Genomic DNA, 144,179 nt, shown 5'->3' on the forward strand with positions numbered 1-144,179 from the left:
TGCCTGCGTGTGTGACGGGTGGGTCAAGTCATCAGTTAATCAAATGTGCGTTTGGGGGGGTGGACCGGCGCATTCAGCAAGTGAAAAGGGGTAAATGTAAGTTTGAACATAATGAAAATATTTCACTAAAAATGGTAGGGTCAATTCTGTCCTTAGAACATATGGGAAGACCATCTAAATTATCTGGATAACTGAACTCCTTATACAGCGTGATTCAAAAAGAATGTGGTGAAATATTGTAGTATATTAAAAAAAATAATAATTGGACACAAATGTTCTAGGTAACTTCAAGTTTTTTTCATGCTTAACAAGTGCTCAATATGACCACCGGTGGCACGTCAAGCCGATATAACTTTGAATTTGTTAGATTTAAAATTTTTAACAAGTAAGAAATTTTTTCTTTTAATTCTCAAATTATTATTTCAATTAATTTAATCATTAATTCAGTCTATTTGAATGATTTTTAAATGAATACATGTGTGATGATTTTGGCACACTTTTTTTAATCACCCTGTATAATGCATATAAGGTTGCTTAAAGGTTTGTGGGGACAATATGGGCATCCTGAAAAGTTGTCCCTACTGTCCCTATACAAACCCACGCCCTTGTAATTAAACTATAAGAAATGTAGTGAACCAAGGTTTACCCCCTTCTCCCCAGTTTATTTTTATTTCATTTACCGGTATGTGGTCTTATAGCAGCCGAAAGGAGCTTTCATTTTTTGTTGAGTTTGACTATGCTTCTGGACAAAAGCAGTAGTGTTTTACTTGAAGGAAGGCTCCATTTTTATTTATTTTTGTTAGTGTTATCGTCCCTACAAATATTGAGACCAACCCTACGTCCTTGTCTCAACCCATGTACTGTATATGCATTTGTGTGTATGTTCATAATTTGCTGGGGCAAATAAAAGGTGGACATGGACCTTGTCTAACCTGACACCTCGTCATTCTTTCAATCACGCCTTACAATAGGGGGCCGAGCTTCATTTAGTAATAACTGAAGACTGCACACATGTCTGATTTAAGCTTGGATTTTTGAACTACGAAAGCTGTACCGCATACAAACAGGAAGGCTTGTCTCAGGAGTGGTTTGTTTCGAGGATTTCAGGTAAATAATTTCGCTCCATGCATGCATTTTGAAAGGTGAAAAAAGTCAATGGGAGAATGGGAACTGCTACGGCATTGGCGTCATTCTTCGCGATATATACGTAAAATAGATGCGTAACTGCCCGTTTTTTTTACTCTTTTTAACAAAGAATCGAGACAAGTTTTACGTCCATATCTATAAATAATTTTGGGATTTAAGCATTTATTCACAAGAATTTTCGGCAGAAAAGCTCTGTTTACATCAGGCGGCCGCTAGCCTCATTCGCTAACAGAGTAGCATTGTACCTAGACATATTTACGTAAAGTAGGGGCAGTGCCCACCCACGGACACAATCTGCCTACCCAAAGAAAAATGGATGTAGTACTAACGGCAGTCTGGGCACAGCGTATGGTATGCCATTGATGGTATTGATGTTTTCTAAGTTTTAACCTTTGCGTTGTTACCTCCTCTTTCACCGTTAAAAAAAAAAAAGAAAATGAAATCCAATGTTGGTTTTGTTCCTAGGGGGCGCTACATACATTTACGTATATTTGGATTTTATACACATTTTATCAGTTTACACCAATGTTCACCTGGCTGTTGAGTTTGACCCCCTCAGAATGCTTCAAAACTCACCAAAGTAGGGCTCAAAGCGTCGGCGGGACAAAGAATGACTGCAAGGGGGGCTACATAGTGTATTCGGAATTTCTTTACACGGTATGTTTATTTATTTTTAAAGACCAAATCGCAACAACGGTTATCTCAAGGAGAAAGCAAAACATGTTTTAAGGTGCAGTAGCCCTACGCTGGATTTCGACCTACTTGAGCATTGTAGCTTTTGTTACCCCCCCAAGGTAAGACTAATGCCCACCACATCTTGCCTGGCACAGCCGGACTATTCTCCCTGTATTTTTCCAAACACTGTGAGAAATAGTCTGCGACCCAGCCCATTGACAGCCTCTCGAGTAGGGTACAAAATCAATCGTCCAATCAGATTCGTTTATTTGCGTGACATGTTCTTAACGAGTAACGTCACTCTTGCGCGCCGAAAGTAGTCTCTACAACAGCATATGGCGAACGGGAGAGCTGAGAATATGTTCCAATCTGCGGTAAAACCATTTTTAAATGACCAAAAACACATCGAAAGAAGTCATTGACAACAATCAACATGGCTCGCGCTAGCCATGTTGAATAAACTTCTCCATTTTCCGCTCACGCTAATTACTTCGCTTTAACAATGCCACGTCTGCCCGTCGCTGATTGGTCCACTCCGCTTGTTTGCTGTGGCTTGCTCCGCTCTCGGAATTTGATCCGCCGGCCAGTCGCCAGACTCAATCGCTGTAACAGCGGTGAGTCCAGTATACCAGGCAAACCCATACCTGGCATCCTGGTAACACCACTGGTCTAAAATAACTGATTGTCACCCAGTGCCAGGTAGAGCAAAGCAGCCCCAGAGTATAACCGAGCCTCCTTTATGTTCCATAGGCGCAAACACGTATAAGTAATTTATTACAATTTTTCACCTCCCAAAAAACCAGCAAGCATTTGAGTTCTTTATGAATGAGCACAAACTCGACTCTAGTGCGCGTTCACACATTAGTATGCGCGCATGCACGCGGCAGCTGCGGTATGGCTATGACGTCACAGGAAGCGGTGGGCTGCTTCCCAACGCCAACCTGACAGCAGCAGCACTACTTCGCAGCGTTCAATGCGTGCATACGTGTGTGTGAGAGAGACCTTATGTGTGAGCGTGCATCATATCTATTCGCTGCGACGACATTCAAGACTGGACCTCTATTTTTTCAACTGGATCCCTTTGCCACCTGGGACAGAACATCCCCGGTAAGACGGCATAGTTGTGAACGTGTTCAAATTCATGCGGCGGCAGCGTAGCAGTGATGCGAAGCGAAATGAATACGCGGTTGCAGTTTGCTCAGCCGTGCGTGTTGATGCGTAATGCATAGATGCCACCAGCCCTGCCGTGCCCTCAATCCATGAGCAATCACGCCAACGTCTAATAACAACATGGATGTGATGGGAACGCACAGCTGGGCTGCTCGGCCATGCGTTTCGTTTGGAATGGTGAGTCTCCATCGCGTACTGGTTGGCTGAGAAATCCCAATATTTTGCTTTGTTTCGCTTTTATGGTCATCACTAGTGTGCGAAGGCGTTACTACATGCTGGTTCTGAACGCAGCATCACCACACTGCACAATTTGGAGGAGGCATACGAATGTGCAACACGGTGACAGTGTGCCTAGAAATTACTAACTCTGTTTTAAACCAATTAAAAAGCTTTGATATGATCAGATTCTCAAATTAAATGCACAAGTAATGTTATTATGCCACTTATTTTTCGAGAATGTCATCTAAACGCTTGAAATATGGACTCACATGACATGACATTTTATGTGTAAAAAGTACAATGCAAATCACCAGTGGCGTTTCTAGGATTTTTCTGAAATAGGGGCCCCATGTAATTCTTAGGGGCCAAGTGTTGTAGCCATTTTTGTTCAGAGTTTGTTTTGGTCAATAAGGCAATACGCAGATTATCCTGCATGAGGTGGTAAAAACATTCAGTAAGAACTACTACTGGTAACAACCAGTCAAGTTTATAATGTAATAATTTGCATTTAATCATTCTGTGTGCCACTAAGGATGAAATACATGGAACAATAAATTTAAGCACTTTTTTGAAAATCCTTTTTAAACACAATTTTCTGCCTGTCGCGATAACAAATTCAAATAGGCATATTGTCTAATAAATTATTGCCGATATGCAATATTATTGTCAACTTTTTAACCAATTCAACCACTGATGTAGTGACAGTACATCCTAATAAATCACCCATTGAAATGCAATTAATTGTTGCTCTTAAATGAAACACCAACTATAATAACAGTAATATTTTTTTAAAAATTAATAAATAAAATAAAATACACCCACAATTAGGGATGGGAATCGAAATCCAATTCCGAACCGGTTCCTAGTTTTTCGAGGCCTCGACATCACATTGAAAAAGCCTAAACAATCCCTTTAACAATTCCTAAAGACTCATATTGCATCGTGACATGTCTTGTTGTCCAGACACATCAAACTAGCATGGCGCCAAGAACCACTCACGCGAAAGTTTGGCTGCACTTCACCAGGAAAGAGGGTAAAAATAAAAGGTTACGATGGTTTAGCACGAGCATTGCAGCCGTAAACATAACAATGACAGCATGTAAGTTCAAACGCTCGAAAGTGTGTCTTCACTTAACGAGAAAAAAATTACAACAAAGCGACTTACAGTCATTGCAAGGTGGAGATAACTGCATCGGGAGGGAATACGACTGCAATGTCCTCACAGAGACGCTAAGGCTCAGTGCTGGCTATACAGCTAGCCAAACTCCCAAATGACGATACAGAAGACGTTGGTATAATTTGCTGACTTTATTCAACCATCACTTGAAGAGTGACACTAAGAATAGAAATGAAATCAATTTCGTCCCCAATAACAAACAGGTTTGCATCAACGTAAATCAGCGATGATTAGCTGCTAATACATTAATAACACAAACTGTTAGCATGCGTTCGCTAGCATTAGCATATTCTTTAAACCACTACAGAACTGGATTTAAGTGTCCGATCGCGAGTGGAAACGCACAACAACAACAACACAAAAGTTGATACATACAAGTGTTGCCTCTGTAGATCTTTTACAAACATTAACAAAGAACTTAGGCTCGTAGCAGTTTCCCTCTCTCACTAACTCGCTCACTCGCTTGGATCCTGCACTTCTTCGCGTGTAAGCGCGCTCTTCACGTGAGCGCATTCTTCTTCACGTGAGGACGCGCAAGGGCGCTCCCACTTGAGCGTGAAAGCACCATAAAAACTAAAAGGCATGGATTTCAATATAATGGTAAATAATACACTTTAACACAGGGGTCCCCAAACTACGGCCCTCCACATTTGGCCCGGCCCCCTGAACAATACCAGAGAGCATTTTGAATTTTTTTTTTTTTTTTTTTTCTCAATAGTGTTATTTATTTACTGGCCTTTTTCTGTGAAGAACTCAGAGTGGGTTATTTGGTTATTATCTATTTAATCAATAGTGTTATTTTTTATTCTCATATCATTTTTATTTTATTTACTTTTGTTCCGTGAATAATCCAGAAAGGGTTATTTGATTGTGGCTTTCTGAAGAACAATTTTTTACATTTAGGCACTCCTGCAATCATCACACTTTTTCTGTGACAACAGAGAAGGGAAAAGTTATGTGGCCCTCACAGGAAAAAGTTTGGGGACCCCTGCTTTAACACATATTGCCAAAGGCAGAACAACGACCTATATGCCAATATATACCAATATTTTTATTTCTATTAGAAAAATGTTTCAGTAAAATGTTACACATTCTTGTACATTTGCCACTTATTGCCACAGCTAACATTGAGGTTTTGGGCCTCTTTTGACCTTGTTGTGAGTTTGTACGGTTGTGACTTCTGATTAAACAAACTCGATACCAATCAAAACGTTTGTTCTTTTTCCCCAAATTAGAATCGATAAGAGAATCGATATAGAATCGAGTCGTTAAGCAATACCGATTATGGAATCGTAATCGTAAAAATCGTATCAATTCCCATCCCTACCCACAATGATTACCGGTCATTTAAGATGGTGAGAAACCCAATGTCATTTATGTTCTCTGTCAATAAGAGCCCATCAAAAGTGTCTATTCATGCATTCATTTTCCATGCCGCTTATCCTCACAAGGGTCGCGGAGGTGCTGGAGCCTATCCCAGCTGACTATGAGCAGTAGGCAGGATACACCCTGAATTGGTTGCCAGCCAATCGCAGGGCATCAAAACTGTTTATCTGTTCCAAAATGACTGTCATCTTGTCTTACAAAGTGCAGGTTAGCAAATTTAAAGCGAAATTGTTGATTGCCAATAAGATTATTCATAATGGGTGTCATTTTGAAGCTATTCCTAGTGTAAAATCTGAAATCTGGGAGATTAACTCTAGAAATTTACAGTTTACTTGTTGAACATGACGTGCTTTTATTTTGAAATGTTCACCGGAAGTATGTTCGCTAAGCAGCTAACATTAAGCATTACACTCAGAGAAAAGGTGCACTTCTCTTTTCGTCATGCAAGTAAAGTCATTTTATTTATTTTTTTATTTTTGCATCATTTGATTTGAGTTTTCATGTTTGAAGTGTCAGCTTTTAACCACAATTTTGCATTTTTGAGAAGACTTCCAGTGTTTTATAGCAGGCTAAAGTGGTTGGCACATTGTTTTTTCCCCCCCCATTAGCCTCAATGTAGCAATGTGAAGGTTTTACAATATTTAAGATAGATATATAGATGTGTTTCCTTACTTTGTATGTCTGAGCTTTAATTCTACAGAGTGTTGATGACCACTAAACATTTGTGAAAGGAACAGGGGTCTCACACAATCAACACGCACGTATGCCGAGTGCACGCAGCATTTGCAAACACGCACGCGCAAATGTATGCACTCCCGTACGCCGGGAAAATTACTGCCCTCAGCCCTCATTTTTTATTTACGTCTGATAAATTGACTTATAGCATATCGCGACAGGCTAACACGATTCTTGAAAAAAAAAAAAGTAGAATTAATATATTCTAGAAAACAACATTAACTCATTCTCTCTGACTTCAGAAAAGGAGGGTTCGCTGATTGACATGCTTTGCAATAAAATAGGAACCGGGGCACTTCAGGGGCCATTTAAATTAGGGAGGGGGCCAATGCCCCTGTGTCCCCTCCCTTAAAACCGCCACTGCAAATCACGTATTCAAGTATACTTTAAATATATTGTCTGAAATCCCTAAATGTGCAAAACTCTTATGTTTGGTTTTGCTGTTTAGTTGTCAGGCTTGTGTAAAAACTCAAACCAATATTTAAAACCACATACAGTGGGGCAAATAAGTATTTAGTCAACCACCAATTGTGCAAGTTCTCCCACTTGAAAATATTAGCGATGCCTGTAATTGTCAACATGGATAAACCTCAATCACGTGAGACAGAATGCGGACAAAAAACAAAAAAAAAAACAGAAAATCACATTGTTTGATTTTTTTTTTTTTAATAGAATTTATTTGCAAATCATGGTGGAAAGTAAGTATTTGGTCAATACCAAAGTTCATCTCAATACTTTGTTATGTACCCTTTGTTGGCAATAACGGAGGCCAAACGTTTTCTGTAAGTCCTCACAAGCTTTTCACACACTGTTGCTGGTATTTTGGCCCATTCCTCCATGCAGATCTCCTCTAGAGCAGTAATGTTTTGGGGCTGTCATTCGGCAAAACGGACTTTCAACTCCCTCCACAGATTTTCTATGGGGTTGAGATCTGGAGACTGGCTAGGCCACTTCAAGACCTTGAAATGCTTCTTACAAAGCAACTCCTGGCTGTGTGTTTGGGATCATTGTCATGTTGAAAGACCCAGCCACGTCTCATCTTCAACGCCCTTACTGATGGAAGGAGATTTTCACTCAAAATATCTCATGGCCCCATTCATTTCCTTTACACAGATCAGTCGTCCTGGTCCCTTTGCAGAAAAACTGCCCCAAAGCATGATGTTTCCACCCCCATGCTTCACAGTGGGTTCCTCCAAACACGAGAACCTGTGTTTCTACCAAAAAGTTGTATTTTGGTTTCATCTGACCATAACACATTCTCCCAGTCCTCTTCTGGATCATTCAAATGCTCTCTAGCGAACCGCAGAAGGGCCTGGACGTGTACTTTCTTCAGCTGGGGGACACGTCTGGCAGTGCAGGATTTTAGTCCTTGGCGGCGCATTGTGTTACTGATAGTAGCCTTTGTTACTGTGGTCCCAGCTCTGTAGGTCATTCACTAGATCCCCCCGTGTGGTTCTGGGATTTTTGCTCACCATTCTTATCATATTGACACCACATAGTGAGATTTTGCATGGAGCTCCAAATCGAGGGAGATTATCAGTGGTCTTGTATGGATTCCATTTTCTAATAATTGCTCCCACAGTTGATTTCTTTACACCAAGTGTTTTACCTATTGCAGATTCAGTCTTCCCAGCCTGATGCAGGTCTACAATTTTGTCTCTGGTGTCCTTCGACTGCTCTTTGGGCTTGGTCATAGTGGAGTTTGGTGTGTGACTGATTGAGGTTGTGGACAGGTCTTTTCCACCGATAATGAGTTAAAACAGGTGCCATTAATTAGAGGTGTGCGAAATTTCCGATTCTTAGATTATTCGCGATTCGGCCGTGGAAGATTCGAGAACGATTCACAAACATCCAAATTCCGATTATTGAAATATGTCAAGTAAAGCGGAAGTAAAACACACTCAGCGCGCCGCGCGGTCTTCGGGACGCAATTAGGAACGGAGCGAGAGTAACTAAACATCATACTTGTCATTACCGCGAGATAAAAAAAAAAACAACAACAACATCCCTGACTGCTGCTACAAAGTACGTCCACATAATGGTACGGTAGATATCATACTTATATAGGACGAGATGCAAAATAGAGTCGGTTGTGTTAGCAGCACATGTACAGAAAGCTAGATGCGGGCGTTAGTAAACGGCCGCCATCTTAAAACAGTAGACTTCCCTGCAAGGCTGGTGTAGCGAACCTTCCAAGCGAACCCAGTTAACTTTTTATCTAAAATACTCCTAAATCAGTAAAATATTGACTTGAATCGATCTTTAAAATAGTTTTAAAACGTTCACATGTCGAATGTAGACAAAAGGGAAATTATGGAATAACGGGAGCAATTCTAAGAACTTTAACGGTTGATTCACAACAGTAAATTAATTGAATGTAGTTTAAAGCTGCTGATACAGAATGGGGATTTGAGTATATTATTTTCTGTTTTTAACTGTTAACTTGATACTGAAATAGTCGTTTATTTAAGCCTGCGAGGCTTTTTTAGTTTTTGTAACTAATGTACAAAACTTTTAAAAGCAGCTAATAGCGGGGGAGGTGGGGGTGTTATCAGTCATCGATTTATAATTGAATCGTAGCTTCTGAATCTTAATCGTTATCGAATCGTTAGGTGCCCAAAGATTCCCACCTCTACCATTAATACAGGTAACGAGTGGAGCCTCGTTAGACCTCGTTAGAAGAAGTTAGACCTCTTTGACAGCCAGAAATCTTGCTTGTTTGTCGGTGACCAAGTACTTATTTTCCACAATTTTTGTACAGCAGCTTGTTGAATTTTAGAATATATCTCGAGTAAAAGTATCTGACATTTGTTTGTACCTAAATTGCAGCAGTAAATCTGTTAATATATGTACTTGAGAATTGGAAAGAAAAGGTACTAAAAGTAAGTGTTTACATTTTTGAATTTGTCATTTCACATTTGTTAATTATATTTTATTTTTATTTGTTTAATTATTCAGACTTTTATATTGCTGGCGCACCTACACCTGTTATATTATGACATTGGTTCAGGCGTATACATTATTTTTTTAGCTCGGATTTTATTCAGTAGTGACGAAGTTGCTCCATGGAAATGTATCCGAGTAAAATTATACATTCTATATAGGAAATTTAGTTAGTGTGAAAAATAAAGCACAAATGCGTGACATTTGTATTTGAGTAGAGTAAAGCAATTTTTGTACTTTGACATAACTGCCCAGGTGAAGCTATCCCTATTACACGCAACAATATTCATTTTGTTATGATTGCCTGAAAATTGTGAGTTCCAGTCACCACCGTTTTATACACAACTCAATTTAAATGGTATACGCAATTAGGCAAGGCTCACTGTATCGTCATAACCATAACATTATCGCGGTTTATCGGTTAACAGTTTCATCCCAACAGTGTAGCCGGGCTTACTTGCACACATTATTAATGGCTTCTGGCACAGGAATGCGAGGCCGTTTGAAGCAGAATGCCAATATTCCTGAGGCTTTGATGTAAGCCATGGTCACGGTTTGCTAAATCAGCTGCGCCGTTACATAAGCTGCACATTGGGAAGCGCCTAAAGTTTGTGGGCTGCTAAGTGTGGATGAAAAGCATGCCAAGTGATGCTGAGGATGTCAGTCAGCAATATTTGAAGTTGATTATAGTTTTAGGGCTATCCATATTAGGATTTTTAGAATCGAGTAATCAATAATTACTCGTAATTGCCAATGCAGGTTACAAAAAATGACTATTTTCATAATAATGATTAAGTAACTAAGAATCACTTGTTTGGAAATGTTCAGAATCATAAACTGCATGATTCTTGTGTGTAAATAAACATCTTTTACCTTGCGAACAGTACAACTGTCAATGCTCAAGACTTGTCTCACATGAATAGTATATGTTTGCTGAGTGGCATCTTGTGGTATTATGTATGAATTTGCAACAATAGATATTATGGGAATACTGGAAATGCAATATGATTTGCTTTTCTGACATTGAGTTCTATTCAAACAATGCAACTTCCCAGTGGTCAAGAATGTTGCAGAGCATTTCCGAATGCAGTCATTCATACTGGAACAACCTTTTCCATTTAACGTTACAGACATAATATGTTACACTCATCCAGAGTCTTTAGTTTAGGCTTAAGGTAGGGTTATCAAATTTATCCCGATAACAGCGGTAATTAATTTTTTTGAGAATGTATCACATTAAAATATTTAACGCAATTAATGCATGCGCTGCACGACCCACTCACGCGTTGTCGTGCTCAATCTGTAATGGCGCTGTTTTACCTATATAGAGAGATAAAGGGCAGCGTAAGATGAGTAGAGTGAATTTTGGCAGCCTTTGGAGCTTTTTTTTAATAGGCTAAAGCCTTACAATCCCTCTCCCTATGATTAGAAATATCATGGGGAGCAATGTGGGGAAGAAAGGTAGCAATTGATCTTTTTCTTAAAACCTTATGTTATTTCCCAACGCAGAGAAGATATATCAATTGGTAGCACTACGCACAGTCATGGTTCCACTTCCCATCATGCATTTGGGCATGGCTGCAGCATCATTTACTGAAAGCTCAACAAATACACTAGATGGCAATATTTAGTCACAATATACAAAGTCACAAGTCTTTCTATCCGTGGAGCCCTCTCACAGAAAGAATGTTAATAATGTAAATGCCATCTTGAGGATTTATTGTCATAATAAACAAATACAGTACTTATGTACTGTATGTTGAATGTATATATCAGTCTGAGTTTTATTCATTTTTTTACTTAATGCATTGCCAAAATGTATATGATCGGGAAAAATTATCGGGAATGATTGGAATTGAATCGGGAGCAAAAAAAAGCAATCGGATTGGGAAATATGGGGATCGGCAGATACTCAAACTAAAACGATCGGGATCGGATCGGGAGCAAAAAAACATGATCGGAACAACCCTACTTAGTAGGGCTGCAACTAACGATTATTTTCATCATCGATAAATCGGACCATTAAACGCTTAATCAATCGGATAAATGTCACTTTTTTCAGTTACTTTCACAATTTACCTTGAAGTTGTTTTCGGCATGTTTTAAGTAACAAGACAAAATGGATGTTGATTTCCTTCAAAAATAGTATTTAATCACCTCAGGGATTCCCCTATATTCAACAGATTGTGGCGCACCGCCACACTAAAATGAAAGCCGCCACGCCTGGCAAATGAGATGTATTTTATTTATTTATTTAAATAAAAAAAAATTTTTAAGGCCGCTTCAAACTAGCGGCAGCCGAGTGGGAGGAGTTCAGCGGACACCTATTCATTGTGTATTGTAGCCTAATGTTCGTAACTATGCAGGCCCCCCCTTAAGAGACGCAAGGGGAACGAGTAGGAAGAATGGGAGAACGAGCGAGATAGCGAGAGATAGCGGTCGCATGTTGTAGCAGCCCGCTGTTATTTTGTTATTGTTTTTCTTTATTATTGTTACCACAATAAAGTGGGTAAGCAAATACAGACTTCTCTCCTTCTTGCCCATATCCGGGGCATTACAATAATTTGGATCGGACTTTTCGGCGAAAGTGAGCGGTGGACGGCCGTCTAAAGCAAACTTTGACTAACTTGCGCTGAGAGACTGCGGAGAGGCGGGGCCCAAAATAAAGCCTTGCTCTATTTTCAGAGCGTTGGTCACAGTAAACGATTTATCAGTTCAAGCAGAGTAAAATGATACATATTCACGGTACAAGAACGTCGTTTCTGTGTCCATCGATTGGTAAGAAAAGGCTGTTTGTACGAGTGACGTGTGGGCGCTCCCGTCAGGGGGGACATTTCACGTGGAGTGGCTATTTTTCGGCACAACACCGGCGCGCCAACTTCAGACAATTACGGCTGAGGAAACTTTGATAAATGCGCCCCCCCACCCAAATTTCGCGAGCTCTGGGACACTCGAAAAATGACTCTCATACCTCTCCTTGCTAAGTTAATGGTACCTCGACGTGCCTTTGTGTGGAAATTTAGTTTACGAACAACGGGGAAAAAACTATTCACCTTCTCACCGAATCAAGTAAAACTCTTTACACGGCTATTAGAATTCCCCCAGTGCTCTAAATGGGTCAGTTGACAGAAGGACTGTTATTGTTGTGGTAATGTAGTACTTATGAGGGTCAAATAAAAGGAAAAAGGAGGACTACGACGGTGGTCTGCAACCCGCGGCTCTCGGGCCGCATGCGGCTCTTTAGCGATGCTTCGGAGCTTTTTTTTTTTTTTTAAATGGAAAAAGATGGGGGAGGGAAATATATTTTTTTGTTTTAATAGGATTTCTAGGAGGACAAACATGACACAAACATTCTTTCAATTCATTAATATTGTAATGAAGTTAAACTTGTGGTGGCATAGTACAACAGAGTAGTCACGTGGTGCGTCATTCTCTATAGGATCCACTGCAGGGAAAACAAACATTTAATCATGAAGGCTAATTACGTATTTCTATAGTAGGCTAATATAGCTAGTATCGATAATTATAAGGCTTGTAAAAGGCTTTTAATTTTTTGTGGCTCCAGACATACTGTATCAGTTTTTTTTGTGTTTTTTTGGGGGTCAAATATGGCTCTTTCAACAGTTTGGGTTGCCAACCCTGAGTCACTACGAGATGTAAGTCGTACTATTGCCACGAGAAAAAAAGTCGCATTAGTACATCGGGTAACGTAGCTGTAATCAGCTACGCATTTTACATACATGTACTGTAGCTGAGAGGTACAACATTAGCCTGGCTAATGAAATATTTCAAATATATCTTTGTTATGGTTCTTCTTGGGGGAAAAAATGAAGGAAAAAAAATTCGCTGTGGCACGACATGGTGAGGCTGTCCGACTCCGATGCAGCCCACCACCACAGCTTCAAAAAATCCTAGGGGAAACACTGCACCTGCCTCGACCTTTTGTTTCCTTGTTATGACGTCTCCGCCCCATTCGGCTGTTTCCGAAATACTTTCGGAAATGTTCGTAATTTTCTATTTTCGATAATTGCTCATGAATGCGATTAATTTTTTTGTTAACTTTATTAATATTTGTTATCTTGCCAAATAACAGTTCTATTGATATCTCACAGCCCCTTAGTGTTTGAGTACCCTTTAAACAAGAATAAAGTAGTAGTAGAAAAATGCTTGCCTTTAGTAAATGCTTCATTGAGTGAGTCTACTCAAATCCGCTCAGATCTGCTCACTTACACAGAATGAGTTGCCACAGCAACTGTTTAACAAGTTAAATGATGATTGATGCATGCGGCGCTTCTGAAGTTCGTGACTCTGGCAAGATCAAACACATTCATCTGTCAACCTGACAAATAAAAATCAGGGAGAGAGCGCCAGAGTGAGACTACGTGATCGGTTCGGGACAACTCCTCTGTATTTTCTTTTATTTATTTTTTTAAATCCCTGATGGACTGAGGTCGCGAAGTTTGAAGCGCAAAGTAGTGAGAAAATATTAATCAATTTTTAATTGATTAGTTGGTTGCAGCTGTATTAAGAAGCTAGTTTAGACGGTAAGATGTCCGAGAATTGGCAAAATGTGAATTGTTGTTTTCCAAAGTAAAGTTTTGTTCATGTCCTACTTTGACTTAACAAAAACATATTTCACAAATTTTGATAATATATACAACTGAGAAGTTATATGTATGTTATAATTTCAAGAATTTAGACAAATTTAAGGTGAAGGTCCTAAACGATTAATTGGTTATCAAAATAGTTGCCGATTAATCGTTTAATTGTATCACCTCTATGTCTTACACTACTCGTTATTAGGAAAAGTAATGTTAACATGTGGTAACATGCACAACACCTGGTGCTTTATAAACGTTCTCAATAGTTGCCGCTGTAAACTAAGCAAATAAAAGGTCCCCTAAATCCCTACATACAACAGGAAGTCAGTAATTGTGGTTTGGAAATCATTCTAGATTCTGTTACCACTAGGGATGGGAATTGATAAGAGTTTTACGATTCCGATTCCATTATCGATATTGCTTAACGATTCGGTTCTTTATCGATTCCCTTATCGATTCTAATTTGGACTAATGGACTGTATGAGGTTCTGGGTTCAATATGGTTATGGTTCATTCGCCTTGGAGTGTCGGTTAGAACACAAGGAGCGGAGAGTTGAGTTGGTCTTTGGCACTTTTAATCAACATGTCAACAGGCACAACTATATACAGGCATTGGCACTTGATATGTCAATCACTCAATGAGCAGATGAGAGCATGCGTGGAAAGATATTGATGTATTAGTATATGTGTGGAAGAAGACTGGAATGTGTGGGTATACGTGTGGTTCTGAAAGGAAAGAAAATGACATCATATTAGTGCTGATGCAATAAACAATGCAAATAGACTGTAAAGCAGTCAATAACACACATACATGACTCGTAATATTATAATGACACAAAGGTGGGGGGGCGCGAGCGCATGCGCACAACTAGGAAGCACGCCGCGTGCAGGTGTGGTCATCTTGGCCATAAAAGTGGCGAAAACTAAGCACTTTACACTCACATGGATGTACAACATTATTTTAAGATGCTGAACTAACACATTCCCTCTTAACACAAATGCGCGACTCCGCAAGGATGAGCAGAAGCAACCAGCCGACATAACAGTAACCCGAAACGAGCTGATAACGGCTCTAACTTATCATAACAACTTTATGGCATGAAGAGGCCGTCCTCTGCTCGAAATGCGCACCTTACGCCTATTCTCGGTCCCAGAATACGCAGCGTGCATGACGTGGGACAATAACAGGAACTAACTGGTTGCCATGGGAATGAACGCATACTCATGGAATCTTTCTAACAGGAGTATTAAAATTGCTAATAAAATCATTTTAGGATTATTTTAGATGCATATATGTTATATTTTTCTTATAGAGTATTCGACGAGGAATACGATAGACCAGGGGTCGGGAACCTACGGCTCTTTTGACGGCTGCATCTGGCTCGCAGACAAATCTTCAATTATTAAAAAAAAAAAAAAAAGTTTCGTCGTGTAATTGGAAGGGCGCTAGGACCTCGGGGGAAACCTGGCGGGCGTAGGAGCCACAGGGGAACCGTTAAAAAGAGCAACCAGCAGGGGCGCTCACTTTTTTTTTTTTTTTTTTATTGGCAAGCCAGTGATCAGGCGACATTCGGGTCGGGACACTACAGACACTCTAGGTGTGGCTGTGGAGGACGTTCGAAGTCTGATGATGCATGTGGCAGTCAGTTGAAATAGTAGCGATGGATCTGTAGCGTGGTGCATAAAGGGATTAAATGCTTCAGTCTGTTGTTACACATTTAATTTTGCTTTATTTTCATTTTTCTTATACAGCTGAAACAGGAAAAAAACAACGTCCGTCTTGCATTGCTGCACACAGACGGCTCATTTCTTATTCGCTCTAAAATGCGGATTCTTATATAATTATATGAATAAACAAATACAAGTTTTTGTGACAAAACATTTAACTTCTGCATTTTAGACACTATTAGCATTCACTCGTCGTCCGCTCGCCATTACGAACACATCTGCAGTCACATATAAACATACTGTAATAGCCCCGAATGTGGAAATAGGAAAGAGAGGAGTCGGTGATGACTTTCCCACTTTATTGTGGCAACCATAGAAATAATAAACAAAATAACAGCAGCATCTGCAACATGCTAACTCCGCTCCCACGCCGTATGCTCTCTCCTCCTTGCTTCCCGCTATGTCACTACTCTGCCGTCTGATGGCCTCTTCAAGGGCCCACAAATAGTTACTGACATTACAATACTTAACGATTAACATATTTCTGAACTATATTAACACTCAGCACACATCACAATCATTCTAAAATGAAGCAATCAGCTAATATACACAGTATAATTATACTTTTTCTCACCTCAAACAAGAAAAAAATACTAGTTTACAACGTCCGTCTCACATTACTGCCAAGACGCATGATTTCTTATTTGCTCTAAAATGTGAACATTTGTTGCCCATTCACGCCATTTAGCGAACGCCTCCCCCCTGCTGGTTTAAAACCGTAAGTACAAGAGTATCTGTGGATTAAAATAGCTATTTAAATATTTAATAATTATTATTTAATTTAATTATTATTATTTATATAAGTTATTAAAAAGAATTCAGAGACTTATTGTACTTTAAAAGTGTTGAAATTACATAAAATGAACATATTACTTTTATTTTTAGTTTTAAACATATTGTATGGCTCTCACGGAATTACATTTAAAAATATGTGGTGTTCATGGCTCTCTCAGCCAAAAAGGTTCCTGCGATAGACCCATTAATAGACTGTTTTGGAAAAATCACCATTTCTTTAAGTAGTCTCATGAATAATGACATGGCCTGTAAAAGTCTATGCAAATTCACTCGGCAACGACTCTCTCCAGGTTACACTTGATGAGAAGTCTCACCAATGGTAATTGTGTTGCCATGTTTGGCGACTCGAAAGTGTGTAACATGCGTAAGTTTTAAAACTTAAATCATGCTGGTTGGAACGGATAAGAAAATCGTTAGATAAATTGCCAAATGATTCCATAATATTGGACCACTCTTAACCGGTTCTCGATTCCCATCCCTAGTTACCAGTTTATCTGATTCACATAAATTCTGGGATACCTGTTTGCTACGAAATATGGAATGTATGTCAGACACAGTGAGCTACATATATTCCACAATACATTGATGTACAGTATATATATTAGCATACTTTGGATGGATGGACGAACGAGTAGATTCGGGAGGTGGACACGACCCATTATATTTATATTTGTACTAATTGTAACCATTCGGATACAAATGGATTAAATACAGTGATCAGTTACAGTACATTTTTTTCTGCCCCATTGATGCCTATCAGATTTAAACAGTCACACAGGATTTTGAACCATTCCAAGCTTCCAGTTGGCAGGGCAGTTAAATGGGTCTGGGGGACTGTCTCGCTCTGACATCTTCACATGACCTGCACTAAATAAGCGAGCCGACCAAGCAGTGGGAATGGTGAGCAATCCATCATGGATAACAACCCAAATCCACATGTCGGGTGTTTAGAGTGCAAGTCCAAAAAAAAAAAAACTGAGGATGTACGGTCCAGACAATGGTCGCAGCGGCATTGCTCTCGAAACTGGCAACCACTATGGCACCTTTTCCTAAACGGTGACATTTAGAAACTGTTAGTGGAATGTCATTCACAGCACATTAATTGACTGTGAAGAAAGCAAGGATGCTTGACTGATTTCAACGAAATGCCATGGCCGTTAAGCTATTCATCATGGAACTTTACGTTAACACTTCTATCACAAATGCAAGCCTTTTTCTAGCTTTTGTATACAACAGAGAGTATTTTTAAAGCTCTTTCAAGACCTATAGAATGTTATATTCTGAGACGACAAACTGCACTACAAACCTTTCAGGATTGTGACCAATTTTACGCTACATATCGCAGCAGATACTCTTTTCACACCATACATATTGTATACACACAAGGTTTAAAATTAGCAGACACACATCTCAGTTTGCAAGTCAGAATTAGAGCTATGCACCTCGTGTGAAAATCTTGAATCGCAGAACTGACAAAATAATATTAACGCAAATAAGTGAGATGAATGTTGTACCTCTACTCACTTTGTGAAGGTTGCAAAATATTACCGTAAGTTTCGGACTATAAGGCGCACCTGACTATAAGCTGCCACCCACCAAATTTTACACAAAAATGGCATTTGTTCATAGATAAGCCACACTGGACTATAAGCCACAGTTGTGCTCACTGTATTATGGAATATTTACACCAAAAGATATTAACAGGTAAAAGTTTGACTTTCAAAGAACAAATGAACCACCATGAAGCTTTGAACCAATTGGCTGCAAAGCTTCATTGCTTCGTGAATCTTCATTTGGCCATCACTACTCCCTTGGGGGAGACAGTCAACCTCTGCTGCCACCTGCTGTCAACACTGCTGTCATCCAACATGCCTCCTAGCATGCATTGCAGCGCTACAGATGTAAATAACAATCAAAATTCATATTCTGTGCTAATTTTTGTTCAGTACTGTTCCAGTAGTCAAGCCGCCACCCACCAAATTTGACACAAAAATGGCATTTGTTTATAGATAAGCCACATTGGACTATAAGCCACAGTTGTGCTTACTGTATTATGGGATATTTATACCAAAAGATATTAACAGGTAAAACTTTATTTGACTAAGACCAAATGAAGCACCATGAAGCTTTGAACCAACTGGCTGCAAAGCTTCATTGCTTCGTGAATCTTGATATGGCCATCACTTCTCCCTTGGGGGAGACAGTCAACCTCTGCTGCCACCTGCTGTCAACACTGTTGTTATCCAACATGCCTCCTAGCATGCATGGCAGCGCTACAGATTTAAATAACAATCAAAAATCATATTCTGTGCTAATTATTGTTCAGTACTGTTCCAGTTGTTAAGCTGCCACCCACCAAATTTGATACGAAAATGGCATTTGTTCATACATAAGCCACATTAGACTATAAGCCGCAGTTGTGCTTAACGTATTATGGGATATTTACACCAAAAAATATTAACAGGTAAAACTTTATTTGACTGTTGAAGACCAAATGAAGCACCATGAAGGTTTGAACCAATTTGCTGCAAAGCTTCATTGCTTCAAAAATCTTCATTTGGCCATCGCTTCTCCCTTGGGGGAGACAGTCAACCTCTGCTGCCACCTGCTGTCAACACTGTTGTCATCCAACATGCCTCCTAGCATGCATTACACCGCTACAGATGTAAATAACAATCAAAATTCATGTTCTGTGCTAATTATTGTTCAGTATTATTATTTTAATTTTATTATAATTATTTCTTCAGTTACTATTCCAGTTGTTTCATTAATTGCTATCTTTGGTATTTGGTAGCACTTTATTTGACAGTGGTGCCATAAATCTGTCATAAATCAGGAATCAATCAGCAATCTCCATTGCTGATTTCAATTATTATTATTAGTAGTAGTTTTTGTTATATTTTTGTTTTATTATTATTTATTTATTTTTATTCTATTTGTAATTAAATGCGATCTTTTGTCTTGGTTTTTGCGTTGTATTGATTTAAATGTGATTTTTATGATCTTCATGTGATGTAAAGCACTTTGAATTGCCTTGTGTTGAATTGTGCTATATAAATAAATTTGCCTTGCCTTGCCTTGCCTAAAACTATCATTATTATGACATGACACTGCCATGAGCATTAATGAATGCTTATGACAGATGTCATTAAGTGTCATCTGGCAAATTATCTAACTTTTGAATGAAAGTAAAAGATTCGAGCTGGACATAAATGGTGTTAGTGACATAATTTGCCAGATGACATCCGTCAAAAGCATTCATTAATTCCTATTATAGTGTCATGTCATAATTATGATGTTCTTATGGCAGTCTTATAACGCCGCCATCAAATAAAGTGTTACCTATTAACCCAAATACATCAAGAAATAAGCCACACTGGACTATAAACCGCATGATTCCAAATTAGGGAAAAACGTCTTATTGTCCGAAAATTATGGTATTTTGTATTCTGTAACAATACAGATTATGAAAACTTGTGTTTTCATTCACACTTCTGTATATTTCTGCTATTGCAACAGAAGACCCTTTGATAAAATATTTGTTTAGAAAAAAAACCCAAAAAAAACATTAACGTTCTTTGGATTGAAAGAGTTCTCAGATTCATGGCAGTGCATCAGAAAAAGCTGGCAACGACGTCTTGTTTTACCGTCCTTCCGAGACATTCGAGTTCAACCTTTATTGGGTTGCAACTCAGATTAAATCAGCAGCTCGGGTGAAAAAAGATTCAATATCCTCAGGCTCAAGTTATCATATTACATAAAAGAGCAATGCACAATCGCAGCAGTATTAAAATTCATCCTTAGGTTCTGGATTTGGTTTCTAAAACCTTTTGAGGTAATATTTCCGCTCATCCATAATGAAAAGCTGTGTTTTTCTCTACAAGTTAATTTGGGCACACAAGTTGCTTAACGGGAGCCGTCACGGGCTAGAGGAGCTTTGTCTGTGCGCGCTGGTGGACAGTGGAAAGAGGCCATGCACTCTGTAAGGGTGTTCCGTGTTTGTGAGAGCTAAACAAAGCACTGGGTTTGACACGAGCTTCCTGATTTACAGTGTGGGAGAGGGTCACCTGGCATACAGTGCATGTAGAGGAAATGGTCCCCCGGGGGTTGCGAGAGTGTGCGTCCTCCAAAAGGTGAGCTCGCAGTGGTGCTTTGTCACGTCGTGTTTGCATGCATACTGTGAAATTATTGACATTAGCTGGCCACACATAAACAAATACACACATAGGCAAAATATATGGAATTGTTACAGTTTGGTAAGTGCGTCATTTTAGTTCTATCTTTCCAATATCATAGAGTGCCCTCCATAATTATTGGCACCCCTGAAAAAGATGTGTTTTTTTATAGAGATGTCCCGATCGATCGGGTCCGATCACATCATTTTCAAAGTATCGGAATCGGCAAAAAAATATCGGCCATGCCTTTTTTTTTTTTTTAAATATATATATATTTTTTAATTAAATCATTTTCTAATTATATTTAATGTTACAGACATATATGTTACACTTATCCAGAGTCTTTAGTTTAGGCTTAAGGTAGGGTTCTCAAATTTATCCCAATAACGGCGGTAATTAATTTTATAAAAATGTATCATGTTAAAATATTTAACGCAATTAATGCATGCGCTGCACGACCCACTCACGCATTGTCGCACTCAATCTGTAATGGCGCCGTTTTACCCATATAGAGAGAAAAAGGGCAGCGTAAAATGAGTAGAGTGAATTTTGGCAGCCTTTGGAGCCTTATTTTAATTGGCTAAAGCCTTACAATCCCTCTCCCTACAATTAGAAATATCATGGGAAGCAATGTGGGGAAGCAAAGTAGCAATTGATCTTTTCTTTAACACCTTGAATTATATCCCCTCGCAGAGAAGATATATGAATTAGTAGCACTACGCAAAGTCGTGGTTTCACTTGTCATGGTTCCACTTCCCATCATGCATTGGGCATGGCCTTCAGTATCATTTACTGAAAGCTCAACAAATACACTAGATGGCAATATTTAGTCACAATTAGACATGTGCCGGTTACCGGTTTCACGGTTTACCGTGGTGTGAAAACGTCGCGGTTTCAAAACCACTAAAATTTTCCGTCATACCTTAGTACGGTATTCGCTATTTTTCATGTGCCAAAATGCAGCCGAAGTGGCTTGGTGCGGCAGCGCTCACCCTTCCCCCGTTTGTTGCCGTGAGTGTCAGTGACGCTATTCTGCTAAACAGCCAGCAAACCCAAAAACAAACCCTCAAAACACAAGGCGTACTTTTGTTCAATTTATTGAGCTCTCAAATCGTGGTGAAATATACAAATGAATACATTTAAAACGTTGTACAATTGTATTTTTCCACGTGTGAGTAGGTTCACCAGGATAGCAGTAGCACCATGAAAAAGTTCGCCAAAAACAAAACACACATTTTCCTTTCAAATTCAATATACAAAGTAACTAAAACTTACAAAGACGAATGTTAGCCTAGGCTAAGCTGGGAGAGCAGATTCGTCGAGGTTTTATGTCTCACAGCAGCTGAGAGAGAAACAAGCTTGAGTGAAGGGGGGAAAAAAAAAAAAAAAAAAAGGATCGCGTCAAAGATCGCTCATTGCGAAAAGAGGCCTCACTCCTCACTTTTTTTTTTTTTTTTTTAGATGAAACCTTTCCTCAACAATATTTACATTTTAACTAACTTATAAAACTAGCTTATACATTTTTAGCTATTTTATTAACTTATGAATTCTTTGTTCTTCTTAACACAAAGGCATGACATCATGTAGACTAGAGTAGACACAGTGGCTGAAAATGGCGAAACTTCACTTGAGCTTCTCTCCATCAAAAAAAGTCATACAGTATATATTTTTAATTATATTTAGAAGTGTTTTTACTTTTTTATAGCAATTATTTTGTTCTCGCTCTAATATTGAGCAACTTGAGCTGTGGCTGTGGGTATAGTCTTGGTTCTATTTATTTTAATTTTATATCAAATATTTGTTATTTTTTGTTAATTTATTTATTTTCACATTATATTCATGTTCCAATTTGCAAATATTTTCTGAAAAAAAATCCTGTTCAATGGAAAAAAGTTTTTTTTTTTTTTTTCTTTTTTTTTTTTTTTTTTTTTAAACCCATACATCTCAAAATTTTGGAACTATAATTGCAATACCGTGAAACCGCGGTATTTTTGCTCACGGTTATCGTACCGTCAAAATCTCTTACCGGCACATGCCTAGTCACAATATACAAAGTCACAAGTCTTTCTATCCTTGGATCCCTCTCACAGAAGGAATGTTAATAATGTAAATGCCATCTTGAGGATTTATTGTCATAATAAACAAATACAGTACTTATGTACTGTATGTTGAATGTATGTATTCGTCCGAGTTTTATTCATTTTTTTCTTAATGCATTGCCAAAATATATATGATTGGGAAAAATTATCGGGAATGATTGGAATTGAATCGGATCGGGAAATATCGCGATCGGCAGATACTCAACCTAAACGATCGGGATCGGATCGGGAGCAAAAAAACATGATCGGAACAACCCTAGTTTTTTAGCTTCTAATATATATATTTTTTAATTCAAATAATGTGGGACCTTAATTGGAAAAAAAGAGAAAAATCCAACCGTCAATACAAGTGCATTCATTCAGTGGGGAAAAAAATCCCACATAAAGAAAAAAATTATTTGATATCAAATAATGTGTGTCACAATTATTAGCACCCCTGGTGTTAATACTTTGTACAACCCCCTTTTGCCAACAAAACAAGATCTGGGGGCTGAGATGGCCATGGGAGGAGCTTGATTTTGTGTCTGGTGAACCATTTCTGTGTAGATTGGCCATATGTTTAGGGTCATTGTCTTGCTGAAAGACCCAGTGATGACCCAACTTCAGCTTTCGGGCAGAGTGCAACAGATTTTGATTTAAAATGTCCTGGTATTTCAAAGCATTCATGATGCCATGCACCCCAACAAGGTTCCCAGGGCCTTTGGAAGCGAAACAGCCCCACAGCATCACTGACCCACCCCCATACTTCACAGTGGGTATGAGGTGCTTTTCAGCATGCGCATCTTTCGTGGCACGCCAGACCCACTTAGAGTGTTTGTTGCCAAAAAGCTCAATCTTGGTCTCATCTGACCAAAGCACACGGTCCCGATTGAAGCCTGGTACCGTGTGAATTTTTGTGTGAAGCTAAAAAACACATCTTTTTCAGGGGTGCCAATAATTATGGAGGGCACTGTATGTGTCAATTTTACATATAATAATATATAATTAATATAATTTCAAGCCAAACTTGCATTACCCTTCAAAAAATATAGTATCTTAAAGATAAGCATTTGATCTCTTCTCAGCAGAGCGACAACATACACGTGCGAAGACTCTCTTCCGCTAATAATCTGATAATAACAACATAAGCAGAAGTGGGTAGAGTTACTAAAGTAGCTGAAATTTTTACTCAAATAAGTGTAGCATTACTTTTATTAAAAGTCAAAGTCGTCATCCATAAAATGTTCTCAAGTACAAGTAAAAAGTATCCATTCAAAAGAATACTCAATTAGTAACATTGTGCATACTTGCTCACAGTGTCAAATATTTTTTCTGAAACTGGTATATTTTTTCACAGCACAATGTCATTTATATGAACTATTATTATTATAACAGCACAAAAATGATCAAAATTTCAAACGTAAAATTCTACAGAAATGAAACCTCACTCATCCAAACAGCATCAGTGCCCTCTAATGGAGAAAACATTTCCTACCTTGACATTAAAATGATCATATCTCCGGTTTTCTGTGGTCTATTTGTGCCAAACAAGGAGAAGGATTGCGCTTTCGAGTAATGTTGACTAGGGATGGGAATTGATACGATTTTTTACGATTCCGATTCCATCATCGATATTGCTTAACGATTCGATTCTTTATCGATTTTCTTATCGATTCTAATTTGGGGAAAAAGAAGAACAAACGTTTTGATTGACATCGAGTTTGTTTAACAGAAGTCACAACCTTACAAACTCAAAACGAGGTCAAAAGAGGCCCAAAGCCTCAATGTTAACTCTGGCAATAATTGGCAAATACACAAGATTGTGTAATATTTTCCTGAAACATTTTTCTAATAGAAAAAAATATTGGTTTATATTGGTATATAGGTCGTTGTTCTGCCTTTATTAATATGTGTTAAAGCAGGGGTCCCCAAACCTTTTCCTGTGAGGGCCACATAACTTTTCCCTTCTCTGATGAGGGGCCGGGGTCAGTGTGTAACAGAAAAGGTGTGACGATTGCAGGAGTGCCTAAATGTAAAAATGTGTTGTTTTTACATTTAGCGCACCGATTTACATAATCCATTCCAGTTTTTGCTTCGGTTTCCCTAAAATCCGGTCCACATTTTACGGCACACATTCAACACACTACATTTACATTACCGTCTCACAATTTATCGAGAGACTTTATCGGTAAAAATGTCAGCTGTGTGGGATCATTTCACCTTAAAGGACGACAAAGACGAAGAGACAGAGTGCAACATATGCCAAAATAAAGTCAAGCGTGGTGGTAAAGCTGTAAGAAGTTTTAATACAACCAACCTAATCAAGCATTTAGCAAAATACCAACATAAACAATAAAAGAAGTATGTTAAGAAAACCGAAGACAAAAAGAAAGGTCCTACGCAACTAACACTGGCAGAAACTTTTGCTATGCGTGACAAACTGACACTCAACAGTCCCAAAGCCCTGAGAATAACAAGCCATTGCCGAAGAATTCGTTCTGGATGACGAGCAATTATCTCTCGTGAGTAAAGACGCACCATCCAACACTTAGAACCACGGTACAACATGCCCAGCCGTCATTACATCCTTAAGCGATTAGGCCGTGGAAGATTCGAGAACGATTCACAAACATCCAAATTCCGATTATTGAAATATGTCAAGTAAAGCGGAACTAATACACAGCGCGGTCTTCGGGACGCAATGAGAAACAGACCGCATTGCGTCCCGAGAGTAAACATCATCCTTGTCATAGACCCGGGTAATGCCAATGCTCAACTCACGGCTTTAGCTCAACTCATGCCGCTGGATAAAAAACACAAGTATACCTGACTGCTGCTGACAGTCGCTACAAACTACGTCAACATCGTTTTACTGTAGATAATAGATATCATATGTATATAGAACTAGATGCAAGATGACAGACTCGAGGCGGTTGGCAACATTGAAGTATTGAAAACTAGTTGCATTAGTAAACAGCCGCCATCTTAAAGCAGGAGACTTCCCTAGTAGGCTGTTGTGAACCTTCTAAGCGAACCTAATTAACTTTTTATCTAAAATACTCCTAAATGGGCAAAATCATGACTTGAATCTATCTTCAAAACAGTTTTAAAACTTTCACATGTCGAAAGTAGACAAAAGGGAAATTATTGAATAACGGGAGCAATTTTAACAACTTTAACAGTTGATTCGCAAATGAATTGAATGTAGTTTAAAGCTGCTGATACAGAATGGGGACTTGAGTATTTTATTTACTGTTTTAAAATGTTAACTTGATACTGAAATAGTCGTTTATTTAAACCTAAGAGGCTTTTTATACAATTTTTGTAACTAATGCACGAAACATTAAAAGCATCTAATAGCTTTGGGGGTTTGTAGGATTTTCCACTGAGGTTTTTTGTGTGTTTTGCTTTTTTAAGACAGTTTACCATATTATTTGCACGTTTTACTGACTGACTATGCCATTTCTGTTTGTTATTTATAATGTTTTGTGTTTGTCACTGAATAAACAGGTCAGTTTCTTGTTACCAACCGTTGTGTGTTATTCAAACTCACCTAATTCAGCTGGCTAGTTGTTATCAAGAGTACTAATACTTTTTCAACATGAGTCTGACAACTAAGTAAGGAGGCTAAATAACTTTAAACTTTAACACATGCTCAGTTAGGCCGGTATCAGTGTCGGATCAGAAGTGCAAAACAGTATCGGTATCGGATCGGAAGTGCAAAAACCTGGATTGGGACATCCCTAGTTCTGGCCCTGAATCTTATACCGGAACAGCGTTCCTGACCGTTCTGGCCCACTTTCACCCCTGACCTTTTGTGATACAAACACCACAATCTTTTGTGAGTAAGTGGGACGAAACAACTTTTGTGTCATGTGATGGAATATTAAAATCACCAACCAGTGCTTCAAGCAAACGATTGTGCTTTGATACATTCTTTGGTTCAGCTTTCCCCCATAGTGTCTGCAGCAGACGTCTCAGTTGGGTTTCCAATTATCTAACTTAGTCCAGTGTAAAAACATCATATTCATGCCCGGACTGCCAGAAGCCGTGCCAAAGAAATGCCTCACTATAATTACAGCTATTAATTGTTTTGAAGCTGAATAAACAGCATTGTCTTGAAAAATGTGTTCCCCAGCTATATTGGCATGGATTCTATTCCTCATTGCAAGACATGATAGAGAGGAACAGCTTTCTTCCTGAGAAACATTACTTTTAGTAACTGTGTGAAAGCTCAGTTGGAGGTCAAGTGTAGTGTCTGCTTCATTTCCATCAGTAGTCTCAAACCTGTGGCATGAGGCCAATAGAGGCCCCTCGGACAATATTTTGAAGCCATATACTTAACATTAAAATTTGTCATATGAGCAGTCAGTTTTATGCCAGGTTTGTTGTTGTTGGTTTTAGTGCTATAACGATTAATCGATTTACCCAAGTAATTTGATTAAGCTTCAAGTCAAATTTAGCTTCTGCAAGGATTTGTTTAGTTAGAGTGACGTTGTAATTTTTTTTTTTTTTTTCTTAAGTGTTGCATTTAGTTTTATTGATATGAGTGGATACACTGCCATTGTGTGAGTGAATAACTTGTCTAACATGGATGAATCCAACTGCTCCCTGTTAGGACCAAAATTAGCTCTGTTTTTGTTTGAGCTAATATGCTTGAATCTTTGGACCATTCATTAAGAGCTTTGTGAAAAAAAAAAAAAACGTTAACCTTTTATAGCAGGGGTCCCCAAACTACGGCCCGCGGGCCGGATACGGCCTGCCTCCACATTTGGTCCGGCCCCCTGAACAAAAAAAAAAAAAAATTGAAAAAAAAAAAACCTATATAGGTTTTTTTTTTTCAATAGTGTTATTTATTTCCTGGCTTTTTTCTGTGAAGAACCCAGAGAGGGTTATTTGGTTATTATCTATTTAATTAATTGTGTTATTATTATTTATTATTATATTATATTATTATTTTATTTACTTTTGTTCCGTGAAGAATCCAGAAAGGGTTATTTGATTGTGGCTTTCTGAAAAACAATAAATCTTTACATTTTGGCACTCCTGCAATCGTCACACCTTTTCTGTTACAAACTGACCCTGGCCCCTCATCAGAGAAGGGAAAAGTTATGTGGCCCTCACAGGAAAAAGTTTGGGGACCCCTGTTTTATAGCATTTAAGCTTGTAGACCTTTGCATCATGCAAGTTAGCCAATTGTTCTTTTGTTGTGCTTAGACTAAACTCAGGTAGTTTAATTTAATTTGAAATGGAATTTGTTGCTCTTATGATATGAAAGAAAGAAACACTCAATAATTTCATTTTTCTATTCGCATTTGATGCTTAAATGCTTGTTTCTTTGTTTTACATCTCCTAAAATTTATTCTGCAACACATTAAATGTTCGTAATCCGATTCCTCGATTTCTTGAACTAACTAATCGATATATAAATCGATGATCTAAATAATCGATAGCGGCAGCTCTAGTTGTTTTGCTCTAAATCACTTGTGAGCAGTGCATAATTTGTTAATCATAAGGTGCCGGGACGCAAAGTACATATGACAGTGCAGGGATGACGACACGGGCACAGGTCAGGAACATACGCAGAAAATGGTGCTGAAAACAACACTCAAATGCCCACTTGCCATTCTGTGGGACTTACAAGCCTCAATTTTAGATAATATCCATGGTATGAATGTTATGGTAAATGACAACAATTTACAATTATTTATGCTATACTCTGCACAGCACTGGCAATTGCCCACATAACCACAGGTGGGACTTACAGTACACAGTCAGCAATTAGTTTATCAACAGGTCTAACTTGTAAAACATTAAAAAAAAATTCAGAGATTACAATAAATACCACAAACCCATTCTTTTGCGAGTTTCATCCGCCCAGTCTTTTCTGGCCCCAAAGTTCCCACCGCCTTACAAATTGTGCAGCCCAGACCCGAATTTCCCATAAGGGTACTGGCTGGCCTGTTGCTCCGGCTGTTGGTGGTCCACCTGACTGACTGCTGGCGCTGTAGCCGGCCCCCACTCTGGGTGGAGGTGAACCTGAATAGCCTCTGCCACGGTAGCAGCCTCCTGCCCCGGCTTGGCTGGCTGTCCTTGAACCTGGCCTGCTGCTGCGGCGCTAGCCTCCTGCTGCACCTGCCCTCATCGCCAGTTGTTGCTTTTCTGACTCGTTTTGAACCATCTTTCTTCTTTTTGAAAAAAAGACAGTAAATGCAACTGTATTTTTGGCATGTTGAAATACTGTTTGATTATGGCTGCTAGCTTGCTAACTAAATGTCGGGGGCATGATTTGTTCGTCCAGCTTTTCAGTGCATCAACAAATCTCCTACTCTTTCAAATGACATAAAATTTTTACAAACAACATGAAATTGTTGGGATTTGTTCTGTAAATGAATTTATGCATAATATTATTCTATTTTATACATTTTTTAAAAACGTTTTTTTTTATATCATTATTATTTTCTATACACTACAGGTGCCGGATCTTCCCAAATAAGTCCCAGAACAAAGGGAGGCCAAAATCAAGAGGTGCCGGATCTTCTTCCGGCAGGATCCGGCACAAATTAAGCCCTGCTTGTGAGCTACCATAGCTTAGTCAGCTTAGCCACGAAGTGGGGTGCTGAGGGTGCTGCAGCACCCCCTGGAAGTGGGGAGGGAAAAAAGTTTTTGGTAGATTTTTTTTTTGGGGGGGGGGGGGGGGGGGGTGTAAAAATACATAAATAAAGCCAATAAAACTATAGAGTTAATAACTCTGAGGATTAAACAGGGGTGAAAGTGGGCCAGAACGGTCAGGAATGCAGTTCCGGTATAAGGTTCAGGGCCAGAATGCTGTTCAGGTATAAGATGCAGGTACACTGTGCTTTGATTCCGAAAATATGACGGCAACTGTCAAAACTCTATTTTAAAAAATAATAATAAATAAAAAAGTACTAAGCTGCCACACATGCCTTTGATCTCCAAGAAGAAAACAATCTACCAACATCAGATTTACCTACACAAGTGTTAAAAACAAGCATAATAAAGTGCTTGTGTAGTGTAATCCGTTTCGACCAATATTTATTATTATTCCACAGACGGCATGGAGGTTTCCCCAGCTGCTGCAGTTATCAGAGTCAGACAATGATGAGTCACATCAATGTGCGATTGCACGCAACAAAGCAAAACGCCTGGACTCATTTATCCGTTCAATTGGCTGACATACTGACATGTGATCAGCAGAGATAGTTAGCTCTGATTGGTTCAAATGCGCATGTTTTCTGGAACAGCAAAAAAAAAAAAAAAAAAAAAAAAAAGGTTGAATTGATGCGACAAAAAAGGGCAATGCAACATAAAATGGATCAAATCTTTAAGAGCAACGAAAGAGTTGAGGAGGCTTTTTTTCATATTTAGTTTTAGTTGCTCTGATGGGGAGGTTCAGAACATCTTAGCTGTCAATGTGCACTTTGGACTAATACAGTTATGTTACATTTGTTCATTTGTTAGGCTACTTATTCATTTCCTTAAGATTTAAAAAGTCAATGTTTGCGCGATCTTCAAAATATATTCCAATTCACTCCGTATAATATAAGTCATTTGTCCTTATTTTTCTGAATGTATGTTACTTTCCATATTGGATCGAATATAAGGCGGTGTTTTTTGCATTGAAATAAGACTGAAAAAGTGTGGTCGTCTTATATTCGGGGTCTAGACATTATACCCATTCACGACGCTAGACGGCGCCAGATATCATTTGAAGCGAATGCTGAACTTGACTACCCAGGCCAAAGCGAACCCCTGACACCAGGGGTCGCGTTAACCGAATATTTTCCGTCGTTGACCGTTTTTTTAAAACGGTGACGGAAAAAACTGAAGTCCATCTGTCATTTTGACAGGTTGCAATTCACACCCCAGACCACGGGGTGGCGAGTGAGCATATTAATTAACTATTGTCTCTCTTGATGCATGACGTCGTTGGCCTTACTCGGAAAAATGTCAAGGCAACTGAGTGTTTGCCTGGCACGGCCAGACTGTTCTCCCTTTATTTTTCAAACACTGACAGAAAAGTCTGCGACACAGCCTCTCGAGTAGGTACAAAATCAATCGACCAATCAGATTTGTTTATTTGCGTGACATGTTCTTCACGAGCAATGCCACTCTTGCGCGCCGAAAGTCATCTCTACAACAGCACGGATGGTGAACAGGACAGCCGAGAATATGTTCCAATCCGCGGTAAATTCAGTTTTAAATGAGCTAAAACACATCGACACGAGTCATTGACAACAGTCTGTCTCGCGCTAGCCATGTTGAATAAACTCTGTTCTCCCCGTATGTTTACTTCCACGCGCAAGTCCCTCGTCCTGCCCTCGTCGCTTTGCTAACGGCACGTCTCCCCGTCGCTGATTGGTGCACTCCGCTGTCTGTTTGCCTCTTGTTAAGCTTGTTCGGACAGAATATACTATTGAATATGTCATTATTATAATTTTAAAAATGTAAGTGACGGGTAAAAATACATTATGACCGGATTTTTATGACACCGTCAGTCAAAATGACAGACAACGAAAAAGTCTAGCGCAACCTCTGCCTGACACAAAGAAGAAGAATCTCAGCTACTCTCAAGTTTAACAAGTTTGCATTATTTTATTGCAATGTTTTTCCTTATTCAGATTTGTTTCAAGACTACAATTACAGTTAGACTTCACTGTGATGGTTAATGCAGTTATTGCAAATTTGTTGTTTATCACAGTAGATTGGTTTATTTACATTTCAAAAACCAGAAGCCATTCATTTACGAATGTGATTTCACTTTAGTTTACATATTTAAATGTTCAGATATTAAGATTTGAATGAGGCAAAATAACATGCTTTTTCTCTCAAATATATTGTTATAATCATTTGTTTCAGATGTACTGTAATTATTTTCTGTATAAAAATTATTTTGGTGTTCAAAAAGTTTTTTCAAACTTGAGTCTTGAAAAAGAGGGGGTCGTCTTATAATCAGGGCCGTCTTATATTTGGGCCAATACGGTATATCTTTATTATTAAAAAAAAAAAAAAAAAATTAAATGTTTACATTAACTTCAATTTTAATATACATCCTATGTTCTTAAGTAGTGATTGAGATTTGGCATTTAGTATGTGAGGAAATGAGGGGAAATGAATATTAGGAGATGTAGGTTGGGGTTATTGCTGTTTTTGTTAACTTTTATTTTGCAAATCATTGAAAAAAATCATTTTAATTGAAAATTAGTTTTTCATTAAAAAAAAAAAAAATGTGAAAAGAAAAACATTAAATAAATAATAAAATTTCTGGCTCCATGGCGACCTTCATGTCGAGGAGTTCCGGCAAGAAATTCTAGCGACTTTCACCCCTGTATGTTGGATAAAAAATGTTTTTGTTAATAACATGCTCATCACTTGACACCTTGCTTGTTACCGGGTCACCTTGAATAAAGCGCTATTGAATAGCTGTTGACAGAGGAGGCGTCAACATGGCACAATAACAAATTAGCTATTTTTTCTTTACAAAAAAGCCAAATTTTGGCCTGGCTTGGTCAAAAATGATGATGATTGTCATGACAGTTCTACTGTATCTACCTTTGGTGTCTTCACATACATAAGACATGCTTGCATTGTCGTCATATTATTGTTTGTTGCCGCTTTTGAGCTGCCGCCGTGCACAGCGCTGTTGGATAGTCATGTGCAATTTATATGAGTGTTGTGAAAGGAGGGTGTTAAACACATGCTTTTTGGACCTTTTAGTTTTCAAATGTGTTCGCGTGTCATTGCGCCGCCTACTTGCACTAATTTGCGTTATAATACACGGGCGCTTTTATTACCAATACAAAAACTCCAACACACACTGTAAGTGAAATAGAATGCTGTCTTTCTAGTAGTCTAGTAGTAGTAGTAGTCGTTAGGAGTGGGAACCTCTTAGTCCCTCACGATATGATACGATTTGTAATACAAAGCTCACGATAACGATTATCTGACGATATGGCGATACAACGATTATTGATACACTGGTCAGGAAATCATTGTAGGATATTCTACAAACAACTAATAAACAAAAAAACAAGCTTCTGCTGTGAATTGGAATAGGTTTATCACTAGTAGACGTCCAATCCATTTGAACTGGGAGGGTGGCAGCGAATGAACGAATGCTGCCACCCCTCCCAATTCAAACAGATTGAACGTCTATGGCCATCAGTGGCAGCCAATGCCAGGCAATGAGGTAATTTTGGGCCATTTAAGGTTATTTACCTGTTGATTTTCAATTACTTCTGGTTGATTTTGGGGTATTTTATGGGTCACATCCTGTTTATTTTGAGTTACAGAACAAGTGACCTGGGAATCACCCAAATGAATACACAGTGACTCAAACTCAACAGGAAATGACCTGTAAATGCCCTAAAATGAACAGCAAGTGACCTGTAAATGCCCTGAAACTCGGACAGAATGACTGTGAATGCTCTGGTTTCGAATGAGTGAACGTTCCCAGTCTAAATGGTTTGGGTGTCGAGCATCGTCAATGCAGCCTTAGAGTTAACTGAGACGCTATTATGGTGGAAGATTTTGGTAGAAACTTGTTGGTTCGTTTTACATTGGCACCTTTTTCAAACGATATCTTGATTCTTGGCAGGAGCATATCGATAATATCGAAATATATTAAAGTGATATAGACATCTTTGAGTGAACTTCGAGTAAAATTCAAGTATCTTGAGGCCGGGCTGAGTGTCCTCTTTTTTGGAAATCAAAATATGGTCACCCTACGATATATCACCATTTCGATATTTTGTCAGACCCCTAGTAGTAGTAGTACATAAACTATTCAGCATGCGTGTGTACTGCCATTGTGCACGCCTTGTATGGAGAAAACTAACGAGCATGACAAATTCTGACCGAAACAGCTGTTTTTGGATCGAAAATACTAAAATAGACTTCAGCACCCCCTGCTGTAAGTGACTTCGGCCGATGCTGCCTCGCGTGTGCCAACCGGGGAGGCGGAACTTCGCATGTTCTCTTCTTATTTTAACCCTTTGTACTGACTCCATGTTTCAAAAGTGTAAAGAAGACTCACCGAAAACAGGTTGACAATTCGTCGACAGTGGTCAAAAACATGGCAAAAACAGACGACGGAGGGAACAATGCTGAATCCAAAGCAAGGCTACATAGCAGATGTTTCCGAGCAGCAAAACTGTCTTATCTCAGTGTCCAGTGTTTTTTAAGTCTGTGGGCCGGCCGAAGGTGTGTCCGGGCGTTGCTTTTGGATCATCCCTCTCTGGCCAGTTTCGGGCTGTTTAGGTTCGTGCGTGGATGGGATGTGGTTGCCACAGCGACCGATGCTGGTCTTGACATCACAAGCGCCTGGTATCAACTTTGTTATCCGGGCTGGCACTACTTGTTTTAGGACAAAGCGCGCTGGACTTTGTTCTTGTTCGTTTGTCGGGAGGACTGATTGCCAGAGTTGGTGCGTCAATCTAGCTCGTGGCGCCCTTGTTGGGCTTCTGTGATAAGATGGCGTTGTGTATCTGTTCTGTTTCTTTAAACTATGGTGTGCTATTTATTTTACATTAGGTGTGTTAGAGTAGTGCAGTCCTACAGTGAATATGAGAAAAGATACTATTCCCTGATTGATTATATTGCGTGTGTTCGAGTAATGCAAACATTTAGACGGTGCCTTCGGGAAACGGTACCATTTTTCCATTTCCCCCTCATGAGCGCCGATAAGGTGATTCACTTTACTGTGTTCAAGGCCACTGAGTGAAGTCTGCCTATAGTTAAATGAATGTTTTATACTAATGCAAACAATTATATGGTGTGTGCGAGAACGGTACCTTTTCCCTTCACTGCCCAGATTGGATTTGAGATCTCTGATTTTCATGTATGGTATCACTAATCCTCCTTAAAACGATCGTTACAAAATAACTCATTTGTCATCAATTTTGTGAAAATATCCGAATAACAGGCTTGCACTATCTCACACAATTTTGAAATGGAATGTTTTAATAATAATTATTATTATTTTGCCTGAATTGACTGAAAACATTCTTAGTGGGAGTGGGTGATGGTGTTTATACTAGCTTTGAGAGAGTTGTCATGGCCTGGAGACAACTGCTGATAATTAAGCTGAAACCCAGTGGATAAAATAAACAGATATGAACAGAACTTTCCCCATTTTCCAATGAATTAGATAAGAATGTGGAAAACATCCATGTGGAATTTCAGAGAAGTCCATTAACTCAATGCTGCAACCAGCACGTTCAAGGCTAACAGAATGTAGAAACTGCCTGTAGGAAACCATATGCTATTGTTGAAAGCTGTCAGTAAGTCCTTACTTAGTGCTAATAAAGTGCTTGACACATAAAAAAAATCACTGACCTGTGAAAACATCGGCCTATGCGCTGGAAGAAATTGGTGGAATTAACCATATTTTCCCAGCAGACTGCACTGCATGCCTCGGGTTAGGGACGTACTTAGTAGGTTAAGCGATTTTAAACACAGCCAACGCAAGACGTCCTAAGAACACATCAAAATGTTTATATTAGTGCTCAGGAGATTTACAAGTGGCTTTGCAGGTATAGTGCATGATGGAGGCAGGTTTATTTTTAACCAGTGTATTTTTATCAAGCTATTTCTACAATTTTTCCCTTGCGCAGATGAGAGGCCCCTGGAACAAGATCCCCTGCTATGATAAAACCTTGGTACTTTTAAACCCTCCAAAGTCAACTGGAGATACAGAATATAGTTAGGAAGTGTCTAACTGCACTTTGACAATGTGTGTTTTGCAGCTTTTCATCTCAGGATGGAACTGGTGTTTTTTGACAAAGGCTCCTTGATTGAACTAATACTATTGAGTCCTCAAAAAAAAGAGTCTCTTTTGGCAGCCCATTTATCTTGAGCTCTGACTCTGATGTAGGTGGCCACCAAGCATGTTACATTATCAGTGTTGTTAATCTTACTTTCAAAAAGTAATTAGTTAGCAGTTACAAATTACTTCTCCCAAAAAGCAATTGAATTAATAACTCAGGGGCCATTTACATGGTGACTCTCTGAGAATACGAAAAATTTCAAATTTGCATTTGCATTTCCGTCTCCGTTCGAACAATGTCGCACTTCCGCATGAAAACGATGTAGTATTCATGCCAGGTCCTAGGGGGCAGTGCAGATTTACAGGGCGACAGAGAATGATGCACTTTGACCCCACCAAGCTCCCTCAGCCCGGAAAAAAATATGGCCGCGCACTCGAAGCAATGGCATTTTTCTTTTGTTCAAAAAAGGCACAAAAATTGAAACAGTCAACATAATCAATTTAAAAATATTATTAAAACAGCTAATTAAAGCCGACATTCCGCCATATTTGCTGTTTTTAATGTTTAGTAGCACCGCTGCGCACGCCCAATGTGACGTGTACGAGTGCTGACATTAACGCTGCGGTTTCGCGCCACGGGAGCCTTTGATATGCATGCCGAGGAAGCCCCCCTCAATCCCCCGCAATCGGATTCTTCCACTGGCAGGATTCAGAATTTTTCGTCTTCACCTTCCGTCTTCGCCGACACCATATGCACGTGAGGCGAGTCCGCTACTCAGCCATTGCGCCTTTGTGTCGCAGAGTCTCCATGTAAACTGCCCCTCAGTTACCACATAGCAAGAGTAATTAGTTACTCAGCAAAGTAACTGACATTACTTTTCATGCTCTACACTAGGGGTCAGCAACCTTTTTGGTGTGGAGTGCCACTTTTACATTTTCTTGTCAATCAGTGTCCCACACCTATTTTACCCCAAATAAAAAAAAACATGGACATACATTGAATTCGTATTACTACCATTCTACTTTATCAATTAACAAATAAATATATGCATATTGTAGAAAATATCAAAACTTGAAAAGGGTGCAACAGTAATAACAGCTTTACAGCAGTATCATCTTATGTAAACATATCACACACACACACAAAATAACAGGGCGCGAAACTGAAAATATCTTAATTTCAGGTAAAAACTCGCTTTTTTTTTCTTTTCTAATTTTACCATGCGTGTCAGTGGTTAACCCTTCGCGTCCTAGTGCTGACACGCATGTGGCTGTCGACCCCTGCTCTACACGTTTATTTATGGGGCTTTGCAATTCTAAGGCCAGATAGTAAAATTCTACAACTTTATTTGATCAATAAATTCTCAGCGTTTTTTTCAGCACGCCGCACAGCCCAAACCGTTTGGCCGATCGACACTGTTCGAACATTGAAACAACCAGAATATACGCGTGGCGCAGGCTGTGTTTCGAATGACCCCGAAAATTTTTCAGTTCGTCTGTAAACACAGTTTTAAAAATTCAATAAAAATTCAAAACAATACTTGTCCTACAATTTTTTACCAAATCACATAATTTGGACATCGAAATTTTCGGGATGGTAATGGGCGCAAAAGTTGTATACAGAATCAGGAAAAAACTTACGGTTCCCCCAAAGGTCCCCCATAAAACTGTTCCATTCACTTCTAATGGGAAACCATTGACAGCCAGGTATGTCCAAATTTCCCATTCATTTCCAATGTCATTTACATTGCATTGACGCCCAAGTACACATTTGCCAATGAGGGCTATACACGTCAATGCTATTGACGGCCATGTATGTCGATTCTATTGATGCTAATGTACTTGGATGGCATTGACGGCCATATACTGTTATGTTGGCTGGGGGATGTGACCCAAAAGCTCAGCAGTGAGAAGTCAGTTAACAGAAGCAGCCCGAGGGCGTGTTTATTGAACACAAAAAAGAGGAAAAACCGGTGAGAAGCTGTGGCTCTGTGGATTTTCTGGCAGTGCTGGAAAGGCTTGGATAGCTTGGAGTTGCTGTGAAGAAAAAGAGTATCAATGAGTCAAAGTTTGGTGGATTGAGTGGCCTGTACTTTATCATGTGAGGTTAGGTGAAGCTCTGGCGTTGAATGACGTGCAGACCAGTCTTTTGTAGTGGCAGGCTGTTGATTGTGAAGTGGAGGCAGGTGTGGAGATTGATGAGAGGTGTGCACAGCAGAGTCAGTGAGGAGTGAGAGGAGGTGAAGATGAGTGAGCCGTAACAATATACGTCCAAATTTCGCATTCAATTCCAGTGGAATTTGCATTGCGTTGACAGCCATGTACACAGATGCCAGTTATGGCCATGTATGTCGATATATTGATGCCAATCTATTGGGATTCCATTGACGCATATGTAAGTCTATGCCATTGACGGCCATGTACGTCAAAATTTCCCATTTATTTCTAATGGCATTTAAATTACATTCACACACATGTGCATAGAGACCATTGACGGCAATTTATGTCAATGCTATTGATGCCAATGTACTTGGATTCCATTGATGCATATGTAAGTCGAAGCCATTGACAGCCACTGACGTCCAAATTTCCCATTCATTTTCAAAAAACTGTCCCCACATAAACAGGAAATGACCTTATATCAATAAGACGTGTCCCCCAAATGTCTCCAAATCGACAGGAAGTGTCCCAGAAATGTGCCCAAATCAACCTGAACGGGTCTAATATCTATTTCTACCATAGGAAAGCCCCATAGTGAGTTCTCCAGAAATTGCCATTTCTAGTCACATTATGCATTTTATAACATCTTTCACACCAAAGATGTTTATATTAACTGATTGAACTTTTTTTCATTCCAAAAAATAAATAAATAAAAATTCCCACCTTAAAAAGCCATTTTGTTTTTCCTGTTGAACTGAACCTGTAATGATCGGTGACCCCTGTACCGAGGTACATACCGAACCGTGACTTGTGTATCGTCACACCCCGAATATACAGTATACAGTATGTATGTATATATATATATATATATATATATATATATATATATATATATATATATATATATATATATATATATATATATACGTATATATTGGGGTATAACGGTACACAAAAATCTACATACCTCAGTTTTGAGATCACGGTTCGGTTCATTTTCGCTACAGTAAGAAAACAAAATGCAAAATATAAATGTGCTAGTTGTTTATTACACACCTTTCAACAATAGGAACATTAGCCTATACAAAGCTAGAATTCTGCTCAAAAAGTAGCGGGTATTTAAAAATAATCCAACAACAATTTGCCTTTCAGACCCCGCGTATTGGTCAGCTTTCTTTCTGAAAGAAAGACAAAAAAAAAGTCCTGTGCTAAAGAGAAAAGCAATCCCAATAACATAAATTTTAACATGTATTTTACAAAATAAATGCCTCAATGATACATTTTTTTTCTTATGAACGGTTTTCAAAAGCTTTATTGGTGGATTTTCTCAAGTTAAAGCGCCACACAGAAATTAATAAATTTAATTGTGTAAGCAGGATCTGTGTATTATTCTTATTATTTAATTAATCAATTTATTTTATTTAAATGGGCTATTATTTATTTTATTATGTGTTTATATTTTACAAATGTGATGTATTATTCATTTATATTGTATATTTTATGTTGTATAACTTTAGTTCCTATGTGAATATTAGTTCCTACTTGTTTTGTTGCGGTAGGAGGGTTTTGTATTGAACACGGGGCCGTGTTGGTTATTATTATAGCAGAGAAGACAGCAGTAAATAAACAAAGACAAGTCAACTGTGCCCCGATCTACCCCTCAAGAGAGCTGATGGACTCAAAAAGTGGGTTACAATTGCATATTAGTTTGAAAATTGACCGGATCCACGGTATTTTTACACGAGTGACTTCCGGTCTGCCCGATTCTAGCTACCGGTAGTAATATAGACGCAGGAGGGTCGCGTCTCGCGTCTCGCGTCAAATAATAAACTCTGCTGTTCTTTTCGCGTGCGCCGTGTTGAGCCGCTTCTGGGACGTCGCCACACTGCAACTGGTGTGCATTGGCGGATTGACTTTAACGCCCGCGTTTCACTGCATTCTCGCGGCGGCCACATCTCTTCGTTGATTTTTCTGGGTTATATTGTCCTACCGTGTTGGTCCTCATTACAGTAGAGAAGACGGAGTAAATCTACACAAAGAAACTGTAACCTGATCAACTCACAGCCTCGAAAAGTAAGGGTTGCATTACTTCAGAAACTCGTTCGGTACACCGCCGTTCCGAACGACACCTTAATAATTAGACTTCTTCCTTTTTCATCTGATTTATTAATAAAATGGCCTCAAACCATTGTCCTCGTTAGACCGTCGTAAAACTACAAAAAAAAAGTACACAAGCGTTGCATTAGCAACAACGTTAGCTTAGCACGCTATACAGGTTCACTAAACATAAGCAAAAAGCGTCTCATACAAAAAATAGAACATTTCGCTTACTAACATAATGTGTACATTCTTTACAACAACCATACTTACGGACAAATCTTGTCCAAGGATCATATAAGCACAACATTATCAGCCCGAGACGTCGTGCAGCCATATTGAACTGGACTGAAAACAATAAACCATGTCACAAAGCGACCACAAGAGTTCGCTGTTGGACAGCACAAAAAGCCTTGCTGTAAAACTTACCAAAAGGCAGAATACTTTCTGAGCGGGACATGTGCGTTAATTGCGTCAAATATTTTAACGTGATTAATTAAAAAAAATAATTGCCGCGCGTTAACGCGATAATTTTGACAGCCCTGATATATATATATATATATATATATATATATATATATATATATATATTAGGGCTGTCAAACGATTAAAAATTTTAATCGAGTTAATTACAGCTTCAAAATTAATTAATCGTAATTAATCGCAATTAATCGCAATTCAAACCATCTCTAAAATATGCCATATTTTTCTGTAAATTATTGTTGGAATGGAAAGACACACGACGGATATATACATACAACATACTGTACATAAGTACTGTATTTGTTTATTGTAACAATAAATCCACAAATGGCATTAACATTCTTTCTGTTAAAGTGATCCACGGATAGAAAGACTTGTAGTTCTTAAACGATAAATGTTATAGTTACAAGTTATAGTAATTTTATATTAAAACCCCTCTTCATGTTTTCGTTTTAATAAAATTTGTAAAATTTTCAATCAAAAGTAGAGTTAATATAATAATAAGAAGAATAAAAATAACAATAATAAAAATAGAGTGACCAAAGTCTAAGTTTTGCATAGCTATTTTGATATGGAATGCCAGTTCATTTTGCGTTGTTGTTAAACTATGTCAGAATAGGGCCTCATTACTATAGACTGAAGTGCTTCTCTTTTTGTGAACATTATTTTTTTGGGGAGAAATAGGAATATTATTTTTGTTGTGCTTTCACTAAACGATACTTACAGTGAGGAGAACAAGTATTTGATACACTGCCAATGGGTTTTCCCTCCTTGTGAAGGAGTTGCCAATAAACGGCGCGGTCCAAAGAACGCCTGTGTCCACTCGCCTTTACTGTATAACATATATCTGTACATATGTTGCCCAAAATACAACAAGAGACACATAATTGCCACTAAAAGAAAGAAAACTTACCGAAATATGTGTGGAGCACAAATAGCAATTTGCATTGCATTGTGAATACAGCATAAACGTCTCACAACTACTAATTCTCCCACGTTGAGAAGAAATAACATGAGTATGGAACGGCGCTGCCCCCAAGCGGCCGGTGGCATTCTCTTCACTCTTAATGTCCATAAACAGCCTCATTGTAATCTTTTTGAGGCAATATGGGAGATGGTCATTTCCCCAAGCGCCAGCAGAGGGCGGCAAAACTCCATAACAACAAGGGAGCGTTTCACTGTACTGTCATTTAAATCTGTCTGAGCGGGACATCTGCGTTAATTGCGTCAAATATTTTAACGTGATTAATTAAAAAAATAATTAACGGCCGTTAACGCGTTAATTTTGACAGCCCTAATATATATATATATATATATATATTTCAATATATATGTGAGGCTCTCAATCTCCTGCCTCTCCTATCTCTGCTCTAGTTGTTTTGATTAAAAAACATTACACAAGTTTCACCGATATGTCCTTCAAGAAAAGTTTAGGGCAAGTGACTATTTTTGGTCATTTAAAAAAAACCTAATTATTATTATATTGTAGCATCTACATGGACAACGCCAACTTGGTGATGAGACTCAGCAGGTATATAGATTATTTTCAAATAATGTACCCTCCTGGCGCCACGAACTGCATTAAAAATTTTTTTAATAATATAATAAAAAATAATATTTAATAATTTTTAATTGTAATTAAAGTAGTAATTTCTAATGCTAACGAGAACGCGAATGATATGCTAACACTCCGAGCCACTTAGCCAATCATCGTCGCGTTTGCAACGCGGTCATAGTTCCCTTCCCTCCTCCTGCTCTGCACAGTCCCAAGAAGCTGTGACAAAATCAGACAACTCGTGTTTCATTCAACTAAATTGTAGTAACGCGCCCCTTCACATCCTCAGTAACGGTAACAGTAATTACCAGACAAAACAGACTCACTATTGCAAAAAAAAAAAAAACGCCGTCATACTCTAACGCCATGATTAACAACACTGCATTGACATGATGCACCAAATGCCTCAGCCTTTTGTGACAGAAAGGCATGAAAAGTCATCACTGAAGTTTCTACCGCTATGTGACAAAAGAAAACCTTTGCAGCACCAAAGTCGCAAAATTGGGACAAGAACCTTTTTAACAAGCCTGAGCTGCAATTATGGTGCAACATGTAGTTTCTTTGCACCAAAAGATATTTACCATTATCCATGGTCTCATTTCCCACATTTCCCCATGAGCTTTACAGATATCGCCCGTCTTTCCTGTCTTCCACTTCCACATTTGTGTGCACGTCTACGGTATGCGCCCGCCCTGGAAATGAAACATTTATGCATCGTTCATGTCTGTTCACACAACAGCCCCTGACGTGCAGTAGATGTAGACGATATTGCGTGTATTGGTTGCAATGTTTTGATTGAGTGTTCGAGCAGGCTCCTCCCTCACATCTGTGTGGGAATGCTATTGTTTTCCTTGACATCTGGTTGTGCCTTTGGTTACTGGGAGGTTTACATGAGGGTCGTTCTCATGTCCTGGCATCCCCAAAAACATTAAACTTATACATCATTTATAGTTTTGTTTGTTTGTTTTTTTGCAGTCATATAGGACGGAATATTAAATGTACAGCTGATCCCACGGGTAAATGTCCACTCGCTATATTTGGTACGGCTGACAGAAAGGAAACCCTTGGAGGGAGTGTGTTTCCAAGCTGATCCTTCCTGCTGTGGAGTTCCTCTTCAATCCGAACAGTTTTCATGCTTGAACTACATCCAGTTTGTACGGATTGAAACATAGTAAAAATGGCACTTCTTTTGATGCAGGGTATTATTTGCCTATTTGTTTCATTTAATTTTGGGCTCCACATGAACACCTGCAGACTGAAAGCGTGTTCTTCAGAGAGCACGTTTGATGTTATAAGGGTATCATTAACACTTAGAGCCACGTGTTGCACATTTTGAATGCAAAGGGGAAACTGGGCTGGTGTCCAAAATAAGAGTGACAGTGAATTGCAGCACCTAAGTGCACACGCAGGAAGTACAATATGCCCTATAGCTCATTGTAGTACTTGCAGATGGATGATGTCCATTTAGACCAGTCATGTCCAAAGTCCGGCCCGAGGGCCAAATGCGGCCCGTGGTCAAATTTCATCCGGCCCCCAGCCTCATTCATAATAATCATTAACGTCTGGTCCGCACACAGACTTAATAAATTGGTCAGCAGTACTGCTACCAGCATATGAAGTAGCTTACACACTAAATGCTGCTCCTCATTTACCAACTAAACAGCAGCACTCTGAGCAACATTACCCCGTGTGGCCCTTTACTCCCAATTTTCTAAAATGGCGACAATCAATTAAAAAAAGACAGTTGACTGCGACGGCCGACGCTTCAAGGATAGGTCGAAATTGGACTATTTCTTCACTAAAATATGCAACAACTGTGTCTGCCTCTTTTGCAAAGAGATAGTCGCTGTTTTTAAAGAGTTCAATGTGAGGCGATATTACCAAACAAGACATGCTGACATGTACGAAAAGATTACAGGGAAGATCGGTAGCGAGAAATTGAAGCAGCTTGAAGCTAGTTTAATTTTACAGCAGCAGTATTTCGCAAGAGCCCGAGAGTCGAAAGAGAACACCACAAAGGCTACTGTAGTTGCGAGATTGTTGAAATTATTAATTTTTTAAAAATTAGGGCTGCAGCTATCGATTATTTTAGTAGTTGATTAATCGATGAACGAGTTAGTTCGAATAATCAAGTAATCGGATAAAGAACATGAAAAATTAAAATACCTGAGCTGAGCCCTAAACTTACATAGCAAAAGTCTGCTAGCTTAATTGCTATAAAACGCTGACGCTTTTTAAAAAAAAAAAAATTTTTTTTACATTGCTCTTGACAAATGGTTCAGACACATATTCCCCCCCCCCAAAAAACAACAACAACAACAACAAAACTGCTAAATATTAAATAAACTAAATTATGAATGCATTTAAAAAACTGACTCAAACAAAAACTTGGCTTATGTTGGTCTTAACAGGGAGCAGCTGGATTCAGCCATGTGAAATGAGGCAGACTAGAGGGCAGTGTATCACTTTAACTAAACCAATACTTGAAGCAGCAAAATTTAATTTGGATCTTTTTTTCTTTAATCGAATACTTGAGTTAATCAATTAATCGTTTCAGAACTAAAAAAATAAATAAATAAATGAAGCAAATGTGACACACAGAATGGCTTGCTAAAATTTGCTTAAATATATTGTTCTACGTAAAGGACGTCAGCCAAGGTCGGCCCCCCACATTTTTACCACACCAAATCTGGCCCCCTTTGCAAAAAGTTTGGACACCCCTGACTTAGACTCTTTTGATTTCATACTTGTACTACATTTTTATTTTTTATTAGTGATTTAAACTGTGTGCATGCTTTAAGTGACAATTCAGACTAGGCCTGAACGATATTGGAAAAAACTATTGTTGCGATTTTTGGGGGGTTTGCGATATAATGCGATAGTATATTGCAATATAAAAAAAAAAAGTATTTTTTTAAAGAAATTTTCACTAGATGACTTGAATAGCTGTTTGGAAAGACTGGATGACTCACCATCACCACAGTATACAGTAAATGGTGTTATACTTATATAGCGCTTTTCCACCTTTCAAGGCGCTCAAAGCGCTTTACACTATCTCACTATTCACCTGCTGGTGACGCAGCACCAGGAGCAACATGGGGTTCAGTATCTTGCTCAAGGATACTTAGGCGAGTTCATCAGGGCGAAGAATCGAACCCACAACCTCTGGGTTGGGGGACAACTACTCTACCACTGAGCCACGCCACCCCTAGTGGTGAGCCCTCATTTTTCGCGGTTAATGGGGACTAGAACCCGCCGCGCGAAGTGAAAAACCGCGAAGTAGCGCACCCCCCCCCCCCCCCTTTTTGTGTGTGTGTGTGTGTTTTGTGCTCAATGTATTAATTCAGATTTAGCATTGGAAAGAGATACAAATAAGATAATAAAATGTTTTTTTCTCACTTTTTCCCCCAAAGTGATTTAAAAAATGTATATAAATAAATGGTTTTTAAGCACTTCAAATGTTATAATTATGATCAGTTTACACATAGCTGTCCAACCAAATCATTTTTGAACAAGAATAAAGTACTGTAGTAGAAAAATGCTTGGCTTTATTAAATGCTTCTGTTTATCTACAGCAGAGGTTGCGCTAGACTTTTTCGTTGTCTGTCATTTTGACTGACAGGGTCATAAAAATCCGGTCATAATCTATTTTTACCCGTCACTTAAATTTTTAAAATGATGATAATGACATTGTGGTGACCCTTTGTTTGGCATAATTCACCTTCCGTACTTGTGTGTCCATTTGGCCGAGCGCGTTACCGACTACGACACAGTCACGTGACAGAGACACTTAACAGCCGCGCGCGTTCCGGTGTAGGTTCACTATCCTCTTCCCCTCACTATCCACTCGCTCTCGCTATATGATTGGCCGAAGAGTCGAAATGCTCTCCCGTGAAATGCCTGTTTAAAAATGTTCCCGTTGTTACTTCTTGCGTTCGCTTAAAAGTGCCCATTTAAAAAGGAAAAGCGATGGATGATACTACACACAGAGCGTATTATTAACTCATGTTAAAGTTGTATAATCATATAAAGAGAATAAGGAACGTCACTGACAAGCGCAGGCCCCCGTGAGTGGATAGTGAGGGGAATAGGATAGTGCGCCTACACCTGCTTGAATAGAGTTCACAGAGAGCAGCAGAGCTACAGCGGCTGGACACAGCAATTGGAGCTAACAAGACTCTTAACATTGCATACCGCTTCAACATATTCAATAGTATTTAGTTTTCATTCATTTTAAATTAATATTCTCTCCGAAAAAGCTTAACAGAGAATCCACACCGTGCCATCACACATCAAGCAGATGAATATGTTACTTTTTCTCCGCAGTGACAAAAACAGCTGACTGTGGCCCCAATCGGTAGGCAGGCTACATATGGAACAATGAAATTAACAGTTCACCTGCTGTGGCCTGAACGGAGTCTTACACCTTCCTCCTGGTGCGCATGGACTTGAATTGCATGCCCGCTTGTGCAGTCCCTGTTTTTTCACCTCTTTTATCAACACCATCGTCGTTTCGGGGCTTTTTGAAGAAACTTCGGACACTCAGTTGCCTTGACATTTCTCCGAGTAAGGCCAACGACGTCATGCATCAAGAGAGACAGTAGCTAATTAATATGCTCACTCGCCACCCTGTGGTCTGGGGTGTGAATTGCAACCTGTCAAAATGACAGATGGACTTCAGTTTTTTTCTGTCACCGTTTTAAAAAATCGGTCAACGACGGAAAATATTCGGTTAACCCGACCCCAGATCTACAGTACCTTAGCTGTAACTCTTGGGGTGACATGTAGAAATTTCAAACTCCTCATGATGACTTCTGGCATTTATTTTATATGTCTCCAACGTCTTCACACACGCACACATTCATTCCAGCGCGGCTTCCTTTCAGAAACTGTTTAACAAGTGAAACGATGATTGACACATTTGCTCCGCTTTGATGTCCGCTTCTTTGGCAAGATCAAAGACAACGAGCATCGTTAACTTTAATAAGCAAGTGCTGCAGTGACTGTGGTAACAAAGGGCTGGGAGAGGGAGGGTGTGACGCTGTGCGCAGAGCAGAAAGCAAGGCGCATGTGGATTAAAAAAAATTAAAAGTATCGCACGTGCTTGCGATTGGACTATCGCGCACTCGCACATCGCAATGTTTAAACGATATATTGTTCAGGCTTAAATCAGACTTTTTGCTGTAAAGGTGCAATCTGCAAAATAAAGTGAAAGATAGATGAAATCAGAGGTCCTCAGAGCTGAATCATGTCTCTTCTAGAGCTGAAACGAGTAACTCTATTTTAAAAATGGATCAGGGAATCTTCTCCACCTAGAGGAATCGTTTAATTTTGCAAGCTCTAAGCATGACATCTCGCCCAGACTACTTCTAATGCGGCACAACTCTCTGAAGTCACGTATGTACAGAAAGAAGACAGAGACAGCGGATGTATTTGATTTCAACCGTGCATGAATATAGAGGTAACGACAAAGAAGTGAAGAGAAAGGCACCAAGAAAAAGCAGAAAATTTCTGAGGTGTGGGAGCATTTCAAACTTGAGACCAAGGAGAGCACTGTTTCATGTATTTACTGTAAGACAGACTCAATGCTGCAGCTTCACCGAGGGCACCCCCACTTTACTCCGAGAGCGGAGGAGCGATACTTGGGACAAAGTCAAGTTAAAGTAGCGCTAATGTTTACGATTAACGTAACGTTAGCCCTGCGGAGGGCTAGGTTTCTATTAAATATGACTACTGTCGATGCGTGGCTAAAGTGTCTTTCATACAGGCTTTGTTTAATCTGTAAAAAGACAGTGCTGTAGAGTGATGGATAGGCCTGTCGCGATAACAAATTTTAGTAAGCGATATATTGTCTCATAAATATTGCCGATATGCAATATTATTGCTGTTTTTTTTTTCCAACCTATTCAACCACGAATATAGTGACAATTAAGGGTGTAACGGTACATGTATTTGTATTGAACCGTTTCGGTACGTGGTGCTCCGGTACGTGTCCCCCTGCTGAAGCCAGTACACGTCCAGGCCCTTCTGCGGTTCGCTAGAAAGCATTTGGATGATCCAGATAAGGACTGTGAGAATGTGTTATGGTCAGATAAAACCAAAATAGAACTTTTTGGTAGAAACACAGGTCGTCGTGTTTGGAGGAGAAAGAATACGGAATTGCATCCAAAGAACACCATACCCACTGTGAAGCATGGGGGTGGAAACATCATGCTTTAGGGCTGTTTTTCTGCAAAGGGACCAGGATGACTGATCCGCGTAAAGGAAAGAATGAATGGGGCTATGTATTGAGAGATTTTGAGTGAAAATCTCCTTCCATCAGCAAGGGCATTGAAGATGAGACGTGGCTGGGTCTTTCAGCATGACAATGATCCCAAACACACAGCCAGGGCAACAAAGGAGTGGCTTCATAAGAAGCATTTCAAGGTCCTGGAGTGGGGCAACAAAGGAGTGGCTTCATAAGAAGCATTTCAAGGTCCTGGAGTGGCCTAGCCAGTCTCCAGATCTCAACCCCATAGAAAATCTGTGGGGGGAGTTGAAAGTCCATGTTGCCCAACGACAACCCCAAAACATCACTGCTGTAGAGGAGATCTGCATGGAGGAATGGGCCAAAATACCAGCAACAGTGTGTGAAAAGCTTGTGAAGAGTTACAGGCAACGTTTGGCCTCCGTTATTGCCAACAAAGGGTACATAACAAAGTATTGAGATGAACTTTTGGTATTGACCAAATACTTATTTACCATCATGATTTGCAAATAAATTCTTTAAAAATCAAACAATGTGATTTTCCGTTTTTTTTTTTCCACATTCTGTCTCTCATGGTTGAGGTTTAATAATATTGACAATTACAGACCTCTCTAATATTTTCAAGTGGGAGAACTTGCACAATTAGTGGGTGACTAAATACTTATTTGCCCCACTGTGTGTAGAAATGTGTCGGAATTGATTCCTGGCTCCCATGGACGATCAAAACGGACTACGAGTGAGGCAAAAGGACTACTGAGCTATTTCCTCCGCAGGATGATATCCAAGTCCCGTGTTGATTCAATAATGCACTGGATGCTAACAATTGCACCCAAGTGACCATCTTTATGTTTAGCTTTCCAGTCAAGCAAACAATGAGTGTGTGTGTGCAAGTGTAAGTGTACTATCTATTTTTGTTTTCCAACAAGATCTACCTTAGAGTATGGGAAGCAGGGGAGGAAGATACGAGTTGAACTCCACCTCTCATATCTCAAAAGGCTTGTATATCAAATAATAGCCTATCCTCAGCTATTTTATTACTCGTGACTTGAATTTTTTTCTAGTACAGTAGTGCCTTCACTAAGTTTATTTAGTAACACTTTATCTGACAGTGGATTCATGACACCGTCATAATTATAACATGGCACTGTCATGAACATTAATGAATGCTTATTGCAGATGTTTTCAGGTGTCATCCGGCAAATTATGTCATTTTGAATGGATGTAAAAGATGCGGACTGGATATTAAATGTAGTTAGTGACATAAATTGCCGGGTGACACATAATGACATTTGTCATAAGCATTCATTAATGCTCATGACAGTGTCATGTCATAATTATGACAGTCTTATGAGTTTTATGAACCCACTGTCAAAAAAAAATTGTTACCGTTTAGTTTGTAATATCTTCTGTTTTATTTTGAAAAATAAAAAAATTAAAATAATTAAAATATATATATATATATATATATATATATAGAGAGAGAGAGAGAGAGAGAGAGAGAGAGAGAGAGAGAGAGAGAGAGAGAGAGAGAGAGAGAGAGAGAGAGAGAGAGAGAGAGAGAGAGAGAGAGAGAGAGAGAGAGAGAGAGAGAGAGAGAGAGAGAGAGAGAGAGAGAGAGAGAGAGAGAGAGAGAGAGAGAGAGAGAGAGAGAGAGAGAGAGAGAGAGAGAGAGAGAGAGAGAGAGAGAGAGAGAGAGAGAGAGAGAGAGAGAGAGAGAGAGAGAGAGAGAGAGAGAGAGAGAGAGATCAACTAGTTAGTTCGAATAATCGAGTAATCGGATTAGGAACATTTAATGTGTTGCAGAATAAATTTCTGGAGATGTAAAACAAAGGCTTGCACTTTCAAAAGAGCATTAAATCCGAATCCAAAATAACATTCCCAAGTGCTTCTTCAACCTATGCAGAATTGTACTTTCGTTTCAAAATATAATAAAATACCTAAACTTAGCCCCAAACTGTATACAAAAAAAAATATTTAAAAAAAGGATATAAGGTCAACAAAAGAACAAAGTGTACTAGCTTAAATGCTATGAAAAGCTAACTTTTTTTTTTTTTTTGCAAAGCTCTTAACAAATCATTTAAACACATATCCCCACAAAAAAAACTGCTGAATATACCTATAAACTAAATTACAAAGGCATAAAAAAAAAACATTATCTTAAACAAAAACTTACCTTATGTTGGTCTTAACAGGGAGCAGCTGGATTCAGCCATGTTACATGAGTTATTTCATATTCACTGTTGCCACTCGAGGGCAGTGTATCCACCCAAATGAATTAACCTAAATGAAAACACTGACCATTAGACCATTAAAAACAATATTGAAGATATTAAACGAATCCTCGAAGCAGCAAATTTGATCCGAAGCGTTTTCCTAATCAAATCACTGGAATTAATTGATTAATCATTGCAGCACTTATTTAAATGTACATATATATATATATATATATATATATATATAATATATATATATATATATATTAGGGCCGTCAAAATTATTGCGTTAACGGGCGGTAATTTTTAAAAATAATGACGTTAAAATATTTGACGCAATTAACGCACATGCCCCGCTCAAACAGATTAAAATGACAGTGTCATGTCCATTTGTTGCATGTGTTTTTTTGTGTTTTGTCGCCCTCTGCTGGTGCTTGGGTGCGACTGATTTTATGGCACCATCCATGAGCATTGTGTAATTATTGACATCAACAATGGCGAGCTACTAGTTTATTTTTTGTTTGAACATTTTACAAATTTTATTAAAACGAAAACGTTAAGAGTGTTGATTTGTTGTTATAATAAACAAATATAGTACATATGTACAGTATGTTGAATGTATATATCCGTCTCGTGTCTTATCTTTCCATTCCAACAATAATTTACAGAAAAATATGGCATATTTTATAGATGGTTTGAATTGCGATTAATTATGATTAATTCATTTTTAAACTGTGATTAAATCGATTAAAAATGTTAATCATTTGACAGCCCTAATATATATATATGTGTGTGTGTATAGGGCGCACCGCATTATAAGGCGCAGTGGTAGTCATACTAGTGGTTAGGGTTGCATTACGCATCCATTAAATAGAGCTGTGCTAGTAAGAATGCCATGCCATGATTAACCAATATTGATCGCATTGGGTTATAAAGCGCACATTTGACTTTTGAGAAAATTGAAGGCTTGTAGGTGCGCTTTATAGTGCGGACAATACGGTAATCTAATACTAAATCTATTCAGTCAAAAGTTTTTTTTTCTTTACCATTATTGATAATTATTGTTAAAATAAGAGTGATGAGAGTTTACAGTTGGACAATAGATGTTACTTGGTGTAAGTAATGAGACAAAATATTGATATTTATATATTGATATCCAATGAGAAATAGTGCTGGCTTTTGGCAGCTACATCCGCCTAATGAACATGCAAATTCCCCAAAGCAGTACCAGAAATCCTGCAGGACAGAAGGATATTTACAGCTCAGCATAAGGACAGTGGGAGTCAATAAATGGCGGCTGAGCTATGGCACTGGTCGGTTTAGGAGCCCCCACCACCACTAACCCAACACACACATACTTATTGCTGATAGCTACGATAGGTGACGTCAGCTTAGAACCCAACATGACTAACCCACTTCACATAATAGTACTCTGCCCACTGTTACAGTACCACAGCTTAGTGGTAGGCTTTAATTAACCTTAAAAGATCAATATTCAAGTATACTCTAACGCTTCAATTAGCATGCGGGAATTGTATTTATGAAATTTAAGGACGCTCATCCATTGGTTTTATTCAATCTATCAGGCAGGAACTGAAATAAGCTGCTCTGTGACACAAAGACGCACAGATGCGCATCCACTGCTGCCCGACTTAGCAGCTGCTTCTTCTCCATGGCTTCTCTCTGCTGGCAAACACAGTCAAAGGACACGTGATGGCAACATGGAACAGATGTTATTGAATACGGAAAGTGTTTTTCTCTGAACGCGCTTGACCACCCAGTCCTAATGTAAACAGTTACACCATGATGACCGGGCAGTTAGGTAGACATGCTCACACATTAAGTTACTGTTGTGCAATATGTAGGCTATATATGTATATATATGTGGCGGAAAACACTCAGGTGACTTGAAGTTCCGCTCTGACACCCCCAATTTGGCCAGATTTCAAAATTGTCCGATATGCATGTGTGATACATCATCGGAAAGCTTAACATCTCAATTTTCTGGGGGAAGAAAAATTTTGAACAGGAGGGCATTTCTTCAAAAAAATGTTTTTTAAACAGCAAAACCCTATCTGAAGGTGAGAGCACACGAGAGCAGAATTACAGATGCCATGACTTTAACGAGGTATTATCGTGTACTTACCTTGTTCCGATCCAAAAACTCCATGTAGCATGTATCACTGAGAGCCAAGACACAGCTGTGAATCGCCACAGCTGGATTTTTGGGGGATTTTGTGCAGGGGTGAAAGTGGGCCAGAACGGTCAGGAATGCAGTTCCGGTATAAGATTCAGGGCCGGAATGCTGTTCCGGTACACGGCGCTTTGATTCCAAAAATATGACAGCACCTGTCAAAACGCCATGTAAAAAAAATGCTAAGCTGCCACACATGCATTTCATATCCAAGAAGAAAACAATGTACTAGACATGCCGATCGATCGGGTCCGATCACGTCATTTTCAAAGTATTGGAATCGGCAAAAAATATCGGCCATGCTTTTTTAAAAAAAAAAAAGAATACATATATATATATATATGTATATTTTAATTAAATTGTTTTCTAATTGTATTTAACGTTACAGACATGTTACACTCAGCCAGAGTCTTTAGTTTAGGCTTAAAGGGTATGTACCGGCAAAGGGGGTGTGAGACATCAATAGAACCATTATGTGCCAAGATAACAAATATTGATAAAGTTAACAAAAAAATCAATCACATTAATGAGCAATTATCGAAAATAGATCGAAAATGACGAACATTTCCGAAAGTGTTCCGGAAACAGCCGAATGGGGCGGGGACGTCACGACAAGTGAATGAAAGTCGAGGCGGAGCCAGGTGCCATTGTTTTTTATCGACGAGAGAGTAGCGTTCGGGTTTGTTTGACCAAAACATCACTAGAATGGTTCAAAACTGCTGTGCTATGTGGTGTACAAATAGCTATTTATCGGAATATAGTATCCATGAGTTCCTGAACGCGCAAAAAAAAAAGCTGGACCACGCAGACAATGGGTAAAGTTCGTCCGTGCAAAAAGGGCTAATTTTCTAGACACAGCCTCTGGCACGGTTTTCTATGGTGGGCATTTTCCACCTGAAAGCTTCTCGAACTATGGACAAGTGAAATCGGGTTTTGCTAAAAGATTGCTGCTCAAAGGAGATGCGGCGCCTACCATACACGCGCAGCCACCTAAATGTCCCGAGATATCAAGAAAGAGGACGATGACTGGCAAAGGAGGCTAAGGCTAAGCAAAGGAGGGGAGCAGCCAAGCTCGAAATGGCCAGAGTGAGTACTCTTTTATAATAAAAAAATATCACGCATTGGATACAGGACTGGACACATGTATAAATTATCACTCGTAAAATATATAGAACAAATCCTCTGATCCCATTCATATTTGTGTCTGTTGGCAGAGCGAAAAGCTATGATAGCGCAATAAATGATAATTATTCTATGCATTACTTTATTTTGCAGTCACGGTGTATCAGCTTCACAAAAAGAAATGCAAAACAAATCACTGGTGTTTCCCACATGATCTGCTGCCGATGTTTCATCAGTGTCATTGCTCTCCTCAATGACCGTTTCATTACGCTGCATTGGCGTTCGTTTGGGCTCAAATTGGTAACCTAAATCACCGATTAAAGCTTCGTAACGCTCCTCGTCACCATTAGATGAACATTCGTTACGTCCTTCTACGTCGGATTCGTCGCTGAAACTAGAAACGAAATTGTCTGCCATCATCGCCGCCATTCAGTATTAAAGCACTGAGCCTTTTTCTTGTTGAAGAAACACTGTCACTGTCAATTCTGAATTCACTTTTATTGACAACGAGGGGTGTTTCTTCATGAGGGAACCTGGAATATGTGCAGGACGAACACAATGCATCAGCATAAACAGCTCAAAACACCCCTAATTCTCCCCTCACTAGAAGGAATTATATTGATGCAGACAGGCGCTGCCCCCCTAGTGGCCGGTGGCACTCTCTTCACTTGTAGTGACGTCACGCACACAATCTGCCAGATCTCGGGCGCCGGTCGTTTTAGCTTGACAATCGAGCCAAATTTCTCTCATTTTCTTGTGTGTAATTACACGAAGTGGCATGATATGAATACAAAAGGCATGCGTTTATAAATGATGGAATATTAACATTTTCCCAGGGCATGACAGACTCTTTAAGGTAGGGTTATCAAATTTATCCCGATAACGGCGGTAATTAGTTTTTTTTAAAAATGAATCACGCTAAAATATTTAACGCAATTAATGCATGCGTTGCACGACCCACTCACGCATTGTCGCGCTCAATCTGCAATGGTGCTGTTTTACCTATATAGAGAGATAAAAGGCAGCGTAAAATGAGTAGTGTGAATTTTGGCAGCCTTTGGAGCCTTTTTTAGTTGGCTAAAGCCTTACAATCCCTCTCCCTACGATTAGATATATCAGGGGAAGCAAGGTAGCAATTGATCTTTTTCTTAACACCTTATTTTATTTCCCAACGTAGAGAAGATATATCAATTGGTAACACTACGCACAGTCATGGTTCCACTTCCCATCATGCATTTGGGCATGGCTACAGTATCATTTACTGAAAGCTCAACAAATACACTAGATGGCAATATTTAGTCACAATATACAAACTCACAAGTCTTTCTATCCGTGGATCCCTCTCACAGAAAGAATGTTAATAATGTAAATGCCATCTTGAGGATTTATTGTCATGATAAACAAATACAGTACTTATGTACTGTATGTTGAATGTATATATTCGTCCGAGTTTTATTCATTTTTTTCTTAATGCATTGCCAAAATGTGGAAATATCGGGATCGGCAGATACTCAAACTAAAACGATGGGGATCGGATCGGGAGCAAAAAAACATGATCGGAACAACCCTACAATGTACCAACATCAGATTTATATACACAAGTGTTAACAACAAGCATAATAAAGTGCTTGTGTAGCGTAATCCGTTTCCACCGATATTTATTATTTATTTTATTCCACGGACCGCATGGAGGTTTCCCCAGCTGCTGCAATTATCCGAGTCTGACGATGATGAGTCACATCAATGTGCGAATGCACGCAGCAAAGCAAAACGCCTGGACTCATTTATCCGTTCAATTGGTTGACATACTGACATGTGATCAGCAGAGATAGTTAGCTCTGATGGGTTCAAATGTGCATGTTTTCTGGAACAGCAAAAAAAAAAAAAAAAGTTTGTTGAATTGATGCGACAAAAAAAGGGCAATGCAACAGAAATTGGATCAAATCTTTAAGAGCAAGGAAAGCGTTGAGGAGACTTCTTTATCATATTTAGTTTTATTTGCTTTGATGGGAAAGTTCAGAACATCTTAGCTGTCAATGTGCACTTTGGACTTATATTTGTTCATTTATGTTAGGCTACTTATTATGATTTTAAAAAGTCAATGTTTGCACGATCTTCAAAATATATTCCATTTCACTCTGCATAATATAAGTCATTTGTACTTATTTTTCTGAATGTATTTTACTTATATCTTTCTCATTACAAAAAATAAAGCAAAGGTAAATGTTTACATTAACTTCAATTTTACTATACATCCTATGTTCTTAAGTAGTTAAAATTGGGATTTGGCATTTAGTATGTGAGGAAATGAGGGAAAATAAAAATTAGGAGATGGAGGTTGGGGATATTGCTGTTTTTGTTAACTTTTATTTTGCAAATCATTAAAAAAAATTGAATTGAAAATCAGTTTTTGTATGTTTTATAGAAATAACTGTGCCAAAACAGTTTTCTTTGCATTTCAGTAGTTTTAGGAGGTTTGACACCCCCCCCCCCCCCCCTTCCCAAATAGATAAATAAATAAATAAGCAAAATTTCTGGCTCCGTGGCGACCTTCACGTCGGGGAGTTCCAGCAAGAAATCTAGCCACTTTCACCCCTGATTTTATGGGTGAAACATGGTAATATAACAAGGGTCGCGATGCGATGCAGGAATCACAGACATCAAGGAGTGGTCGAGTGGTTTTCTTTTTCATATATTTACCGTTTTAAACATTTTCTTTTAATTTTTCTTTGTTTGGATCGATTATTTATTATCTAACATATCAGAGAAAATGCGACAGTAACAACAACAAAAAATGCTATTAAGCGATATTTATGAAGTAGATATCCGTGACTTTTTTACAGAAACCATTTTTTTCATTGTGACGTAATTTGTTTGGAAGTTTAAAATATGCGAGTGAATAATTTTTTAAAGTTTTTTTAAATTTTTTTTTTTTTTTTTTTTTTTATGAAGTATTAGACATCAATTAATTATTTTAAGCTAAAAAAAGACATGTTGAATAATAAATATAATTACCTTCGTCTTGTGGGTTGGTTGAAACAAAAGCGGTTGCGCGACATCTTTCCAGGGTAAAACACACAATTTAAAAATAGTTCGGGGGCTTATTGCGCCATGAATCTGCTATGGCAGCATATAGACGTATTGTTCTATCAAACACAACAGTTGTTTTGGCTTATTTTAAAGAAGAGTGCAAGAGCAGAAACTGGTTTTTCAGTCTTGTCTGTGTTGGATGACATATATTTTATCTTTTCACAGGAAACACATGTAAATCACTCTGTATTTTATACAGATACCAAATACTGGTTTCCTTATTTACACAAAAATGCACTGTATTTTGGCGTAGTGATTGCTGTGTGCACGTGGGATTTATTACTCCTTCACCTTTCTCCGTTTCCGGCCTTTTCTTATTAGTTACTGTCATAGTGAAGTGTCCCTATTTTACATTTTGAGGAGGAAAAGTAACAAAATCAAGGTTGGATTAGATGCTCTGCATCTGTTGTGACTCGTGCAAAATCAAGATCTGACGGGATGCCATGTCAATCAATGCCAGACATCACAGAGGGTGGGTGATAGGCTAAGAAGCTCTGACGTGGGTACACCTGCCAAGCTTTAGCTAAGGAAACAATGTGTCAATCAAAAAATAAACCAAGTAGTGAGGAAGGATGGATTGACAAACTTTTTTTTTTTTTTTTTTTAAATTAGGATGCTTTGCAACCTAGTGGATCGCAATTGACATACTGGGAACCTCTAGTCTAGAGATTGTCTTTCATGAAAATGGCTGCTGTTGAAATGGTTAAGTGCTCAACCCCAGTTTTAATTGTTTAAAGTTCACTTACGGTCATGATGTTTAATTTAAGCAATTCTGGTCCATGCATCAATTGTTAAACTAAACAAAGTTAAAGTCAGTTATAGGGGTGTGACAAAATATCAAAATGGTGATGTGTCATGATACTTTGCATTCTAAAAGGTTATCGATACGCTCGTGCCAAGAATAGAGATATCATTTTAAATAGATGTCAATGTTTTAGGGGGAAAAAAATAAAATAAAAAATAAGGAACCAACAAGATGCGACCAAAATCTTCCACCATAATAGTGTCTCAGTTAACTCTATGGCTGCCATTGATTGGTCGAAACCAAAGAATTCACAGTCACTTAGTGCTGCAATGATTAATCGATTAACTCGAGTCATTCGATTAGAAAAAAGCTTTGAATCAAATTTTGCTGCTTCGACTATTTGTTTAATTGAGTGTTGTGTTGTAATGGTGTGTTCTTAAAGTGTTTGCATTCAGTTTTATTGATTTGGGTGGATACACTATCCTCTAGTGGCAACAGTGAATATGACATAAATCATTTAACACAGCTGAATCCAGCAGGTCCCTGTTAAGACCAGCATAAGCTAGGTTTTTGTATGAGCAAATATGTTTTTAATACATTCATAATTTAGTTTATAGGTATATTTAGCCATTTTTTGTGGGAATATGTGTTAGAATGATTTGTTAAGGGAACTGTAAAAAACCATTAGCATTTTATAGCATTTTAGTTAGCGGACTTTTGCTATGAAAGTTAGCCAGTTGTTCTTTTGTTGTAATTTGATCCTCATTTCTTATTTTTTTATCAAAATCAACAGGAAGTGACTCATAAAATGCCCCGAAATCAACAGGAAGTGACTGAAAATCAACAGGCCAAAATTATCTCATTGCCTAATGCCTGGCATTGGCTGCCACTGATGGCCATACAATTGGGAGGGGCCTGTTTGAAATGGAAGGGGTTCATTTGCTGCCACCCTCCCAGTTCAAATGGATTGGACATCTACTAAAGATAAACTTACAGCAAAATGATGAAGATAGCTTGTTTTTCTGTTTATTAGCTGTTTTGTAGGATATCCTCAAATGATTTCCTGACCAATGTATCAATAATCGTTGTATCGGCATATCGTGAGATCATTGTTATCGTGAGCTTTGTATCGCAAATCGTATCGTATCGTGAGGTACCAAGAGGTTCCCATCCCTAGTCAGTTAGCAATTGCTTCTAAACTTCAGTTCAAATGCTTTCCCGGCATGTGTAAAGAAAGAAGAAAAAACATCCCACACACAGCGCACAGCCCCTTTTTATTTCCCATTATGATAGCAATTAATCATTTACAGAGTAATTTACAAACATCTGTTGAACATAAAAAAAAAAACATCAACCTAAAATTAACTGGAGTATCCATAACCAGCAAATGCTATCATGCTTGACAGTATAATGTCCTGAAATAAACATCCTTTAATTATTCTTGCCTGCAGCAGACTTTTTATAAATCAAGCTTGTGGAAAAATTGGCATTTTGTTGGTGCATGATATACTTCAAATTAGGGCTGCAATTTTTGATTATTTTAGTAGTCGATTAATCGATTAACTAGTTAGTTTGAATAATCAATCGGATAAGGAACATCAAAAATTAAAACACCTGAGTTGAGCCTATAAAATTTTAAATAAATGAGGATCTAGTAAATACAACAAAAGAACAATTGGTTGCCAAGATGAGAAAAGTAATTAATTAGAATACCGTAATTTTCGGACTATAAGCCGCTACTTTTTCCCTTCATTTTGAATCCTGCGGCTTACAGTCCAGTGCGGCTTACTTGTTGATTTATTTGGGTTAATAGATAACACTTTATTTGACAGCGGCGTCATAAGTCCGTCATAATTATGACATGACACTAACATGTGCATTACTGAATGCTTATGACAGATGTCACTACGTGTCATCCGGCAAATTATGTCACTAACTCCATTTCTAGCCACCTCTGATCTTTTACATCCACTCAAAAGTGACATAATTTGCCTGATAACACTAAATAACATCTGTTATAAACATACATTAATGCTCACGACAGTGTCATGTCTTAATTATGATGGTCTTTTGACGAAGCTGTCGAATAAAGTGTTACCAAATACCATAACTTCCAATTAATAAAACAACTGGAACAGTAACTGAAGAAATAATTAGCACAGAACATGAATTTTGATTGTTATTTACATCCGTAGTGCTGCAATGCATGCTAGGAGGCATGTTGGACAACAACAGTGTTGACAGCAGAGGTTGACTCTCTCCCCCAAGGGAGCAGTGATGACCAAATGAAGCTTCTTGAAGCTTTGCAGCCAATTAGTTCAAAGCTTCATGGTGGTTCATTTGAGCTTATGACAGTCGTATAATGCTGCTGTCAAACCAATCCAGTGAGGACAACTGCGGCTTATAGTCCAGTGCGGTTTATCTATGAACAAATGCAGTTTTTGTGTAAAATTTGGTGAGTGGAGGCTTATAGTCAGGTGCGCCTTATAGTGCAAAAATTGCGGGTACTCACTACTGAAGAAAATAACGGCGTTAGTAACGCCGTTATATTCTAACGCTGTTATTAACAACACTGACAACAATACAAAAGACGTTACATACAGGCGTTGCCTCTGTAGATATTTTACAATCATCAGAAATGCACATTGGCTCACACCTGTGTTTTCCTATCTCACTAGCTCACTCACTCGCTCGGATGCAAAAAATGGTATCGGTGCAACACTAGTGACAACACTGCTTATCAACAGCATGACAAATTCACACCATCCTGTTAGAGTTGCTGCAAAGTTGATACGTGTACTGGTTTGATGAGACATTGGTTTAACATTTACACAATTTTACATCTGGATGTTAATAAAGCTATGATGTGTGATTTGATATTAAATTAAGAGCTGAACCCTAATGCACGAGTACTAAAAGTCACTTTACCTTTTTGAAAACCGTCTCAATCCATCACTATCACTTTGCAAATCCTTCTGAGTATATTTGTGACTACTGGGGCCAGGTTTGTAATTTATAATATTCTGTTACAGACCTGCAGCTGTTAAATCTTCCAAAAGCCTCAACATTGCCAACAGGAAGATGGAGAGCGCTGGGAAAAATGGACTAGTGGCACTTATGCTAATGTGTTCTCTGACAAAGGTACAGTAGGACTGCTTGCAAAGCACGCATTCACATCACGTAGCAGACCCAGTGTGATTTTTAACAGTGTGACCCTGAGGCATTGTTTGCTTTTACTGCTACCCTTGCTTGCCATAACCTGCCAAACAGATTTTGCTTCTTTTTACTGCATACGTTTTGACTAACTTTATTGTAGAATATGAACTTTTCATGTTTTAAAAATTCAGATTCCAGTTTCTTTGTACAATTTGCTACTTGCGATTAGAAGTGGGAACCACTGTTACCTCACCATACGATACGATTTGCGATACAAAGCTCACGATAACGATGATCTGACAAGATGGCGATACAACGGATATCGGTACATTGGTCAGGAAATCAATCTAGGATATTCTACAAACAACTAATAAACAGAAAAACAAGCTTGTGCTCTAAATCTGAATTGAGTTCATCACTAGTACAAGTCCAATCCATTTCAAATGGATTGAACGTCTATGGCCATCATTGGCAGCCAATGCCAGGCAAAGAGGTAATTTTGGGCCATTTAACGTCGTTTACCTTTTAATTTTCAGTTACTTCCTGTTGATTTGGGGGTATTTTATGGGTCACTGTCTGTTTATTTTGAGTTACAGAACAGGAAGTGACCTGGGAATCACCCAAATGATCAGGTAGCGACTCAAACTCAACGGGAAATGACTTGTAAATGAACAGCAAGTGACCTGTAAATGCCCCGAAAAATTGGACGGAATGACTATGAATGCTCTGGTGTGGAATTAGTAGAGGCGTGCGAAATTTCCGATTCTCAGATTATTCGCGATTCGGCCGTGGAAGATTCGAGAACGATTCACAAACATCCAAATTCCGATTATTGAATTATACCAGGTAAAGTGGAAGTAAAACACAGTAGGCGCGGTCTTGAGGAACGGACCGAGAGTAAATATCATGTTCAACTCATGCCACTAGATAAAAAAACAATCATACCTGAATGAGGCCGACAGCCGCTACAAACAACGCCCAGTTGCTAGTTGGTACAAACATACGGCTACAGTAGATATCACATATATGTAGAACTAGATGCAAAATGACAGACGACGGCGGTGTTAGAACATGTATTATTGAATAGAGATGCGAAATGACAGACATGCTGGCGTTAGTAAACAGCCGCCATCTTAAAGCAGTAGACTTTTCTAGAAGGCTCTTTTGTAGCGAACCTAATTAACTTTTTATCTAAAATACTCTAAATCGGCAAAATCTTGTCTTGAATCTATCTTTAAATGATGAAACAGTTTTAAAACTTTGACATGTCAAAAGTAGACAGGAGGGAAATTATGGAATAACGGGAGCAATTTTAACAACTGTAACGGTTGATTCTTAACATTAAATTAATTGAATATAGTTTAAAGCTGCTGATACAGAATGGGGACTGGAGTGTTTTATTTACTGTTATTTTTGTATATTTGTTTACTGTTGTATGTTAACTTGATACTGAAATAGTAGTTTGGTTTAGCCTGAGAGGATTTTTGAACAATTTTGGAACGAATGTACAAAACATTCTTTACAAAAAAAAGGAGGGGGTGCATCAATAATCGTTTTATAATCGAATCGGAGCCTCTGAATTGTAATCGTAATCGAATCGTTAGGTGCCCAAAGATTCCCAGCTCTTGGAATTAGTGCTGCACGATTAATCGATTAACTCGAGTATTTGATTAGAAAAAAAGATTCAAATAAAAATTTTGCTGCTTCGAGTATTCGTTTAATTAAAGTGGCATTGTAATGGTTAGTTTTGAAAGTGTTTGCATTTATTTTCATTGATTTAGGTGGATACACGGCCCTCTAGTCCACCTCATTTCACATGGCTGAATCCATCTGCTGTTTGAGCAAATGATTTTTTTTTAATGCATTCGTAATTTAGTTTAAAGGTACAGTGGGGAGAACAAGTACTTGATACACTGCCAATGGGAAAACCCACTGTATATTTAGCCTTTTTATGTGGGAATATGTGTCTGAGCCATTTGTTAAGAGCATTGTAAAAAGTGTTAGCATTTTATAGCATTTAAGCTAGCGGACTTTTGCTATGTAAGTTAGCAAAATGTTATTTTAATGTACATAGATCCTCTTTTATATATATATATATATATATATATATATATATCCCGTGTCAGACTCAGCTCAGGTATTTTAATTTTTTATGTCCCTTATCCGATTACTCGAAATAAACATTTAATCGGTTAATTGGCTACTAAAATAATTGATAGCTGCAGGCCTATTTCGAATGAAAGAACGTTCCCAGTCTAAATGGATTGGGCGTCGAGCAACGGCAATGGCAGCCTTAGAGTGACCTGAGGCACTGTTATTTTGGAAGATTTTGGTAGCAACTTGGTAGCAACATTTTTTTTTCTAAACACTCACACCTTTTTAAAATGATATCTCAATTCTTGGCAGAAGCATATCGATAACCTTTTGGGATACAAAGTATCACGATATATCACCATTTCGATATTTTGTCACACCCCTACTTGTAATTGTAAGGATGTATTGTAAGTGTCTCGCTCTCTGTAAATTGTAAAAATTGCTCGAACACCTTATAAAAGTAAAATTAGAAATCAAAGTTAGCAAAATATGTGAATTTAGTAAATAACAAGGAAGGAAACATTTGAATTTTAGTAGGTTTCAATTGGCCAAATGTGGCCACAATAGAACTAAAAATTATTGAAACATCCCATTTGAATTTGAAGAGGTGAATTCGCAAATGAGAAAAAAAATGCACAAAAAATTCCATCCTTAGGATTTTTTTTTTAACGTGAACACTGCTTAAGTTCTAAAAAATAATTGTATTTACATAAGAGAAAAAAATAAACTGAAGAAAGATAGGCAAAAATGACCAATATGATGAGAAAAGGATTATTAAAAAATCATTAAAATGAAAAAAATCCTCATACATTTCTTTAACACTCATGTGTGGTGTACTCCAAAGAATACCCCTGTCAAATGTTTGTCATGTTAAATCTCCTTGCAGATATGTGTGAAGGCAAGTCTCGAGGTCAATGAAACTCAGCAGCACCATCCAACCAACGTGTATCATGACATGGGACTCACCAGGAACAAGATCGTTACGGCACAGTTCGAGTGCTACCAAAAGATTATGAAGGACAGTCCGTCAGACAGACTAGGTAGTGCTTGAGTACTTCTTAGGACTATCTAAAACTCAACAGAAAACAGATTATGTTTCATGAACTTTGCTTCTATGGTTGTAGAACCCATGTGTAATCGCACTTGGGATGGCTGGTTGTGTTGGGATGACACCAGGGCGGGCATCACCTCTGAACAGCACTGTCCTGACTACTTCCAGGATTTTGATCCTTCAGGTGGCAATGTGATGGGGGTTTTTTTGTGGGGGAACAATGGAGTACATTTAAAACCAGAAATGATGATGTACTTTATTTGTATTTTCTGCAGAGATGGTTACAAAAATTTGCACTGACAGTGGCCAGTGGTTCCTGCATCCTGAGAGCAACCGCACGTGGACCAACTACACGCGCTGCAATGAACACACCAGCGAAGGCAGAGTGGTAGGAAAACGACAGCTAGAAAGCATAGATGTATACACAGATCAGATTTAGGGCTGCAGCTATCGATTATATTAGTAGTCAATTAATCAACTAGTTAAGTCAACTAGTTAGTTCGAATAATCGAGTAATCGGATTCGGAACATTTAATGCGTTGCAGAATACATTTTAGGAAATGTAAAAGAAAAGCTTGCTAGGATTCCACTTTCAAAAAAAGTATTAAACGCGAATACAAAATAAAATTCCTTAGTGTTTCTTCAAACTATACAGAATTGCACTTTCATTTAAAAATAAATTAAAATACCTGAGTTTAGCCTCAAACAGTATTAAAAAAATAAATAAATAAATGAGGATCTAAGTACAACAAAAGAACAATTGACAAACTTGCATAGCAAAAGTCCGCTAACTTAAAAGCTATTAAATACTGATTTTTTATTTTTATTTTTTTACAATGTTCTTAACAAATCGTTCAAACACACAAAAATCGGCTAAATATACCTATAAACTAAATTGCAAATGCATAAAAATACATATTAGCTCAAAAAACTTACCTTATGTTGGTCTGAACAGGGAGCAGCTGGATTCAGCAATGCTAAATGAGTTATGTCATAGTCACTGTTGGCACTAGAGGGTAGTTTATCCACCCAAATCAATAAAACCATATGCAAACACTTTCAAAACAAACCATTACAACCCTACTCTAATTGAACGAATCCTCGAAGCAGCAAAATTTGATAAATTTTCTAATCGAATTACTCGAGCTAATTGATTAATCATTGCAGCACTAAGATAGATAGATAGATGGATACTGTAGATATGGGTGGGAGGGAAACAAAAAAAGACATAAAATATTCAACGTTTACAGTGGTCATTATAATATTTGACTGCAGCACGAATAAAGGATTTCTTAAAACTGCTATCGGTTGAAAACAACAACAAAAACATTATATGTATTTCTAGAATCTGCCATTTCTGGAGAAATTACTCTGGGTCTTTGGTGTGTGGAGATACAGATCTTAGCCCCGCCCAGTTTGGTCTGGGGACATTTCGGGGACAATATCAGGTCACTTCCTGTTTACATGGGGACATTTGGGGGACACTTCATGGCATAACAGGTGACTTCCTGTTGATTTGAGGACATTTCGGGGACATGTCCAGGTCATATCACGTCGTTTGGGGACATTTGGGGCCGTGTCCTGGTCATATCAGGTCATTTTGGCACATTTGGGGGGCGGATCTTGGTCATATCAGGTCATTTGGGGACATTTGGGGGCGTGTCCTGGTCATATCAGGTCCTTTGGGGACATTTGGGGGCGTGTCCTGGTCATATCAGGTCATTTGGGGACATTCGGGGGGCGTGTCCTGGTCATATCAGGTCATTTGGGGACATTCGGGGGGCGTGTCCTGGTCATATCAGGTCATTTAGGGACATTTGGGGGTGTGTCCTGGTCATATCAGGTCATTTGGGGACATTCGGGGGGCGTGTCCTGGTCATATCAGGTCATTTAGGGACATTTGGGGGCGTGTCCTGGTCATATCAGGTCATTTGGGGACATTTGAGGGCGTGTCCTGGTCATATCAGGTCATTTGGGGACATTTGGGGGCGCGTCCTGGTCATTTCAGGTCATTTGGGGACATTTGGGGGCGTGTCCTGGTCATATCAGGTCATTTGGGGACATTCGGGGGGCGTGTCCTGGTCATATCAGGTCATTTAGGGACATTTGGGGGCGTGTCCTGGTCATATCAGGTCATTTGGGGAAATTGGGGGGGCGTGTCCTGGTCATATCAGGTCATTTGGGGACATTTGGGGGGCGTGTCCTGGTCATACAGGTCATTTGGGGACATTTGGGGGACGTGTCCTTGTTATACGTCACACCTACTATTGATATTTGGCCATTTCCTGTTGATTTGGGGACATATGTTTTTTTTTTGCCATTGAAAATGAACGGGAAATTTGGACGTCCATGGACGTCAATGGCATTGACTTACATTTGCTATCTGTGTCTTCGCATTAAGACACCGATACCTTATACGTTGTATACAAATGTAATTTAATGAATGATTTAAGGAACTTACCCAAATGTAACTAAATCAAATTCAGTATTTATGCATCATGTCTGTATCACTAATATTGAATTTTATGTCCTCGTTTTCTTCCATTCATGTAGACTGCAATGAATCTTTTCTACTTGGCACTCATAGGACACGGACTATCTCTGACCTCCCTCTTTGTCTCTCTTGGAATATTCTTCCATTTCAAGTTTGTGTCCAATTTAACATTCATATCTTGTGACTCGTACTGATTTCAATAAATAAATCATTTTGGTGTGCTTCCTCTCTCTGTGCAGGAGTTTAAGTTGTCAGAGGATCACACTGCACAAAAACCTTTTCTTTTCTTTTGTACTAAACTCTGTGATCACCATCATTTGGTTGACAGCAGTGGCAAACAACCAGGAGCTGGTGCAGAGAAATCCAGTGAGTATTTTGTTTTTTAAATCCTATGATTACTAGGGTTGGGCATCGTTTGAATTTGAACGGTTCCGATTACACGTTTCGATTCCGGTTCTAAACGATTCTCGATTCCAATTCTTTTAATTGGCAGGGTAAAAAAAATTGCATCGTAATACGACTTATTGTCGTACTATTCTCTCCATCATCTACCGCATAATCCGGGGTCGGGTCGCGGGGCAGCAGAAGACAGACGTAATTTATTGTTTTACTTACCTGGTTCTGACTGGTTAGAAGACTGGCGCAGCATGTCAAATACGCGGCACTCAGCTATGCACTAGGCACTCGGCACTTGTATTCCATGAAGCCGGAGGTGTTTAATCATATCGGTTGTGCAGCCACCTTTGCATGATATACAGTGGGGCAAATAAGTATTGAGTCAACCACTAATTGTGCAAGTTCACCCACCTGAAAAGATTCAGATCAGATCATTCAGATCAGATTCAGTCTTCCCAGCCTGGTGCAGGTCTACAATTTTGTCTCTGGTGTCCTTCGACAGCTCTTTGGTCTTGGCCAGGGGCGGACTATGACTAAAAAGCAGCCCTGGACTTCGACTCAGCCCAGCCCAAAAGAATCGCTGTACGAAGGGAAACACAGACCCTCTAGGGGGATCCGGGGCATGCCCCCCGGGAGAAATTTTTCTTATGTTTCATTGTAAAATGCATCAATTTCGTGCACTTTGAGAGAAAAATGAAGAAAATGTGTCTAGACTGTGACTGTCTGACTTTGGGTGCTCAAAGTCCTGCAAGGCTGAACTGGAGTTGGATTCATCTTCTGCCCTAGCTCTATGATCAACCTGAATAAACAAATGAAAGAATTTATTTTTTAAAGCAAGTTTTATGTATCCAATTGATTATAATAACACCTATCCCCTGTGTCTATAAAATGACTTCATTGTTTATGCCATAATTAATCTTGCCACACAAATAATAAATTTCAATGAAAATACAATAAACATTTCAAGACAAATCCCGTATACATAACCTTCCTTGGAAAGTATTAAGTAAGTGAAGCACAGTGATGATGTCAGTTGTGTAATATTAAATTTAATTTCCTTACTCAGACAAGCTGTAAAGTGTCCCAGTTCATTCACCTCTACCTGTTTGGTTGCAATTACTTCTGGATGTTATGCGAGGGAATATATCTACACACACTGATTGTGGTGGCGGTGTTCGCTGAAAAGCAACACCTCATGTGGTACTATCTCCTCGGCTGGGGTATGTCTGGAACACACTTTTTTTGTTGTATGCGCAAAGTGTCACAACTACAGAACTGTTCTTTTTTTTTCAGGTTTCCCTCTTATTCCTGCTTCCATTCATGCAATTGCAAGAAGTTACTACTATAATGACAAGTAAGGGTTTTGCTAACATACAGTGCTTTGCAAAAGTATTCGGCTCCCTTGAACCTTGCAACCTTTCGCCACATTTCAGGCTTCAAACATAAAGATATAAAATTTTAATTTTTTGTCAAGAATCAACAACAAGTGGGACACAATCGTGAAGTGGAACAAAATTTATTGGATAATTTAAACTTTTTTAACAAATAAAAAACTGAAAAGTGGGGCGTGCAATATTATTCGGCCCCCTTGCGTTAATACTTTGTAGCGCCACCTTTTGCTCCAATTACAGCTGCAAGTCGCTTGGGGTATGTTTCTATCAGTTTTGCACATCGACAGACTGACATTCTTGCCCATTCTTCCTTGCAAAACAGCTCGAGCTCAGTGAGGTTGGATCAGTGACGCCAAACATATCGTTTTGCATTGTGGCCAAAAAGTTCAATTTTGGTTTCATCTGACCAGAGCACCTTCTTCCACATGTTTGGTGTGTCTCCCAGGTGGCTTGTGGCAAACTTTAAACGAGACTTTTTATGGATATCTTTGAGAAATGGCTTTCTTCTTGCCACTCTTCCATAAAGGCCAGATTTGTGCAGTGTACGACTGATTGTTGTCCTATGGACAGACTCTCCCACCTCAGCTGTAGATCTCTGCAGTTCATCCAGAGTGATCATGGGCCTCTTGGCTGCATCTCTGATCAGTTGTCTCCTTGTTTGAAAAGAAAGTTTGGAAGGACGGCCGGGTCTTGGTAGATTTGCAGTGGTCTGATGCTCCTTCCATTTCAATATGATGGCTTGCACAGTGCTCCTTGAGATGTTTAAAGCTTGGGAAATCTTTTTGTATCCAAATCCGGCTTTAAACTTCTCCACAACAGTATCTCGGACCTGCCTGGTGTGTTCCTTGGTTTTCATAATGCTCTCTGCACTTTAAACAGAACCCTGAGACTATCACAGAGCAGGTGCATTTATACGGAGACTTGATTACACACAGGTGGATTCTATTTATCATCATCGGTCATTTAGCACAACATTGGATCATTCAGAGATCCTCACTGAACTTCTGGAGTGAGTTTGCTGCACTGAAAGTAAAGGGGCCGAATAATATTGCATGCCCCACTTTTCAGTTTTTTATTTGTTAAAAAAGTTTGAATTATCCAATAAATGTTGTTCCACTTCACGATTGTGTCCCACTTGTTGTTGATTCTTGACAAAAAAATTAAATTTCATATCTTTATGTTTGAAGCCTGAAATGTGGCGAAAGGTTGCAAGATTCAAGGGGGCCCAATACTTTTGCAAGGCACTGTACTGTATATCTTAATGCTGTTACGATTCAGCTTTTGAAGTACAGTGATCCCTGGCTACGTCACGCTTCAAACTTTGCGCCCTCACTCCATTGCAGATTTTTTTTTTCAATTAAAAAAATTAATTAATTAATTAATTAATAGATGAGCTGTCCGGATCCGATCACGTAGTCTCACTCTTCCTCTCTCTCCTTTTCTTGGTCAGACAGTGCACTGAAGTTGCTTATTAAAGTTACCGATGATTGACAGACGTTAGGGTTTGATCTCGCCCGAGATGCCTGGAAGCCAGAACGCCGCATGCGTCAATCATCGTTTAACTTGTTAAACACTTGCTGTGGCAACTCATTGTGCGTAAGTGAGCAGCTTGAGCTGATTTGAGTGGACTTACTCAATGAAACATTTAATAAAGACGAGCATTTTTCTACTTTATTCTGGTTTAAAATTAATTCCATTGGACAGTAACACGTTTAAAACTCATCATAATTATTACATTTGAACTGCTTAAAAACATTAACATATATTTTGTATATTTTGATTTTTTTTTTAATTAAAAATGTCTTTTATGTATCTCTTTCCAATGCTAAATCTGAGTAAATACATTGAACACACACACACAAACATTTCACTTTGCTGTTATCGTGGTGGGTTCTGATCCCCATTAACCACGAAAAACGATCAATGTATGTGAGAATCCTTTAAAATGTTAGTTGTTTAATGTGTTTAGTCTTAATATTTGCAGCATTTGTGCAGTTTCCCAACTGTTATTTGACCAAGGAGAATACTATTTAGTTTCATTGCAATTTATTTGCAAATTTAACTGTTTCATTGAACACAAACTTCTATTTTATGAAGGGCTTCTGCCTGCCACAATGTGTTACCAACATGCTGTAGATACAACAAAGCAAGACAGTTTTTAGTCAATAACTTTAGGAACGTTCGAATGTATTTGGATGATTTCTATTGAAAAACTGATATTTTGCTGTATGTACATTGGATGAAAAACATTTTAAATACAAAACAGTTGAATCACTTGCAAGGTAATAACGTTAATGTTTTCAGACCATTTTGAGTCTACAACCAATGTAGCCTCAGGGCCCCAGTCGACATTAATTTGGCTCTGTTGAATTTGGCTCTGACCGATAACTGAAAAATCTAATTTAAAAATGCTCTTTCTTGTTTGCTTTCATTTCTGTCAGTTTACAGGTATTCAATTTAGCTCCGCTCTGATTTGAATCCTGATGACGTACTTACTGGTTCACCTTCCATATGTCACGTTAATCCTGAATTATATTTTGTTGTTTTCTTCTTTATTCCCTTTAGCTGTTGGATCAGCTCCAAAACGTCACTGCTATATATAATCCACGGTCCGATCTGTGCCGCTTTACTGGTAAGAATCCCTCCCGGGCCCACGATGCATTGTATAAATTCACCTGATCTAATCTGCAAAGTAATACCCCACAACATAGAGCGACAACTATACCTTCAGCTTCATTTACAAAGCTGTTTACATTGTAATCCTTAAAGTTTGGCAGCACTAATATCTACGGTATGTATACATTTGTTTTTTTGGGGGGAAAATGCATTTTCAGTTGTCATCATTATTTGTACAGTGGTACCTCTACTTACGAACGTCTCTACATAAGAATTTTCAAGTTAAAACTTGCCTCAACGAGAAAATATCACCTGTTGTTACAAAATACATTTCAGGATACTAAAGGCAAAAATACAGTATGCTACTCGCAGCTCCCAGACTTTACCGAACGTAACATACTTATAGCTGCTCTGCCATTGGCTATTGCCTTGCATCTTCCTTCCTGGCATCCAATTGGCTAAGAGGGATCGCTACTGTATATGTATGTGCAGTGTTGTCACAGATTACTTGAAAAAGTAATTTAATTATTGATTACGCCTCAAAAAAAGCAATCTAGTCACTTTACTGATTACTTAGTAACTAAGTTACTTTATAAGTAATTTGTTAGTTACTTTTTACCAATTTTTCTCTATTTGCCGCCTCAACATAAGAATGACAACAGAAAAATGTTATCGCATGTAAGTGACTTTCCGATAATTGAATTTAAAGGGGAAAATCAGAATTTATCACATAAAGCTTAACTCATTAACTCCCAGCCATTTTCACCGGAGCAAGGCCCTTCGCTCCCGACCGTGTTACGGGATTTTGACTGATTTTGCAAGGCCCACAGAAAATTCTGTTCTAGTGCTATATAAATATGGAACCCACCAAAAGAAAGATTAGACTCTCTTCTTTCAGCAGAAAAAAAAGTTAGTTCATATCTTTTTCCATTCTTTAGAGATCAGCATTAGAAAATAGCTTAGTTTGAGCAATTTTCCAATTTCTGATGAAAAAACAGAGAAATTGAGCTTTTTGTGAAAGCATACATTTCAAACATAACTTTGACGTTAACACAGCTATTTTTCGCTTATGTGACATCCCAAACATCTGAATAATGTTTTCGTTCTACAAAATAACAAACAACAAGACAAACAGAGCCTTTGATCGTAAAGTAACAATTTATTTACACATAACTAAACTATTGAACTGTTGAACTATTTGCGCACATAACAACGGGGAAGGCGCTCGGCTGCTCCCATGGCTAATCTGATGAGTCCGGATCAAGATCGGTTTCACTTTTTTCATCATCTTCATCGTTGCTTTCAACCTCGGGCTCAGGAGTAACGCAACGTGAGCTCAGCAGAACGTGTGTGGAACCTGACGCTGTTGTGGATGTCAGCGTCTGTCCCATCAAGATAGACTTTTTTGAATCCTTCTTTGACGATGGTTTTGTTTTCTTTTCAAAACACTCCTCCAGTGTTGTTTGCCTTTTTTCCCCCCGATCGTTCTCCACATTTTCTCAAATTCTCACACGTCTTCAGATCAGAAGATCCCTCCAACTTCCATTTCCTGACTATTTTTCTTCACTTCTTTTCTTGGCCCGAGATGAGTTCTTACCAAATGCGCTACTGACCTCCAGTGGCCAGTTTCATTGCTTTAAAATGGGTTTTGAGCTTTGTGCATTGTATCTTAGATACATAGGAACCTATAGATGCTTCTTGTCAAGAAAAATGCAAAAGACGTATAAATACGTTTTTGGGACACTGGAGCAATTAAAAATAGAACATATTTTTACGTTTTTGGGAGCAAATGAGTTAATCTTCGAGTTAGCGGAGGTTTAATTAGACGATGGAGTTGATTTCAACCACCATTGACTTGCGCTAGCTTAGTCACTCCGGAGCCCTGAAACTAACAAATAACTGACAAACTGCTTGGAATTTGTTGAAATCAACTCCATCGACTAATTAAACCCCTGCTAACTCAAAAATTAAGCCTAGTGTCAAGAATCCTGAACTTCGGGTTAGGATTACAGCATGTCAGCGTCAATGTAAAACAAAGCAAATTGACTGCACAATAATCAACAACACACAAATAAATTGCACAGTGCAATAAACACAAAGGTCGTGGCGGGCGCAGAAGTGCACGCACAACTCGGAAGTACGCCGTACACGCATGCGATCAATTTGGCTACAAAACGTGGCGGCAACTAAGCACTTTACACTCAATCGGACTCAACACGAATATGATGTAAACAATGCTCGCTGATGACTACCTGGCGTTGCAATGGCAAAGCTACGAAACGGCAGCGCATATAGGGGGTCCAACTTATCGCTGGAACCCTCCAGAATGAAGGGAAAATACTCACGTTCATTCATGGACGTACACATATCAACATTCCCTCGCACATCTAAATAGGTGGCTGCACTTGGCTTGAATGTGCACCCGCGTTGGCATACGCCTTTCTCAGTCCCAAAACACTTAGCGCGTATGACTCGAGACCTGGAAGTAACTGTGAGCGGTTACCATGGAAACGAACGCGTAGTGGGAACCTTTTTAACATTTTCTATTCGAAATGGTCTTCGTACATGACTACAATATTCTTCATTCTACATACATTATGAGGCAACAACAAAATAGTAATGCACAGACACTAAGGAAACCAACTTTAATCAGATTACTTGGTTGGAAAATGTTACTGAAAGAAAGTAATCAGATTACTATGAGGTGTTACGGAGTAACGCATTATTATACTCTAATAGTGACAACACTAGTTTTAACTTTTATTCTTTTTACATTATGCACAACTCTCATTTTATTGTTATTGTGCAATAATCTAATAGTAACATGCAGGGCTGTCAATAGACTTGAAGGGGCATGGGGACAAGAGACCATTATAGGACCCCCCCACCCCACCCCTGCCACTGGCTTGTCACGACAACATACACAGTACTTTAACGCTTTGCAAGCAATGACAGTGTAAATTTTCAAATTATTTAATTTGAGATGGACAGTTAAATTTAGCAGTCTGTAATGTGAAGTGACACAATATAAACAATTTCCATTTATTGTCCCATGTAGGCTACAATACAACACAACTGAGAGTGCTATGTCTGCCTGCTAAGCAACAAAACAGTACAACTAAACATCCTGTGCCTGCCTCCTCCACATTATCAAGCCCTCAAACAGTGATGCGCCTAGATTTTTAGACCCGCACAAACTGACGACAAACGTGACGTCCACCCATCCACTCCACACTACGGTGTGGAGTTGAAAGCACCGCAACTTACCATATAGTGCAGTTTGGTAACAATGGGGGGGTTGTGCAAAAAAAAAAAAGGAAAAAAACATATATTTGAAATATTTAATATGTTAAAGTTTTTAAGTATATATCGAGTAGAACCTAATATTTAATCAGACAATGATTTATATAAAAAAGAAATATGTGAATGTAAAGTAAAATAAATTAAGGGTCATTCCGGGACCCTATGGTCCTGAGGCCCCGGACAAAATAACCAGTTGCCCCCCCTGTCGACGGGCTTGGTAACATGTATTTTTACGTGTTTTGATGCATTTTTATGATTTATAAAAGATTTAAGTCTGGATTTTGGGGGGCTTGGAATCGACTTGGGCATTGACATGGAAAATGTGACTTTAATTATGGAGTTTGTTTACGAAATTACTTCCAGAACCAATTAATTCCGTAAGTAGATGTACCACTGTAGTTTTTCACAGTCCAACACGGTCCCTAACCCTATTTGTGGCTCCTGTAGGCAGATGTTCCGAATATCTTAAATGTAGACTAAATACCAAATCAGATGTCAGTTAACAATACAACTCATTCATTTTCCAAGCAGCTTATCCTCACGGGGGTGCTGGAGCCTATCCCAACTTACCATAGGCAGTAGGCGGGATACACCTTGAATCGGTTGCCAGCCAATCGCAGGGCACTTAAACTCATTATGCGTGTTTTTTTTGTTGTTGTTGCTTCCTACAGGTCAATCTGTTCTTTCTGCTAAACATCGTAAGAGTTCTCATCACCAAGCTCAAGGTGACACATCAAGCCGAGTCGAGCCTCTACATGAAAGCTGTGAGAGCGACCCTCATCTTGGTGCCGCTTCTGGGCATCCAATACGTCCTGCTTCCGTACAAGCCCGAAGGACGTGTTTCCTCAGAAATATACGACTACATCATGCACATACTAATGCACTACCAGGTAAGAGCTTTAAGTAGCGTGTGTAAGATAAACTTTCTTGTACCTTCTAGACATGTTTTGACCCAGTGATGCACTGCTGCAAATTAAAACACAATAGCACAAAATATGAATATATAGGTAGACACAAACTGGTGGCAACTCATCGCACTCTTTTTGATATTTATTTGCCTTCCGCCATAAGTCAAGCATGTCCTTTGTTTATCTAGTGGGCAGCAGGAAGGAAGGTACAAGTTATGGGAGCTGAGAAGTTTCGAAGTCGCTCGGCTCTCGGCCAAGTTGTTATCTGATCATGTCGAGTGTTTCCAGGATGGGCAGTGTTGTCCAGGAAGTGGCTCTTATGCAAGATGCCTAATCACCTAAACAAACTTGCAAAAAAGAGACCATCCACAGTTTGTGGTCAACTTCGACAGGATATTGATTGTTATCGCATTTGACTGCATATTTATCAGTCCTTCACTCGGTTTTTGCTTGAATTTCAGGGCCTCCTGGTAGCCACCATCTTCTGCTTTTTCAACGGAGAAGTAAGACAATGCTCATTCTTTTTTATATCAAACCGAAATTATTCGTTTGTTAATACCTGGCAACATATGTATTCTGTATTATTGTCTAATCAGGCCTTTACTCGGAGACTAGATTTGTGTTTGCTTATAACCGACAAATTCTCTTTGGCTATGATTATATGGACAAAATTTCCTTAAACCGATGAATTTTCGTATTAAAATAACGATCAGAATAACTGTTTTCGAGGACACTAAAAATATTGATCCAATTAGGATTTACGTGTTCATGCATCACACCTTCGGTCAAAACAAAATTTTTTGACATGAACAGATTGACCAAAAATAACGAAAATACCGTAATTTCCCGAATTTAACGCGCACTTTTTTTTCCCAAAATCAACTTGTAAAATCATGGGCGCGCATTATACCCGGATACAGGGATGGGGACAGATATAAAGACAGATTTTTTTTTTTTTTACTGACACGGCCATGTTGTGTTGAAGAAAACGTATGCCGCGATCCGTTGCCGACCGTTACGGTACATGACGTCATCATTTTGTTTCGGTAATACTTCACTCTGATTGGTCGAATGATTTCGTCTATGTTAAATTCTGCTTTTTTCACTCTTCATAAAGCACAGAATTTAGTTTCTTGAACTCATTTGAGTCAACATTTATTGCAACTTGGCAACTCGGACCATAACAAACGTGACACAACACAGACTTCCTGTGTCCGTCAACTATATCTGCCCCTCGGGAAACTCAAACGCAAATAACAATAGTTCCTATTTTCATGGTCTACTACAGTGATGCGCTCTTTCCGATTTCCGACTTCAGTCCTCACTTTTATTTTACCGTATCAATCCATGGAAGAAACATTTATTCATCATGATGAAACGAGCAAGTTATACAGCAGCCTTTAAAAGAAAAGTCATATCTGTTTTGTTTTCTCTTGGATTCTGTTAAGTTGGAGAAGTTGTCAAATCATGCTATTACCATACATATTGTCAGTTTACGGTAATTTTTTTTTGAGGCGTGCAAAATTTCCGATTCTTAGATTATTAGCGTTTTGGCCGTGGAAGATTCGAGAACGATTCACAAACATCCAAATTCCGATTATTGAATTATACCAGGTAAAGCGGAAATAAAACACAGTCAGCGCGGTCTTCGGGACGCAATGAGAAACGAGAGTAAATATCATGTATGTATATATGTATATATATATATATATATATATATATATATATATATATATATATATATATATATATATATATTAGGGCTGTAAAATTATCGCGTTAACGGGCGGTTATTGATTTTTTAAAATAATCACGTTAAAATATTTGACGCAATAATGCACATGCCCCGCTCAAACAGATTAAAATGACAGCACAGTGTAATGTCCACTTGTTACTTGTGTTTTTTGGTTTTTTGTTGCCCTCTGCTGGCGCTTGTGTGCGACTAATTTTATGGGTTTCAGCACCCATGAGCATTGTGTAATTATTGACATCAGCAATGGCGAGCTACTAGTTTATTTTTTGATTGAAATTTTTACAAATTTTATTAGAAAGAAAACATTGGTAAATGGTGTTACACTTATATAGCTCTTTTCCAACTTTCAAGGCGCTCAAAGCGCTTTACACTATCTCACCATCCACCTACTGGTGACGCAGCACCAGGAGCAACGTGGGGTTCAGTATCTTACTCAAGGACACTTAGGCGTGTTCATCAGGGCGGAGAATTGTACCCACAACCTCTGGGTTTGGGGGACAACTACTCTACCACTACGCCACCCCGACATTAAGAGGGGTTTTAATATAAAATATGAATAACTTGTACTAACATTTATCTTTTAAGAACTACAAGTCTTTCTATCCATGGATAGCTTTAACAGAATGTTAATAATGTTAATGCCATCTTGTTGATTTATTGTTATAATAAACAAATACAGTACTTATGTACCGTATGTTGAATGTATATATCCGTCTTGTGTCTTATCTTTCCATTCCAACAATAATTTACAGAAAAATATGGCATATTTTATAGATGGTTTGAATTGCGATTAATTATGATTAATTAATTTTTAAGCTGTAATTAACTTTAGCACCCGCGTAACTTTTAGCTATAGCTTTTAATCAAAATATAAATGTCCATGTAAACGTAGCCAGTGAAAAGTGCTGCAATCTTTCATACAGTGCCTTGCAAAAGTATTCGGCCCCGTTGAATCTTGCAACCTTTCGCCACATTTTAGGCTTCAAACATAAAGATATGAAATTTAATTTTTTTGTCAAGAATCAACAACAAGTGGGACACAATCGTGAAGTGGAACAACATTTATTGGATAATTTAAACTTTTTTAACAAATAAAAGACTGAAAAGTGGGGCGTGCAATATTATTCGGCCCCTTTACTTTCAGTGCAGCAAACTCACTCCAGAAGTTCAGTGAGGATCTCTGAATGATCCAATGTTGTCCTAAATGACCGATGATGATAAAAAGAATCACCTTGTGTGTAATCAAGTCTCCGTATAAATGCACCTGCTCTGTGATAGTCTCAGGGTTCTGTTTAAAGTGCAGAGAGCATTATGAAAACCAAGGAACACACCAGGGAGGTCCGAGATACTGTGGAGAAGTTTAAAGCCGGATTTGGATACAAAAAGATTTCCCAAGCTTTAAACATCTCAAGGAGCACTGTGCAAGCCATCATATTGAAATGGAAGGAGCATCAAACCACTGCAAATCTACCAAGACCCGGCCGTCCTTCCAAACTTTCTTCTCAAACAAGGAGAAAACTGATCAGAGATGCAGCCAAGAGGCCCATGATCACTCTGGATGAACTGCAGAGATCTACAGCTGAGGTGGGAGAGTCTGTCCATAGGACAACAATCAGTCGTACACTGCACAAATCTGGCCTTTACGGAAGAGTGGCAAGAAGAAAGCCATTTCTCAAAGATATCCATAAAAAGTCTCGTTTAAAGTTTGCCACAAGCCACCTCGGAGACACACCAAACATGTGGAAGAAGGTGCTCTGGTCAGATGAAACCAAAATTGAACTTTTTGGCCACAATGCAAAACGATATGTTTGGCGTAAAAGCAACACAGCTCATCACCCTGAACACACCATCCCCACTGTCAAACATGGTGGTGGCAGCATCATGGTTTGGGCCTGCTTTTCTTCAGCAGGGACAGGGAAGATGGTTAAAATTGACGGGAAGATGGATGCAGCCAAATACAGGAACATTCTGGAAGAAAACCTGTTGGTATCTGCACAAGACCTGAGACTGGGACGGAGATTTATCTTCCAACAGGACAATGATCCAAAACATAAAGCCAAATCTACAATGGAATGGTTCAAAAATAAACGTATCCAGGTTTTAGAATGGCCAAGTCAAAGTCCAGACCTGAATCCAATCGAGAATCTGTGGAAAGAGCTGAAGACTGCTGTTCACAAACACTCTCCATCCAACCTCACTGAGCTCGAGCTGTTTTGCAAGGAAGATTGGGCAAGAATGTCAGTCTCTCGATGTGCAAAACTGATAGAAACATACCCCAAGCGACTTGCAGCTGTAATTGGAGCAAAAGGTGGCGCTACAAAGTATTAACGCAAGGGGGCCGAATAATATTGCACGCCCCACTTTTCAGTTTTTTATTTGTTAAAAAAGTTTAAATTATCCAATAAATGTTGTTCAGCTTCACGATTGTGTCCCACTTGTTGTTGATTCTTGACAAAAAATTAAAATTTTAGATCTTTATGTTTGAAGCCTGAAATGTGGCGAAAGGTTGCAAGGTTCAAGGGGGCTGAATACTTTTGCAAGGCACTGTATATGATCCATGCTTACAGTAAATTGACCCGTACTTAAAACTAAAAAGCAGTGTTTATTCCATATGAGATTGATTCTTATTTGCTTAAATTCAAGCTCAATGGGTCATTTGCCTTGTATAACCTAAACACATTAATGGTGTGTTAAAATCTGTACTGGCTACAACGAACAACAAACCTTTCCGTTATGTCTCCGGCCAGGTCCAAGCGGTTTTACGCCGGCACTGGAACCAGTACAACCTCCAGTTTGGCAGCAGTGTTGGAAACCATTCGGACGCCCTGCGCTCAGCTTCCTACACGGCTTCCTCCATCACTGAGGTGCAAGGCTGCTACAGCATCGACAGCCACTCAGAACACATGAACGGCAAAGGATGCCACGACACGGAAGCGTCCATCCTGAGGTCGGAGAACCCCTTCGCCTGACCACAACGTCACCTCCAACTCAACCCTCAGCCGTCCCTAGCGCCGACTCACTGAGACTTGACTGTTTGAGGCTGAAGGAAAAAGACAACATATTAATCACCACCATCACGTTGACAAAAGCCCATTAAATACCATGGTAAATATAATTTACAGAAGGCCTTGGCTTACAATGCATTACAGTGAATGCTTTGGAACTGATTAGTGCCAAACTGACAAATCTCTACCTGCCTCGTTTGTAATGGCGAAGACCCTCGAGTAATCGCTTTTGTTTCTTCTTCAGACAAAAAAATCACCTTAAAGTGTTTTAGGGGTCCACTGGAAGATCAGAATGACATTTTCCTGGATCAACACAAACTTGGGAGGACACGTCTTTCACAACAGGACACATGAAAAAGTGTCAATAACCCATGACTGAGCGAATTTGAAAAGGAAGTTGGTTGTTCGGGTGTGTGTGAATCAGCCATTTTGGATTCGTTTCTTGACTTGCATTTTTAGGATTTCCTAAAAAGGATTCTCTAACAAATGATCCTAAAGTATCCTACAGAGACAAGTGTACAACTACAACATTAGTAATCATCAATATATCATATCCTTTGGCTATTTCTGTTCAATAGTCTAGCCAGCAGCACTTCAATGAGTGTAAAATGTATTCGATACAGAGCATATAGTCAATGGGGTGAGCTCTTTTTGAGATTCTGCCTTTACAAGTTGAACATATTTTGCCCAAAACTTAAAGAAATCATCCCCCTGATAAGAGTTGGAATTGAAAAGGAAGTCTACATTTTGGCCTGCATAAGACTTTTGGATTAAAGTTCAATCTAGGGCTGCAACTAATTATTATTTTTATAATTGATTAGTCGGAAAATTAATTAATCGCATAAATGTCACTTTTTTTCAATTACCTTTGCAATTTAACTTGAAGTTGTTTTAGGCATGTTGTAAGTAACAAGACGAAATGGATGACTATTTCCTTAAAAAATAATATCTTATTACAGCTTCATGACTTAACTGTAGTCTGCAACTGTACTGTTTTAAGTACATAAAACATGTTAAATTTTTTTTTTTTTTTTTTTTTTTGTATAAAACATAAAATTAAATTCTCTGTACACAAATAAGACAAAAGTCCTGTTCATTCAACTAAAAAACAGTGGTGTTTATCTAGTGGGCATAGCGCTGATATAAATTTTGTCGATTATTTTACAATCCAGATCCAATTTTAAAGCACACTCTCTTGTATGACAATTTACAGTTTGAGTTTGACTATTTACAGTTTGAGTTTGTGTTGAAAGGAGACTCTAAGCTGTTATATGAATTGTTTTTTGTGTGTGGTTTCTTTACTTTATAAACATACCGTATTGGCCCGAATATAAGACGACCCTGATTATAAGACGACCCCCTCTTTTTTAAGACTCAAGTTTGAAAAAAGACTTTTTGAACACCAAATTAATTTTTATACAGAAAATAATTACAGTACATCTGAAACAAATGATTATAACAATATATTTGAGAGAAAAAGCATGTTATTTTGCCTCATTCAAATCTTTAGTTTTCATATTTAAATGTTCAGATCTTAAGTGCAATCACATTCGTAAATGAATGGCTTCTGGTTTGTGAAATGTAAATAGACCAATCTATTGTGATAAAACAACAAAATTGCAATAACTGCATTAACCATCAAAGTGAAGTCTAACTGTAACTGTAGTCTTGAAACAAATCTGAATAAGGAAAAACATTGCAATAAAATAATGAAAACTTGTTAAACTTGAGAGTAGCTGAGATCTGTCATGACAGAACATCGCTTCAATGATATCGGGCGCCATCTAGCGTCGCGAATGGGTATTACGTCTAGACCGCAAATATCAGAAGACCCCCACTTTTTCAGTCTTATTTCAATGCAAAAAACACCGTCTTATACTCGGGCAATACGGTAATTCAAGTGCTAATTGCTTCACAATACAAACAGACATTTGAGACAATAACTAGCATAATCGCAAACTAGCTTCGCACTCCGTGCTAAGTAGTAACGTCTCATCAACAAAGAATACAAACAATACAATTGGCTTCATTAACTCACCTCTAACGGAAGCATACTGTATCTAACAACACAAAAGGCAATCTAACTCTCGACACTTCGTAATATTGATTCAGCAACCCAACCTAAGTGTAGCTGTGAACTTTCTCTCTCTCTTCCTCTTAACACTGGCGTGTGCACAGCCTCACGTTACACACAAACAAGGACCCAAACGGGACTGCTAATAGCTGCCAGCAAAAATCGAATTAAAGCAACACTTTGTAACTATTCAGTTTGGCCGATTTTAGTGACGCTGGTGGACAAAAGCGGGAATGTTATGCCTTAAGGAAGACTGCATTTCCCAGGCTACCCCCCCATCCCACCCGAACTCATCAGAACTGACGAGTTCGGTTGAGGGGGAGTTGGGTGGTGGATGTCACGCCAGCGAGTGAAAGTTAGGCCAAATCTTATTCTGTATATCCTCTCTTTTTTTCCCTTTCTCAAACAATACTTTTTGTCTCTTGTTGCTCTCTATCTTTGCAGCATTCACGCAAAAGCGCTGGCATCAACTTCCATCTGTATAATGAATTGGGAAAGAGGGAAGTGACGTATGCTTTAAAGCAGTCAGCACATTTGTAGTTTTTTTGTGTGGCAGGGTTCCTGCCACCCTCCTGAAAGTTAATTAGTGCTGATGAAGGTGATATAGACCCCCTCAAAATATAAAAGAGGTGTCATTCAACTAGTTATCAGTAGACATCTTATCACAAATGTTATGAAAATATTTTATAAAGGTTGAAAAGTTACCTAGTGTTGCTTTAATTGACACCTAATTTATTAATCGTTTAGTTGTTGCAGCCTTAGTTCAATCATTTCAACGATTTGTTATGAAAGAGGGGTTTACCTTTATTTTTGTTTTTCCCCATACATAACATGGAAACAATGTTTCATTTATTGTAAATTTTATTACATTCATATTTCATAGCACAGTAATTTATCCATTGTTTTTGTGATAAAACTCATTACTGTATTTATTCATGCTGTTGATAAGCTTACTTTTTTAGTTACAGTAATACAGTCTGCTGTATTAGTTTAACTAAAAAACCAACAAATATTTTAAAAATTTGTCTCATCTTTGTTAAGAGCTCGGAAGCAGAGGTTTTTTATACTAATCAAGCAATCAGTGCAATGACGGGATTTTTGGAGGTAGACTGGGGGCAGATCATAAAATGTCACGTGAATATGCTTTGGTAGCATTCACATTTGAGAACCGCAGCTTCAAACACTGGAAAGAGCGGGGAGGGGTTATGTGCAGAAGATTTTACTGTTCAACACTACAATAGTGCCATGTATAAAATGACGCAGTGTTGATATGATCTTGTCTTTTTCTCCCCAAACATTGTTTTCTTGAAGGGAAAAACAACACCTATTTTAAATGGCCTTCATGTGAAAGCCGGTTGCATAAAATATTTAAGCATACTGCTTCGACCTCTGATAATGATGAAAATAATTTTAAAACATAAAAAAATGACAGCGCTAACTAGCGCAGCCATTTTGGGAGATCCGTTATACCCATGCACATACGCATTGATAGACTCGAGCACAGGTGCACGTGATAACGTGTATAAATTATGGCGATACGGAATACAGTAATTTTCAGACTATATGGCGCACCTGACTATAAGCCGCCACCCACCAAATTTGACACGAAAACGGCATTTGTTCATAGATAAGCCGCACTGGACTACAAGCCGCAGCTGTTCTCACCGTATTATGGGATGTTTACACCAAAAGATATTAACTGGTAACACTGTATTTTTCAGCGGCATTATAAGATGTCATAAGACCAAACGAACCACCATGAAGCTTCGAACCAATTGGCTGCAAAGCTTCATTGCTTCAAGAAGCTTCATTTGGCCATCAATGCTCCATTGGAGGAGTCAATCATCTTCTGCTGCCACCTGCTGTAAACACTGTTGTCGTCCAACATGCTTCCTAGCATGCATTGGAGCGCCACAGATGAAAAATAACAATCAAAAATTCATGTTCTCTGCTAATTATTTCTTCAGTTACTTTTCCAATTGTTTCATTAATTGCTAGCTAGGGTATTTAGTAACACTTTATTTGACAGTGGCACCATAAGACTGTCATGAGACCATCTTAATTATGACATAACACGGCCATTAGCGTTAATGAATGCTTATGACAGATGTCATTTTGTGTCATCTGGCAAATTATCTCACTTTTGAATGAATGTAAAAGTTCCGAGATGGACAAAAATGAAGTTAGTGACATACCGTATTGGCCCGAATATAAGACGGCCCTGATTATAAGACGACCCTCTCTTTTTCAAGACTCAAGTTTGAAAAAAGACTTTATGAACACCAAATTATTTTTTTACAGAAAATAATTACAGCACATCTGAAACAAATGATTAAGAGAAAAAGCATGTTATTTTGCCTCTTTCAAATCTTAATATCTGAACATTTAAATATCTAAACTAAAGTGCAATCAAATTCGTAAATGAATGGCTTCTGGTTTTTGACATGTAAATAAACCAATCTATTGTGATAAAACAACAACATTGCAATAACTGCATTAATACTAGAACTACCAAGTGTGGATCAGTTGATACAAATCACATTTGTAACCAGAGAAGAATCATCTGACCATAATCAGCATATCTTTTGTGAGCACTATGGTCTTCATTAGTCATTCCCATTCACACTTGCAAAACCACAGGGTTGTATTACTCCAATTAGCATCTTGAGTGTTTGCGGGGCAGGGGTGCCTTGGCTAATGGTGGAAGGGTAAACTGGTGTTATTCTAGCTGAACTGTTGTCACTTTCAAGCCCAGAAGACAGGTTGTGCTGAAAAAAAAAAAACACCATAAAATTGACCAAACTACTGACAGAATGTGACTTTTCTTTTTAGGTGTTTACTTGTCCCTTCAACTCTTCCAGTTTTATCCTCTGTGTAAACCAAACATACTAGTCAGGTTTTCTTTTCTTTTCTTTTTTTTTTTTTTTTGCAACTTCATGCATGGAACCATACTGTGGTCAGAATTACAGTATGTCTCACTTATACTGTATGTGTGTATAAACTGTATGGAGACAGAAAGGTGTCAATGAATGGTTGTCTGAGACAATGAACACCTTTAGAGGTCATTTTCTCTCCCTCTTCTGAATAGGCTTGTCCAGTTGGATAGAACAGTTGTTGCTTGTCGGACAGTGGACCGCTCAGGCAGTCAATTGGGTGGACAACCTTTTTACATCTTCCAAAAGCTGCAGGACGGTGTAATAAAAACCAAAACATTTTTATGTGGTGACATACCACACTTCGCCCTTTTCCCAGGGCTAGGTGTTGGAGGTTGTTGCCGAAGCAATTTTTCCTTCTGCGCCTTCTTTGCGCCCAAATGAGAGTGAGCCAATTCCTTTGCAAGACCCACCAAGAAGTGCACCTGTCTATCTCATATTCAAGATGCTAATTGCAGCTTTTCAGAGTGAACCCCCCCACCCCTCCACACCTAGGCAGTGACTCAACGGGTGTGTGTAGTGGGGTGTCCTGCTTGAATGCTTTCTGAGTGGCCTATTGTTTGACAAAGCCCAGTAGTCAATTTGGTATGGGGGTCATTTGACGCCTTTCTGGTATTTCTTTATAGCCAAAAAAAAAGAAAAAAAAAAAAAAAAAAAGAAACCCCGGGAGTTCCGGTGTTAACCATAACGCGTCGCTTTGGCCTGGGGAGTCAAGTTCAGCATTCGCTTCAATGATATCTGGCGCCATCTGGCGTCGTGAATGGGTATAATGTCTAAACCCCGAATATAAGCGACCCCCACTTTTTCAGTCTTATTTCAATGCAAAAAACACCGTCTTATATTCGGGCCAATACGGTAATTATTTAACATCTGTCATAAGCATTCATTAATGACCATGACAATGTCATGTCATTATTATGATGGTCTTATGGCAGTCTAATGACGCCGCTGTCAAATAAAGTGTTACATATTGACCCAAATGAATCAACAAATAAGGCGCACTAAGATGCATGATTCAAAATGAGGGGAAAATGTAGCTGCTTATAGTCCAAAAATTATGATACTTACATTTGATTGGCTAAAATAGTACAGGTATTGATAAAATGTCTGCTCCCATATCGGGTGTCCACTTCCTGGAAATTGTCTCTTTTAAATAAGTTTTTCCTCCTCTATTAGACATCAGAAAAATGAAATTCTGCATTTAAAAAAAAAATTGAAACAGGATTATTTCCACTGGGATTCACGTAATAAAGGTGTTGTATTTCCCTTAAATAATTCTAACTGGAGATTTTTGTTTTACATGATGTACGGCATTCTGACTAAACTTGGCCCTGGCAATGAAATACAAGTAAACAAGACTGATATGAAAAAACACACACATGGGTTTTCCAGTTAACATACAAAACTAAACTATCAATCATGTTGCGAGATGAGTCCAAAAAAAAGCAGGTGTAAATACGTTCTGTGGTGAAAATGAGTGAGCAGCGTGTATGTGTGTGCACATGGTTTATATTTACAGTATTTACGAGTGCAATATATTCCGAAGCCTTCAAGCGTGGAGCATTATTTGACAGTCTGTGTGACATTAGTAGAGCAGAACAAAAAAGAAGTGTTAGACAAGGGTATCCACTGCATTATTTACTGTCATGTTTGGTAAGGTTCTCACGTCTTTTCCTATTGAATGTCAGGAACCTCTGTGGGCCGCCATATTATCACTTGACATGCTATAATTTTATTGTGTAAATATTTTTTTTAAGCCTCCCACTGTGAAAATGGAACCCAAACAATCATGTGGTCAGATCTAAACCCACTTGAGCATGCTAAATGCAGTAATGATATTTGCCTGCTATAACTGTCAATGGCAGTGAATGAGTTAAAGTGGTTAATTAAAAATGCTGTCACTGTCCAAATACAGCAGCACTATTTTTATATGATCAACTCTGCCACCCGGAGGAAAACTATTTCAAGAATGTTATGTTTCCAATGACAAAGGACGCTTGGAATTTACCCAGTTGTGACGGATCATAATGGTTTCATTTAGTTAAAATATCACGACCATGGTGACTCCATTGTGTATTTTATGTACAGTTTAACTTTTGATGATGCTACAAGGAGGTTGTGAAGTCCCAGTGACCCTTGTGGTATCACGGTGTAATGTAGTAAGACAAAAGCATTTGTCTATGTTTATACTGTACTGTATTCTACTTTGGTAGTCTTAAGTGACACCGCTCTGCTGTTTGAATGTAACTGTTGGCAAATTTTGTGATGTGAAAAAAATTATATTTACATACAATGTCTATTTTTATTACTCTTCCACTGAACAATTTCGCTATAGTCTATGTATCTTCGTAAGAGAACAGTATAGCACAGCACCTGTTTGTTTGTTGTGTATAGCAAACTTTAGGATGTTTAGTTTCTTTAGTTCATTGTGAAGGAATATAACTCACCAACACTTTCTTACACTGACCTAATAAAAGGTAATTACAATATTTACTGTTGCCATGATTGTTGTAAGTCTACACTGTGTGCTAAATTCCTAACAATGATGACTAATTACAACCCTAACAATTCTCGCTTTTATTGATTGTTTGAGGATGGAATAATTGCCCCCAAGAGTTTGAAGGATGCTCTTTAGGGTTTAGATCAGGGGATGATGGTTCTTCTCTTGATACTCACAGTGTAACAATTAAAGTTTTAATAGTTTAGAACCCTTAGAGACGCGTGTCTTATTAAGTGTTATATAGGGTCACTAAACGTCCTCTATTGCACGGATATGACCACTTTTTACAACCTGTCCAGGGCGTCCGGTACGGTTTTATAAATTCATGAAAATGTCCCGTTTTTTGACTGACGATTTGCACAGAATACTATGCTACTGTGATGCCTGTGACGTGTTCCCAAAGAGCCTGCCCAGTTGTTAAGACTTGTGTTCAATATATGTATGGTGGAAAACACTCAGGTGACTTGAAGTTCCGCTCTGAGACCCCCAATTTAGCCAACTTTCAGAATTGTCCGATATGCACGTGTGATACATCACTGGGAAGCTTAAAATCTCAATTTTCTGGAGGAAGAAATTTTTTAACAAGAGGGCATTTAAAAAAAAAAGTTTTTTAAACAGCAAAACCCCATCTGGAGGTGAGAGCACGTGAGAGCAGAGTTACAGACGCCATGACTTTAACAAGATATTATATTATGGTGTACTTACCTTGTTTCGATCCAAAAACTCCATGTAGCATGTATCACTGAGTGTCAAGACACAGCTGTGAATGGTCACAGACAGAGGCGTAGCAAGGGTCCCCGGGAGGCCCCAGGCAACAAGCAGCATGGGGCCCTTCGAGCGTGTGCAAGTAAGGGGACAGTTGGACTTCGAGCAATAGAAGAAAGAGTAGCAACACAAAAATACCACCATCGGATGCGGAGGTATATACCTTTGTGTGAAATCAGTAGTCAGATTGGCCCTACGACCCACCAAATTCAAATTATTCCGTAAAAACCACTGATTGGTGGACTACAGACCGAAATGAGTATTACATTTGCTAATAAAATTGTTTAGGATTATTTTAGATGCATATATGTTACATTTTTCTTATAGAGTATTCGACGAGGAATACGATAGACCCATTAATAGACTTTTTGGGAAAAATCACCATTTCTTTAAGTAGTCACATGAGTAATGAGCTGGCCTGTGAAAAGTGACGTACAACAACTCGGCAAGGATTTACCAGAGAGTACTTGGTGTGTCACTCTTCAAACAATCATGTGGTATTAATAGCTGATTGGACTTTCTTAAACATGTATAATTTACGTGATAAGGGTAGTGCTGGTTAGGGTCGATAACAGAACCATTAGATAATATGCCAAATGATTCCATGGTATTGAAACACTCCCTACACTTGTCTCTGCTACAGTGCAGTAAAACTGCGTGTGCTAAATCTGTTGGGCCTCTGGGGGCCCCTACTGGCTGGGGGCCCTAGGCAATTACCTGGTTTGTCTAGTGGGTTGCGACCCCTCTGGTCACAGACAGATTTTTGGGGGATTTTATGGGTCAAACATGGTAATATAACAGGGATCGCGATGCAGAAATCGCAGACATCGAAGAGTAGTCGAGATTTTCTTTTTCATATATTTACGTTTTTAAATGTTTTTTTTCCAATTTTTCTTTGTTTGGATCGATTATTTATTATCTAACATATCGGAAAAAATGTGACAGAAACAAAAAAAATACAATTAAGCGATAGTTATGAGGTAAATATCCGTGACTTTTTCAAAGACACCATTTTTTCCATTGTGACATAATTTATTTAAAAGTTTAAAATACGCGAGTGAATAATTTTTTTAAGTCGTTTTTTTTTTTTTTTTTAAACGAAATATGAGACATCAATTAATGATTCTAAGCTAAAAATGACAGACATTTTGAATAATAAACACAAAAGCGGTTGCGCGACGTCTGTAAACGGGGGTTTTCAGGGTAAATGGGCAATTTAAAAATACTTTGGTGGCTCAATGCGCCATGAATCTGCTATGGCAGCATATAGACATACTGTTCTATCAAACACAACAGTTGTTTTGGCTTAAAATACAGCAGTTTCTATTGAAGAGGATTGCAAGAGCAGAAACTGCTTTTTCTTGTCTGTGTATGTACGGTACCTAAAAGTGTAATTAAGTCAATACTTTTTTTATTGTACTTTGGATGCAAATTTGCGCATGCGTGCGCATTAAAGACTGGCTTTATCATGGTGTCAACTGTAAATTCTCATTCACAAACCAACCTTCATGAGTCATGACGCCAGGACCTCACAGGCTATCGGTATGTACACTTGCTAAACTTAGCTTTCGGCAATTGTTTTTTTTTTTCTTTGGAAACCTGGAATTGTTGACTTCAGTCAGAGCTTTGTATTGGTGTGATCCCGTTTGGTGTCGGATCGTTGCGCTGCCGATGATTGTAAACTTTTATAGCAATGTTCGATTTTTGCCTCGGCTACCGGTGCTAGCAGTCAGTGAGATGACCCACGCTAGCCTTTATGGGATGTGTAGTTTTGAACTGCTACGTTTGAAAATATGCTGGTTGAATTGTTTGTCAGTTCATTTTGGTTATTGATTTTGTGCAATCTAGAACATTAATTGAGAATAATAACTGAGTGGGAATAACAATTTGTCAACGGCAATTGTAGTGATAGTCTTGAGGCTATGGTTTCCTTTACATTATTTCACTGGAAAGAGAAATGAGCTTTTATTTAAAGCTGGATTTTCTACAGAAGAGGTAGTATATAGAACATTCGTTCAAATTATTTATTTGTACAGTAAGAATCGAAAAGACAATTATTTAGTTCAACGATTTAAGGATTCGCCAATACAGAAGAGGCTTTTTTTTGTTCACTATTTAATTCCAGGTTTTTTTTGGGGGGGGGGGTTGTGTTGTTATTTAACGAATAGCAAAGCCTCTTAGGTAACCTCTGCGAATTTGAATTTGTGTCTTTGGTTATATAGCTTTTTTTTTTTTTTTTATATATAAATAAAAATTAGTTTTTTCTATCCAGACAGAGAGGGCGCACTTTAAATATTAAAATGATAAGGCATCTTTTAGTGAACTTCAAGTAAAATTTAAGTATCTCGAGGCCGGGCCAAGTGTCCTCTTTTTTGGAAATTAAACTATGGTAACCCTCGTGTTCTATTCTGTAAATATTTGACTACCATCTCTATCCCTAATTATTTTTAAAATTTTTTTCTTTAAGAGTTGTCCGATAATGATTATTTAACAGATAAGTGATATCCCGATATTGTCCACCTCCCAAAGTTCGATACCGATATCAAACCGATACCAATACATGCAGTCATAAACTTAACATATTAAATCTGACAACTTCAAGGTTTTCCAAATAAAGCTTCTGTGAAAAAAAAGAACATTTCAACTTAAAGTTCCTATATTGCACCACTGTACGTTTTTTTTTTTTTTTTTAATCAAAATAGGTTTTCTGGATCAAGTGCAATTGCAAAGTTCCAATAAGGCACTTATTCTGTCGTCAATATCTGTATGGGTACACAAATCGACAGATAGCGAAAAAATCAGGCTCTAAAGACAAGTCAGACGCTGGAGTAAAGTTCAATTGGCTTAACTGTGGTCATCTTTCTCTTGACAAGAGCACTGACACTTTTTTGCAAACCTGAAAAACAGAACATTGTGTTAATAATATGAAAAATGTCACAAAATAAAGCAACACATACACAATGTGTCAATTTGAATAGCAACTGAGAGTACAGCTTGCAAGCAATTAAACGTAACCACAAAAAAAAAAAAAAAATTGACAAATGCAAAAAAAAAAAAAAAAAAAAAACTAAATATACACATCTTCAGTATGCTACACAACGCTCACGAATACAAAACAGGAAAGAAATAAATTTCACAAACAACGTGAAGAGATGGCAAGAACTGCTATGGTACACTGGCTGCAGATGTTAGCTTGTCCATTTAGCTTTCTCTATTTGCAATAAGCTTGCATCGACATATAATTGCGTCAGCAGAAAATGCTGGAACTTATCAAAACCAGTTACATTTAAGCGCCAGCAGGGGGTGACAAAACACCAGAAACACAGGTAGGCAACAAGTGGAAATGACAGCACTGCCATGTACATAATGGCCCAAAACCGATGTCACAATCATCCGATATAATTTGAAAATGCTTTTATCGGCCGATATCATCGGCTACCTGATAATATCAGACAACTCAATTTTTTTTAAGTGCCAATGACAGCAAAAAGCATGTTCATTTCATATTTCACGCTGTATTTTATGCTCCTGAATGAAATGGATAGCTCTGATGTGTTTGGAAGCGATCGATTTATTTATACAATTTTCAGAATCCCGCGCAATGAAAATGAGTGACTTACTAGATTGAGGAAGAATGCAAATGTGACGTCAGCCGGGTAACCATCTCACAATACAGCCATTAATATATACAGTGTATCACAAAAGTGAGTACACCCCTCACATTTCTGCAGATATTTAAGTATATCTTTTCATGGGACAACACTGACAAAATGACACCTTGACAGAATGAAAAGTAGTCCGTGTGCAGCTTATATCATAGTTAATTTAATTAATAAATTTATAAAGAGTTAATTTATTTTCCCCTCAAAATAACTAAAAAAAAAAGCCATTAATATCTAAACCCCTGGCAGCAAAAGTGAGTACACCCCTTACAAACTACATCACTAAATGTCCAAATTGAGTACTGCTTGTCATTTTCCCTCCAAAATGGCATGTGACTCATTAGTGTTACTAGGTCCAGGTGTGCATAGGGAGCAGGTGTGTTCAAATTTGTAGTGCAGCTCTCACACTCTCTCATACTGATCACTGAAAGTTCCAACATGGCACCACATGCCAAGAACTCTCTGAGGATCTTAAAAGACGTATTGTTGCGCTACATGAAGATGGCCAAGGCTACAAGAAGATTGGCAACACCCTGAAACTGAGCTGCAGCACAGTGGCTTGGGGTCTTGCAGCCACGTGCTCCTCCGACGTCGGCCGGTTTGTCCGGCCGTCATTCTCCAGCTGCGTCCCCAGCAACGAGCACTCCTGCCGGGCCTGCAGCAGGGGAACGACAAGCCAAAACTTGCTCGGTGGGTGCTGTCCGATCGGTGAAGGCTGTCACCCTCGCCGCCGTGTGTGACATGAGTCGGGGTAGTTTTGTTCATTTTTCATTATCGAAAGGCGAGAAAAAGACTTGGAAAAGCCACTCAGTTTACCATTTATTTAGAAATTGGAGAAAATACTTAGGATAAAAAGAATAACCTGTAAAAATATTGGAGAAGATAGACTGAAACAATAATGACATTTTGCTGCTCTCTGTCACATTTTCCTCGTTCTGAATCTTCCCCCTCAATGGGCTGAATTCTAAATCAGCTGAAATCGTTACCCTGCCGACGTCATCATCCAGCCAGGGACGCGAGATTAAATTATATTTCTCGTCATCTGTGCTTTGCCAAATTGTTGTATATAGTCGAATCGTCTCAAAATATGATTTTAATTCACATAATAATGCTATATAAGATGTTTTTATGCTGTCACAGGCACTTTAAAGTTACAGTTGTGGTCAAAAGTTTACATACACTTGTGAAGAACATAATGTCATGGCTCTCTTGAGTTTCCAGTTATTTCTACAACTCTGATTTTTCTCCGATAGAGTGATTGAAACATATACTTCTTTGTCAAAAAAAACATTCATGAAGTTTGGTTCTTTTATGACTTTATTATGGGTTAGCAGAAAAAGTGATCATATCAGCTGGGTCAAAAATATACATACATGGATCTGAAAAAGCAAATCATTGACTTGAACAAGTCAGGAAAGTCACTTGGAGCCATTTCAAAGCAGCTGCAGGTCCCAAGAGCAACAGTGCAAACAATTGTTTGTAAGTATAAAGTGCATGGCACTGTTTTGTCACTGCCACGATCAGGAAGAAAACGCAAGCTATCACCTGCTGCTGAGAGAAAATTGGTCAGGAGGGTGAAGACTCAACCGAGAATCACCAAAAAGCAGATCTGCCAAGAATTAGAAGCTGCTGGAACACAGGTGTCAGTGTCCACAGTCAAGCGTGTTTTGCATCTCCATGGACTGAGAGGCTGCCGTGCAAGAAGGAAGCCCTTGCTCCAAAAGCGGCTCGACTGAAGTTTGCTGCTGATCACATGGACAAAGATAAGACCTTCTGGAGGAAAGTTCAGTGGTCAGACGAAACAAAAATCGAGCTGTTTGGCCACAATGCCCAGCAATATGTTTGGAGGAGAAAAGGTGAGGCCTTTAACCCCAAGTACACTATGCCTATCGTCAAGCACGGTGGTGGTAGTATTATGCTGTGGGGCTGTTTTGCTGCCAATGGAACTGGTGCTTTACAGAGAGTAAATGGGATAATGAAGAAGGAGGATTACCTTCAAATTCTTCAAGATAACCTAAAGTCATCAGCCCGAAGATTGGGTCTTGGGCGCAGTTGGGTGTTCCAACAGGACAATGACCCCGAACACGCATCAAAAGTGGTAATGGAATGGCTAAATCAGGCTAGAATTAAGGTTTTCGAATGGCCTTCCCAAAGTCCTGACTTAAACCCCATTGAGAACTTGTGGACAATGCTGAAGAAACAAGTCCATGTCAGAAAGCCATCAAATTTAACTGAACTGCACCAATTCTGTCAAGAGGAGTGGTCAAAGATTCAACCTGAAGATTGCCAGAAGCTTGTGGATGGCTACCAAAAGCGCCTAATTGAAGTGAAAATGGCCAAGGGACATGTTACCAAATATTAGCGCTGCTGAATGTATATTTTTGACCCAGCAGATTTGATCACTTTTTTCTGTTCACCCATAATAAAGTCATAAAAGAACCAAACTTCATGAATGTTTTTTGTGACAAAGAAGAACTCAAGAGAGCCATGACATTATGTTCTTCACAAGTATATGTAAACTTTTGACCACAAGTGTACATGTCCCTACTGACATCACAGCCTTGAAAAATGGTGACCAACCATCCCGGAGAGCCGAGGTAACACGGCACCCATTAGTGGATAAAATTGTTGTGAATTAGTCCACTTCACTTTCCATATCTGTTCTAATCTGCAAAGGAAAAAAGTACGCAGAAACACCGTCAATGTAAAAGCTGCTTTTAGGGGTTCATTCACAACTAAAGACATACTTCCACCCTTAACATTTGCACACTCTATTGCCTCCCACGCCTCTTTGTCCCCATATGGAATTTCTTATGACCCTTATCTAGCAGTTTAGCAATGTGACTGGGAGGGAAGGGGTGGGGGGCAAAAAAAAGAGTAAAGGAAGATGTTTCCTGTTGTTCTTTGGGAACAGACATGTCTTTGTGGCTTTCGCTCACTCTTTACATGACCTAAATAACTGAGGCTACTGCCTATTGTGTGAAACTACAAATATTGAATGTGCGACACTGCACGTTTAACCTTCTGTCTCTGCTGTATTCTTTCTTGCTCAGTCAATCAATTTAATTTTGCGCAGACTCTTTGAGATGGTGCATGAAAACTCATAAACTACTCAAAAACCTAACCTTCCTAATGAAGAATTTTAATGGTGGAATATGGCTAATTTCAAAGTTTGTATGTTACTGGGCCAGGAAGATGTTTGTTCCGATTTCCTGAAAGAATTTCAGTCTGATAGACGTCGTTTTTTTCCCTCCAGGAAGTTCACACCCAAGTTTGAGTAATTCCTACAAGTAGCATGAAATTAGGTTGCAGTTAACAAGGTCCGGCCAAGACTGTTACCAAAGTCCGGCTGCATAGTTTTTTCTTGCCCTCTATTGGATCAGAATGTGGACAGGTGTAGAAATTTGAGTCCCGCAATGAAGGATTCACCGAGCTTCACACTCCTTGGGAGACCCCAAAGGAGTTTTAGACTACACCATAAAAAACCCTCTCATTCCAATGTTTATTATTATATATCGGATGATTGAATCGCCTTTCGCGGCATGCGGGTCCCGAGAGCAACTTCTCAGGAGTCACTCAGTCGCACTCCCTTAAAAAAACATCCAACTCTAGTCGAGACGGTGTTGTGCATGAACGTATTCAGTGAACGATCGTTCATATTTTGGGCAAACGTGAACTTAACGCATTATATTTTTGTCTCATGAACATTACTGTGAACATGCTCATTTTTGGTGAGCAATGTTCGTAATCTCGTTCATTGTCAAGTACTTGTGTTGTGCAGCGAAGAACATACGTGACTACCAGTGTTGTTAATCTTACTTAAAAAAATAATTAGAGTTACAAATTACTTCTCCCAATAAGTAATTGCATTAGTAACTCAGTTACCTAAATGCAGGGGTCACGTTAACCGAATATTTTCCGTCGTTGACCGGTTTTTTAAAACGGTGACGGAAAAAACTGAAGTCCATCCGTCATTTTGACAGGTTGCAATTCACACCCCAGACCAAAGGGTGGCGAGTGAGCATATTAATTAGCTATTGTCTCTCTTGATGCATGACGTCGTTGGCCTTACTCGGAAAAATGTCAAGGCAACTGAGTGTTTGCCTGGCACGGCCAGACTGTTCTCCCTGTATTTTTCAAACACTGAGAGTAAAGTCTGGTACACAGCCTCTCGAGTAGGTACAAAATCAATCGACAAATCAGATTTGTTTATTTGCGTGATGTGTTCTTCACGAGCAACGTCACTCTTGCGCGCCGAAAGTCGTCTCTACAACAACACGGATGGCGGGAGAGCCGAGAATATGTTCCAATCCGCGGTAAATTCAGTTTTAAATGAGCTAAAACACATCGACACGAGACATTAGCTACGTTTACATGCTGACTTTTATTCATACCGATTCAAATAATTCCGAATGGAAATTTCAGATCAGCTGTTTACATGTCACTTCATCTATTCCGATCCAGCGTTTACATGTGTCTGCCTTTATTCCGAAAGGACGTTTGACAACTGCCGTCTGACATGCACAGATTAATCAAAACAAAGCGTCACGTTGCAAAACATGGAGATCGTTCGTCAGATCAGCTGCTGTTTTAACTTTTCGAGTGGAAACAAAACTTCAGAATGACACGCCATTCATTTAAAAAGTTGTGTGGGCTGGTGGAGGGATTCATGGACATAAACTTTCCGCCGGACTCCAATTAGGTGCGCTGTGCGTGTGCTTGGAAGCCATGTTGCAAGTGACGTTACTTACGTCACCAAGTGACGTCACCACGTCAGTACGGAGCATGTGCAGAAAGAACGCAACCAGACACCATTCCGCTTCCCTGTTTACATGATATAATTTTACTTCTAATCGGTTTGGGAAAAGGAATATTCCACCCCTGTGAAACGGAATGAAATTCCATTCGGTTTGGGCCTGTTCATTCCGAATGAGGTGTTTATATGGAACACATTTATTCGGTTTGAACATCTAAACCGATTGCAATTGGAATATTTGGCTCCATGTAAACGTGGCTATTGACAACAGTCTGTCTCACGCTAGCCATGTTGAATAAACTCCGTTCTCCTCGTATGTTTACTTCCGCGCGCAAGTCCCTCGTCCTGCCCTCGTCGCTTTGCTAACGGCACGTCTGTCCGTCGCTGATTGGTGCACTCCGCTGTCTGTTTGCCTCTTGTTAAGCTTGTTCGGACAGAATATTAATTAAAAATGAATGAAAACTAAATACTATTGAATATGTCATTATTATCATTTTAAAAATGTAAGTGACGGGTAAAAATAGATTATGACCGGATTTTTATGACACTGTCAGTCAAAATGACAGACAACGAAAAAGTCTAGCGCAACCTCTGCCTAAATGTAAGAGTAATTAGTTACTTGGCAAAGTAACTGGTGATAATTTTCAATGTTCTGAATCAACCGTTAAAGATGTTAAAATTGCTCCCGTTATTGCATTAGTTCTGAACATCTAAATATGTAAAGTGCAATCACATTCGTAAATGAATGGCTTCTGGTTTTTTAAATGCAAATAAACCAATCTATTGTGATAAAACAACTAGAGCTGTCAAACGATTAAAATTTTTAATCGAGTTAATTACAGCTTAAAAATTAATTAATCGTAATTAATCGTAATTAATCGCAATTAATCGCAATTCAAACCATCTATAAAATATGCCATATTTTTCTGTAAATTATTGTTGGAATGGAAAGATAAGACAAGATGGATATATACATTCAACATACGGTACATAAGGACTGTATTTGTTTATTATAACAATAAATCAACAAGATGGCATTAACATTATTAACATTCTGTTAAAGTGATCCATGGATAGAAAGACTTGTTCTTAAAAGATGAATATTAGTACAAGTTATAGAAATGTTATATTAAAACGCCTCTTAATGTTTTCGTTTTAATAAAATTTGTAAAATTTTCAATCAAAAAATAAACTAGTAGCCCTATTCTGTCCTCAATGTGTGTGAGTACACAAATTGACAGATAGCTAACATAAGTTCCAAAAAGAAATCAGACGGTGTGGCAAAGTTGCATGGGCTTTACTGAAGTCATCTCTTTTTGACAGGAGCACGTTTCTTGTATTTTTGTAAAACTGAAAATAACAAGGCAATGTGTCAATAACTTGCATAAATCACAAAATAACATAAAATGTACACACACGTGTCCATTTGAGCAGTAGCACTAGCCAATTAGCTCACAAGCATCTAACAATGTAACTGCATTTCACCATATATGTGAACAAATTCAAATACACATCATCAATAACTATCTAATGCTCATGAATATAAGCAAAGGAGGAATATAACTCACAAGCGATGCATGTATTAGACACAAACAGTGTGATGGGGCTATGAGAAATGCCACTGAATACTGGATGCGGACGTTAGCTGGTCTGAATAGCACTGTCTATTAGTGTGAGTTTGCGTGGACATATAATCACGTCAGAAAAGCGCGCCGAAACCCAAATAATCAGCTGCACTGAATCGCCAGCAGAGGGCGACATTACGCCACATAACATATCCAAGTCACACCCAAGCGTCAGCAGAGGGCGGAAAAACTCCATAAAACACAATTCACAAGTTGGCCTTTCACTGTACTGACATTTAAATCTGTCTGAGCGGGCCTAGTGTGTTAATTGCGTCAAATATTTTAACGTGATTAATTTGAAAAATTAATTAACGCCCATTAACGCGATAATTTTGACAGCCCTAAAAACAACAAAATTGCATTAACTGCATTAACCATCAAAGTGAAGTAAGTCTAACTGTAGCTGTAGTCTTGAAACAAATCTGAATAAGGAAAGACATTGCAATTAAATAATGAGAGTAGCTGAGATCTATCATGACAAAACATCGCTTCAATGATATCTGGCGCCATCTAGCGTCGTGAATGGGGAGAGTAGCTGGGAACTGTCAGGACAGAACATCACTTCAATGATATCTGGCGCCATCTAGCGTTGTGAATGGGTATACTGTCTAGACCGCAAATATAAGACGACCCCCTCTTTTTCAGGCTTATTTCAATGCAAAAAACACCGTCTTATATTCGGTCCAATACGGTAAGTCAAGATTTTGCCGATTTAGGAGCATTTTTAGATAAGACGTTGCTTAGGTTTGCTTGGAAAGTTCTCTACAACAGAGCCTTCCTGAGAGGTCTACTGCTTTAAGATGGCGGCTGTTTACTAACACATCTAGTTCTTTGTACATGTTGCTAATGCTGCCATGTCTGTCATTTGCATCTAGTTCTGTATAAATGTGATATCTACCGTAGCATCATGTGGGCGTAGTTTGTAGGCTATCGGCTACAGTCAGGTATTATTGGAGCCACCTAGCATCGCGTTTGCAACGGCGTCACTCTCTCGACTCCGTGAGTCTGTCTTTCTCAGACTTTTCTCGCGTCATTCAACTGACATAGTAACGCACGCCTTTCCTGCCTCGGTAACGGCATTGCCAAGATGAGAAAAGTAATTAATTAGATTACTCCCTACTGAAAAAAATAACGCAGTTAGTAACGCCGTTATAGTCTAACGCCGTTATTACCAACACTGGAACTACTGCGGTATATGGGATGTGTGCCTACTCTTTTTTTATGCACCTTAACTCTCGCGCACATCTCACAAGATATCATATAACCAGTGTCACACAATGTGAAGTTTAAAGGGTTTTGGGACAATTGGCCCTAGCCCAATTCTTTACCCTAAACTTAACTAGACACAGTAACTAGATAGTAACCTTTGCTATGCGTGGAAGTCATTTTATGTTGTGAATCAATCGTTAAAGTTGTTAAAATTTCTCCCATTATTGCATTAGTTTACTTCTGTCTACTTTCGACATGTGTTTCGACAAGTTTTAAAACTGTTTACTCATTTAAAGATAGATATAAGTCAAGATTTTGCTGATTGCGAGCATTTTAGATAAAAAAGTTACTTAGGTTTGCTAGGAAGGTTCTCTACAACAGAGCCTTCCTGAGAAGTCTACTGCTTTAAGATGGCGGCTGTTTACTAACGCATCTAGTTCTTTATACATGTTGCTAATGCCGCCGTGTCTGTCATTTGCATCTAGTTCTGTATATATGTGATTTCAACTGTAGCATCGTGGGCGTAATTTGTAGGTTATCGGCTACAGTCAGGTATCATTGGAGCCAGCTAGCATAGAAGACGTTTGCAATGGCGGCACACTTCCCTGCCTCCTCCCCACTCCTGCTCTGCTCTCTCGTCTCTGTGAGTCCGCCCTTCTCCGACTTTTCTCGCGTCAGTCGACAAACATAGTAACGCATAGTAACTACCTTCCCGCCTCAGTAACGGTAATGGCGTTGCCAAGATGAGAAAAGTAATTAACTAGATTACTAACTACGGAAGAAAATAACGCCGTTATATTCTAACATTGTTATTAACAACACTGGTTGCCGCCACGTTTTGTGGATAAATTGACCGTGTGTGTGTACGGCATACTTCCGGGTTGTGCGCGCACATCCGCGCCCGCCCCCACCTTTGTGTTTACTGCACTGTGCAATTCATTTGCGCTGTCGAACTGGATTGTTTTACATTGAAACTGGTATGTTGTAACTCCTAACCCGAAATTCAGATTTTTTTACATTAGGCCTAATCTTCGAGTTAGCGGGGTTTAATTAGTCGGCTGAGTTGATTTCAACAAATTCCATGCAGTTTGTCAGTTATTTGTTAGTTTCAGTGCTCCGGAGTGGCTAAGCTACAAGTCAGTGGTAGTTAAAGTCAACTCCATCGACTAATTAAACCCCGAAGATTAAGCCTTATGGGAAAAATTTTGATCTTCCCCTTTAAATTCAGTTATCGGAAAGTCAATTACTCTCTTTGATGCTTTGATGAAGGCGAAAGTATTCGCTGAAACATGTTAGGTATTTAAAACAACCTAAAATAATTGTCTTGGAAAAAAGAAAAATTCAAATCAATTACATGCGATGACATTTTTCTGTTGTCGTTCTTATGTTGAGGTGGGAAATGGAGAAAAATTGGCAAAAAGTAACTGATAAATTACTTTTAAAGTAACTTAGTTACTTTGATAATTAAGTAACTTGATTACTTTATGGAGGCTTAGTCAGTAATTTAAATTACTTTTTCAAGTAATCTGTGACAACACTGCATATAACAGAACATTGATTTCCCCAATTCCCCAAGTCTCATCCCATTGGCTGTGTGAACCCAAGGGGATCATGGGACACGTAGTCCGTATACCACATTCATGAGTTCAGAATTAGAGCCTTTCTGACAAAACTGCAGATAAAGTGAGGCTAAAAACACTATATTAAAAAATATTTATTAAAAAAAAAAAAAAAAACATTAATAGCGAAAACCTATCCAACCTGTCAACTCAAGTTGCCTGAGGCTGTCACGGCTATGTTGTTTTAACAATATTTACATTCCATTTTTAGCAAATATTTACATTCACTTGGACTTTAAATATGAAGAAGGCAAATAAACGAGTTGCATAACAAACATACTTCTGCAACATGAATACGGCGTAAATTAATGCTTAACGATACGGGGAAGACAAGGTGAGAGAGAACTTTCCTTTGTGTGCGTCCACAACCAAACGTAAGTACATAATTCCTTGATTTATAGAAAGTTTTAGGTGTTCACTTTGGAATTGCTGCATTCTTGGCTATTTGTAATGTTACGCGCATTTGCAAAACCGCAAAGTTACAATTTCTGATGGGGTACAAAATCTGACAGAACACTGGCCCAGTACCAACATTTAAGTGAGTTTTACGAGCAGGTCAGTACCGACGCAGATTTCGAATTGAATATGAATCTGACGCAATTTCCTTGTTTAAGTGGATAATATAATTGCTGGCTGTGGTCTTAATATCATGTCTGTCAATAATAGCTTGCAGCAATTACTGGGGAGAAGAAAGAACTACAAAAGTTGGGGGGGGGGGGGGGGGGCTTCACAAGATCTTTTTTTTTTTTTTAACCATGAAATTTAGCTCAAAATTTTGAATTATGAACTATGAAGTGAACAGTTCATTTTTAAATTTGTGAACTGCAATTTAAACTAGTTCATGTAAGAAATGAACTTTCCCAACACTGAATAGAGAGCTCTCCTTTCATGTTTGTTTATTTGTGGTTTTGAAGTTTTTTTCATCTGTCTTGTAATTGCCGTAGCGTGTGCTGTTAATCACCACAATACTGTGGTGAGTCACAATTAGTTTTTACTCTTTGTGGTCAGTCGCTATGTCAGCAAGAACATATTTTACACTATAGTTTGAATTTTGGGGGATGGATGAAGGAAGAACTTTTTTTTTTTTTTACACTGAATGAAGCATTTAAAATGACAAGCAGAAAGTGTTTTTACCAACTTTTTATCGAACAAAACATCATTTTTTCTTTCTTTAATTTGATGTTCCCTCATAACAATCATTTTCCTTGGAATAGGCAACCCCTTTACACATTATTTGAACTCTGTGTCATAAGACACTCATAATGATGACATGACACCTGACATGAATATGAATGAGGGTTTATGACCGATGTCATTGAGTGTCATTCATTAAATTATGTCGCTTTTGATGCAATATTGAGATTTATTTCATTTATATTAATATTGAAATGTGATTTGGCGTTGTGTTTTTTAACGTGTTGTTTTGTTATGTGATTTGCCATTGTGTTTGTAATTTGGTGTTGTGTTTTTTATTTGTTTTATTTTTTTGTTATGTGATTTGGCGTTTTATTTTTTATTTGTTTTTTGTTAGATGATTTGGTGTTTTCTTTTTTTAAATTTTTTTTTTTTTTTTTTTTTGTCATGTAATTCTGTGTTGATTTTTAATGTGGCGTGGTTTTTTAAAAAAAAATTTTTGTTATGTGATTTGCCATTGTGTTTTTAATTTTAGCGTTGTGTCTTTTGTTTTTTTGTTATTTAATTCGCCGTTCTGTTTTTTTATTTTTATTTTTTTGTTAGGTGATTTGGTGTTTTCTTTTTTTTTAATTTTTTTTTTGTTATGTAATTTGGCGTGGTGTTTTTAAATTAGTTTTTTAGTTATTTGATTTGCCGTTGTGTTTTTAATTTGCCGTTCTGTTTTTAATTTTTTTTTTTTTTTTTTGTTATGTGATTTGGCGTTTTATTTTTTAATTTGTTTTTTGTTAGGTGATTTGCTGTTTTCTTTTTTTTTTTTTTTTTTAATGTAATTTGACGTTGATTTTTAATTTAGCGTGGTGTTTTTAAATTTGTTTTTTTGTTATATGATTTGCCGTTGTGTTTTTAATTTGTCGTTGTGTCTTTTGTCTTTTTTTTTTTTTTTTTGTTATGTGATTTGACGTTTTAGTTTTTAATTTGTTTTTTGTTAGGTGATTTGGTGTTTTCTGTTTTTTATTCATTCATTCATTTTCCATGCCGCTTTTTCCTCACGAGGGTCGTGGAGGTGCTGGAGCCTATCTTTTAATTTTTTTTTTTTTTTTTTTTTGTTATGTAATTTGGCGTTGATTTTTAATTTGGCGTGGTGTTTTTAAATTAGTTTTTTGTTATGTGATTTGCCGTTGTGTTTTTAATTTGGCTTCGTGTCTTTTTTTTTTTTGTTATTTGATTTGACGTTCTGTTTTTTAATTTGTTTTTTTTTTTTGTTATGTGATTTGGCATTTTATTTTTTAATTTGTTTTTGTTAGGTGATTTGGTGTTTTCTTTTTTAATTGTTTTTTTTTAATGTAATTTGACGTTGATTTTTAATTTAGCATGGTGTTTTTAAATTTGTTTTTTGTTATATGATTTGCCGTTGTGTTTTCAATTTGGCGTTGTGTGTTTTGTTTTTTGTTATGTGATTTGCCATTTTGTTTTTTAATTTGGCGTGTTTTTTAATTAGTTTTTTTGTTAGGTGATTTGCCGTTGTGTTTTTTAATTGTTTTTTTTTTTTCGTTATGTGATTTGGCGTTATGTTTTTTAATTTTGTTGTTGTTGTTTTTTTTTTAATGTAATTTGGCATTGTGTTTTTTAATTTGGCGTGGTGTTTTTCAATTAGTTTTTTTGTTATGTGATTTGCCGTTGTGTTTTTTTTTTTTTTTTGTTATGTGATTTGGCTTTTTTGTTGTTGTTGTTTTTTTTTTTTTATTATGTTATTTGCCGTTGTTTTTGATTTGCCTTTGAGTTTTTTGATTTGCTGTTGTGTTTTGCACTTCAGGGCCACCGTAAATTAGAGTACATAAAGTGTATCATAGCAGTTTGAGTTATGAAAAGTTTAAGCTCAGATCCTCTACTCTGTTGTGTGCTACTTCGGTTTATTGAAAACATTTTCTTACATTGGCAAAGTGACATTAAGAGGGGAAACAATAGCGCATTATAAATAAATGTTCTAATCTGATTTTTGGGCGGGGGGGTCAGAACAATCCAAACAGGCACAACCGATCAATAATCAAGAGCTGCAAGTTGCCAGGAATACAAACAAACTCACGTGATTTAAAAGTTTCAGTAATTTAAGACAGAGGAAAGGAATTTTAGTAACCATAAATATAGAATATCCCCCTTGTACAAATAGTTCTCACTCCAGCATGTCCTCTTCGCTTTGGAATATTGCTGGGCAAAGAAATTGTCTCTGTCAGCAACTGGCAGGCAGCTTTTTGTTTTGGTTTTCAGGTCTGTGAAAATGCTTTGCTCGTGAGTCTACATCCAGCTCCAGGAGCTTCCAGGAAGCAGAAAATTCCCATCAGACAGGGAGCTGTTGGAGAAGTTTGATGACAAGTGTGTCGTAACGCTGGCAGTGCAGAAAGTGAGAATAAATGGACAAAGAGTTTCTCCTTGACCACACACACAGTAACAAAAACAACAGCATGTGTCATTTATTACAACACATTATAAATACATGTGCAAGCCTCAAGTGCAGCAATCAATTACACAACTCTTTCCTTAAAAAGAACGGTTTAAGGGAAAGTACATACAATAAGTTGGCTTTGGATCGTGTACCTGCCCACCCATCATGTGCGTAATTACACAAATAAATTGTTTGAAAACGGGTCTGTCATCTCGCCATTTTGGATTTCTATCACACTGTTACCAAACATGGAGCTAATTTGTATAATATGTCAATCATGTCAAAGTTAGCACAATTGAGGATATGACGGGGTTAGATTCATTGCAAAAATGAACAAAGTGCAATTAAACAGCCTGTTGATTAAGTGCTTCCACCATGAGTGGAAATATAATCGAATTAGACTTTTATGGTGAAATTAAAAAATAAGAGTTAGAGATTCAGATTAAGAGTTCAGATCCTTCCCTTTGGTGGTTTCTGGTCCTGCTGTATCACTTTTTTGTTTTCCAGCACGGCATCTTTTCTATTTAGTTAAGCAATTGCGGATTTTGTGTAATTTTTCTGTAATAAGGATTCAGGGTGCTACGATTCGATTCTTGAACGATGATCACGGTATTGACGATGATCACGGTTATCACGGTTATCAATGCATCGTACATTACTAATTAATGAAGTAGACAAAAAATATTTTGTCCATCATTTATTTAAAATATCCTAATGATTCAGCGGGAACGATGGAAACTTGCCCATACAACAAAAGCTGCCCTTAAGCTTCTTTTTTATTTTTATTTTTTTTTTTACAAGAAAGTGCAAAAACATGTACCAATTTAAAGGGAGTACTTATTTCTCTCAACAATACAATAAAATGTACACAGGTGGAATGAATTCCACATTTTCTGAAAACAAAGTGTCTTTAAGAAATAAGCCTTCTTTTAACCAATATACTTTGTTTTCACAGATTTCTGTATTATTTCGCTTTGCTTCGCTTTGTATGTAGTGTTACCGCTGTACTTAATCATGGTTTTACACGTTCTCCACATGAAATACACGTTAGCAAATTAGCTAATTAGCTTAGCGCTCGGTGCTAACTATTAACACCGCAAAAACAACAACAATAAAGGCTAAACAGTACAAGAGGGTTCGTGTACTCACCTCTTATAGACGCACACGGGTCTTAGCAACACACTCAGGACATTTTTCAATTGACATGACTTGAAACTACAGCTGGAAATCTGAAAGACAAGGATGAACTATCTCTCTTCCCCTCTCGCTCTAAAAAATAACGTGCCCCGGCGCGCTTCTGTACCTGCCTGTCTCATACACAAATTTTTTTTCCAGTCTTTTGAAAAAGAGTAAATCTCTCACTCAGTTACAGGTAGCATCCATTATAACGTGCGTGCATAGACGGATCTACTATTCAGGCGAAGTAGGCAATCGTCTTAGGCCCCCAACCAGCTGCCCTTGCCCCAACGAGCAAGGGCTTAGGCCACCGGAGCCAGCAGCACCCCCAACTATTCGTCATGTATAATTATGGAAGCATACCAAACAAACAAATTAACAAAACAAAAAAGAAAGCCATTTGAATGCTGCATTTATATTATCCCCCCCCCCCACACACACACACACACACTACAATGGACTGTTCCACGACGATGGACTGAGTATCAGTCGCTTAGCTTCATTTAGCGCCGTTTAGCTTCGCTTAGCACCATTTAGCATCGCTTAGCTCCTCTTAGCTGTTCGTTAGCTTCACTTAGCTCTCCTGCGTTTTTCACGCCACTAAGCTCGCTATTTTTACAGCTCACTTGCTACTCTGCACATGAGCGAACACATGAGCGAACGTGCTCTCCATGAGAGCCAAAGTGCAGTGAGGGAGAAGTTGAGAACAGGACGCTAATGCCTCTTTTAACTTTCTTCTTCTTCACACCGAACATAAAATACACGACAGCACACCCTGTGGCAAAACAATGCAGTACAGTTCCAATCAGTCATACAATAACACTCAACAGCAGGTCAACAGCATTTGCTAACGATAAAAAAAAAAAAAAAAAAATTGAATCTATTTGTGACACCACAAGCAATGACGAAGACTGTTTTTTTTAACGGAGTGTTAAGCTTTCGGTTAGCGGTTTAGCGAACGTACCTCCGGTGAACTTTTTTTTTTTTTTTTTTTAAAAAGCACGTCATGTTCGTCATATAAATAACGGTTTCTGGAGTTAATCCCACATACTTCAGAATTAATGTTATATTATGTAGAGTAAATACAACAGAATACAGATTCTACACTAAGAATAGCTTTCAAATGACACTCTTTATGACAAATATGATTGGCAATGAATAATTATTATACTACTATTATATATAGTAGTATACTTTAATAATAATAATAATGCTAGATTTTTTTTTAAGAATTGTTTTGAATAATGTTGGAAAGGCAAAGTCAGTGTTCTGAATCTGTTTACTTTCCATTCTTTTGCACTAGTAAATGCTATCAGCATTTGACCTCATTGTTTATTTGTGATTAATTATTGATATCTACATGATTATTTGTACTTTAATAAATAATTCAAGTGTTCCAAAATGTTTTTGTGAATTAATAAGCATCAACAAAAATGTCATTGCTAAATTAGTAAAAATAAAAAGAAAATTATTAGATTAGTCGACTAATCGTAAAGCTAGTCGGCTGACTAATCAGGAGAAAATTTGTCGTTTAGGAAAGCCCTAGTGTACCGGAACATATTTCCTCCACACCCTTCTCACCTTTTTAACCCCTGACCCATGAAGAGGGCCCCTGGATATGTTTGCCCTAGGGTCCAAAATTGCTAAGACCGCCACTGCGTGCGTGTGTCCGTTAATGGTGTCCGGCAGACGTGTTTTGAATTTCATTCCGCTACGAGCGGCTGTCATGAAGTTATGAGGGAAAATCATCATTTTTGAGCCTTTATGAATCGTAATCGAATCGTCACGTGTCGAATATGTAATAATCGATTATTTTGGGAACTCTTCTAATAATTAGGCCAACATTTCTGACTTGATTTGTAGATGTAAGTGACAGTGTGCTAAGGTGCCTGCTTATCTTTGACCTTTCCTTTTTTGGCCAAAAATGATCACCTCTGTCTTCTCCACATTTAGCTGGAGAACATTCTGGCACATCCATTCATTGATTTGATGAATGTAGTACATATAGTATTTGGATACTGTTCACATTTTCCATGTGTTTGCAGTTCGAGTAAAACGCCTCTTACTGTAGTCCAATCTGTCGTTGAACGTTTGTGTCCATGGAAACAAACACATACTCTCCGTGGGCTGTGCGCTCCTCATGCTTCAATCGCCCTAGATTTGACACCGGAGGTTCGGGGACTTAGCCCCCCTGCTAAATCTGGAAGCAGCGGAGAGATCACGGCAGTTAAACTGACACCAATGAAGTTAAATTATGATATACGTAAGAAGCCTCACTTGAACCTGCTCTACAATGGCCTGGAACAGGTAGGAGTCCGGTCTTACAAACAAATCAAGCCCAATTAACACATTAGGCAAGGCCTTCAACCTACGCAAAGGCATTTACCACCCGTTCAAGCCCATGTTTGTGGCATGTCTGGGTCTTTCTAGACAACCTGACACCATCGAAAGAATTTCCTTAAGTAACGTGTGTCATTCATCAAGTGGTCATAGAATGTTCAACACATTTCAGTTTAGCAGCTTAAAGAGGAAGACGTAGTGTGTTTATGGAGCCAACTTGTCGGACGTCTGATCACGAGACAAGACGAAAAGTTGGCGTTTGCTATCACTCAAGGAAATGTCTGGCCAGCTCGCTAATGACTGAGAGGGTCTGTGAGCACTTAGATGTTTTCCTGTAATTGTCATTGAAAATGGGCCCCCAAGATTTTCAACATTTCGTTGAGGTTCTCCACCCAAATGTAGGATAAACCAATTTGTCATTCAGTGCAAAATTGAAGGAAAACACATTATACGCGTAGAGCACAAACAGTCAGCATTGTAGGCTGAACACACTAAATCAGGGGTCCCCAACCTTTTTTGCACCACGGACCCGTGTGATTTGGGTCTTTTTTTCACGGACCGGTGTTCTGTCAGATTTTGTACCCTTATAAAATTTTGCTCCCAAAGCTTTTGTGGCGGTGAAAAAGGCCCTCTTTTATATTCAGTTGGACTCTCAATGTTATCCAACAGTGCTAAAAAACTATTTACATCTTAAACATACAGTTGTGGTCAAAAGTTTCCATACACTTGTGAAGAACATAACGTCATGGCTCTCTTGAGTTTCCAGTTATTTCTACAACTCTGGTTTTTCTCCGATGGAGTGATTGGAATAGATACTTCTTTGTCACAAAAAACATTCATGAAGTTTGGTTCTTTTATGACTTTATTATGGGTTAACAGATAAAAGTGATCAAATCTGCTGGCTCAAAAATATACATACAGCAGCGCTAATATTTGGTAACATGTCCCTTGGCCATTTTCACTTCAATTAGGCGCTTTTGGTAGCCATCCACAAGCTTCTGGCAAGCTTCTGGTTAAATCTTTGACCGCTCCTCTTGACAGAATTGGTGCAGTTCAGTTAAATTTGATGGCTTTCTGACATGGACTTGTTTCTTCAGCATTGTCCACAAGTTCTCAATGGGGTTTAAGTCAGGACTTTGGGAAGGCCATTCGAAAACCTTAATTCTAGCCTGATTTAGCCATTCCATTACCACTTTTGATGCGTGTTCGGGGTCATTGTCCTGTTGGAACACCCAACTACGCCCAAGACCCAATCTTCGGGCTGATGACGTTAGGTTATCTTGAAGAATTTGAAGGTAATCCTCCTTCTTCATTATCCCATTTACTCTCTGTAAAGCACCAGTTCCATTGGTAGCAAAACAGCCCAACCGCATAATACTACCACCACCGTGCTTGACGGTCGGCATGGCGTACTTGGGGTTAAAGGCCTCACCTTTTCTCCTCCAAACATACTGCTAGGCATTGTGGCCAAACAGCTCGATTTTTGTTTCGTCTGACCACAGAACTTTCCTCCAGAAAGTCTTATCTTTGTCCATGTGATCAGCAGCAAACTTCAGTCGAGCCTTAAGGTGACGCTTTTGGAGCAAGGGCTTCCTTCTTGCACGGCAGCCTCTCAGTCCATGGAGATGCAAAATACGCTTGACTGTGGACACTGACACCTGTGTTCCAGCAGCTTCTAATTCTTGGCAGATCTGCTTTTTGGTGATTCTCGGTTGAATCTTCACCCTCCTGACCAATTTTCTCTCAGCAGCAGGTGATAGCTTGCGTTTTCTTCCTGATCGTGGCAGTGACAAAACAGTGCCATGCACTTTATACTGACAAACAATTGTTTGCACTGTTGCTCTTGGGACCTGCAGCTGCTTTGAAATGGCTCCAAGTGACTTTCCTGACTTGTTCAAGTCAATGATTCGCTTTTTCAGATCCATGTATATATATTTTTGACCCAGCAGATTTGATCACTTTTTCTGTTAACCCATAATAAAGTCATAAAAGAACCAAACTTCATGAATGTTTTTTGTGACAAAGAAGTATCTGTTCCAATCACTCTATCGGAGAAAAATCAGAGTTGTAGAAACAACTGGAAACTCAAGAGAGCCATGACATTATGTTCGTCACATGTGTATGTAAACTTTTGACCACAACAGTACATGTGCAACACGAAAATGGCGTAAATTATTGCTTAACGGCACGGCAAAGTCGTTAAGTGAGAGAGCTGCAAGCAGTTGTGTGCAGTTAACATGGCAAATGTAAGTTAATATTACTTTCTTTAAAGGAAGTTTGTAGTGTGTACTTTGGAATCGCTGCATTCGCGGTCATTTTTAACGTTACGCGCATGCCAAATTTGTCAGAACACCGGCAATGTGTGGCGGAAAAATACAGCAAATATAAAATAACATTTGTTTTTAGCCCCGTCGTGTTAAGTGCAGGGAAAATACAACTAACCCGCTGAATCAGTGGGAGGCCTGAGCTTGTTGCATTGTGACGAGATGGTTCCGAGATAGGAGAGTGAGAGAAGCTAGCTTCACAAAGTTACGATGTTTGACATTGTAGCAGTTTTTAGTGCGCTCCTAGCGATGTCAGGATATTCCGAAATGACTTTAATCCAGAACCTCGGTCGAGTTGTTGTCTGAAATGTACGTTTAAAGAGCATACGACAGGAGAAAAAAAAGTCTTAAATAGCATCATTATGTGAAGTAGAATCATATTTTGAGACGATTCGACTATATACCACAATTTAGCAAAGCGCAGATGACGAGAAATTAGTCTTTTAATCTGCCGGTTCGCCACGCCTACCGTTATAGGGCTCGAGCGTCCCCAACAGGTGGATTACGTCAGCGGGAGACTGGGCTCATTGGTTTTACTAATTAGCCCATTGAGGGGGAATTATTCAGAACAAAGAAAACGCGATGAAGAGAGCCGCAAAATGTCATTGTTTCAGTCTCTCTACTCCAATATTTTTACAGGATATTCTTTTTATCAAAGTATTTTCCCCATTTGAATGAATAAATGCTAAATAAATGGCATGGCCATGACAAATAACAGTCTTGTGCTAAATGGAATATGAAATAATAAAAATGCATTTATTCAGGACGACATGGCAAAATTACTCCATAATGGTCAAAACTGTCGACTTCACCTTTACTGTCGCACCTCCCAAACGATATTTTATGACACCTAAATCGGACATATGTCATTTCCCTTCCCCGGCTTCGGAGAATGTAAACAAACCAAGAGGAGTGACAGCTAGCCGACATGCTAACCCGAAACCGAGTGATGTTTCAAAGTCTTCGAAGCGGAAAATCACACATAACTAGCCCGGATTATTTGACATGCCGACTGGGTTGTCGATTGTCTTTGCGGATCGGCAAACCGCCCGGCGGAGAGCAATTTACAGTTCGTTCCCCGGAGGAGGGCGGCTGCAACTGTTGTGCAACTAATGTGCACGAGGAGAGCTTTTTGCATGCCTATCAATGATCAAACGTAAGTAGTCCTTTATTTAAAGAAAGTTTGTAGTGTTTACTTTGTAATCGCTGTATTATTGTTTGACATAATACAAAACAAGATGTTTACTCACTTCCTCGTAAGTCCAATGGTCCCACAGTAGTAGGGCTTGGCCAATATCCACGGTGAAAGGGAACCTTTTGAAACTCCAAAAAGGTGCACACGCCTCTCCCTCATAAAGCAAGATTTTTATGCAGCCGTTTGGCTGATGTGATGCGAAAAATAAACGTATTAATCCACAAAATCAGCTTAAAATAGGCTTTATAGTGAAGAGGAGTCCTTCTCCCGTACACGTCACAGCGCCCTCCTCCTCAATGCAAGACCGAAGCCGGAAGTCACTCATTTTCATGGCGCGGGATTCAAAAAACTAAATAAATATAGCGATCGCTTCCACACACATCCAAGCGGTCCATATCATTCAGGAGCATAAAATACCACGTGTATTATGAAATAAACATGCTTTTTCGTGTCACATGCACTTTAAGGTCACCGTGATTTGCTATCTCTTCAAGCTGATATTCCTGTTACACAGACATGCTCGAATCACTCAGTTTATTCACATACGGGTCACGAATCCACTCCTTTCGCAGTTCGTGGGTCATTAGTGATTGGGAAGTAGCATAGATTTTGTTTTATTGAGATTGTAGGCTCATCTTCTGGCCCGTCAGGTTCCCTTTTCCCCGTAAAAAATCTGTCCAAAGACGCCTGTTTTTCAGTCATTCTCGTGTGGGGGCTAATTATTTCCGGGAAGAAATGTGATGTGCCCCCCCTACGTCATACGTTATTATCGAGGCCAAGCGCACAAAGATGTACAAAACAAGATGTACTGCTAACAGTCCAATCAATGCATTTCTGTGACAACCTCCTATCCTGTAGTTGTATATCTACAGTAGACAGGGATATTGGTGTGTTAAACAGCACAGGCCAAAGTCAATCGGTCAGAATGCAGTCGTTTATAAATTATTTATTATTTCTGCGCGGCCCGGTACCAAATGCGCCACGGACCGGTACCGGTCCGCAGCCCCATCGCTGGGGACCCCTGCTCTAAATTGTCCCTCAGTATGACACTGCGATTGGCTGGCGACCAATTCGGGGTGTACCACCCAGTCTACTGTAGCTGGGATAGACTCTAGTACCCTTGTGAGGTTAAGCGGCTCAGAAGGTGATTGGGTTGTCCTTTGATTAACTCATTCACTCCCAGCCATTTTCACCAGAGCAAGGCCTGTCGCTCCTGGCCGTTTTTCTGGATTTTGACTGATTTTGCAAGGCCCACAGAAAATTCAGTTCTATTGCTATTAGAGGTGTGAATCTTTGGGCACCTAACGATTCGATTACGATTCAGAGGCTACGATTCGATTATAAATCGATTATTGATGACCGTCCACCCCCCCCACCCCCCCGCGCTATTAGCTGCTTTTAATGTTTTGTACATTAGTTACAGAACTATAAAAAAAAGGGGGATTAAATAAATGACTATTTCAGTATCAAGTTAACAGTTAAAAACAATACTCAAATCCCCATTCTGTATCAGCAGCTTTAAACTACATTCAATTAATTTAATGTTGTGAATCAACCGTTAAAGTTGTTAAAATTGCTCATGTTATTCCATAATTTCCCTTCTGTCTACTTTCGAAATGTGAAAGTTTTAAAACTATTTTAAAGATAGATTCAAGTCAATATTTTACCGATTTAGGAGTATTTTAGATAAAAAAGTTAATTAGGTTCGCTTGGAAGGTTCGCTACAAAAGCCTTGCAGGGAAGTCTGCTGTTTTAAGATGGTGGCTGTTTACTAACGCCCGCATCTAGCTTTCTGTAGATGTGCGGCTAACGCCACCGAGTCTATATTGCATCTAGTCCTATATAAATATGATATCTACCGTAACATTATGTGGATGTACTTTGTAGCAGCTGTCGGCAGCAGTCAGGTATGTTGTTTGTTTTTTTTTATCTCGCGGCATGAGTTGAGCTAGAGCGGGGAGTTGAGCATTGGCATTACCCGAGGGGCCGGATAATGACAAGCATGATGTTTAGCTACTCTCGCTCCAATCCTCATTGCGTCCTGAAGACCACGCGGCGCGCTGAGTGTGTTTTACTTCCGCTTTACTTGACATATTTCAATAATCGGAATTTGGATGTTTGTGAATCATTCTCGAATCTTCCACGGCCGAATCGCGAATAATCTAAGAATCGGAAATTTCGCACACCTCTAATTGCTACATATATAAACATGGAACCCACCAAAAGAAAGATTAGACTCTCTTCTTTCAGCAGAAAAAAAGTGAGTTCACATCTTTTTCCATTCTTTAGAAATCAGCATTAGAAAATAGCTTAGTTTGAGCAATTTTCCAATTTCTGTGGAAAAAAACGGAGAAAATGAGCTTTTTGTAAAAACATACATTTCAAACATAACTTTGACTTTAACACAGCTATTTTTTGCATTAGTTACATCCCAAACATCTGAATTATGTTTTCCTTATACAAAATATCATAATGAACAAGACAAATAGAGCTTTTGATAGCAAAGAAACAATTTGTTTACACATGACTACTGAGAGATGACGCCGTTGTCGCCGCGTCTGCCGTGTAAACTTTTCCCTCATCGTTGTCTGTCTCACAAAGATAGATTATTTTTGAATCTCTGCGGGGTCTGCTTGGCTAGCCCGCTGCACGGTGGTCTCAGTCGTTTTGCTCTGTCGTCCAACGCCTGGCATTCCAGGCGTCCTCTCGGTTGTTTTGTTCGGTTGTCCGCAGCCTGGCATATTGCCGCCAGCGCTCCGACCGTGCTGCCCGGCCTTTCATTGCTGTTGAATCAGGTTGCGGGTCTTTACAAAATGCGCTACTGCCCTCCAGTTGCCAGTTTTATTGCTTTAAAATGGGTTTGGAGCCTTGTATTTTATTTTCTCAGATAGATCACAAGCTATAGATTCTTCTTGCAAAAAAACAAACAAACAAACAAACAAACATATATATAAATACGTTTTTGGGACAATGAAGCGTTTAAAAATAGAACGTATTTATAGATTTCTGGGAGCATATGAGTTAAACCATACCTGTCAAGTTTTACAGTTTCGGCATAATCTGTACAAGTGAGCACTGATTTTTAAATGGGTACGCCGTACGTTTAAAATCTTTACGTTTTTTGTGCTCTACGTTTTTTTTTTTTTTTTTGTCCGTTCGGATTTTGTCACCGTTTCGGCAACGAGACAATGTGCGTTACTATACCTTACTACATTGGTTGAATGACGTGAGAAAAGTGAGAGACACTGAGAGCGAAGTGTTTGTTGTGACGCTGTTGCAAACGCGATGCTAGGCTAGGTGGCTCTAATATTTCCTGACTGTAGCCGACAGCCTACAATCTACACCTAGATATCTCATGCATATAGAACTACATGCGAAATGACAGACTCGGTCGCGTTAGTAAACAGCCGCCATTTTAGAGCAGTACACTTCTCAAAAAAGCTCTGTTGTAGTGAAATCATGTTTTTGAATAGGTGAATGTTGCTCATTGAGGACGGGAAAATCCCGAATTTCTTACGGAGTGAGTTGGGACCTCGCTTCGGAGCTTTGTAATAGACATCGCGAGGTTCCAGATGGGGCTGGAGTAGGCTAAGATTACAGGTTAATTTTCAGCACTACAATGACAAAAGACACCAACCATCCTTTGTGAATGAAGTACTTTGTTACATCCTGTTGGCCTTTTTTACCCCTCTTCTGTTTTGCTCTCTTTTTTTTCCTCTTTTGATAACCCGATTTCTGTTTTGAAAACATTTCTGCAGTACCGCGCACTCCCAGTCATTGACTGGTGTAAGTGCGCACCGCTGCTCCCGGTCTGATCGAAGGAAGGGCAGACCGAACCATTTGATGAAAATACGGGGGTTGGCTGGCAATACATATGCTCTCTGGGTGTTTATTTTTTGCCAAAAACAAAACAAGAAAAAGAAACCCTTCGTTTTATTCCTATTAAAATCTTAATTAATAATATTTAAATTGGCAAACGATTACCTAATGTTCTAATTTTCTTTGTGGGCCCCATCAGGGCATGGGCCCTTAGAATCAATATCACTTTTCACCCCTATGCGGCGCCCCTGAATAAATGACTTCCAAACATAGCAAAGATTACTATGTTTTTTTTTTGTTTTTTTTTGTTGGAAAAAATGAAGAAAAAACATGAAAGGTAACACCAGTTAGCCTACTTTGCCAAGTAACTAATTACTCTTACATTCAGGTCACTGAGTTACTAATTCCATTACTTATTGGGAGAAGTAATTTGTAACAAATTAATTACTTTTTAAAAGCAAGATTAACCACACTGGTCATAAAGATGAAGTCTGCAGAATGAAAAGTGACGAAAGCGGAGATTTTATTCTGCCACTTTGTTGCCGAACACAATTTGCCCGCAACTATTCCTGATCACTTCTTAAAAGAAATGCTCCCTGACTCAAAGATTGCATCGGTGAGTTAATTTGATCAATTTACCTTTTTAATTTATAATTGGACACACTAACGAACTACCTTCAAGTCAAACTGAATTGCGAACTGAAGTGCCATGAAGTGCAGCCATCAAGACATGATAAAAATTGGCAAAAGTGCTACATACAATTATAATAAAAGTCACTTTTAATTTTAGTAATAATGATGTAGCCGTAGATAATGATTGTTCTTTGATTGCTCCAGGTTATATGTTACAATATTACCAATAAATTCATATTATTTTAAAAATGGAGTTGTATTTGTACGCTATACACAAGGTTGTTGTTTGATTACTCACCAATTTGTAAGGGCATACGTCACTATTTGTAAGATTGCCAACGGCTTCGGGTTGACAGGTATGATTAAAGGGTCTTTGGGTTCGAATATGGCTCCCGTTCATGCACAATGTCATTGTGTTTTTGGGCAAGACACTTAACCCCTGTTGCCCTCAGTGGGTCTGGCAACGCCTTGTATGGCAGCATCAGCCATTGGTCTATGAATGTGTGCATGAATGTGAACACATCTGTTAAGGACTTTGTGATGCCTGTTCCTGTGAAATGAGTTCTATAAGTAAATCTGAATGGGATGTCCAAATAAGTGTTCTGAATGGGGAGCTTTGTGGTAACTTCAGGATGTACAGTAGACGATAAAAATAGAACAACTCCGATGCAGTTCTTTTGTCCTGTGAGCTTCCAACACCGCGGCACAGATGATTCATCAAAACAATGACTCACGTGACCTCTGAGCCCACTTCAAGTGACTGTCAACTCACAGAAATAAAATTTCTCACACAACATTAGATTATATAAAACCACATGCACCATACCCACCTACGTATGGAGGATTAAACACAGGCTCGTTCAGGGTAGCCCATTATCCAGTCCAAATGACATCATTTGCTTTACGTATGCGTGAACATAATTGTAAGAAAGTACTTTTCCTCTTCATTTTTTCCCCCATTGTTTGTAAGGAAAATACATTTCTCTCGTAACTTATTTACTAGTTTGTCCTCTTTCAACAAAAATCACTTTCTAAAACTGACATCTCAGAGGAAACCTTTTGAACAATTCTTAATTGCAGCCCTGTTACTAGTACCCCTGGCGGTCAGGGGCCGCGAGCGTAACATAAGACGGCAGGTGTGCAATGAGGAGGCAACGACAAATCAAAATTGCAAATTAAAAAGTTTATTTAACAGAAAAACAATGGACACAGAGCACACAAACATTTACCCAACCCCCTGCACTATGCAGCAAACACCAAATAAACAGTTCCAAAAACCCCAACTAAACCTAGAACCCAAAACAACCCCCAAACTAAAACACTACCGTGGCAGGCACCTATTGTGCCCCAAAATACATGGGCGGTGTTGCCGCACTATCTAATGGACTAATACAGAGGGTTCCATGAGGTGGGAGACACGATGTATACCTGCAGGTGTATAGCTAAAGTCCCTACCTCTGTGCTCTGCGCCAAACTAAAGAAAAAGACAAAAGAGATAATTAATAAAGAAGTGGCAGAAAGCAAACTTCACAAACAAAATCAAAGTCAACAACATAACAGGCTTCAACAAACCAATACACCCAAATTGAGAGCTGCCACCACCTCTCCTGAACCAAGCAAACAATTCAACTTATATAGTGGCAGGACGAACAGATGATTGGATAATTACTAATGAGGAAGTGGTTGCAGCTGTGAAGGCCTTCTGTGATCACACAGGTGGAAACTACTGCAAAGGAAAAATACAGGTGAAAACCAACATAAACCAGTATAAAGTGAAAGGGAAAACATACATACCTGAACAAAAGGATAAATTACTCTCCATCCGTAACAAGCCCAGGTAATACCCGGGTTACAAACGAGTTCCGTTCCTACTCTGGCGATATAACCCGAAGTCGGAATTAACCCTTTAAGTGTCCCTAAATCTCAAAATAACTATCCAAAAACATGTATTACATGTCATTCTACTGTCTTTCCCAAGACTTTGCAGCTAAATCCTTGCTAGACAGCTAGCTCAGCTCCGAAAAGTCGATGCCAGATGTCCGTGTGGTTTTCTGACTTTATTCAGCTGCTCATGACATCATCACTTACAGAATGAAACTAAAGTAAAAATGAAATTAAATCAGTTTCATCCTAAATAACAGCAATTCAAATTTGCATTTATAACTAGCTGCTGATCCAGCAATAATAATCCACATAATTAGCATGTGTCAGTTAGCATTCACACATCAAAAACAATCACATAAACTCGCCCGAAGTATTCGACCGCAATTGAAAATGCACAATAAACAGTACAAAAGGTGTTACATATACAGGCGTTGCCTCTGATGATGCTTCACAAGCAACAAATGTGCGCACAGGCTTTTAACCTTTCACCTCCCTCTCACTCGGCTGCACGACTGGTTCTTCGTGTGTGTATATGAGCTCTTACTCGCGTGCGGAAGTACGACCTGCGTCAAAATAAAACCATGCATCACAAAACAAAAGACGACATTATATAAATATTTTTTAAACCTACTAGAGACAAAATGGCGGATGAGACTCCGGCGTCGTAAAGTCGTTATCACGTAAGTAGGGTACGTCGTAACGAAGGGACTGCCTTAATTCGGCAAAACGAGAGGGATTTTAAGCATGAATGGCCTTTTAACGTCATGCCATTCCAAAACCTTTACTTTGTTTTTATTTAAGGCATTCAGAAGTTGACTTGCTTGTGTGTTTGACCTGCTGCAGAACACGAGTGTGCCTCAGCTTGAGGTCACAAACGTATGGAACAACAATTGTCTTCAGGATTTTCAGGTAAAGAGCAGCATTCATCATTGGTCCACCAATCACAGCAAGCCGTCCAGGTTCTGAAGCACCAAAGCAGCCCCATCACACTACCACAAACATTTTTTAAATTAGTTAATTTGTCAACCCCTTCAATGTTATGTAGCTGTTGAAAAAGCTTATGTTCTAACGTGTATTTTCAGTAAAATCTAACATCCTGCTGCTTCTTGTGCATTGACAAGCCGTTTTGAATTAATCCTTCGTATGAGCAACCATTGTCGATTTTCATTACTTATTCACTGGTATTGCCAACCATACACATCAAATGACCATGCCAAAAATGCCAAAACTCTCTAATTTCATGGCTTTAGTGTTGAATCTGAATATACAATATGTATACTGTATTTTAAATTGCCTTTCAAGATGACATGTCTGTTCTTGGTGCTGGATTCTATCAAATAAATTTCCCCCCAAAAATGCGACTTATATATATTTTTTTCCTTTTCATTGCGCATTTTTTGGCTGGTGCGACTTATACTCAGGTGCGACGTATAGTCCGAAAAATACGGTTCACATGGAAACGTTGAATAAGAATTGCTTGCATTGGCATCTCTCATAGTACAATAATGCCAGTACACAAACTGAAACTAATGTCAGAAATTGGCCAACTAGTTGGCCAAGTGTGGTGAAAGAAAGTTGGATCTGGATCCCGCACAAAATCTAATCAAGTCTTAGGTGGCCAGAATCCCATTTCAGCACAGAATTTCATCAGCTATCCCGCTTCGCAAGCACACACAAACATGACCTGCGAACTGCTGATGGGAGTGATCAGTGTTGCTGCAGTTCATGAAACAACTCAAGCCTCTGGGTTGATGCTAATACCATCGTCAGTCTTATTAACTTTTTATCTGTCACAAGTGTAAAAGAGTATTTCGTCATGAATAAGTTTGTTTACTAAACAGTTACTATATATTCTTGGTAGGATTATGCAACCATATGTGACACAATAGGTTTATTCATTGCTTTGTTTTGTTTCCAAATAATTGCTATGATAACACCATGTAGGCTGTTTATTACAATCAGTTTCCTAATATTAATGTATTTTTTTCAGTGAAAACATTTCACACTATGGTAATGTGTTAGGTCAGGCACAAGCTCATTTGTCCCTGTGAAAGGATCAACTAGATAAGATCGTAATTTACGTTCATGTTCACAACTATTATTCTCTATCATAATGAAAGTGATTTAACATTTGTTCAGAATATGTAGTTGGCAAATGTACAGTGGTACCTCTACTTACAGTACAAAACTAATTGGTTCTGGAAGCAGTCTCTTAACCTGAAAATTTCGTAAGTAGAGACGTGTTTTCCATGTACGGTAAATGTCCGAATCCGTTCCAAGCACTACTGAAGTGTCACATTAGATTTTATAATTGCGGTAAAACCAGAATAGAACAACAGGTAAACACATTTTAATCATTTCATTTACCATCCTATCCTAACAGTTAATACCTGAAATGAAGTAGAAAATAGAACATGATGCAAAGGAAAAAAAAGAACAAATATACAGTATATCTTATCTTTCACGAGATCGATGGTGCCTATTGCCTATCTCACTCTTCGTGACACAAAAACGCGAGGAGACCTGTGCTCTCACGTGCTACTAACGTAGTGAACCGTGTGTGGGCTAAAAAAACTGTTCATGAGACAAAAACACAAAGAGACTTGTGGTCCTTTGGTGATGATGTTGAGCCTATTATAACAATAACACCGTTGCGCCTGTGCATGTCATCATACTGCGACACCCAAATTGAAACGTCATCAACAATAGACCAATAGGAGAGCGGAATCGCATTATTGATGGGATGATGGGAAAGACTATGACCAATCGAGCAGCAGGATTATATGGCGTGGCATTTAAAATTAGAACGCAAGAAGCACATACGCATCTTTTACAGTACTGTACTGTATTTATGCTTTTCGTATGCTGAAATTTCTTTCGTAACAAGACGCAATATTTTCCTATTGAGGCGTGTCGTACCCTTAAAATTCTTTCTGTAGAGACGTTCGAAATTAGAGGTACCACCGTACAAAAATAATGAACATGTTAGGGCCCCTGCTCCTTGCTTCTCTTCATTGTGTGTGTGTGTGTCTTGATTGCCGGATTGAAAAGTTGGGTGAACCTGGGACCAGGTGGAGTCGATCATCGTTAACAGACTACTTAAGCCGGGCCGTGGCCTCACTGCGTTACCAGATCAACAACTCTACTCCACGAGTTTGTGACTCTAGCATTCACTTTGACCCAAGAATTGTATGGCTTCTATTCAGCTCACCCTGTCTTTGTTTACAGATCCTTTACCTTAACAACTCACCTGCTCACTCACCAAATGCCCGCTTGACTGCTTTGTACTATGTGATAAACTATTGTTACTCCTGCCACCTTGCCTGCCTTGGGTCCCCCGCTCACCCAGAACCATAACAGAATATCTATCAACCAATTCTTAACTATGAATTAATATACAGGCAGTCCCTAGGTTACAAACGAGTTCCGTTCCTACACTAGCGACGTAATCCAAATTTCCCCGTAAATCGGAATTAACCCTTTAAATACCCCTAAATACCTCCTAAATCTCAAAATAACTATCCAAAACGATGTTTTATATGTACTGTCCTCGCCAAGATGTTGAAGCTAAGTCAAAGCTAGACAATGAGCTGAGCCGTAATCTTACGCTTCTCTCTCTCACTCGGCTGCGCGACTTCTTCGTGGGTGCAAATGCGCTCTTCTTCGTGTGCGCAAATACATTCTTCTTCGTGTGTACATGCACTCTTACTCACGTGCGAAAAAATACCTGCTCTACGCTTCGTGCGCCAAAATAAAAGCATGCATCACAAAACAAAAATAAACATTATAATCAAATACGCATTTCGCCAGAACAGTCATACAGTGGGGCAAATAAGTATTTAGTCAACCACCAATTGTGCAAGATCTCCTACTTGAAAAGAATAGAGAGACCTGTAATTGTCAACATGGGTAAACCTCAACCATGGTACACAGAATGTGGAGAAGAAAAAAAAACAGGAAATCACATTATTTGATTTTTAAATAATTTATTTCCAAATTAGAGTGGAAAATAAGTATTTGGTCACCTACAAACAGGCAAGATTTCTGGCTGTCAAAGAGGTCTAACTTCTTCTAACGAGGTCTAACGAGGCTCTACTCGTATTAATGGTACCTGTTTTAACTCATTATCGGTATAAAAGACACCTTTCCACAACCTCAGTCAGTCACATTCCGAACTCCACTATGGCCAAGACCAAAGAGCTGTCGAAGGACACTAGAGACAAAATTGTAGACCTGCACGAGGCTGGGAAGACTGAATCTGCAATAGATAAAACGCTTGGTGTAAAGAAATCAACTGTGGGAGCAATTATTAGAAAGATGGAAGACATACAAGACCACTGATAATCTCCATCGATCTGGGGCTCCATGCAAGATCTCACCCTGTGGCGTCAAAATGATAACAAGGACGGTGAGCAAAAATCCCAGAACCACACGGGAGTGAATGACCTACAGAGAGCTGGGACCACAGTAACAAAGGCTACTATCAGTAACACAATGCACCGCTATGGACTCAAATCCTGCACTGCCAGACATGTCCCCCTGCTGAAGCCAGTACACGTCCAGGCCCGTCTGCGGTTCACTAGAGAGCATTTGGAAGATCCAGAAGAGGACTGGGAGAATGTGTTATGGTCAGATGAAACCAAAATAGAACTTTTTGGTAGAAACACAGGTTCTCGTGTTTGGAGGAGAAAGAATACTGAATTGCATCCAAAGAACACGATACCCACTGTGAAGCATGAGGGTGGAAACATCATGCTATGGGGCTTTTTTTCTGCAAAGGGACCAGGACGACTGATCTGTGTAAAGGAAAGAATGAATGGGGCCATGTATCGAGAGATTTTGAGTGAAAATCTCCTTCCATCAGCAAGGGCATTGAAGATGAGACATGACTGGGTCTTTCAGCATGACAGTGATCCCAAACACACAGCCAGGGCAACAAAGGAGTGGCTTCGTAAGAAGCATTTCAAAGTCCTGGAGTGGCCTAGCCAGTCTCCAGATCTTAACCCTATAGAAAATCTGTGGAGGGAGTTGAAAGTCCGTGTTGCCCAACGACAGCCTCAAAACAGGAGGAATGGGTCAAAATACCAGCAACAGTGCGTGAAAAGCTTGTGAAGAGTTACAGAAAACGTTTGGCCTCCGTTATTGCCAACAAAGGGTACATAACAAAGTATTGAGATGAACCTTTGGTACTGACCAAATACTTATTTTCCACCATGATTTGCAAATAAATTCTTTAAAAATCAAACAATAGCATTGTCTGGTTTTTGTTGTTGTTTTTTTTTTTTTACACATTCTGTCTCTCATGGTTGAGGTTTACCCATATTGAAAATTACAGGCCTCTCTAATATTTTCAACAGGGGGGAACTTGCACAATTAGTGGTTGACTAAATACTTATTTGCCCCACCGTATTTATATAATTAAGTAAAAAATACAATACTGTGAGGCACATGAAGGTACTGTGTACATGAGTAAAAAAAACTAAACTAAAAAGACTAGAGGCAAAATGGTGGACGAGACTCCGGCGTCGTAAAGTCGAAATCATGAAAGTCTACATGTATACTGTTTATATACATTGGCTTGAAAAATGTGTACTTTTGATTCATTACCGAAAAAAATCAGTGCGCTTTCATTGAGGACTACGAAAATCAAAAAAAGATTTACTCTTGAAAGGCTGAAATAAGAGCATTTTTACAATTGTAAGTTAAACAATGGTTCTGAATGATTGATCAATAATTTTGATGAATTTACTGGTCGATTAATCAATTCATTTTAACAGCCCAAGCACATAATGCTTTGGCTCATTTCCGTTTGTCTCACAAAATTCCTTTATAGCCATTTCTTTTAAGTTTTCATGGCTGCCACCATAAAAAATAGATCAATCGTCCTCATAAATATAGAAGCGCTCTGCAAGGGTTACTCATCGTAAAAGACATACTTAGTGCGCTATGTGACGCTTCCATTATGAATGACCTGTTAGCAGTCAAGCACAAAGAACAATAGTGGAACAATTGTGGAAGCTCTTCCTGTCCCCCGTTTGTCCTTTCCTTGAAGAGAGAGAGACTCTGGGTGTGTTTGTTTTGTAAAAGTGGGATATGGGGGGGGGCAATGAGGACCTGGCCTGGTGTCCATCTGAGAACACAGGAAACTGGGGGATGAAAAAGAAAAACAGCCGTCCTTTTTTTTTTTTTTTTTTTTTCTTCAAATTTTTCACTGTGATACCAGCCAGTCAGGGTCTGCTAAGACTTTGTAGATGATCCCCTTTGAGGATGAGTCAACGAAGTAACATCGATCACATTCCCCAATGACATCATAACACATCAAAAGGATGGAGTCATTCCAGGAAGGAAGCCGTGGTGCCAACTGTCTGCGGCCTGGTGAATAATCGAGTACAAGCGGGTCCTGCAATCAGCAATCTGATTATCAAATCAAATTATCACCAAATTACAATTTTCTGTTATAGCTTGTCAATATTTCAACGTCAATTGTGAATTCCCTATAATAAAAGGATAATGTAGCTCTGTGTAGATTTGATGTTATGTTAATCCACAAGTGAAATCCTTTCACTGAAGAAGCCTGGGGTCAAAAAATAAAAATATTTCAATTTTGGCTGGTATTGTGCTTTTTGACGAGATTTCTAAAACTGCAAAAAATATTCTAAATCCTTCATCTTCATACCTCCTTCGAATTTGAGGAAATTGAACACCACAACCATTGAGAAAAAGAAGATGAGACCTTTAAAAAAATTAACTTTGAGTAGGAGGTGGTGAACCATGAAGTGGTTGCCAGAAAATTACACGTCACCAAATCAAATAAAACATTTGGCATTAGGTTACAACTATGTTTTTGTTTTTTTTAACATTACGTTTTGTTCTCTGTGACATTGTAAATGCTATTGGATCATAAGCAGTAATTTTCTCAAAACATTTGAATGTATGATATACAGTGGTATAAAAAAGTATCTGAACCTTTTGGAATTTCTTACATTTCTGCATAAAATCACTATCAAATGTGATCTGATCTTTGTCAAAATCACACAGATGAAAAAACAGTGTCTGCTTTAACTAAAGCCACCCAAACATTTATAGGTTTTCATATTTTAATGAGGATAGTATGCAAACAATGACAGAAGTTGGTAAAGGGGTAAAATAAGTAAGTGAACCATCACATTTAATATTTTGTGCCCCCCCACTTTGGCAGCAACAACTTCAGCCAGACACTTCCTGTAGCTGCAGATCAGTCTGGCACATCGATCAGGACTAATCTTGGCCGATTCTTCTCTACAAATCTTCTGTAGTTCAGTAAGTTTCCTGGGATGTCTGGCATGAATCGCTGTCTTTAGGTCATGCAACAGCATCTCAATGGGATTCAAGTCCGGACTTTGACTTGGCCACTCCAGAACGTGTATTTTGTTCTTCTGAAACCATTCTGAAGTTGATTTACTTCTGTGTTTTGGATCATTGTCTTGTTGCAGCATCCATTCTTTTTAGCTTCAACTGTCTGACCGACAGCCTCAGGTTTTCCTGCAAAACACCCTGATAAACTTTTTTAAATTCATTCTTCCATTAGTGATTGCAAGTTGTCCAGGTCCTGCGGTAGCAAAACAGCCCCAAATCATGATACTCCCTCCACCATGCTTCACCGTGAGGATGAGGTTTTGATGTTGTTGAGCGGTTCCATTTTTCCTCCACATATGACGTTGTGTGTTACTCCCATACAATTCAACTTTGACATCATTTATCCCCAAAATAATTTGCCAAAACTTCTGTAGAGTGTCCAACTGCCTTTTTGCAAACATTAAACAAGCAACAATGTTTTTTTTAGACAGCAGTGGCTTCCTCCGTGGAGTCCTCCCATGAACACCATTGTTGGCCATAGTGTTACATACAGTTGATGTGTGTAAAAAGATATTGGACTGTGCCAGTTATTTCTGTAAGTCTTTCGCAGACACTCTAGGGTTCTTTTTTTACCTCTCGGAGTATTCTGCGCTGAACTCTTGGCGTCATCTTTGGTCGACGGCCACTACTTGGGAGAGAAGCAACAGTGCCAAACTCTCTCCATTTGTAGACAACTTCTTTGACTGTGGATTGATGAACATCCAGACTTTTAGAGATGGTTTTGTATCCTTTCCCAGCTTTATACAAATCAACAATCTTTGATCGCAGGTCTTCAGACAGCTCTTTTGACCAAGCCATTATGCACATCAGACAATGCTTCTCATCAAGACATTTCTTACCAGGTGTGTGTTTTATAGCGGGCAAGGCAGCTTGAAACCACTCATCAGTGATTGGGCACACACCTGACTTAAAATGTTTATTAAAATTTGGTTTCAATTGCTCTTTAAGTCTCCTTAGGCAGAGGGTTCATTTGCTTATTTTTTCCCCCTTTATCATTGTTTGCATACTATCCTCATTAAAATATGAAAACCTATAAATGTTTGGGTGGTTTTAGTTAAAGCAGACACTGTATTTTCATCTGTGTGATTTTGACAAAGCTCAGATCACATTTGATGGTGTTTTTATGCAGAAATGTAAGAAATTCCAAAAGGTTCAGATACTTTTTCACACCACTGTATAGCATTTAAGGTTGGACATGGTAGTTACTTTTCATTACTATTCCAGCTTCAAAAGAAGAAAATATTCTTTTTTTTCTGTATTTTTCTGTCCATGCAAGCAATGTAGTCTCTTCGATATTCACATTTCAAAAAATGTCTTTTTGGGGGAATCCCTGTGTTTCATGATCTTTTCCTGTTTAGCAATGTGCACACATGCTGTGTACTTGACTGTGTATGTATGACACACTGCATAACCTCAGCCATTCAGTCTGATAACGGATGATACTTTTAACCAGATAATTTGTCACTGACTTCTGCAACGGAAAGGGTCCAGCCTGTGATCTTAGAGCAATACAACCGAATGAATCCCAGATGTAAGCACTGAAGCGTACGCTTTGGAGTAGAGGGGGAAAAAGTCTATTTTAACTGCAGCATCTAGGTAAAATGCCAGCATCTGATGAGCATAGAAGACCAGCAAGCACAGCTCGGCAGCAAGACAGCTGACGACCTCCTCGCATATGTTTGTTGAACCTTTGTCACATCGCTTCCTGTGAGGCATTCTGGTTGAGGAGGGCAGAGGAAAACGGTACATGCTGCACAATATGAAGAACAAAAGGCCACTGCACCGGATCCAGGAAAGCTTATGATTTGTTTACAAGACGAGATGTATTAATATCATGCCACCAAATGATTACATCCATTTGAAGCTATTTTTTACATGTGAATGAAACAATACTTGGGAAATCTACTGACTGCAAATTTGCTGTTGGGAATTCTTCAAAGGGGATTCGTTCTGCTTCGAGTTTACCTTGCAAGAATAATAAATCTGCATTCCACAGAGCATTATATACTGCAGACAACTTTACGAGTCACTATGATCCGAGTCACGAGTCTTACCTGTTGTGGGCAAGTCGAGTCGAGTCACTAGAACATGTCGAGTTGAGTCGAATCTCGAGGTCATGTCAAGTCGAGCCGAGTCACAAGGTTGTAAAAACGAGACACGGAAAGTTAAAGGTTGTAAAGACGAGTCGTGTCAAGTCAAAAGGTTGCCGAGTCGAGTCACAGGTTGATCCATAAGGGTGTGGCCGGAGCGGCCAAGGCAACCAAGCGGATCACTGGCAGGTGGGAACCAATCTTCGAGCGAAGTTTTTGAGTCAGCTTGTTGAGTCTCGAGTACCGTATTGGCCCGAATATAAGACGGCCCTGATTATAAGATAGGGTGGCCATATTTTGATTTCTAAAAAAAGAGGGCACTCAGCCCAGCCTCAGCCCGGCCTCAAGATACTTGAATTTTACTCGAAGTTCACTCAAAGAGGCCTATATCACTTTAATATATTTAAAGTGTGCCCCCTCACTCTGGATGGAAAAATGCAGTTTGAAAAAAAAAAAAAAAAAAAAAAAAGACTTTAAATATATATATATATATATATATATATATATATATATATATATATATATATATATATATATATATAAGTTTGGACACCCCTTTTTAACTGATGATCCGTAGACGAGGCCAGCTTCTTTCACTTGTTACCAGCTAAATATTATTCAAAAAATAATGATGGTGGAAGAAATTAGCATCTTGAATTAGAAACTGTATGTTGTCAGCGATTAGCCTCGCAATGATCTTAATTGTGGTTGTCAGCCCAAAACCCTCTAAATATATATTAAATGCATCTTACCAGATATAAAATGACTACTACATAATCTGTGGTGATCGTTTGGTGCCCAGTTTTCTCGTCAAATTGCAGCAGTCCATCTCGCTCTCCTCTCCGGGTCTCTCGGAATACGGTAGGAGTTCAAGTCTCTCCGTCTATCTTCTCTGTTACTGCAACCAACCGCCACACACGCCTTCACCATTTTGATTATTAATGTTAACGGGCAGAAAAACACGCCATAATAGGAGGAATTTACGTAGCGGTAATGCGTAAACACGATGAGCCCGACGGACAATATGGCGCGGAGGCGTGGTTGTGACGTCATGTGAGTGGGGTCTTTACACAAATGTGAGCAATTCCACAAAAACTCGACAACTAAGTCAAAATTTGAAAATGAAATTTGCAGCTGTCCTTATTATGTTTTGGACAAGCTGTCCAAAATAACATCAATATATAATAAGAATATACCATGGTTGTCACCTTAATTATCTATTATACTTCCTTTATATTCAAAATATACTATACATAGGATAACATCTTAAGGTTTAATACTGATCCCTGAGGTACACCTTTATGTCTATACAACACAAATAGCTTGGGACTGTCTGAATGGGAACAAAAAAAAATCAAAATCAAAACCAGAGCCTATTGAGCAAACTGTTGTATCAACAGCATCAAAAGCCTTGAGCAAAGATCTCAGCCAAGTTCATTTTTTTTTGTCTTCAATTTTTTTTCACCAAGTGAATCAGTAAATGTCATCAACAACAGCAGCTGGAACATGTGTTATTCAGTGACTGTCAAAAAAAAGAAAAGAAAAAAAAAAACAAAATAGGAAGGAAGCCACATCGTTTGGGTTTGGCCAGTGGATCTTGGGGAGAGGTTACATTTGGGTCAGCTTAACTGAGGGGTTTCAGGATGCCTTTGTTTTGGGCAGTAAACCTTTGTATACACTGCCTATGTCCATTGAGTTTGGGCTAAAGGTGCTGGACTAGTCACCATTCAAATCGCATGAAATGTGACATCGCTACGGTGGCGCAGGTGATTGAGTGGGTCGTCCTTTGATCGAAGGCCCAGAGGTTTGAATCTGGCTCCTGCTTGTGTACATTATCATTGTGTCCTTGAGCAAGACACTTCACCCAATTACTCCCAAAGGCTCTGGCTGTGCCTTGAAAGGCAGCAGCGGCCCATTGTTGTATGAATTCGTGCGTAAATGTGAACACGCGTGCGATATACCGTAATTATCGGACTATGAGCCGCTACTTTATCCCCTCTTTTTGAAACATACGGCTTGTAGTCCAGTGCAGCTTATTTGTTGATTTATTTGGGTTAATAGGTAACACTTTATTTGACAGCGGTGTTATAAGACGGCCATAAGACCGTCATACTTATGACATGACCATGAACCAAAGTTTGACTTTTGGGCCGGGGGGGGCACAGCATGTTGATGACCCTAAAACACAGTGTCAGCAATCAAATTAACTTACAAGAATATTTAAGTTGAAAATGAGCGTTTTTTTGTTTCCCATTATTCTTGTTGGGAATTCTAAATCAGTCTGTTTAGGACAGCGATACTTTTCACCAAGATCGTCATCCATTGAATATGGTACGCCCGCCGGTGTCGTGCCAATGTAGTTACCCCAGTCAAAAATTGTATCCCCTGGGCGGAGCTATATGGAGGTAGATTTGTGTCTTCATTATTTGATCAATGAATGCAAAAATAAATTTGAAACTCAAAAAATGCATTCGAAAGCTATTTTTCTTTGAATTTTTTGTTTTTTTGTTTTTTTTTATTGAAGTCCATTTTTTTTTTTTGATTGAAGCAACTTTTTTGATTGAAGTAATGTTGTTTTGCGTTTGAGCCACATTTTGGCAAGGACATTTGACTCTTTATTATTCAATCAAAAAAATAAGTTGCTTATTAAGACAATAATCTATATTTTCAAAGGAAAAATCACTTCAATCAAAAAGAAGAAAAATTTCAATCATAGAAAAAAAGCTTTTAAATATTTGAGACTCAAAAATTTGCATTTGAACACTTAATTTTTAATTAAAAAAGTTTTCTTTGATTTTAGCAATCCTTTTTGTGTTTGGGCCATATTATAGGTAGGACATTTGTGTCTAAACCAGGGGTCCCCAAACTTTTTACTGTGAGGGCAACGTAACTTTTCCCTTCTCTGTTGTAACAGAAATAGTGTGACGATTGCAGGAGTGCCTAAATGTAAAAAATTATTGTTTTTCAGAGAGCCATAATCAAATAAATCTTTGTGGATTCTTCACGGAACAAAAGTAAATTGTCATGCCATGTCGCTTCCTGTTTTATTTTGAAGGCTTCACCCCCTTCATAGTCGCGTACTTGCCCTTCCTCTTGTCAGCTAATCACCTATTGTTTCCACCTGTTCCACATTACCTTGTGTGTGTATACAGTGCTGCTCGAAAGTTTGTGAACCCCACAGCGATGGTCAGATTTTTTGTAAAAAAAACTAAAATAACCTTATTAAATGTTAAGTTATACCCAAATCCACAATACTGACATTCCAAATAATGGACTGAAACAAAAGAAATAGTTATATTGTCATTCTTTATTTAACAAAAGTGGTTGATTTAAGAAAAACTCAGATATCATGTGTGCAAAAGTATGTGAACCCCTTCAGTTAATAGGATATTGCGCCTCCTTTTGCAGAGATTACCTCAACCAAACGGTTTCTGTAGTGACTAATCAGCCTCTCACATCTACTTTGGGGGATTTTTGCCCATTCTTCCTTGCAGAACGCAGTCAGTTGAGAGAGGTTTGATGGGCGTCTGGCATGAACTGCTCGCTTCAGGTCCCGCCACAGCATTTCAATGGGATTTAGGTCAGGACTTTGACTGGGCCAGTCCAGAACACGAATCTTCTTCTTTTTCAGCCATTCCTTGGTTGTATTGCTGGAATGCTTTGGATCATTATCATGTTGCATGATCCACCTTCTGCCAAGCTTTAACTTCAAAACAGATGGCGTCAGGTTATGTTCTAGGATTTGACAATATTCCTCAGAATTCATGATTCCCTGGACTATGTGGAGTTGTCCAGGTCCTGAGGATGAAAAGCAAGCCCAGATCTTGACATTCCCACCTCCATGCTTCACTGTTGGGAGAAGCTTCTTTTGGTGGTATGCAGTGTTGACTTTTCGCCAGACATGGCGGTTTTGGTTGTGACCAAACAGTTCAATTTTGCACCTACATCAGTTGATGAAAACTCTTTTTAATTTAGTCTCGACAACACAACTGTTAAAAAAACAAAAAAAAACTACTGAATTGATTGATTAGGAAATCAGGTTGAAATAATAGAAAATTCCAAAATGTTGAGGGGGTTCACAAACTTTTGAGCAGCACTGTATAATGCCCTAGTTCCCCTTGTCTTGTGCAGAAGTGTCTTTCATGTAAGGTCAGTCACGTCAGCCTCTCGTCATAGCCATCATAGTTATTCTGTACATTATCCTCCATTTGGAGTGCTTTGTGTTTGTAACTTTTATCCTAGCCAGCTTGAATTTTTCCTCCTTTTGGAGCGCTTTATGTTTTTGCCTTACCTCCCGTTTGGAGCGCTTTTTGTTTGAAACCTTATTTTGTTTCTAGTCATCCTGACTCATTCCTCCGTTGGAGCGCTTTTTGTTTGTGCTTTTTTCTCATCCCCGCATGTCAGCGGAAGAACCTGTGTTTTCAAAATAAATTTTTGCCTGAACTCCGCAGCTGAGTCCGCCTCGTCATCTCGGTCTGACATAAATAAAATAAAAATGATAATATAATATAATGTAATATAATAAATAATAACACTATTAAATAGATAATAACCAAATAACCCTCTCTGAGTTCTTCACAGAAAAGGCCAGGAAATAAATAACACTACTGAGAAAAATAAATAAATAAAAATGCTCTCTGGTATTGTTCAGGGGGCCGGACCAAATGTGGAGATGGGCCGTATCTGGCCCGCAGGCCGTAGTTTGGGGACCCCTGGTCTAAACCATTCAATCCCCAAAAAAGTTTCTTCAATCAAAAAAGTATTTTCAAACAAAGAAAAAAATCATTTGAAAAATAAATTGACCTCCTCTATTTTTTTTTTAAAATAATATGCAAAGCAAATGGCTGTCTAAGGTGCTAGTCACATGATCTGTTCGAAAAATAATTTTGACCCATTATAAAATTATCATTTTTTTGTTCATTTCATTCATTTTTGCGGTTTGCTTTATTACTTTACAACTTTTAATGTAGGCTATTTAGGAAAGTCAATTACATGCAATGACACTTTTCGGCCACTGGGGGGGTGGCCCCCCTGGCTCCCCCTTATAAACATGGAACCCACCAAAAGAAAGTTAACTTTAGACTCTTCTTTCAGCAGGAAAAAAAAGCTAGTTCATAACTTTTTCTATTCTTTAGAAATCAGCATTAGAAAATAGCTTAGTTTGAGCAATTTTCCAATTTCTGATAAAAAAAAACAGAGAAATTGAGCTTTAAGTAAACGCATACATTTCAAACTTAACTTTGACTTTAACACAGCTATTTTTTGCTTTAGTTACATCCCAAACATCTGAATAATGTTTTCCTTTTACAAAATAACATAAACAACAAGACAAAGAGAGCTTTTGATAACAAAATAACAATTTATTTACACATAACTAAACTACTGAACTGAGAGATGACGCTGTTGTGGCAGCGACGGCCAGGGTAAACTTTTCCCTCATCGCCGCCTGTCTTATAAAGATGGATTTTTTTTAGTCTTTCCAGCACGGACTCAACGGCATTGTCCGCTGCACTGGTGGTCCCCGTCGTTCTGCTCGATCGTCCAGTGTTTGGCATCCCGGGCATCCTCCCGGTTGTTCTGCTCGGTCGTCCACCGCCTGCCATCCTGGACGTCCATTCGGCCATCTTCCGCCAACGCTCCGGCCGTGCGACTGGCCGTTCGTTCAGTTGAATCGGGTTGGGGATCTTACCAAATGCGCTACTGTCCTCCAGTGGCCAGTTTTATTGCTTTAAAATGAATTTTCATCTTTGTGCTTTGGAGCTAAGTTGAATCAGAACCTAGAGATGTCTCTTGTTTAAAAAAAAAAAAAAACAACAACGGAAAAGACGTATAAATACTGTCAAAATTATCGCGTTAACGGGCGGTAATTAATATTTTTTAATTAATCACGTAAAAATATTTGACGCAATTAACGCACATGCCCCGTTCAGATTAAAATGACAGCAGTGTAATGTCCACTTGTTACTTGTTACCTGTTTTTTGTTGTTTGGCGCCCTCTGCTGGCGCATGGGTCCAAATGATTTTTTGGGTTTGGGGCGTGAGCATGGTGTAATAAAATCAACAATGGCGAGCTACTAGCTTATATTTTGATTAAAAATTTTACAAATTTTAATAAAACGAAAACATTAAGAGGGGTTTTAATATAAAATTTCTATAACTTGTTTTAACATTTCTCTTTTAAGAACTACAAGTTTTTCTATCCATGGATCGCTTTAAGAGAATGTTAATAATGTTAATGGCATCTTGTTGATTTATTGTTATAATAAACAAATACAATACTTATGTACCGTATGTTGAATGTATATATCCGTCTTGTGTCCTTTCATTCCAACAATAATTTACAGAAAAATATGGCATATTTTATAGATGGTTTGAATTGCGATTAATTAAGATTAATTAATTTTTAAGCTGTAATTAACTCGATTAAAAATTTTAATCATTTGAGAGCCCTAATAGATACGTCTTTGGGACACTGAAACAATTAAAAATGGAACGTATTTATACATTTTTGGCAGCACATGAGTTAATAATTGAAGATTTGTCTGCGAGCCGGATGCAGCCGTCAAAAGAGCCATATCTGGCTCGCGAGCCATAGGTTCCTGACCTCTGCCCTAAAAGATTAAACTCGCTGAACAACCACAACAGGGACACTTTTTTGTCTAACATCATTTCCAGTAAAAAGAGTTGTTGGACCTGGAATCACAACATCTGCTGTTCTCACATCGAGTTCTGATCATCATACCGACGTCCGAGCTCATAGTTTATTTGATCAGGGAATCCAATTTCCTGCATTGTATGCCAGGGTGTTTAATGGTTTTCATGGTTGAATGACATCCAATAAAGCACATGTACAGTACGAGATTACGTTCGTGACATTCCTGATGTTCAGGAGCTGTCGTCTAATTCCAGTTATTCTTCAATACACACTTTTCAGCTATTACTGTTTAAGAGTTTTGCCAACAGGACAGCAATGCCAAACTTAAGGAACTCGTTCACTTGGAAACGGTAGCCAAGATAGAAAATTGCTCTTTTTCACAACTCTAAAGAAATTTAGCTCCAGAGTCGTTTTTCCGATTGGCAAGAAATTTGATGTACATGTTAATCATGACTAGTTGCATATACAATAGTAAAAAAACTTGAATCTTCCATGGTGTAAAATTTGCCGGATACCCTTGAGGTTTGGGGAAAAAAACATGGCTTGAGTATACATTTGTCGCTGCAGGCTGATTCTGCTGGTCTTTATACACGATATTGATTAAGAAATCGATCCTGTAGAGTCAATAGCATCTTTAGCAAAATCATTATGTTAATTGGGTACATGCACGGATAAGCTTTCCTTTTTAGGAAAAGCCAGACAATCAGTCTGGAAGGACATTGCAGGAAATCAATTGAAAACAGTGTTGGATCAGATCAGGCCCCTCCAAAACCTATCAGTCATGATCACAAAATAGTTTTCTACTAACTAACTAACACTGCTGGCCAAAAGTATTAAAACCCCTGCAATTCTGTCAGATAATGCTCAATTTCTCATAGAAAATGATTGTAATTACAAACGCTTCGGTAGTAATATCTTCGTTTATTTTGCTTGCAATGAAAAAAAAATGAAAGAAAATGGGGGGGATTCAATCATTATCATTTTACACAAAACTCCAAAAATGGGCCTGACAAAAGTATTGGCACACCTTGAAAAATCATGTGATGCTTCTCTAATTTGTGTGATTAACAGCACCTGTTATTTACACATAACAGGCAGTGGAACACTTGCAGACAATTAAAATGGATTAAACTTGACTCAACCTCTGTCCTGTGTCCTTGTGTGTACCACGTTGAGCATGGAGAAAAGAAAGAAGAACAAAGAACTATCTGAGGACTTGAGAAGCAAAATGGTGAGGAAGCATGGGCAATCTCAAGGCTACAATTCATCTCCAAAGACCTGAATGTTACTTTGTCTACCGTGCGCAGTGTCATCAATAAGTTTAAAGCCCATTGCACTGTGGCTAACCTCCCTGGGTGTGGACGGAAAAGAAAAATTGACGTGACATTTCAACGAAAGATTGTGTAAATGGTGGATAAAGAACTTCGACTAACATCCAAGCAAGTTCAAGCTGTCCTGCAGTCTGAGGGTACAACAGTGTCAACCTCTACTATCAGTCAGTGTCTGAATGAAAAGGGACTCAATGGTAGAATACCCAGGAAGACCCCACTTCTGACCCGGAGACATAAAAAAGCCAGGCTGGAGTTTGCCAAAACTTACCTGAGAAGCCAAAAACATTTTGGAAGAATGTTTCTGGTCAGATGAGACAACAACAGAGTTTACAGGAAAAAAAACCCGAGGCCTTCAAAGAAAAGAACACGGTCCCACAGTCAAACATGGCAGACGTTCCCTGATGTTTTGGGGTTGCTTTGCTACCACTAGCACTGGACTTTGTGCATGGCATTATGAAGTCTGAAGACTACCAACAAATTTTGCAGCATAATGAAGAGCCTAGTGTGAGAAAGCTGGGTCTCCCTCAGAGGTCATGGGTCTTCCAGCAGGACAATGACCCAAAACACCCCTCAAAAAGAAAATGGTTTGAGAGAAAGCACTGGAGACAAGTTCTAAAGTGACCAGCAATGAGTCCAGACAAGAATCCCATAGAACACCTGTGGAGAGATCTGAAAATGGCAGTTTGGAGGAGGCACCCTTCAAATCTCAGAGACCTAGAGCAGTTGGCCAAAGATGAATGGTCTAAAATTCCAGCAGAGCATTGTAAGAAACTCATTAATGGATACCGGAAGCGGTTGTACGCAGTTATTTTGTCTAAAGGTTGTGCTACCTAGTGTTAGGCTGAGGGTGCCAATACTTTTGTCCGGCCCATTTTTGGAGTTTTGTGTAAAATGATAATGATTTTTTTTTTTTTTTTTCATTATCGTTTGTGTTTTTTCATTTTAAACAAAAGAAATCAAGTTATTACTACCAAAGCATTTGTAATCATTTTCTGGGAAAAATTGAGCATTATCTGACAGATGTGCAGGGTTGCTAATACTTTTGGCCAGTGGTATAGTAGGGCTTCAGCTATCGATTATTTTCGTAGTCGATCAATCCATCAACTCGTTAGTTCGAAAAATCGAGTAATCGGATTAGGAACATAAAAAATTAACTGAGCTTTGCCTGTAACGGTATAAAAAATAAATGAGGATCTAAGTACAACAAAAGAACTATTGGCTAACTTGCATAGCAAAAGTCCACTAGCTTAAATGCTATAAATTGTTAACTTTTTTTTTTTTTTTTTTTCAATGCTATTTAAAAAATCGTTCAAAAACATATTCCCACAGAAAACAAGTTAAATTTACCTACAGTATAAACTAAATTACAAATGTGTAAAAAATAAAAAAATAAAAAAATAAAAACTTAACAGGGAGCAGCTGGATTCAGCGATGTTAAATGAGTTGTATCATATTCACTGTTGCCACTAGAGGGCAGTGTATCCAACCCAAATCAAAAGAAATAATGCACTTTTAAAACAAACCATTATAACGCCACTATAATTAAACTAATACTCGAAGCAGCAAAATTTAATTCGAACCTTTTTCTAATCAAATTACTCGAGTTAATCGATTAATCGGTGCAGCACTAATATTTAACTGTCCTCATTCCCATATGAGCATAACAATGGATGGTGCCATCCAAGTAAAAAGTCAACCTATGCTTGTTTGTTTGTGAACCGCATTAAGCTACTAATAATGCTACCGCACCAGTTTAATGGAGAATTATTTCTTTTACTGCACATGGATGGAAAGGCTGAGTGGGCCGGTCAAGAGGCTGACATGCTTTATGACCGCGGCCCGTCGGCCAACATCGTTACGTAAGAACAAGCATTTGTGCACCAGGTGTTGATGATGAAAACAGACAGGAGAGAGGAATAGGCTTGCGAAAGGAGCGGTCGGGCCAAGAACCCACATCGTCTCTCATCCCCCAGGGAACCAAATGCTGCAGGAATTAGGGGGTAATACAAATAAATTCTGCACTTTCATTTCATTGTATTTTTCTTGTTCGATCAGTTACTTCCCTACAGACATCATTCTGAGAAGTGTGTTCTTTTGTAATGCACTAAGTTAAACTGACAGGATTGCTAGTTTCAGTCTTAGATCATTTAAGGTTGATAAAATTTTCCAGGGGTACAGTTATCAGCTAGTAGGTACAGCAGGTATGAGATTTTGACAGTATGGTAACCTTAAGCAAAAATACCGCGGTTTCACAGTATTTTTATTCATATACAGTACCCTCCATTATTATTGGCACCCCTGAAAAAGATGTGTTTTTTAGCTTCTAATAATTTTTTTTTAATTCAAATAATATGGGACCTTAATGGAAAAAAAGAGAAAAATCCAACCTTCACTACAAGTGCATTCATTCAGTGGGGAAAAAATCCCACAAAAAGAAAAAATTATTTGACATCAAATAATGTGTGTCACAATTATTAGCACCCCTGGTGTTAATACTTTGTATAACCCCCTTTTGCCAACAAAACAAGGTCTAGGGACTGAGATGGCCATGGGAGGAGCTTGATTTTGTGTCTGGTGAACCATTTCTGTGTAGATTTGGCCATATGTTTGGGGTCATTGTCTTGCTGAAAGACGACCCATCTTCAGCTTTCGGGCAGAGGGCAACAGATTTTGATTTAAAATGTCCTGGTATTTCAAAGCATTCATGATGCCATGCACCCTAACAAGGTTCCCAGGGCCTTTGGAAGTGAAACAGCCCCACAGCATCACTGACCCAACCCCATACTTCACAGTGGGTATGAGGTGCTTTTCAGCATGCACATCTTTCGTGGCACGCCAGACCCACTTAGAGTGTTTGATACCAAAAAGATCAATCTTGGTCTCATCTGACCAAAGCACACGGTCCCAGTTGAAACCTGGGACCGTGTGTATTTTTGTGTATTTTTCTGTGTTTTCCGCCATATTTATTAGCGGTGCAACGGTTTGCGGTTCAAAGCCAAACCGTTCAGTTCGCCCTGCACGGTTCAATACGCCTTTATGAACCGCGCCTTTTCGGTTTTGCAATTAATGTATTCCGAACGCTTATGGAATGAATTGATCGAGCTCTGTGTGCCTGTGTGTGACGTGAAGCACCGCTGTGGAGAAATTCCCACCCCGCAAGTAAATGTCGAATCGCTGTCAAGCACCTGTGTAATAGAAGCCGCGTAACGCCCTCTCTCGCTTACGAGCGAAGTGAAAGTGAAACAAGAAGGAAAACAAATAGCTATGACGGGCGGAGGAGTGGAGGGACCGAATTTTGAGGAAGCACCGGCTTCTTTCAAATCTACGGTGTGGCAACATTTTGGTTTCCCTGTGGATTACAATCCAGAGGGGGAGAAAATATTGAAAAAAAAAAATTGCAAGCATTGCTCAGCACTTGTTCCCCATGCTAGTGGCAACACTTTTATAACATGACTCCGGCACCTCAGCTAGCATCACCCACAGATATCACTTTCTCAGGGTAGGACAACCCCGAAGATGACAGCAGTTAAAACACACGGCGGGCTTCGTTAATTTATTTGCAACGCTTGACCCGCGTTACATTGTTCCCTCGCGGACATATTTCTCCAACAACGTAATCCCCGACATTTATGAAATGGCACGCAAAGCCATCGAAGATGATTTTGCTAAAGCACAGTTTCGCACTGACCACTGATAGTTGGAAGCTGTGGACGCCCCGTGCTACAGAGTGCTACTACCTAATTAAGACGGTCCACTATAATTCATACCTGTCAATTGTACGGTCTCGTCAAAATTTGTACAAGTGAGCACTCATTTTTGAATGTGTACGCCGTACATTACGTTCAAAATCTGCACGTTTTTCGTGCATTACGTTTTTTTTTTTTTTAATCCGTTCGGATTTGGTCACTGTTTCTGCAACGAGACAATGCGTTGCTTGAATGACGCGAGAAAAGTCAGAGACTCTGAGAGGGAAGAGTGTTTGTTGAGACGCTGTAGCAAACGCGATGCTAGGCTAGGTGGGTTCAATATTACCTGATTTAGCCGACAACATACAATCTACGCCTAGATGTCTCATGCATATAGAATTACATGCGAAATGACAGACTCGGTAGCGTTAGTAAACAGCCGCCATTTTAGAGTAGTAAACTTCTCAGAAAGGCTCTGTTGTAGTGAACCTTACGAGCGAACCTAAGCAACTTTTTATCTAAAATACTCCTAAATCGGCAAAATCTTGACTTGAGTCTATCTTTAAAGGATGAAACAGTTTTAAAATTTTCACATGTCGAAAGTAGACAGAAGGGAACTAATGCAAAAACGGGAGCAATTTTATCAACTTTAACGGTTGATTCACAACATTAAATGACCTCCAAACATAGCAAAGGTTACTATGTTTTTGGTGTTTTTTTGTTTTGTTTTGTTTTTTAATGAAAAAAAAAAAACATGAAAGGTATCACCAGTTACTTTGCCAAGTAACTTTTTTACTACTGTGTGTGTATTTCAGTAGTCAGTCACTACACTAGCCAAAGAGCTAAGAGGCATTTTAACAGTTGAAAATGTTTACATTTTAAGTGTTTATTTCATTTTTTAAAAAGCAAAATAAAGGCAATTAAAAAAATAAATAATTTTTTTTAAAAAAGCAAACCGAACCGAAACCGTGATCCCAAAACCGAGGTTCAAACCGAACCGTGGGCTAACTGAACCGTTGCACCCCTAATATTTATCTATCCATTTTCAACATCACTATTCCTTGTCATGGTCGCAGGGTGCTGCAGCCTATCCAAGGCGGACTCCACCCTAAACTGACAATCCATGTCTCCATGTCCATGTCCATCCACAGAGAGATGTTACACAGAAACATATGATTGCTGCTTCATTTGGTTCAAATGGAGAGAGTAAGTCGTGGCTTATAGTTTGAAAATTTCAGTAATGTATTTGCAGTAGGCAGCAACTGCAGACACATATTGCATTTCAAGTACAAAAGCAAATACCACAGTCGTCTTCCGCTAGCCATGTAGAACCAATTCAAAACACGTGTTCCTTTGTACTGCATCTTTTTTTTTTTTTTGTTAATTCATTTCCAGCAAACACTTCCTCAAGGCTCAGACTGCATTGGACTTCCTAGCTGGCCAAGACATGATCTGCTATTCCATGCCAAAGCGCTAAAGATAGCCTCGTCTTCCTAACCTCTCTGCAACCCCAAAGAAGATTATTTGCTTCAATTAAGATGACATTTGAACATTTGCCGCAGTCTCCCGTCCTGTTTTGAACCACGGCCACATGTACTGTATACGCATTCCATCTGAGGCTCCCAGTTAGCTGTTTCAGCCTTATATTCCTTGAGCTTGAACCATATGGGGTTTTTTTGTATTTAACCGTTTCAGATACAAATCGCCGATCGTCTTTTTCTTCGTAAATGTATGTATTTAGTGCTTTTCATAACGGATTCACCTTCAAGCAGATGTGTTAGCTGAAATCCATTGATATTGTCAAAGTCTGACCCTTATCTCTTGGCATACAGGTGGCGAAGCATAAACATGGCAACTCAAACACATTAATCCGCCATGGAAAGTGCTTCCTTTTATTTGCACAGCTGAGGCCCCGGTCACCTTGTCTGGAAGGCAAGGTTGATACACTTGGATCGACGGGACACATGCGAGACCTCAACGGCCAGACCCGCATGCGGAGAATGCAGCCAAATAAACACGCGAGTCCAAACACAAAAGACTGACATGAAAAACATGTTCATGTCAAGATAAATCTACTTCATCTAAACAAATACCACACAACAGAATAACTGTTCAGCCCACAAAAGACAAAGTCAAAAGGCAGTAACCTTCCCTTGTGTTTCACGTGCAATACATTAAACCAGAAACAGAGTGAGAAACAGCTGCTATGAATTTGTCGCCCATGCAGAAAAAGCATCGACAAACATTCCATCCCAAATTTATGAGCAACGTTTGTGTTGTGTTTGTAGAAGGACGCTTTGTAATTAAACACGTATCAGGAATTCATCTATCAATCTGGTTTAGGGAAATTTTTTACCATCTTTGGTCCACCCATGATCCAAAGTACATATTTTTCCCTTTAGAGAACATCTGAATGACGTTGCTTCAAAAGGAACAGTGGTTATCTCGCCACATAGATGGAGTCAGATGTTATCACATTCCCATCTGGTCCAGAAGGAATGATTTTCCATTCTGGTATGTTATACTCAATATAGAGTGGTAGTGGAAATTTGCTTTCAACACTAAGGGACATGCATATTCAGAAGTTACTCTTGCTAAAAAACAAAAAAACCCAAAAAACATATATTGCAAAGTCCAAATCCAGGGACAAGACTTTTGGAAGTCAAGACAGAAACCCAGACTAAGACAAAGTCTGTGACCAGACCAAGGTTTTCAAAATGAGGTCTTGAGCCCTACAACATGAGCTACCTGACTCTTAACTAGAGTGACCTCTTTTGCCCGGACAAGTACACTTTTCAGATCCTGTCCGGGGCGTCCGACAGGGTTTTGTAAATTCCAGTGTTGGGAGTAACGGCGTTATTTTTTTCAGTAACGTGGTAATCTAACTAATTACTTTTTCCGCCGTTACCGTTAGTGACGGTCAAAAGCGGTGCGTTACTTACTCTGAATAAATTGAAGAAACCCAGCTGTGTCGAGTCGACTCTCTGCTCTGTTGATTTGTCATCCAAGACTTGGGGTGCGTTCAGGTTCGAGAATAGCGCACGTACTTCTGACTCCAAACTGTTTGTCCCTGCTCATTCAATTAGACAATGCTTTCCAACGGTAACGTTTCTGTGTTTGCTACACCTGATGCTAGCCTCGTTCCCATCTCCCACTGTCAGCCAGCAATAATTTTGCTTCCATCTTGAGGACGGCAGACGCTTTGAAGGTGACGTGAATTGTCGGGAAACGAGCCTACCTGAATGCCCCTCGAGAGATGCGATGGAAGGGATTGTGATTGGCTGAGGGTTAGAGTCATGTGTCGTGGTAAGCCAATCAGAGCCGGTGAGTTCACAAGCAAACCGGAACAGCGCGTGCGGCAAACACACACACGCAAAACAGATGCACAGGGTCGGGATGGCAGAGCATTCAGAAGAAAAATTGTCCTTTAAGAGGTGGAGATATAGACACTATTTCAAGTTTGTCGAAATTAAAGGAAAGAACCTGCATGTAATGTGTAATTTATGTCCCGGGGCAAAGCTTTTGTCGACATCTGTGGTAAGCAATTCAAATCTGCTGAAGCACCTTACAAGTTAACTACCTGTCTGTTCTTCTCTATTCCACTGATTCGAATACTGCTCAGAAAATTTCAAATTCTTTGACATAAAACAAGTTCTTTTTAAAGTAACGGAAATAGTTACTTTCCCTGGTAACTAGTTACTTTTGCTATAGAGTAATTCAGTTACTAACTCAGTTACTTTTTGGAAAAAGTAGTGAGTAATGTAACTAATTACTTTTTTAAAGTAACGTGCCCAACACTGGTAAATTCATGAAAATGTCTGGTTTTCATTATTTTTCACGGGACCAATTAGCGTGTGTTGAAATTGACTGACGCTTTGCACAGAATACCACGGTACTGTGCTGCCTGTGACATGTTCCCAGAGAGCCTGCCCAGTTGTTAAGACTTTTGTTACGATCAATGTGTATATTGTGTATCATAAAAGTTAGTACACCCCTCGCATTTCTGCAGATATTTAAGTATATCTTTTCATGGGTGAGGGTAGGAGGGAACAGGAGATTGATAGGCGGATCGGTGCAGCGTCTGCAGTGATGCGGACTCTGCACCGGTCCATTGTGGTGAAGAATTCTCGATTTACCGGTCGATCTACGTTCCTACCCTCATCTATGGTCACGAGCTGTGGGTCGTGACCGAAAGAACAAGATCCCGGATACGAGCGGCCGAAATGAGTTTCCTCAGCAGGGTGTCCGGGCAGGTTGTTGTTTTTTTTGCGTTTTTATTGTTCGATTTTTAAAAAAAAAAATGTTTAAGGAATAATAAAGCCTGTTGAGTAACCTCTGATAATTTGAATTTGTATCTTTGGTTATATACTATATAGCTATATATATATATATTTTTTTATTAATAAATCTGACTTTTTCTATCAAGATATAAGAGGCACACTTTAAATACATTAAAGTTAAAAGGGCATCTTTGAGTGAACTTTGAGTAAAATTCATGTATCTCGAGGCCGGGCCGAGTATTCTCTTTTCTGGAAATCAAAATATTGTCACCCTACTTTTAACCCAGATAGTGGTGAATTCACTCGTCTTCGAATATGTTTGTATGGACTTGTTCTGAGTGTCTCCTCTGAGATGGATATATAGAGGCTTAAACGATTTTCGGATCAAGACCTAAGGGGTAAATGTGGCCAAAGCATTGAAGTCTATGAAGTTTCAATTTGTCAAGGATGTAAATTCAGTGTATGTGAAAAGTCCCGCCATCTTCACATATCTACAGTTTCTGATCCAGTTGGCAGGTCCACGTCACTACCATATCAGTGATTAAATCTTTAGACTTCGGTAGCGATGTTGGTGTAAAGATGAAGGGCTGAAAAAAAAAAATCACAGCTAGTGACTGACTGTTTTTCATAACTTCTGGATGTCGACCTGCCAAAAAAAAAAAAAAAGTGACCCAACTGAGAACATTTTTTTTTTTTTTGATAAAGAAGCAGAGACTGTATATAGCTAGAAATGCCCTGCGCTAACATTATTCATATCCAATTTGAAATATGTATGCCATCCAAAAACTGAGACCTGGGTGTACCTAGTAAAGGTTTTACACCTCCTCTCGGCACACTAGCTTCTCCAGCCTCCTAATATTATTGGCGAAGACACTGAATGAGTTGGAGGAATCAGCTGCACAGTCCAAGCAGTAAGAAAACGAGAACGCGTTAGGTTCGCACTACCGTCGTTATATTGAGGGTCAT

At 38.8% G+C, this 144,179-nt stretch overlaps 1 protein-coding gene across 1 annotated transcript; it reads left to right on the forward strand.

The window, feature by feature from the left end:
• Positions 1–2,780: 2,780 nt before the first annotated feature.
• On the forward strand, positions 2,781–87,530 carry calcrla (calcitonin receptor-like a). Its single transcript, XM_057851918.1, has 13 exons — positions 2,781–2,928; positions 60,554–60,662; positions 63,658–63,811; positions 63,896–64,006; positions 64,098–64,210; positions 66,376–66,467; positions 66,556–66,682; positions 67,779–67,932; positions 68,006–68,066; positions 70,669–70,735; positions 74,694–74,912; positions 75,392–75,433; positions 79,431–87,530. Exons 1-13 carry the CDS (start codon positions 2,795–2,797, stop codon positions 79,650–79,652), a joined length of 1,605 nt encoding a protein of 534 aa, XP_057707901.1. The 5' UTR covers positions 2,781–2,794; the 3' UTR covers positions 79,653–87,530.
• The last annotated feature ends 56,649 nt before the right edge of the window (positions 87,531–144,179 follow it).

The sequence above is a fragment of the Corythoichthys intestinalis genome, chromosome 12 (genome assembly GCF_030265065.1).
Source record: "Corythoichthys intestinalis isolate RoL2023-P3 chromosome 12, ASM3026506v1, whole genome shotgun sequence".
NCBI lineage: Eukaryota > Metazoa > Chordata > Actinopteri > Syngnathiformes > Syngnathidae > Corythoichthys > Corythoichthys intestinalis.

Excerpts from the sequence above, each read along its gene's own strand:
- calcrla (XM_057851918.1), top strand. The coding sequence starts at position 2,795 with ATGCGTGCATACGTGTGTGTGAGAGAGACCTTATGTGTGAGCGTGCAT. Across the intron at positions 63,812-63,895 it reads CAGTCCGTCAGACAGACTAG|AACCCATGTGTAATCGCACT; the intron begins GTAGTGCTTGAG and ends CTATGGTTGTAG. Across the intron at positions 66,468-66,555 it reads GGAATATTCTTCCATTTCAA|GAGTTTAAGTTGTCAGAGGA; the intron begins GTTTGTGTCCAA and ends CTCTCTGTGCAG.